This window comes from Equus caballus, chromosome 18, assembly GCF_041296265.1.
Source record: "Equus caballus isolate H_3958 breed thoroughbred chromosome 18, TB-T2T, whole genome shotgun sequence".
Classification (NCBI taxonomy): Eukaryota; Metazoa; Chordata; class Mammalia; order Perissodactyla; family Equidae; genus Equus; species Equus caballus.
In genome coordinates, this window is record NC_091701.1 from 13,065,071 (window position 1) to 13,209,249 (window position 144,179).

At 41.9% G+C, this 144,179-nt stretch overlaps 3 long non-coding RNA genes across 4 annotated transcripts in view; all 3 read right to left on the reverse strand.

Moving 5' to 3' along the window:
• The window catches only part of LOC138918753 (uncharacterized), a 6,554-nt gene extending 112 nt beyond the window's left edge, over positions 1-6,442 (reverse strand). Inside the window, exons 1-3 of the long non-coding RNA XR_011428469.1 lie at positions 6,289-6,442; positions 5,190-5,369; positions 1-3 (exon numbers count right to left, since the gene is read on the reverse strand). The exon at positions 1-3 is cut by the window's left edge and continues 112 nt beyond it. This is a non-coding gene — a long non-coding RNA (uncharacterized lncRNA). The remainder of the gene's footprint in view (positions 4-5,189; positions 5,370-6,288) is intronic.
• A 24,897-nt stretch (positions 6,443-31,339) lies between these two features.
• Positions 31,340-95,872, reverse strand: LOC111768883 (uncharacterized). Of its 2 annotated transcripts, none has more exons than XR_011428466.1 (6): positions 95,624-95,872; positions 91,367-91,618; positions 46,886-46,932; positions 39,443-40,124; positions 31,724-31,767; positions 31,340-31,639 (listed from the first exon to the last, which is right to left on the reverse strand). It is a non-coding gene; the product is annotated as an uncharacterized lncRNA (long non-coding RNA). The 2 variants fall into 2 exon arrangements; XR_011428467.1 differs by having other exon boundaries at positions 31,724-31,770; positions 95,624-95,844.
• Positions 67,849-70,639, reverse strand: LOC102150381 (uncharacterized). The gene is made up of 3 exons (XR_288702.4): positions 70,543-70,639; positions 68,869-69,049; positions 67,849-68,325 (listed from the first exon to the last, which is right to left on the reverse strand). It is a non-coding gene; the product is annotated as an uncharacterized lncRNA (long non-coding RNA).
• Positions 95,873-144,179: the final 48,307 nt, after the last annotated feature.

Here is a 144,179-nt window from a genome sequence, read left to right on the forward strand (position 1 = left end):
CACCTAGAAGTAAACAGAGCCAAAATTAAGGTCATCTTCTCCCACAAAACTTCTCTTAGTTGATGATACCATCCAGTATCATAGACTTGAACCCTGGGAGTTAGCCTCAACCCTTCCTTTCCCTACCACCAGGTCCTTCTGATTCTACCTCCTAAAGAACTCTCAAATCCATGCTATCCTCACCACCTCCATGGCCACTGATAGTTCAGGCCCTCCTCCTTATCACTAACTCTCAAAATAGACCTAGACCAGACCTTCCATCTGCAGTCTCACACTTCAATCCATCCTTTAAGTAGCTGACTGAAAAGCTTTCCTATCATGCCTTCTCTGAGTCCTCCACCCATTCATCACCACCCCCACATCCTCTTCACATCCAGTTAACTATAATAACAATAATAATGCCTAATATTTATTGAGTATTGTTCTAGGTGCTTTACATTAATTCTGCATTTATCTCACTTACAGGATGAGGCTGTTGTCATATCTGTTTTACAGATGGCAAAGTAGACACTGGGGAAAGTTAATTAACTTGATGTAGCTGTAAGTAGCAAAGTAGTGATTTAAGCCTAAGTGTCGGGTTCTAAACTCAATACTCATAATGATCGTAAACTACTGTCTCCTTTGTTTTCACACTGGACAGATCTTCCTTAACAGAGGATCGATTGAACACATAACATATAATGCAGCACAAATTTAACATAGGCTAGTTTATTCTCAGATGTAAGAAATCCTTGTTCAAACCTATTATAGCCCTTACTACACTGTATTTTTTGTTTGTTTAATTTGATACGTGGTAAATATATACATATTTTTATGTATTATAGACATACATATTACACCTTCAATGTATTATCTGTATTTGACACCATGGGCACATAGTCAAGTAAATTCTCAGAGAAATAAATGGCCTGAGTCCAGACCCTGGATTTTTGAGAGTCAGTCTAGAATTCATGCCCTAATGGAGTGACCTCCAGACAAACTTCACCAACTTCTCAATTTCCTGGGGACCACTCTAGGCTCTATATAGACAACCCCTAGCCCTTGATTTTCTCCTCCATAAAATGAAAATAATAGTTGTCTATACTACTATCTTCAAATAACCTCCTCCTATTATCTCTTTAGCCCACCCCAAGCAGGCTTCTATCTTCTCTTTCCATCAACATTATCCTAGTCAAGGCTGTCTTATTAACCCGATAGTCTCCATTTTACTTGATTCAGCAATAGCATTGACATAAATGTCATTTCTCCTAAACGCTAGAAATCCAAGATAGAGAGAAGCTGCATTATACCCACTAGACTTTACGTGAGCAAGAAAAAAAATTTTGTGTTAAGCCACTGAGATTTCAGGTTGTGGCAGGCAAAAAAATGACTCCCCAAAAAGGTCCACACCCTCATCCCCTGGACCCTGTGAATACATTTTTGCTTACATGACAAAAGGAATTTTGTAGATTCGATTAAGGATATGGACTTCAAGATGAGGAGATTATTCTGGGTTATCTGTTGGAGTCCAGTCTCCATATGAGTCATTAAAACCGGAGAACTTTTCTCAGGTAGGTCAGAGGGATGCAATGTGAGAAGTTCTCAACATGTCATTGATGCTTTGAAGATGAAGGAAGGGGGCCATGAACCAAGGAAGGCAGCAGTCTCTGGAAGCTGGGAGTGGGGACCTAAGTTTACAGTCAGCTAGAAAAAGGGAACCTGGGTCCTACAACTGCAAGGAACTGGATTTTACCAACAACATGAATGAGTAAGGAAATGGATTCTTCCTTGGAGCCTCCCAAAAGGAACACAGCCCTGCTGTTGCCTCAATTTTAGTCTGATGAAGTCTGTGTCAGCCTTCTGATCGACAGAACTGTAAGATAGTAAATCCAGGTTTTAAGCTCTAAATTTGTAGTAAGTTATTACGACAGAATAGAGAACAAATACTCATGGTAATTTTGTTATTGTAGCATCTCCCTGCCTATACTGACTAATGCCTACATAAAACGCATTGAAGCACGTGATAAGCACTCAGCAAACCTTATCTATAACAATCATTTTTATTATGCGGCATAGCTGTTTCATGTACAGCCTTCATAGAAAAACTACTTGGGTTTCACAGCATGGCAGCATTTTCAGATATTTCAGGATAATTCTGACACTGACTGAGGTGGCTGTAGGCAAGTATCAGTAGCACTGATGCTCTGGAGACCACAGATAGATAAAAGTGAATAAACAGTCAATAGAGACAATAAAATTTCAGTTTGGACTTGGAATTACTTAGATGACACATCCAAGTTCTTATTTCTCTAAAACGTTGGGGAAAGCTATCCAGCAACACTAGAAAGAAATCCCAGACTTTCAGGCGCTGGTGATGGCAGAGGCCAAACACAAGCAGTCCTGCCTACCTGACCAACCCAACTCCTCTCTTCTCACCTGTGGCCAGGCCTGTGGAGGGGAGTAGCATCTCGCTGGAGTCAAGCAGCCTCTTCCACCAAAGTCTTGTTCTTACTTGAATGAATGGCAAGGAAGACCCAACCCTGAGGAAGGGTCACGGGCTCTGACTTCAGCCACTACCTCACCACAGTGGGGTGCTAGTGAGAAAAAGGTTCTGGGCCCAAGTCAGGGCACCTGTATCTACTCCTGTCTCTGCCATTAAACCCTGTGTACCTTTGCTCTGACAATCCTTATTTCTAAATCTCAATTTCTTCATCTGTGAACTGTAAATAATTTTAGTCTCTTCCCTGCCAGCTGTACTAGTTATTGTGAAGATCCAATGAGAAAAAGCTTTGTTTGTAACTCTATGGTTCAAAGAAAGAAAGAATACTGAAGGAAGTGCTAGGAGGAGGAGGGTTCCAGGAGCACTGGGGAAAGTAAGAGTAAGAACAGGCATAATGAAGTGTCCGTTTTTATAGTAAAACTCCAGGACCTGGGGTGGTTCTAATACTCCCCAAATTCTTCCCTCCTCTATTGGTTGACATAGGAGACAGAAATATCTTTACACTGTGACAGATGAGACTTAAAGAATTAGTTCACCTAGGGGAAGGAGCACAGTGACTTATTCCTGCTAAGATGTAAATGTCAGATGGAGGTTGGTTTCCTGAAATTAATTCTGGACACATCAGAAGTGCCTCAAAGGGCCTGGGTACTTAGGAATAGGAGTAGCCACCCACAAGAGGATGAAGAGGTTGACCTCAAAGACAAATACTTCTGACTTCTGTGCTGAGAGCCAATTCTGTGAGAATATCCAGGGTGAGATCAGATTATGCCAACCATGCCCCCAGTGAGGCCAACTGAGAAGACATGCCCTTCCCCGATCACCCCACTGTCTGTGATCCTCCCCAAGCTAGGTCCTTAGAAAAAGGTTAACGAGCATCCCTTTTTGGTCTGGGCTATTCAAGCATCTCTACTCCTCTGTGAAAATTGCCAAACAAGCTCTGACAATTTGATGCTATCCCTAATAGGACCAAAGGTTGCCCTCAACAGGTAAGCTAAAGTACTTGGGAATTTTCTTTGAATTCATTAACAGGAACTTTTACTTGTTGGAGACTTCAGTTATTTCAGCAAACAAAGTTTTGGTCTTACCCTAGCCAAGGTTTTCAATATCACTACCATAACAATAATAAATTACCCCATGGTTTCTCAATCCTCTTCTACAATGATTTATTGAGAATCTATCATATGCCTGGACCTATGTTTATAAAAGTGGGAAAGTTATAAAATGAATAAACTGTAATTTTTTCCCCTTGAAGTTCTTGCCCTCTGGCTGGAGAAGCAGGAGCGCTCAATGGAATAATCGTGGAGACCACTCTGGACAATGCCTCAAGCAAGATGAAACTGGGTCCAGTTTTGAGCTATTCAGTACATTTACCTTTATAAGCCATCTTCTTCTGGATTGGCATTAGTAGCAAACTCACAACTATGTGTATGATTTGGTTTTCTTTTATCTATGTCAGAAAAAGAACAGAAGGAAACATACCAAAATTTAACCAGTTTTTCCCTTTGTGGAGGGCAACAAGAATGTTTTTTCTTCTCTCTTCTACTTTTGTGTACATGCTTTCCAAATTGTTTTAACACATAATGGAAAGTATATGATCGATTTTATTTTTAAAAGGACAAATGAAAGGCACTTGTCTGCACAGATGTTGAGAAACTCTAAGTTTTTCATACAGCCAGCCAATATGTCCTCATCAGTGATGCATTCCTTCACATACAACAATTGTGTGAGGCTAAGTTCTGTTATCATCCCCGTTTTATCATATATGAAGATGTCTGAGGCATAGATGGCTTGCATTCTTGGCCAAGGCCATACAGTTGATAAGTGATGGAGATGAGAGGTAAAAGCAAGCAGGCTGGCCCCAGAACTAGTCCTCTTGGCCATTCTGTTCTACTGCATGCTTTTTCAATAAATAAGTGATCACACTGTTTTCCCTAAAGGCTATGATTTCTAAAAAATCTTCCAAATATTTCCTGAAATCCTTTTAAAAGGCAAAAAGAAAAGAAAGCCACAAAGGGAGCCGGTTCAGCTTCAACATATTCCTTGGTCATTTTCACCGTAAGTTGTACCTAGGACTAGGGGAGTATGTCCTGAACAACGCATTCTCCCAGGATGGGAAATTGTGATACTAGAGGGCTATGAACTGTGAATGCTGGCAGGAGCTGCCGAAGCAGACACAGGCTCCCCAAGAATCCAGGAACTGAAGTCCAGGTTTACAGTAAGTGATGAATGCCAACCAGTGTCCTGACCGAAGCAGGGGCTTTTGTGAGATTCATACTTCAGTGTCTTAAAATGCTTCATGCATGAAATGCATATTTCTCTTATTTTATAATTATTTTTTAAACACATGGACCGAGGGCTTAAACATTTTGTTTTCCACAACAGCTATAAAAAAAGGGATTGAGACAGTTTGACGTGGTGAAATTTTCTCACTAGACTTTCTACCCCCATTCCTTCCCAGACACAATAGGGTGTTACGGAGGGTCGAGGGGGAAATAAGCTTCTCTCTTCCCATGGCTACCTTTTTTGACATGGGTCTGTCCTTCATGGCAGAGACCAGAAGAGATTTTTTTGGGTACAGATGTAAACTCTTGTCCCACCAGTGATTTCCTATGAATGGAGACCGGCTGACTCTCTGAGGCAGCCATCTGTGGTGATTTGGAGCTTAAGATTACATTAACTCTTTTCTAGTTGGAGGAGTCGTGTTTCCCACCTCTGGAATTCTCTCTCTGTTCCTGTTGAAGTGCTACCAGTATTCATCATGCCTGGGCCTCTTGGTGCTGAGGTACCTGCTCCAGCTCTTCTCCCTCCAACCTGACGGTTGGCAATTCATTTCACAACCACCAGACAAAAATGTGTTTCCTGCCAGAGAGCTCCAAGTGGTGACAGAAGCCTAAGGAGAAAGAGAATGAGAGGAGACTTCTTGGCTTAATTTTGAAATTGGCTCATGAGAAGATGGAGTGCCTATTTATGAACTCATCTCCCATCTCTTAAAGAGACCAATTCTCTGATGAGAGGAAGGTACAACCAGAGATGTGAGGAAGTGAGGTCAGATTCCCCAGAGGAAAGAGGGCTGAGGATGTAAAGATACAAATAACTTCCTTCATTAAATAAATCTTAATTTACGCAAGTGTGCAATAGAGAGAAAATTTCTGGCTAGGGTGGATTGGCAGGCCAATAAGGTGGCTACTTTTGTTCAAGATTCTCTTTCCCTTGGAGTGCTCTCAGGTTAGCCCTGCCTCATAGCACCGATGTTTGTCTGTCAGCACATTGTTCCTAAGGCAGGATTATGGCCCTTCCCATGACACCCTGTGCAGAGTTGAAATGAACTTCATAAACAGTAGGATTTCAAAGGGGAGATCAATTCAGAACTCAGATCACGGGTCACAACATGGAACTTCTTCACTTCCCTCAGCTTGCAGCCAACTGCTGGGGTCTCATTCCTCTCCTCCAGCCTGTCTCTTACAGTGAATACCGCTTTGTCGTTCCTCATCCTCCCACCTTGACAGCACTATGGGAGCACTTGTCAAAATGTCTGCTCTGCTCAAGGTTTAGACCAAACAGAGCAGGGAGAGCTTAGAGATGCTGAATTATCCTCTCCTGCCTTCCTCTCCATGTCATCCTTCGCTGGAGGATTGACTCTACAAATGAAAATCCATTCTGAGGAGACCTTCCAGGTCTTAATATAAAACAGATCACAATACTATAAGAAATACACAAACAGCAAGTGCCATTTTTTTATATGGGGTTAGAGTGTATTCTTTGTATTTTTCATAGGGAGTCAGAGATGATAGAATTTCCTGTCAACTTACGATTTTTCTTAACTGGACCCTAGGTTTGGTTCCTCCATTAACCACGTATGTTACTCTAGCAAGTCTCTCCACCTCTCAGAATTGAGGTTCACTCTTCAATAAGATGCGGGAGTTGGAGCAGATCATCTAGAAAGTTCCCTGCAGGGCTTCCTTTCTGTGAGTAAAATTACAGAGACGGTTAGTTTTTATTATATATAAAGAAATAGTAGATTTTTTTCTTTCCTTCCAAAAGATTACGGCAGTAGAGGGTTAAGATCAATGTGCAAACAACCTTTAACAAAAAAGTCTATGCTAAGGGGAAATGGGTCAGGAGAGAAGAGGAGAACATCGCAGACCGTAGCAATTAAAGGTGGATTCTGGGAGAAGAAAGTACTTAGGTGAAGAATAATGATAATGTTGGTCTCTTTCTGCACTTTCTATTTTTTCCGTGAATATGCCAATGTGTCTAAATTACTTATGCAATTGTCTTAATTACTATAGTTTTATATTAAGCCTTGATATCTGGTAGTATAAGAACTATACCTTTGTTGCTCTTCTTCAAGCTTATCTTTATTATTGGCCCTTTGTATTTCCATACACTTTTTAGTATCAGCTTGTCAGTTTCCATTTTAAAAGCAAGGAAAATTTTGATTTAGATTGCCTTGAATCTATTGACCAACTTAGGGAGATCTCACATTTTCACAATATTGGATATTTCAGTCTATGAAATGTGATATATCTGTCTAGTTATTTAGGTCTTCTCCAGTTTCCCTCAGTTATGGTAGTTTTTACTGTAGAAGTGTTGTACATAATTTGTTTCTAGGTATCGTTTGGTTTCCATACTACCTCTTATGATATACTTTTGAAACTTTATTTTCTAACTGTTGATTGTATGTCAAGTGCAATTAATTTTAAAATGGTGGTTTGTGTCTGGCAACCTTACTAAATTTGTATCTTATTTCATTTATAGATTCTTTGAGTTTATGATTTACAAAATCATGTTGTCTGTAAATAATGATGATTTTATTTATTCATTTTCCATCTGTGGTAGATTGAAGAATGGCCACCCAAAGAAGTCAAACCTTAACCCCCAAACTTGTAAATGTTACCTTATTTGGAAAAAGACTCTTTGCAGTTATAATTAAGTTAAGGATCTTGAGCTAAGGAGATTGTCATGGATTATCTGGATGAGCCCTAAATGCCATGACAGGCGTCCTTATAAGAGAGAAGAAAAGGGAAATAACACAGACACACAGAAGGGAAATTGATATGAACATGGAGGCAGAAATGGGAGTGATGCAGCCACGTGCCAAACTGGAAGAGACAAGAAACGGATCCTCCCCTGGAGTTCCCAGAGGGGGCACAATCCTGTCAAATTTTGGACTTCTAGTCTGCAGACCTGTAAAGAGAATTAAATTGTTGTTTAAGCCACCAAGTTTGTAACAATTTGTTACAGCAGTCACAGGAAACTAACACACCCTCCTAATGGCTTTTATTTCTTTTTCTTGCTTTCTTGCTCTGGCTAGGGCTTTACAATAATGTTCATAGAAGTGCGATAGCGATATCTTTGTCTTGCTTCTCAGTGGTAAAACTTTAAATATTTCAGCATTAATTATGATGTTAGCTGAAAGGTTTCAGTAAGAAATCCATTAATTAGATTAATTTTCATCTAGTCCTGGTTTGCTAAGGATTTCTTTGCAAACTGATTTTAAATTTGATGAAATTATTTTTCTGCAATTATTGAGATGATGACATAGCTTTTCTTCGCTACTCCATTTCTGCAACAAATACACTGATTGATTCTTTAACGTTAAATAAGCATTGCATTCCTGGGAAAAACCCAATGTGTTCATGTTGTATTATCCTGCTATGTTTCTCTGGATTTGATTTGCTAATATTTTGTTAAGAATTTTTGTATCTATGTTCGTGAAAGATGTTGGACTGTGATTTTCCTTTCTCAGAATGTCCTTAGCAAGTTTCTGAAATCAAAGCTATGCTGGCCTCATAACACTAGCTGAGAAGAGCGTCCTCTTTTTCTATTTTCTGAAATAGTTTCTGTGAGATTGGTTTTATTTCTTCCTTCAGCGTTTAGAATAATTCATAAGCAAATTTATGAGGGCATGGAGTTTTGTTCTAGTAGGTTTATAATAATGGATTAATTTAGTTGACAGAAATGGAATTATTTAGATTCTTTACTTCTTGTGTCAGTTTTCTTAGCTGTATTTTTCAAGGAATATGTCCATTTTATCTTTATTGTCAAATTTACCAGCATACAGTTGTTGATAATATTTTCTTTTAATCATCTGCAGGATCTGTAGTGATATTGTCTTTTGAATTTCTGATATTCATAATTTGTGGCTTCTTCCTTTTTACCTTGTTCAGTATTATTAGGGATTTTCAATTCTATTAATCTTTTCAAAGAATTTGGCTGTACTGATTTTCTCTACTGTATGCTTTCTATTTCATTAATATCTGCTCTTTATTACATTTTTCCTTCTATTTTCTTTGGATTTAATTTTATTTTTTTCCTAATTTTTTGAGATGGACGCTTCAATTAATAATTTTTGGCTTTCTTTTCTAATAGAGGCATTTATGACTAAAAATTTCCTTCTATGCATGGCTTTAGCTGCATCCCAAAGTTTGTATATATATATATATATATATATATAATATTTTTACTACCATTTGGTTCAAAATATTCTTTACTCCCCATTTCAATTATTTCTTTGACTCATGCATTATTCAGAAGTGCATTCATTAATTTCAACATATTTGACTATTTTCCATTGTTTTTTGAAAATGGATTTCTAGCTTAAATCCATGAGGTCAAGGAAGACACTATATTATTTCTATCATTTGAACTTTGTTGAGAATTGTTTTATTATTGATAATGTGGTCAATTTGATAAATGCTCATCTTACGCTTAAAAAGAATTTGTATTCATGTATATATCCAAAAGGTCAAGTATTCAGTTATTGTATTTTCAGTTGTAGTATTCCCATTTGATTATGATAGTAAACCCTTATTTCCTCCCTCCCTATCTTTGCACTATTCTCATTATGTATTTTATTTCTCCATATGTTATAAAGTTCACAATACAGTACTACTCTTTTTGCCTTAGAGTTAATTATTTTTTCTTTTAAGTTTAATAATTTTATTGAGATATAATTCATATACCACATAATTCATCCATTTAAAGTGTAAAATTTAATGAGTTTTAGTATACTCATAGATACATGCAAACATCACTGCACTAAATTTTAGGACATTTTTATCACCTCAGAAAGAATCTTTACCCTTCCACTATCACCCCCTAGGCCCTCATCTCCCAGACATAAACACCATGAATCTACCTCTGTCTCTATAGATTTGCCTATTCTTGGAAATTCATAAAGGTGAAATTATATAATATGTCATCTTTTGTAACTGTCTTCTTTCACTAGGCATAAGGTTTTCAAAGTTCATCCATGTTATAGCATGATTGATACTTCACTCCGTTTTGTTGCTGAACAATATTCCATTGTATGGATACACCACATTTTCCTACCTATTTGTCAGTTGATGGGCATTTGGGCTGGTTCCAACTTTTGGTTATTAATAAATAATGCTGCTTTAAGCATTCATGTACAAGTTTTTGTGTAGATGCATGTTTTCATTTCTCTTGGGTATATACCTAGGAGTGGAATTGCTGATTGATATGATAACTCTACGTTCAATTGTTTGAGGGGCTGCTAGATTGCTTTCCAGAGTGGCTGCACAATTTTAAATTTCTACCAGCAGTGTATGAGGGTTATGATTTCTTTATAACCTTGTCAACACCTCTTATTATCTAACTTTTTTATTCTAGCCATTTTATTGGCTATGCAATGGTATTTCATTGTGGCTTTTATTAGCATTTTTCTGACAACTAATGATGTCAAGCATCTTTTCATGGGCTTTCAATTATCCTTTAGAACAATTAAAAATAAGAGAAAATATATTTTGTATTTCCCTTCCTTTTATTATTTCAAGTATATTTCATTTCTTTGCATGGAAACAAATTTCCATCTAGTATTATCTTTCTTCTGCTTGAAGCATTTCATTTATTTCTTAACACTTAGTGAAGATCAGTTGCCAACAGGTCCTTTCAACTTTTTTGTGTGTGAAAAAAACCTCTTTTCTCTTCATTTTTGTAAAGTTATTTTCACTGAGTATAAAATTCTGAGTTCATTGCTTTTTTCTTTTTAATGCTTTAAAGATGTCACACTGTTGTCTCCTGGCTTGCATAGTTTTGAAACATCTGCTGTCATTCTTTATTGCCCTGTCTGCAGTTTCCTTTATCTCTGTCTACCTTTAAGATTTTCTCTCTGATTTTCAGGAGTTTTGTTATAACCTGTCTCTGTATGTGGGCTCTCTCTCTCTCTCTCTGTTTGTGTGTTTAAGTGTTTATTCTGCTTGGGATACTTTGAGCTGCTTGGATCTGTAGTTTGTTGTCTTTCATTAGGGGAAATTCTCAGCCATTATCTCTTTAAGTATATATTTTTGGCTCTGTTTTCTCTCTCTTTTCTTTCTGGGTCTTTGGTGACCCATACTTGTTTGATATGGGTCAAATGCAAGTTTGATCACTTGATATTGTCCCACAGTTCTTGGATGCTCTGTTTGGTTTTTGTCACTTATTTTTTTCTCTCTATTTCAGTTTAGATAATTTTTATTGACACATCTTCAAGATCACTGATTCTTTCCTCATGTGTCCCCTGTCTTAATATAAGCCCATAATGGGAATTATTCATTTTTGATATCCCATAGTTTTTTTCTAGTATTTCTATTTGACTCCTTTTTGTAATTCTTCACTCCTCTGCTGAAATTCCCCATTTGTTTATGCATGTTGTTCACATTTTTCACTAGATCCTTTAATATAAATTATCAAAGTTATTTTAAAGTGTCTGTCTGATAGCTCCAACATCTGTATTATTGCTGAGTTTCTAAATATAGTTCTGTCAATGGCTTTATCTCTTGACAATAAGATAGTTTTGGGGTTTTGCTTGCTTGCTTCTATGTTTCACAATTTTTATTACACACCAGGCATCATGTGTAGAAAGTAGAGGCAGAGGCAAATGTGCATTTTTGCCTGGAAATAGCCATGGCTCTCCCTGTATCAGACCATTAATGTGTGTGTGTGTGTGTGTGTGTGTGTATGCATGTGTGTTGGAGGCATTTTGAGTGAATGTAGATAATAATTGACCTTGATTTGTGCTTTGTGATTGCAAATTAACCACAGACTTCTCCACAAGTTTCTCCCTTAGTGGGTTGCTGTTAACTTATGATTGGAATAAGGTCTAAGGTGTGGGAAGATTTTTCTCAATATTCTTGCTCCACTCTCAGCTTTCAGCAGTCTCTTCAAACCTGTGGTGTGCTCTTGCCTCGCCTCTGGAGGAAGACGGCTGTAGCTTGTTACTCACTGCTAAGCTCATAGTGGGGATAGGAGGATTCTTGGTTATTCTGATCTAGCCTTAGTCTTACATACACTCTGTGCACCTGGGCCTCAGGAGTGGCGCGTTTTCCTTGCTGCTGCCCCTCCCCACCCATGGCAATCAAACTCTTCCTTGTGTCTGTGGAGGCTCTTCGATAAGAGAGAATTTCTTGCTTCTTCCCCAGTGATAGTAGACTAGCTTTGTATCCAAGCAGGATCCTAGGACTAAAAATGTTTTCTACCTCTCTCTCAGGAAAAAAGAGCGTTTTTTTCCTACTCTTTTTTTTCAGAAGCTATGGATTTTGCTTGAGCCCTGGACAGAAATATTTTCTACTGCTCCTTCAGTGGCTTAAGTCTTTGCTTCACATGAGAGAAGGGTTCAGGGAAGTGCAAGGTGTCTCATGCCTATCTCCTCACCCCACAGTTATCAATAGCTTCCTGCATGCCTACACTATGGAAGGAAGTCCTCTGGTCTCTTGCCCTGCCCCCAGTCTTTCTTGGGAGCAGCCAGTGGAGGCACATAAAATGTGTTTTGTGAGTAAGTACAGATTCTCTTGCACCTGGGGTTTTCAGTTGTTCTAAATTGTACGCTAGCCCACACTTTGCCCTTAAGAATTCATTAAATTAATAAGGGCCATCTCTTTCTCTTGTGTTCTGTCAAACACAGTTTGTGTGCCTCATCTCCCTTTCGAAGAGGTTTATCATATTTTGGAATTTAGTTAATTTGTTGTCTGGTAATCTCAGTCTGTGATGGGCTCAAGGAAAGTTTGATTTTGTAGATTATGCATCTTTTACTTATTGCCAGGTTGGGAGCATTTTTCCATGGTTTCCTGCATTCTAGGAGTGGACACATACTCTGTGCCAGGCTCTTGCCTGGAAAAGACTGGAAAGGCCCATCCTTTTGAGAACTTTATATTCTAGTAGACAGAGACAGACAATAAGCACATAGATAAGTAAATAAACATGTAAGAGGTATATGATAATGTATAAATGCCAATCCGTGAAAAGAGCTATAAGAAAAAATAAAGCACAGTGCAATGACTGAGAGTGACTTTGAAATGCTACTTTCCAGTAATTATTGGGAAGAGACTTGAGAATTAACCAGCTATGCAAAGATATGGGAGAATATTTGAGGCGCCATAAACCAGGAAGTGAAAAGTGCATGAGTGAAGTGAGGCATGGGCTTCATATTTTCAAAGAATCAACACAGGACTGATCTGGATTGAACACAGAGAATGACGAGGAGAGTGGCAAGAGGCGAGCTAGGAAAAATGAGTTGGGGCATGATGTAGGACTTTACGATCCAGAGTAAGGAGTATGGATCGTATCCTAAGTGTGCTGAGATTCACTGGAGTGGTTTAATCCACTTATACTTGATGTTTAGCCACTTGATTAGTTATAGTAATCCTAACCATTAGGGATTACATGAAGTTGGTTTCTTTCTATGACTAGAATCCTTAGTGCATCTTGACCATTGATTCACAGACTACTCAGGATTTTTGAGGTGGAAAGGATGGTAGAGATCACCTAGTCTTACCTCATTAGTAGAGTTGCTTACCTGCCCTTTCCTAGGAGGAATACTGGCTTCTTTATTCCACCCTTCCAGTTTTGTGCATTTTTTTTGAAACATAAAGAATATCATAATTCACTCTGTAACCTTAAATTCAGAATTCTTAGAGATCTGGATGAATCTCATATCCCAAGAAGAAACGCCTCTGGTGGAATTGCAGTACTTCCCAGATTAACTTCACAATAAAGTTCCCACAAGGTTAGTGCTCAAAGTTCAAGGATATGTATCAAATTTTAAAATGGTAATGCATTTTTACCCTACATCAACCTGGAGACTTTACTGGAATGTGCATTTTCCAGGGGATTGTCCCACTTTTCTGTCCTTTGAATGAGAAAAAAAGGCATCAGTATTTATAGATTTGATTTTCGAAACCTCTGAGATTCAAATGCCAACCATCTCACCTTTTAAATGTAGCTAACAGTTTTAGGAGCCAGTTACTAGCTGTACATTAAACCCTTAGAAAATATGAGGAACAGATTTCCAGAGAAGGCATGCTTTTGAAATCCCACAAGACACATGATAGTCATTAAATGCCGGAGAACTCAAAGCTGGGGTTCTCTTAAGAGAACGTCTTGCCATTTGCCTGTCCATTTGTTCATCTTCTTATTTATTCTTTCATCAAGTTTTTACTGAGCATCTACTGCAAAATCACTATTTGAAATTCTATGGGGCACACAAAACATAAGCAACACAGCTTCTGCACTGAAGGAGCTCACACAGTCTAAAACAGGATCAACACGCAAAAGTGGCTACAGCTGTAACATAGGACCCACTTCTATGCTGCAAAAGGCTACAGGGAATAAAAAGTACTTAGTTTTTGGCCACTTACTGAAGTAAGAAGGCTAATTATTCTGCTGTACACAGCACTGGAATATCCAGGGCTACTTCTTATTGCATGAGTCTTCTTAATGTGGGAGTAGTCCTCTCCTTTCAAGACACCGTTTACAAAGATCAGAGAGTTGAGAGGGAAAAGTAGTTTTGGTGGTGGTGGCACTGGTGTGCTCGGGTAATTAAGAGAGTGGAAACGTGGTAGGCACTCACCTGGACCTCAGAACCAGTGTTCCACAGATAGCAAAAGATGGAAAATACAGCTCTGGAAGGCTGTTCACACTGGGATAGTAATTAAAGTCATGAGGCCAGATGAGCACTCAGATGGAGAGGGTATAAAATGAGAACACTGAGGGCTGGTCCTGGAGCTTCAGGGAATATTAATTCTTGCATGAAGTCAGTAGCCATGGCAGCGCCCTGCCTGTGTGGAAATCGCATCCAGAGCCCTGAAGTCATTAATGCAAGTCTGACTGTGCTTTGCCTGGTACAGACAAAACGCCACACAAAGCAATTTTGCACCATTGACACCAGGCTGGGTGTTTACGTGAGACTAGACATGGATTCCAAGTTATTTGACTTGACCACTTGTGGATAAATGCACTTGCGTCAAAGGCTGACTGTTCCTTTTTATTTAGTGTAAAGGAGAATTCCCACTGTAAGGACCTCTCCTTATTTTTCACTCTTGGGTAACTTTATCCTCCTGGTCCTCTGGGGATTCACCCTGGTAAATTGACAAAGCACATAACCCAAACTGCCTGAGTCAAGTTTTGGTTTCTGTTCTTTCTTCAATTATAAGTAGCTATCTCAGGGGGATCTAGGGCTCAGAAGACAGATAGAATTTATCTAACTGCTGCCTGAATGTAATTTAAAATGAGTCCAAGAGGAAAAGAGCCTTCCCAAATATTCCCATTATGGGACAAGGGGTGGGAGGGTGCTTGCTAGAGCCAGACGAGACAGGGGAGGAGCTTGCGAGGGTGTTTCTGCTGACAGCCTTTCAGAAACTTTATAAAAGGAGCTAAGATGACTAGCTGTATCTTCTGCCCTTTTTCCTGGAAAAGTTGGTTCTTCCTCCAGAAGACACTCTATCTGAAGTCTATTTAGCTCAAGTCAGGCAGGATTTTGCAATTTACAGGCAGATCCAACATTAAGACATGGTTGTAGTTCAACTTCCTGCAAAACAGACTTGGTAACAACATCGATAAAGACTTCCCAGCTGCTTTGTGACCAAGCCAGCACTGAAATCCAGGCTTTGCACCTTTTCCCATGCTCTGCAACTTGAAGCGTTTGACATAGTACAAGCAAATTTCTGGTATGAGAGCGGTTAAAAAGTTGTTTATTATTTGTCTAGGCCTTTGATGTGCCAGAGAGAGGATACAGAAGTTAGCAAGCCAGGAGGAAGGTAGAAAGGCTAAGGAAAGAACAGAAGGAGAAAACAAGAGGGGAGGAGTAATGCCTAACTGGGTGAACAGTCAGGGAGAGGGGACCTCGAAGGGTGCTAAACCCTGAACATTTGTGCTCTCCACAGTGGTGTGGAATTTGTATAATCCTGGAGCATGAGGCCAGATAATGCTGTGCACCAGGCAAGAGGCCCCTCCTCTTAGTCCACTGAGGAATTTATTAAGCCAGAGCTGCTCAGAAAGGAGGAGTTTACAATGAGATTTGCCTGCCTCATCCTATCTCATGTTGGAGGCAACCCAAACGGGGAGGAGGAAAGGGCAAGGACATCTTAATGGCTTGCTGGAAGAGAAGGGGAAGTCAGAATATCCAACGAGCGAAATAAAGCCTGCACTCTAGACTTCCCTTGAGGCTAACGATTGCCAAAACCCTCCAAAATGGAACTCAGAGGATGGAAGTATTTTAAAGGGGAAGTTCCCATCACTCACCCACAAAGTGTGGGGAACGAGAACATGCTTTGAAGTATCTCAGGGAAGTGATTCCTAGAATCGTGTGATTTGGGCACACATATCCCTGCAGACCAAGACAGCTACCCACAGATGCTCCATAGGCCCATATCCCTTTCATGACAAATAGGGTGACCCAGCCCTATGAGAGCCTAACGAGAAGAGGAGGCGAGTACAGAGAAGGTAAATGTGACCAGCAGTAATTCTAATTTAGATTAATTCTTGTTTAGAGGCAAATTCATGTTTACAAACACAGCAGACCCTTGGTATCTGCAGGTTTCACATTGGTGGATTCATTCATTCACGGATCAAAATTCTGTTGGTTGAATCTGCAGATGGGAAACTGTGGATGCTGAGGACCTACTGTATTCATTGCACTATGCCATGTTATACACATAAGGGAGTTGAGCATCAGTGGATTTTGGTATCCACAGGATTTCCTGGAACCAATCTCCCGTGGATACCGAAGGATGACTGTATTTCACATTTTTCTCCTCCATGAAATATATGCAGTAATCACTTACCTAAAATGTTCATCTTTATTCTGTTTTTAAAGAGACATACTTTCCAATTGAAGGTGATTGATATAAGGAACTGTTTGTACTTGTATATAACCCATATATTTGACTGCAGTTTGCAAAATTTTAAAAAATGATGATTCATCTCTATTATATTTGGAGCTGATTCATAAGAAAAACTATTAAAATTGTCTTTGAAATGCAAAAACAGGATGGGAAGGAGTACATATTAAGCTAAAACAGCTTGTTAATTGTCTTAAAGATATTAACTGGGAGTAGAACTTTTGCTGGGATGGGAAAAGAAAGGAAATAAGACATTATTGGTTTATTTCAACATCATTCATAGTAAGAAAGTAGTAGTATCTAATACAGAGGGAATTAAAGATGTCATGTGAAGATATTCACTAAAAGGTAATGAGTAGAACAAAAATATACATGGGCTTTCTCAAATAGCAAAAGAAATATCAAAAAGAGAATAATAAAAATAAACAGATCTCATAGTATAAAGCATGCACACACACAGTGCAAGCCAAAAAGCATTGTTTTGAAAGTACACTTTATAATGCTAATGGCTGTAATTCACAGTAAACATAGAATAATATCTGTGCACCCAATAAAACAGCAACAACTTGCATAAAACAGAAACTACAGGAGAAGCAAGGAGAAATAGACAGAAACATACAGGTAACAGATAACTTTAATACATTTCTCACAGTCCAAGACAAATAAAAATTTAGTAAGAAAAGAAGACCTGAATAACACAATCAATAATGTAGATCTTATGGATCTATATCAAATTCTGAATTCTAATAACAGAGAATAACCCTTTCTAAGTGCACATGGGAAATGTTTTAATTTTTCTAGAAAAGAAGGGGAGATAGCTGCTGACTCATGCGCCTGAGAAGTTTAGGGGTTAATCTCACTCAGATGCACTTAAATCCAGGTGTACAAACAACGGCAAGAATCCCTTTCTTCATCACTTGGTCCAGCTTTGCTCTCTTTTGGTTTGACTCTTAGGCAGGTTTTTTCCAAGAGGTGGCAAAGAAGACCACCCAAAGGTCTAGCTTGCATTGCACTGATAGTTAAAGATTGTGACTCTGTCTTCTAAAATCCATATCAGTCTCTAAAAAGAGCTCTGATGGGTCATTTACTTATGTACCCATCACAGCCCAATCACCGTAGATGAGGTGCTCCAGTTGTTCAACGTGGGTCATACGCCGACCTCAAAACAAGGAGACAAATCCATGTGATTGAAAGCCTCTTGAGAATCATGTAAACAGGGGCCTTCATATTACGAGAGAGAAAAAAGTTAGGCAAACAAAATTAAGAGCTTTCTGCCTCTTGCATTCACTTGTAATACAATGTGATGAATATTATAATAAAGAGACAGGATGCAGGGCTGGAACACATAAAGGAATAGTCAACTCTATTTTAAAGAGGTCTAAGAAAACGTTAACATAGAAGGCAGCGAGCTGGGTTTTGACTTGTAAGTGTTAAGTTCTCATCGGACTGAGGAGAGAACATTGTAAGTGGAAGGAATCGCATGTGCCAGTTCACCTACTATGGAAGAGAGTGATACTTATGGGGAGCTCCGAGTAGTTCAGTACAGTTGGGCAGTTAGGAGAAATTGGGGAAATGGTGAAAAGCGAGCATGGAGACGTACGTAGGTTTAGATCACAAAGGTCTTATATGTCATTGTGCTAGCATTTTCCTCTTTGCGTTCAGTTCCATTTCCATCCTTCTGCTCTGCAGGAGACTACAGAGTAGGATCCTTTGCCAGTTGGCTTCCTGGGAAGTTTAAACAATGGAAGGCACAGGCAGAAAACTGAAGGGTGGGAGCAGGACAGAAGCCAGGGTATTTCTCTCTTGTTCTGCAGTGAGCGGCCTCTTCAGCATCAGCTCCATTATCTCTGTGACTGCAGCTCCTGCTAGACCCGCTCTCTCAACGATCTCAGCTCCCACCTCCTGCTTGTTACTGTCTGCATTGCCTTATCATCCTCATTTGGTTTCTTAGCTCTTCCATTAGCTAAATAACCAATTCCCTCTGTTATGTTCCATCTGTTTGAAAACCTAGAATAGTTTCTTTTTTCCTCACTGGACTATGACTAATATAGTAATACTATAGAATTTGGATTTTATCCTTCATGCAATAAGAAGGGTCTTACTCAGGAGAGTGATATGTCAGATTCGTGCTTTAAGAAAACCCCTCAGGCAACAGTTGGGGAGAAATTGGAAGAAGGACGGTGAATCAGAGAGCAAATGTTATATACGAGAGACGTGATGAGTGTCTGAGCTAGAGCAGTGATTGAGAGGATGTATTGGATTAATAATATATTTAGGAGGTGACATTGTCAAGTTCTAATGACTAATTGGATAAGAGAGTGTTTGCAGCCATTTAAATACGAGCCTGTGAGGACTGAGGCAATGGCACATTTTCTTCCTCATCCCTCATCTTTTAATTCACATCAAATGATTTGTGTCTGGCTCACTCGGAGGGCAGCCTGGGAGTGCAATTAATAGGAAGGTCCGAGAGCCGGCCAAAGGAGGAGTCCATTCCTGATGAATACATTCTTGGGTGTAACATGTACAGAGGGAAGAACCTTGATGGAGAAACTGGGAAACTAGTCAGAGGCAAAAACCAGGTGTCCAATGGATCGTTAGAATACCATTACAGTAGTGAGTGCACTGAGGGCAGAGTCTTAAAGGAAATGAATCAAACAATTTGGATTTTAAGATCTCCTCTCAATTTACTATAATCCTATTCTCTTTCCATTAGGACTGATGATTGAGCTTTAATGGGGAGACAGTGATATACCTCACTTTCCAAACACAACAGTTTGAGCATTGACCAGTGATCAACCATATCTACTTTGACCCCTCTCAACATGAATTTCCTACTACTGTCACTTCTTTTCCCCCCTTAGGCATAAAGACATCAGAATCTTCTCCATATTTCATCTAACCCACAATTATGTCTCTGACATAGGCACCAAGACCCTTGTGGTAGGAGGGACTGGTTGACTTCTTGATGTCTACGTCAGAAGATTTAGGTCCATGCAGCAAAGGTAGTTACTCTGTCTCAACCTAGCACATTCATACACAAGGTAAATTATGACACCCCGAAGATGTTCTTGTTTCCACCTTGTTCTCACTCTGATCACACTTTTGCTTAATGCCAGACCAACGACTCCATTCACCAAACTTAATTAAAGTGCTGATCATTAGGTGTCCCCTGACTCTAAGTAGCCCTAATGGGGCTCTGTCCTTTCTAGCTTTGGAATGTCTCAGAGAAGACACTCAGATTTCTCTTCCACACCTAAGAACTCAATCATCCCTGTCCCAGTTATCTATTGCTATGTAACAAACTAACTCAAAACTTAGAGATTTAAACAACAATTATTTTATTATTTCTCACAATTTTGTGGGTTAGGAATTCAAACAGAACTCAGCTGGGGGGTCCTTCTATTCTACATGGCATCAATTGAGGTCCCTTGGTCCCTTGGTCCCTTGGTGCATAAGGTTCTGCTGGTGCATAAGCTGGGTCTGGTGGTTCCAAGATGACTTCATGTACATGCTGGGACCTTTTGGGAGTTGGTTGGACAATGGGACAATGGGCTGGGCCATTGATCAATACTACACCTACATGTAGCCTCATCCTCATGGTAGTCTCAAGATAGTTAGACATCTTACGTGGTGGCTCAGGACTCCAAATGTGACATGGCAGAAGCTACAGGGACATGTGTGGTCCAGGCATGGAGCACACTCCTGCTGTACTCTGCGGTGTAAACCCTTCACAGACCCACCCAGATTCAAGGGGAGTGGACATAGACCTCCAACTCTTGGAGAAAGGTGTGTCAAAGAATTTGAGGCTATATTTTAAAACTACCACACTCCTTTTAAACACAAATCCTCTGTCTAAAGTCAGTTCTAGAAATAACTATTGAACACCTGTGCCAAACCTACCAGTCAGGGGGATAATGTGAGTTTGGCAAAATACAGTTACAGAATATTCAATAATTTTCTTAACTCCCCAGGGTTCTCAGAGCCTTTGAAGGGCTTATATGTATGGAGGATCTCCAAGAGTAGGATGCGGTATGTGTCATTTCCCAAAGTATTTTGACATTGGAATTTCCTAGGACTAGTCTTTTGCATAAGATATATTGAAAATGCTGACTTAGACAACGACTGAAACAAAGAGGAAAGGAACAGACATCATCTTTTATATTCTAAAAGTTTGAGCAGGATAGAAGCAAAAATAAAAATTTTAAGAATAGAGCAGACATGGTTTTCTAAGATGACTTAAGTAACTGGAAGGCACCTAAAGCTGAGTGGGGAAGCAGCATGTTATCATGGGTTGAAGAAGCAAGCTCATTGATGCCCCAGTTAATACGGAGGTAAAAATAAGCACCTGCCTCAAGATATGTTAGTCATGAACTACCCAGAATCTTTTACAATCTTTTTATTCTTTCTGAATATCTTAATTAAAATTTAAAATGACTGACAGTGTTAGCTTCCTTGAGAACTAAAGGAGAATCCATAGAAGTCCATGGAATGTGCAATGTCTTGCAATCGTTGCTGAGGGCAAAGCAACACTATAAAACAGCAAGATATTAATTATTTATTATAGGGCTACGGAAAAAGCCAAGGTATAGGGCCTCTTTCACTTTGGGGATTTAAGTCTGCAAGTTACAGGAGAGAATGGAAATAACTTTGAAATTACAGGAAATCAGAGACAGGAAATTTTATTTTGGTCAAAAGCCATAATGTCTTCTGGTGAACTCCATTTGATGAAGCTCAACCGTAACTGAAGGGGGTGGCGGAGTCTATTAAGCTGTTTCTGGACCTGGATATATTCATCTAGAAAGATATATGGCTTCATATTACTTTCAGCATATTAAGATGCCATTCACAAACAAAATGATCTATGATATTCATCATTCACAACTCACTTCCATACAGATTGGGAACAGTATGCCGAAAAGATCCCACCATCTAGCCAAACTGCAAAATACAAAGACCTGAGGGGTCTGGTTTTGATTTGGGAACAGGATGAGGCTGCAGGAAGCTGCTCTGACACTGAGAGGACCTCTGGACTCACTGTGTCTACATGGGGACGGACGTGGAGGGTGAGAGCCGAGCCAGGACCACTTCGGGGGCAGGCAGGGTTGGCAGCAGCCTGCTGAGGTGCTCAGGCCATCAGCCCCTTTCTCTCTGCATCCTCGAGACATGGACCACTTTGTATTGCTGCTCCCATTCAAACAATGAGAGAAAGGGAAGTAGGAACGCAGGGGCAAGGGGCCAGTTAACACTTGCAAAGCGAAGAGTTTGTCTCACGTGGTTCCCTTTGCCAAAGGGGAGCTTTCTACATCCCCTCTTCTTTACCATGTGCCCATGTCTCTGCTTCTTCACCGGGTCTAAGGGATCATGGGGCCAGCGTTTCCCAAGGGGTGGGACAATAGCTCCTCCAGGCTTTGCAGGGTGATTTTAGATGGTGTGCAGGCACAGCATGAAATAGCATTCGCTTGCACAATGAGAAAGTGAGTCCCTTTCAAATACTCTCTAACCTTCCGATTACATCAAGGAGGTCTCTAGAACATAGGAATCTCCCTTTTGCCTTCCACACTCAACAGGATCTCACCAGAATTTAGCAACTTTGTTCTGTTTACATTGTACTTATTTTTATAGCTGTCTTCTTTATGTTACAGGTGATTCTGATTTTTCTTTTAAAGCAATGGTACAAAGCTTCCTTATGAAATAAACTTAAGTTTTAAAAATGGAGTGCATTTAAATACAAAATACTTAGTGCAGTTCAGGTGGCATGAATGGCATGAATATATGTCAGAAATCAGGAAGGTAGGAAGCAAATGATTGAAATGTGGGAAGTACAAAACTGATGTGATCCTCAGTTATTATTTAGGGAAATTGAAGCCATGAGAGTTTAGATAAACTGCTCACAGTCACCCAAATAAATTTTTTATCTCTTCATTCACCCATTAACCCAAGCAACAGAATAGCCAACTAAAAGTCACTTAAACAATATGGGATTATTATTCTGTCACCTAGTAAGAAGCCCTAAGCAAGGATTCTGATGCAGAGAGAGGTAAATATTGGCCCAAATTAGATAATAAGCTTTCAAAACATTCCGAGTTTTGAAATTAAGTGAGATAGCATCTGTTGCATCTCCCAGTTGAGCCAAATGAAGTAGAAGCAAATATTTCCCCTTCGTGTCACAGGGGTGTTGTCCATTTAGACTCAGGACAAGGGTGTCATGCCTGGTATCAACAGGAAGTGGGGGAGATGGGGAGATGGAGTGAGGGGCAGATACTGAGAGTCTGCCAGTCTGCAGTAAGAGTCTGTGAGCTGGACAGCAGGAAGCTGGACAGGAGGGAATGCAGAACACAGCAGCAGGAATGGGGCCAGGTTGCAGTGGGGGACTTGAGACACACAGTCAGGTAATCAAAAATAGACACAGACAGATCAGGCAGCCCTGGATTCCTGGGTCAGGGGCCCAAGCAGGATGGAGCTCAAAACCTAGACCAGACCTATAAGGTCTATAAGACCTGTAAACCTCATAGTTTGAACATTTTTTAAGTGTAACATACATGAATTAAAGTCGTAAGTTTTAAGTGTATAGCTTAATAAATTTTCCCCATCGAACACATCCAAGTAACCAGCACCCAGATCATGAAACAGAATATTGCCGACACCCTGGGAGCCCCTCATAATGGCCTTGTAGTCATTCACCTCCAAAGAGGAGCCTCTACTCAGCTTCTGCACCTTCTGTAAGTACAGTGTACCTGCTTGTGTCTGATTTCCCTCACCCAGCCTTCTGTTTGTAACACTCCACCATACTGTGGTATATAGTTGTGGGTCATCCATTCTCATTGCTGAATAGCTTTCCAGTGTGAATGTACCGTAACGCATTTATCCTTCCTTCTGTTGATTTGCATTTGAGTAGTTTCCAGTTTAGGGATATTTCCAACACTGCTGTTGTAAACATTTGAATGCCTGTTTCATATTTTCCTGTGAGGTATATATACCTAGGAGACGCATGGCTAGCTCATAGGGTCCAGCCTAATTTTACAGTCTCTCACTCCTGCTCACTTTGCTTCCCTCCTCAGGGTCTTCCCGCACATACCATTTTCTCTTCCTGGTGCACTTTCCCCCTCACCCTTCACCTGGCTAATCCCCACTTGTCATTGAGATTTGGCAGGAAATGCCACCTCCGTAGGGAACCCTTCCCCAACTTCCCCTTCTGCACACTTCATACCTTACTGGGCTTCCACATTGTTGCACTTAGCACAGCCACTGTATAATTCTCCACTTCATGCTGCCTCCCTGTGTAGACTGTAAGCTCTATGGAGAGGATGTGTGAATATTCTACTGGGTCCCAGGGCCTAGAATAGCAGGTGGCACGGTAGAGGGTACTAGATAATTATTTACTGGTTAAGTGAGTAGCATACAAGTCTAGAGCCCATCTAACCAACCAACCAAAGCTTCAGAGGATGGGATATGTGTCATTGTTCAGAGGAACATTCCAGTACCTTGCTGACACCAAGCCCTGTGCTGATCATCTAATTCCTCAAAACCCCTGATGTTGAACAGGCTTGTTTCCAAGCCCTGGGATAGAGTGGGTCTGCAGGCAGGAGTCAAGTAGCCCTTGTGTGTGGAGAGGAGCCATCTGGCCTTGGACACGGGGTTTACAAATAGTCTTCAAAGCAGGGCCTGCTTCTAAGTGGGGTAAGCTGGATTTGCTCTAAAGGAGGAGGTCTCCAATTCTCTTCCTCCAACTTCTCCTTTTTCTCTTAGAACACCTCTTTTTCTTCTTTTCACCCCTTCTCTGGCCTGCAACAGCTAGGGAACCCACCAAGCCTGCAAGTATTGGCAAACTTCTTCCCCCAGATCATGGCCAGCTTCCATTCCTTCTTGGTGTTAGGACACTAATGCATAAAAAGATGTTAATGCTGAATAGCTCTTCTATGTGTACAGGAACCAAAATGCAATTTTGGAAATGCCTTTACAGAATTATAATCCAACTTCATTTTTAATAAATGTCAGTAATTGATATAAACAGCAACAACAATAAAAACATACTATATAAATGTTGAATAAAATATGTTTATTTATTAGCATGTTCTACGTCTCTAAATAATGACAGTAATTATTCTTTTATCACAAGACTTTTGGCAGGTATGTGGGAGCTGACAGCACCAGGAAACACCGGAAAAGGAAGAAGTGAAAGATAGTAATTAGTAGTCTGAGACACCGTTCTTGCTAACCCCTCAAAGCCCATAAGTGTGGGCAGAGACAGGTGCTGGGGGTCAGAGAGTTTCAAGAATGGGAATGTTGTGGGCTGCCTCTTCATCATTTCTTTCCAACCAGTGGTTTCCATACTAGGAAGATGCCAGTCTGCTATTGCTGTTAACTGTAAAGAAAGAATCAGCATCATGGAGGATGGGGAAACCACAGTCAAAATAAGTTTGTGGTAGATAATACTTTCCTATTTTATAAGAAAAAGTAGGTATTGGGGTAAGAAATTGAATAATATATGTATTTGGAATCCATTGTATATGTATAATATTATTTATTAAGGTGATAAAAATTGATTTTTTTAAAAAATTAAACACCAATCCACCAAAAATAATGAAGAGAACAAAGAAGGATTTTAACTTAGAGGAATAAAGGAAAATTCAGGACATACTGTCAAAGGTGTGTCTGTGTATTTCTAGCTTAGGAAATGTGTTGATTGATTTACTGGTTCTTCCAAAAGAGTAGAATACAAGGAGACAAACTTTTCCTTCTTCCCCATCTTGAAGGAGGTATATTCACCTCCCAATTGGCTTGAATGTGTTAATCCATAATTTGACTGTCTACTCCATTCTAGTCTTCCACCAAAACAAAATAAGTTAAAAAAATTCATTTTAAGCCATTTTGATGAGGTTTCCAAGGCACACGTATGGTTTTTAAGTCATATTCAAGGTTCTCTTCTTTCCATATATCCCTCATAGACTTTAGCAAAAAAAAAGACTTGCTCATCTTAAGTTTAGGGAATTCAATAAATGTCTCTTACAAGAAAAAATTAATTTATCAATGTAGAGGGAAACGCTGGCTCACCAAAATGAAAATTTCTTTTTACTAATGAATAGATTTAAACAACCTGTACAGAATTTGACATATGGTGGGTACTCAATGACAGTTTCCTTCTCCTCTCCTCTTGCTAACTGATGCACTCACCCACTCATTCATTTGTTTCCTTATTTGTTCTCCCAGTCAACATTCATCAGGTACTTACTATCCACTTGTCAGTCCCAGTGTCAGGTACTTGAGACAAATAGATGAGTTTGTTTTCATACCCGAGTTGCTCACAATTCTTTCCTTTTGACAATTATTTTGCTTTACATATTTCTCTCCTTGAAGCATTTAAATAGAGTTGAACTTTTTCAAATTGATAATGGGTCCATCCAGCTCTTGGGTTGAGCCTGGTCAGTAAATGCATCATGAATCTTTTCCTATAACATCTGCTTGTCTTGGGTGTGGTGCTAATCTTGTACCTCAGGCTCAAAAGAACACACATAGGGGACTGGCCCAGTGGCACAGTGGTTAATTTCGCATGTTCCCCTTCAGGGGCCTGGAGTTCACTGGTTCAGATCCCAGGTGTGGACCTATGCACAGCCTGTCAAGCTATGCTGTGGCAGGCATCCCACATATAAAGTAGAGGAAGATGGGCACGGATGTTAGCTCAGAGCCAGTCTTCCCCAGCAAAAAAGAGGAGGAATGGTGGCAGATGTTAGCTCAGGGTTAATCTTCCTCAAAAAAAATTAAAATAAAAAATTTTTTATAAAAAGAACAAACAGGGGGGAGTGACGTCAGCAACATGTCAGAGTGAGTTCAACCAGGACTCTCTCCCCTCCAAATTACAACCAAAAAGAGCAACTGCTTTCCAACCAAAATATCCTAATAACAGAGATTGTCAGAGACCCATAGAAGCCAAACGACAGAAGGTGGAAGGCTGGAGCTGACCTTGGAGGAGCTGGAATGGGGTAAGAGAGAACTTCGATCCCTCCCCTAGAGACTGGGATCACTGCCGCGGGTGAGGGAAGGAGCAGGGGAGGGGCCACGTGTCCGTGGGATCATCCAGGACCCCCACCTCCCTGCAGTGGAAACCTTCTAACGGGGGAAAGCTTTTGTGTGAGGGGACCCAATCAAGCCAGGGCCCCAGGAAACCAGAGAGTGAGAGCTGATCAGAATCCAGGTCTGCGTGCAAAAGAAAGTGCCCCTCCTCCCCCAACCTGCACTGTGTACCACCATCATGGCTGAAGGTGGAGGGCTCAGAACACACGGCTCTCGACCCCCTTCTAGTGTCAATAGGCTGTAACTGCAACTGAATAATAGCATCATGTGCAAAAACTGCTCCTCTACCATCCAGCAATTTGTAAAATCTCCAGACCAAAAGGAAAACAATAAAAACACAGAATTATGTCCTGAGGACTTGGAAATAGGTAAACTAAGTGACAATGAATTCAGAATAGCTATCATTAAAAAACTCAATGAGGTAAAGGGAAATATAGAGAAACAAGTCAACGAGTTCTGAAGTTACTTCACAAAAGAGATTGAAACTATAAAGAAGAATCAATCAGAAGTACTAGAGATGAAAAATACAATGGATCAGATAAAACAGAATACGAATTCCCTGAATGCCCATGTAGACACCATAGAGGAGCAAATTAGCATAATCGAAGATAGACAGGTTGAATGGCTCCAGAGAGAGGAAGAAAGAGAACTAAGAATTTAAAAAAAAACTGAAGAAAATCTCCAAAAAATAGCAGACTCGATGAGAAAATCCACCTTAAAAATCATCAGAATTCCTGAGGGCATGGAAAAGGAAAATGGAGCGGAAAGTGTGCTCAATGACATAATAGCAGAGAACTTCCTAAATCTAGGGATTGAGAGAGAAATGCGTGTGGAGGAAGCTTTCAGATCTCCCAGATTTGTCAATGTAAAAAGACCTACTGCAAGGCAAATAGTAGTAAAAATGGCAAAAATGAATGACAAAGAAAGAATACTCAGGGCAGCAAGGCAGAAGAAAATAACCTACAAAGGAACCCCTATCAGACTTTCAGCAGATTTCTCTACAGAAACCTTACATGCTGGGAGAGATTGGAATGACATATTCAAAACCTTAAAGGATAAAAATCTTCAGCCAAAAATACTCTATCCAGCAAAAATATCCTTCAGATATGAGGGAGAAATTAAATCTTTTCCAGACAAACAAAAGCTAAGGGGCTTCATAGCCACAAGACCTCAACTACAAGAAATCCTCAAGAAGGCCCTTACACCTGAAAAAAGGAGAAAAGGGAGAAAGGGGACACAAAAAACAGAGTAGGGAGACAAATAGATAGAATCAGAATAGGATAGCAAATATTCAACTATAGCATTAGGATAAAGGGAAGGAAATCACAAAAGCAAAGACAATCTTATCACTCTAACCACAAACTCACAACACAAGTAGGAATAAGAGATGAAAATAATATTTTAGGAGGGGAGGAGGAAAGGGACTGAATCAGTTTAGGCTAAGGAAGTAAGAGGCCAGCAGAAAATGGACTATGTTATGCACGAGATTCTGAATACAAACTTCAGGGTAGCCACTAAACTAAAAAACCAGAACAGAGACACAAAACATAAATACGGAAAAGTCTAAGAAACCCAGCATAAGAAATTGCAGAAGTCAATGAGTAGGCTAAAACACACAGGATGAGAAACAAAGGAAACACAGGAAAACCAGAAAACGAGCAACAGAATAACAGCATTAAGCCCTCATGCATCAATAATCACCCTTAATGTAAATGGATTGAGCTTTCCAATAAAAAGACATGGAGTGGCAAAATGGATTAAAGAACAAGATGCAACAATTTGTTGCCTCCAGGAAACACACCTCAGCTCCAAGGACAAACACAAGCTCAGAGTGAAGGGGTGGAAGACAATATTCCAAGCTAATAGCAAACAAAAGAAAGCAGGTGTTGTAATACTTATATCAGACAAAACAGGTTTCAAGATAAGGCGGTAAAGAGAGACATAGAGGGCCAATATGTAATGATCAAAGGGACACTTCATCAAGAAGAAATAACGCTTGTAAATATCTATGCACCCAACACAGGAGCACCAAAGTTCATAAAACAACTATTAACAAACCTAACAGAAGATATAAAATATAACACAATAAGAGTAGGGGACCTCAACACTCCATTCACATCATTGGACAGATCATCCAGACAGAAAATCAACAAGGAAACAGTGGCGCTAAATGAAAAGCTAAAACAGTTGGACTTAATAGACATATATAGAACACTTCATCCAAAAACAGCAGAATTTACATTCTTCTCAAGAGTGCATGGAACATTCTCAAAGATAGACAATATGTTGGGAAACAAGGCAAGCCTCTACAAATTTAAAAAAATTGAAATAATAACAAGCATCTTCTCTGATAATGCTATGAAGCTAGAAATTAATTACACGAAAAAAGCTGAGAAAGGCCTAAAGATGTGGAGACTAAACAGTATGCTATTGAACAAGCAATGGATCATTGAAGAAATTAAAGAAGAAATCAAAAAATACCTGGAGACAAATGAAAATGATAACATGCCATACCAACTCATATGGGATACAGTAAAAGGTGTATTAAGAGGAAAATTCATCGCAATAGACACATCTTAACAAACAAGAAAAATCCCAAATAAGCAATCTTAAACTACACCTAACCAAATTAGAGAAAGAAGAACAAACAAAGCCCAGAGTCAGCAGAAGGAGAGAAATAATAAAAATCAGAGCAGAAATAAATGCTATTGATACAAAAAAGGCAGTAGAAAGGATCAATGAAACAAAGAGCTGGTTCTTTGAGAAGATCAATAAAATTGACAAACCCCTAGCCAGATTTACAAAGAAAAAAGAGAGAAAGCTCAAATAAACAAAATCAGAAATGAAAGAGGAGAAATAACAACAGACTGCAGAAATACAACGGATTATAAGAGAATACTATGAAAAACTATATGCCAACAAAATGGATAACCTAGAGGAAATGGATAAATTCTTGGACTCCTACGATCTCCCAAAGCTTAGTCAAGAAGAAAAAGACAATTTGAACAGACCAATCACAAGGAAAGAGATTGAAACAGCAATCAAAAGCATCCCAAAAAATAAAACCCCAGGACCGGACAGGTTTCCTGGGGAATTCTACCAAACTTTCAGAGAGGATTTAATACCTATCCTTTTCAAGCTATTCCAAAAAATTAGGGAGGATGGAACACTTCCTAACACATTCTATGAAGCTAACATCATGCTGATACCAAAGCCTGGCAAGGACAGCGCGAAAAAAAGAGAACTATAGGCCAATATCGCTGATGAACATAGATGCAAAAATTCTCAAGAAAATTTTGGCAACCCAAATTCAGCAATTCATCAAAAGGATCATACATCATGATCAGGTGGGATTCATACCAGGGACACAGTGATGGTTCAACATCCACAAATCAATCAATGTGATACAAATTGAGGAACAAATTGAGGAATGAAAACCACACAATCATCTCAATAGATGCACCAAAAGCATTTGACAAGATCCAACAGCCATTTATGATTAAAAACTCTGAGCAAAATGGGCATAGAAGGGAACTACCTCAACATAATAAAGGCCATATATGACAAACCCACAGCGAACATCATACTCAATGGGCAAAAACTCAGCACCATCCCCCTGAAAACAGGAATGAGACAAGGATGCCCTCTATCACCACTCTTATTTGACATAGTACTGGAGGTCCTGGCCAGAGCAATCAGGCAAGAAAAAGGAATAAAAGGAATCCAAATAGGAAGGGAAGAAGTGAAACTCTCACTGTTTGCAGATGACATGATCTTATATATAGAAAACCCCAAAGAATCCAGTGGAAAACTCTTAGGAGTAATCAACAACTACGGCAAAGTTGCAGGGTATAATATCAATTTACATAAATCAGTAGCATTTCTATACTCTAATAATGAAATGACAGATAAAGAACTCAGGAACACAATACCATTCACAATTGCAACAAAAAGAATAAAATACCTCGGGGTGAACTTAACTCAGGAAGTGAAAGACCTATACAAGAAAAATTACAAGGCTTTTCTGAAAGAAATGGATGACGACATAAAGAGATGGAAAGACGTTCCATGTACATGGATTGGAAGAATAAACATAGTTAAAATGTTCATTCTACCTAAAGCAATCTACAGATTCAACACAATCCCAATCAGAATCCCAATGACATTCCTTACAGAAATTGAACAAAGAATCCTAAAATTCATATCAGGCAACAAAAGACCCCGAATTGCTAAAGCGATCCTGAGAAAAAAGAACAAAGCTGCAGACATCACAATCCCTGACTTCAAAACATACTACAAAGCTACAGTAATCAAAACAGCATGGTAATGGTATAAAAACAGGTGCACAGATCAATGGAACAGAATTGAAAGCCCAGAAATAAAACCATACATCTATAGACAGCTAATATTCAACAAAGGAGCTGAGGGTATACAATGGAGAAAAGAAAGTCCCCACACCCCGGCTCAAGGTGTCCACCATGGCAGGATCTTGTTTGACCCCTCATCCTCGTCATCACTGCTGGGCTTGCTCACCTTCAAATATTAGCGTATTATTAATCATAATAATGCTGGCCGTGCCCTGAGAATGCTTTCAGTGTGTGCTGTATCTTAAATGTCCATGCCCCCCGGCCCCGTGCCCGGCACAGGACCTGGCAGAGAATAAACACTCAATAAATGGGCTCAATAAATCTTTAATGAACATGTACAATGTATTACTCTTCATAATATGCTTTTATATGCATTATCTCATTTAATCCTCAAAATGACCCTGTGAGTCAGGCAATGGGAAATGAGTCCGAAGTGAGGTACTTGCCCAAGATCATAGCAAGCAAACAGTTCTGCTGGGACTTGCAGCAAAGTTGTCTGGTTAAAAATTTTATTCTCTTTCTTTGACATCATTGTGCTTCCCTGCTGTGTAGCCTGAACCTTGTGAATCAAAGGCAGTCTGGTAGAAATGCTCAGTCATGGGAAAGGCCTGGGAATAAGAGAAGAGGCCGATGAACTATTGGCAGGTGTTCCAGTGGATTTTAGTGGGGTCACCAGGAGACAATGCCCTTACCTATGTCCGTCCTCTTGGAGGTTAATCTGGTGAGAAGTCCAGGCCTGCTAGGAGAAGGGGTGGCGTGAATGCACAGATAGAGGCCATCAAGGGGCCAAGGGCTGTTCGAGGGCACCCCAGATCCCAGCACTGCCATACCCCTCATCTGCCTGTACCTGAGGCCGACGTTGGGACCAAGGAAGAGATGGAGACCTTTGAAGGTTAATGGAGAAAGCAGGGATTCCTTGACAGGGAGGCAGGTGAGACTGTGGGACCAGCATCCACCTCAGCTAATGAGAAGCTGAGCTTGCTGCAAGAACCCCATAATACCTTGCACAAATGAACCTGCCCAAGGTGAAGACGCTGCCTCCCCCTGTGAGAACCAGTCTGTGAAGGAGGTACTAGTAAACCCCGCATGAAGTCATCCCAACTCTCCTCCAAGGGAAGGATGATTCAGCCCAGGGCCCCATCCCTCCTTCACAGCCTCTGCCTGAGCCCTGGAGAACAGGCGCTGGGTCTGAAGGGAGTGAAGTGTGGCGGGAGGGGAGGGGCCCAGAGTCGTGGGATCCTGCACGTTCCTCAGCAGTAGGCAGCACTGTAGGAGCCACTCCTGCCCCCTGACTTCCCACACCAGGAAGGGAGTAAGTATTCCACCCTCAGCGATGACACATGATCCCTCCCTCCCTCCCAGTAGCTCAAAAGCTGGTCAGAAATGTGCCATGTGAAGTCCAGGCCAGGCCTCTCATTTCCTGGTGGCAGCACCTGAGAAGCTAGGCTAGGCCTCAGCCTCTATCTCATCTTTTATTCCTGGCCTGGCCCAGGCCATCCAGCAGGAAACACATCATGGGATCTTCCTGTTCCCCTGCTACTTCTGAACTCCTTGCCCTGTCTCTTGATCCTGGAACTCTGGGTCACGTTTGCCTTCTGGTGCAGTGCTCACCACAGCCCTCTGTGCCTTAGAGGGGCCGTTCTTACAGTTTAGTGAATGTTAGAATCACCTGGCCTCCCCGGGAGTTTGGTAAATGCAGAGTCCTTGGGTCTATTCCAGACTCACTAACCCAGGACATTGGGATGAAGGATGGAGCCCAGGAATCTGCATTTTAACAAGCCCCCTGGTGGCTTCTGATGCAGATGTACAGAACGTTCTTTGAGAAACACCTTTACAGGCTTTGGGAGTCAAACCTAAGTTCAAACACTAGCCCCATCGGGTGACCTTGGATGAATTAATTCCTCTGAGTCTCAGGTTCCTCATGTTAAATGAGGCTAATAATATCTACTTTATATGACTGTGTGGATTTAAGGGAATGGATATATAAGGTGTCTGTCCGGCAGGTAGTTGGCAATAAACAGTAGCCATGACAGTCCTGCGCTGTGCACCAGTTTGCCTGGGCCACTGGCCTTCCTCCTTCTCTCCTCTTTGCCTGGCTCCCACGTGCTGGACCCTGCTTCCGGGCTTTCACTCAGTGAGCAGAGCCTGAATATCTGTGGCAGGCAGAATAATGCGCCCCGGCAAATGTCTGTGTCCCAATTGAGAGAGCTGAGGGAATTCAGGGTGCAGATGGAATCAGAGTGGCTAACCAGTTGACCTGAAGATGGGGAAATTATCCTGGGTTATCCGGGTGGGCCCAGTGTGATCACAAGCGTCCTTAGAGGGAAGAAGGGGAAAAAGAGGCCAGAGCGATACAATGTGAGAGGGACTCAACCTGCTGTGCCTGCACTTGATGAGGGGGAAGGCGGCCAGGAGCCAGGGAAGACAGGAGCCTCTAGAAGTTAGGAAAGATGAGGAAACTGATTCTCCCTGGAGCCTCCAGAAAAGAACACAGCGCTTCCGACACCTGGATTTCAGCCCTTTGAGACCCATGTCAGGTTCCTTGCCTGTAGAACAGTGAGATAATAAATCTGTGCGGTGTTTTAAGTTGTGAAGTTTGTGGTAATTTGCTACAGCAGCCGTAGGAAACTAATATAATACCAAAGACTGGGCTGCTGAGTTCTGGAATGCTCACTCGGTTTCTTGCTTAGGGGGCTTTATGACTGTGTGGTGGCATCAGTGTTTCTGCCATCTTTGGGGTCCAAATGACTGAGGCCAAAGACACGAATGAGTCTCTAGATGAATTTCCATACCACTGGTGATAATGATACTAATAATCATAACGTCTAAGATGTTTTGAGTGCTTGCAATGTGCCAAGAGCTTCGGATCTCATTTCATTATCAAAACCAGGTATGCAAGGCATTCCATTATCAAACAAATTTTACATGGGGAAACAGGCTGGGAGAGGTACTTTGCCCAAGGTCATACACCAGTAAGAATATGAACCTGGATTTGAAGCCAGGTTTGCCATCACCAGAGCCTAAGCCCCTAACTTCATCATTAAACAGCCTAGTTCTGTCCTACGGCCAGTGGAGAAAGTAGTGTGTTCTCACAACAGCTCAGGTTGAGCTGTCTGTTAAACTCACCCGTACATGCAGACATACCTCCCACTGGCTTGGCAGCCCATGACCTCGAGGGCTTCCTGGTAAAGTCTGAGAGCGCTAGGCATAATGGGAGAGTGCTTAGGAGCCATGCTTTGGCTGTGGTTGGTGGCATCAGCAAGAGAGAAAAGTTCAGAGAACCAACCTGAATTCCACAGCCAGGCACAGGGACAGTCATGTCACATTGTCCCAAGTGTTCTGGAAAAGATGCAGGGCTGTTAAAGCTGGGGCCCAGACTCTTCCTCTCCATCAGCCATTAATATGCTGCATGACCTTGAGCAAAACGCTTGGCCTCTTTCCATCATGCCTGAAAATGAGACCAATTGCCCCAGCACTTCCCCGTCTCACCTGGCTGCTGTGGAAATCCAATGAGATCATGTTTGTGAGCATGCTCTGAGAATTACAAAAGCAGCACACCCTGACAGAGTCTTATGATGGCTATTATTTAATTTTTATAACTTGAGGTGAATGTGGTTCATTATTGCTGGATTAGTAATAATTATTGTACTAAACCACACCAGAGAAGAGAATGTTCTCTCACTGGCTTCTTCAGCAGGATCTGTTGGGTAAGCATTTCTCAAAAAAAAAAAAGGTAACAAAGCTGTAACGTTCTGGCATATTGTACGGAATCTTCTTTTTTTTATTTAAAAAAAAAGTTTGAAAAGATGGCATCTTGAACATTAGCTTAAGATCTGCTGCTGCATAAAAAGGATTTTCTTAAGTGAAAATGCCCTTTCCAAAATATCTGTTCATCAAAGACATGGCAGTAAGCTCAGCGGTGGCCCCAGTGGTGATTCCAATGGGAAGTGAAGGGCAGGCACACACCCTGGAGAGGAAAGTAGGAAGCACTCAGGGAGCGTCCCACATGGAGGAGGGAGGGCTCATCACTACCCAGAGGGCACAGGGCCATTGACAACTGTTCTAGAGTCACCAACCAGGAGCCCCTGTGATCCACTGTGAAGCTCCAGAACCCAGGAAGGCTGTTCCTCTACCGAGATGGAGTTGCTCCTCGCCAGGTGCAGGCCAGTCTCTCCTGGAGACTCACTTCACTCAACTCTGCCGCCAGTGTTAAATCAGAACGCAGGTAGAGCACCTGCTTCTCACCTGGGAGAGTTAACATATTGCATCACAGTGGGCTTCAGGGCCCTGGGGCAAATTATCGGGCCAGATTCAAGTCCATCGTTTCTTCCTTCCTTCATTCCTTCCCTCCTTTCCTGCTTTCCTTTTGTTAGCCGGCAACATTTAATGAAAACTTATTATAGTAGCAGACACTGCACACAGATGAGTTCAGTACCACTCTCACTCTGTAGGAGTACACAGACCTCATCTCTAGCACTGTCACCACAAGGAATGTAGCAATAATAGCAGAACAGTGGTGATACCACTCCTGAGCCATGTCTCCTTCAGTTGTTGTAAATTAGGTTTGGAGGCAGATGTCTTCCGTTTCTTTATACTTCAACATACAGTGCCTGGACAAATGTTTACATTATGTATGAGTCCTTCTGTGTTCAAGAACCTCGGGAAGAGATTTTTTTTAATTTTATTGAGGTCACATTGGTTTATAATGTGTAAATTTCAGGTGTACATCATTACATTTTGGCTTCTGTATAGACTGCATCGTGTTCATCACCAAAAGTGTAGTTTCCGTCTCACATACATGTGTGCTCCTTTATCGCTTTTGCCCTACCCCTTCCTCTTCCCCTCTGGTAACCACCAATCTGTTCTCCTTATCTATGTGTTTGTTTGGTTTTTTATCTTTCACATATGAATGGAATCATACGGTGTTTACCTTTCTCTGTCTGATTTATTTTGCTTAGCATAATATCCTGAAGGTCCATGCATGTTGCTGCAAATCACACAATTTCATCTTTTTTCATGGCTGAGTAGCACTCCATTGTATATACATATATGCCACATCTTCTTTATCCATTAATCTGTTGATGGGCATATGGGTTGCTTCCAAGTCTTGGCTATTGTGAATAACGCTGCAATGAACACAGAGGTGCATATATCTTTTTGAATTAGTGTTTCCGTGTTCTTTGGATAAATACCCAGTAGTGGGATAGCTGGGTCATATTGTATGTCTATTTTTAATTTTCTGAGCAAGCTTCATACTCTTTTCCATAGTGGCTGTACCAGTTTTCATTCCCAGCAGCAGTGTATTAGTGTTCTCTTTTCTCCACATCTTCTCCAACACTTGTTATTTCTTGTCTTTTTAATAACATTTGTAATGAGCATGTGGTGTTTTCCACCAAGCTTTCCTTGGGCAGTGTTTAGTGACACATCAACAGAATCCCACATTTAACTCAAAATAAAAGAACTAACAAGGATTTTTAAAATTTTAATACTAATTCTAATGCTGATGAATGTGTGAAGAAATGAGCATCCTTGTATCCTGCTGGTGGGAGTAGATTTGGTACAACTCTCCGGAGAGCAATTTGGCAATGTGTGTCAAAAGCCTACCAATGTTTTTGTCCTAAATTTAACAAATTAAATTTTAACTTAAATTTTACAAGTGATACTACTCGTGAAAACTTATCCTAATAATCGTGGATGTGCACAAAGATTCGTCGTCAAGTACGCTTATTACATGATCTCTACGATAATAGAGAAAGTTTGGAAACAACATAAATGTACAATAATAAAGTTTCATTGAATACATTATGATGCAGTCAAAACATGAAGTATACTTGCAACCACTAAAAGTTTCCTGTAGAGGAGTATTAATAACACAAAAAAGTGTTTACAATACACGAGAGGATGAAAAACAGCTTTAAAAAGTTTGCATAGTCTAATCTAATTTTTAAATTAAAAAAAAAATGCTTGAAAAAGAAACTAGACATATCTAATCCAAAATCTAAGCATAGTTAGCCCCAAATCGTGGGATTACTAATAATTTGTGTGTGTGCGTTCCTAAACTTCCCAAATTTATCATAAGCAATGTCTTGTGCAATCACAAAAGAAAAACAGAAAACTTAAAAGATAAAGCTTAAAATTCAGTAGGTTTGAATTCAAATTATCACTTTGCTATGTGTCCTAGAATAAACTCTGTAATCATTTCAAGTTTCATTTTTTTTCCATCTATAAAAAGTAGATAATAATACCTACTTCCTAGGGTTGTAGGAGGTTGTATGAGATACCACATATAACATAATTTATATTCCCTTCACTTCTTCCTCCATGAGTTTGGTAACAAGAGAGGTGTTTAATGGAGGAAGTAGGACCAGAGCTTAGGTACGACCTTAGCTTAAGCCTGAATCTAGACCAGGTCTGATGACAGGAAAGAGGAACGTGTATGATGAGAGAGCGTAAGAAAAGCCGTGGAAACACACAAAACAAGTGACCTGGGACACTGTCTCTGCTTTGCTTTTCCTGCTACTCCATTGGGCAGGTTCTAGATGATATCAAAATGCAAACTCCTCATCCTTAGCAATTCTGCTGAAATGTTTTAGTTTCTTTGGGTCAGGAATGCAAGAGTAGCTTAGCTGGATGGTTCCGGCATGGGGATCTCTCAGGAGGGTGCAGTCAAGATATATGTCAGGGCTGCAGTCTTGGAAGGCTTGAGGATCTGTTTCCAAGATGGCTCACGTGTACATTTGGCAATTTGGTACTGGCTGTTTGTAGAAGGCCCCAGTTTCTCACCATGAGGACCCCGCCATAGAGTTGCTTGAGTGCCCTCATGACATGGCAGCTGGCTTCCCCCAGAGTGAGTGATCAAAGAAAGAGCAAGGAGGAAGTCGCAGTGCTTTTATGAGCTAACTCTGGAAGTGACATTCTATTTCCACAATATTCTGTTGGTTATGTGTGTCAGTTCTATTCAATGAGGAAAGAGATTGTACTGGCACATGGATACCAGGAGGCAAGAGTCTTCAGGGCCATTTTGAAAGCTGGCTACCATAATTACCCTTATAGTCTCTCTGCCTGGAATATTCTTCCCCAAGATGTCAGCACAACTCACACCCTCACTTCGTCCACATCTACTGCTCAAAAGTCACCTTATTAGAAAAGCTTTCCTTGAACTCTCTCCAAGAATGGAACCAGTCCCACCAATCTATCATTCTCTTTCTTACCCTGTTTCATTTTTCCTTACAGTACTTATAACATCTACCATGTTTCATGTTTATTTGTTTATAATCTGTTCCCCACCACTCCCCCACTCCCAGTAGAATATAAGCATCATGAAAGGCCTGCCATGTTCCCTCCTGGTCTCCAGGAGGAGCTCAGTATGTAAATGAATGAAGCATGACATCGCCTGATACTTCTGATACTTTCGTTGAAACTGCCATTCATATCAGCCATGAACAAATCATTAATTCTCTCCTTGGTGCCACCATCCTACCTTGGAAATACTTCTCAACTGGTGGATCTGGCTTTCTGAATGCCATCCTGTTGCCTTACATCCTTCCCAACCCAGCCTCATACGCCCTTCTTGCCTGCTCTGCTCCTGCTAGTGCTTCACATTCACAATACAGCCCCCACTATCCAGACTTCCCTCTTCCCTGGCCACCTCAGCATCCTTCCCCTGACACTCACACTGTTGAGACTTCCTTATTCTAGGCATCACCTCCTAAAGGCCTACAGGAAAAGATGATAACTAAGAAGCATGTGTTCTCCACTCTTCCTCCCATACCCATGGCATATATCGCTAAGTGATCAGGTCATCTCTGACTATAGCTGGGCCAATGAGCTAATGACACTTTGCTTGGGAGATAATTGGTTTCTGTCACTTAACACACTGTCAATTCTAGTAGCAGTAGTAGTATCTAGTAGATATTTGGAGATAGGAGAGACAAATGAAATCTAGAGGTAAAATATACTAAACAACACATGCCAAGCATTGGTCTTAAGCAGTTAATATGGGTCATCTCTAACATTTAATCTTTACAACCATCTACAAGGAAGATACCGTTATTGTACCCATTTTACAGATGAGGAAACTGAGGCTCAGAGAGGTAACTTACACACGATCACTTAGCCAAGAATTGGTACTAGTCCAAATTCAGGCCGTTGGGTCTGGAGTCTTCTCTGTAACCATTCTGATATCGCCTTAAGATCTTTGATAACCAACTGGCTTCATGGGGTCTTGGGAGTAAATGTCTAGTTGTTAGGCCTAAGTGAGAGTACCTAGGAGATTTCCTCTGTCTGAAATTGCCCTTGGAGGACTCTCACCCACCCTTAGAGATCCAATTCACTTCTTACCACCTTTATAAAGTTTTCATTGATATATTTATGCCAGTGCTGCTTGTATATCATCCTATTATTTCACTTACCAGCCTGGACTGCAGGTCTGTTTTCTTGTAGGTCTTCTTTACTGCATCATGACTGCCTTGGGAGTGAAGTCCCATAACTTTCTCATTTCTTAATCCTCAGTTTAGCAAAGTGTCTGGTCTATGAAAAGCCAGGTAGATAAATAAATATCTCTACTTCCATGATATGCTTTCCCAGGCTAATTTTTGAAACCTAGCACTTCTCAAAGATAGGCTAAGTTGTACTTTGTTTACTGACTGGATAGTTATATGGTCTTCAGGTGAGACTATTATCACATCAAAATGAAGAAGTTGAGTAAATGATGGCTTCCCAGGAAATGCAGCACTAAAGTCTTCTCTAGAAATGTACTTCATGAAGAGTCGTAGCCCGGAGCATGAGTGTGAGCATTCTAGTTCGGTCCTAGTAAGGTAATGACACTCTGCATTTAAATACCAGTCACCACGTCATCCCGAAGCAGAGTTTCTCCATACTGAGCCTTTGAATCGCCTGCCTCCAGCCCTTCTAGTTACTTTGATAAAAGGAGGTTTAGAGTAGCTCTCTTTGGGAGCTCACCAAAGTGACACTGCAGCAAGAAATCACCATTAACTTTCACCAACTCTTTCTAACCACAGGGCTCTGCAGGGCTCCAAAGTGCTCACGGGCTTGCCAAGAGAGTTGGACAGACACAGTAACGCAACAGGAAAGCTGTGAAGGGCAAGAATTACATTCTTTTAAAAAGTTGGAAAAGCTTCCAGACTTACTAAAAGAGGGTAGACTTAAAGCATAAATGAATACGGAATTAGTGCCAACCTGCCCAGGAAAGGGCCATCAGGAGGCATGATATGGTGTCCTTTAAGTTGACACCTATGTGAAATTTATTTTCTGTGGCCTGGGGGACAAGAGATGTGACCTTCTATAAGGTCCTCCTCATGTCAGGACCGTGGTTCCTTCATTGTAAAAAGAAGAGAGTGGAACATGTGATCGCCTTGCTCCCTTCCTTCTCAAATGTTCTAACGGATTTCAACACTGAATGACAATATCTAAATGAGGCATCAGGTTTTACTTGTTAGTTTTAGGGATAAGAGTTGAAAATATCAACTCTATAAAAAGGTTTAAAAGTACTTATGTAATGTTTTGTTTGTTTACCTTGACAACAGAAATGAGGGGAAACATCCCAATCTTAGTGAGGGTCTATAGCAGATGAAGTCAGTTATTTATGATGTCAGAGTAGTAATTCCAATTGTAACTTAGCCCTTACCCCAACTTGACCATGGTCTGCATCTCTCTGCTCCAGGATGTATGTTTGAGTCATCTCTGTATGTAGCCCTCATTGTACTTTGGGCAGTGCTTGACGTAAGATATGTGCATAGTAGATGAATAGTGAATTGCATTGGACTGAATTGAAATCTACTTAGGAATACTCTTTCCTATCAGACACCCCACTGCATTTCAGATTGGCTGAAAATATCTTTACTAACATAAGCTGGCTTGCAATCATGGGAAAAGATGGAGAGGGCTCTGTTTTCCCAGATATATAAGAAGAAACGGAGCATTAAGAGGGCCTAGCTTACCAAAAGTATCTCTCCAGTAAATGATACAACAAAATCAAAAACAGTTCTGTCAGACTCTGAAATCTGTGGTTTTCTACTATACAAAGGGGGATATTCTTCTGTAGTCATAGAAAGTCTAGTGTTCTAAGTATAAATAAAATCTACAGAAGCAATTTGAAGATGCCCAATAGTTGAGTGACCCTATAAATGAGTTCTCCATTAAAAGGTAGAAGGGGGGCTGGCCCCGTGGCCGAGCGGTTAAGTTCGCACGCTCCTCTGCCGGTGGCCTAGTATTTCGCTGGTTCGAATCCTAGGCGCGGACATGGCACTGCTCATCGAGCCACGCTGAGGCAGAGTCCCACATGCCACAACTAGAAGGACCCACAACGAAGAATATACAACTATGTACTAGGGGGCTTTGGGGAGAAAAAGGAAAAAAATAAAATCTTTCAAAAAATTAAAAAATAAAGGTAGAAGGGCATTTGGCAATACCAAAGTGATCATGGAGAAGAGAGCCTTGGAATCCCAAAGAACTTTCTTGGCTGCCCCCACTGTGAGTAAAATGGGCCAGCCATCTCCCCTACACATGTTCTACTCTTTCTCTAGTATCCCTTGTAATACAGAAAGAGGAACTAGATGGTCAGCCTTCCTGATAGCTGTTTATCAGTAATGATGTCAGCATGATGAACTGTGGACTCTCTCTTGCTTTTTCTGTATAGGATAAAGCTCTTTGGAGTAATGGGGAGGCAGTAATGGTGGGGTGCAGATGAAAGCTCTGCACTGGGACATGATGGACAGTGCTGCCTGCGGTAGGCAAGTACCTGGCGTGGAATTATGAGGACCCGAAAGCTACAAGATCTGGACTTCCTTGTTAGCACCGAAATTTGACCGAGAACAATGGTTTCCAACATTTTTAAAGTCACAGCACCCTTTTTCAAATAAAATCTTAACGGAACCCCAATATATAAAACAAATACAGGCAGACTTGATTGAAACTAGGAAGGGGAAGCTGAGGCTCCAGCTCCTCATTCATTCCATCCCTCTGACAGTCTCAAGGCTTTTCCTTGGAAACCCCAGGCTTCAAAGAAGTTGGTATGAAAATCACTGGCCCAAAAGACACAGCTCTAAAGTGACTGCTTTCTATATGAAGACCTAATTCCCTCTTGATTGTATTATAAAATTAGAGATGCACTCTTTGGTGAACAAATTGACATCAATATGGTAAAACATCATACTTAAGAACGGACTAAGCCTTTTCCACATATTGAAAGAGGACAATGTGAAAAACTACTCAAAACTTTTTTTAATCACTGCAAAGTGCCTGGGGTTATTTTCTGGTGGCCAACAGTCTGAAGGTCTAAGGGAGACACAATGTCAGCCTGGCTGAAGCATACAGAGGACAGAAGAATCCCTTGGCATCCAGCCATCTCTCTGCCCAACTTTCAACAGGAGGGCAGCATAGAAAGCAATCTAGTAGAGTGTTGACAGAATTAATCAGGCTCCATTTTCCAGCTTTCTTTTGCTCCCTGGGCTAAGAAATTAGAAGGCTCTGGCTGAATCAGATACACTTGGAGATTTCCCCAGAAACACAGTTTTCCTGGGGAAATAAAGCTAATGAAAGGAGAGGTTAACCACGTTTGATTTCCTCAAAGCCCACTTCCCAATTTTATGTGATCTGCCTGATTCCTTTTGGACCTTAAGCACATGGCTCAGTGACACTGCATTGCTCAGAGAAGACAGAAGGAAAACATTTGTCAATAAATCGAAAAGTCATCATACTGGTGCCTTCCTCATGGATGGTACCATCTAATGTCAAATCCCTTTCATAGATTATTTCAATAAATAGTAATAAATATCTTTCACTTATTAAATTTTACCTCTGATTCTTATCAGGATAGGTGAGCAGATATTACCCTTCAATTTTACAAAAGTGAAACCTGAGCCAGAACAGGAATAGATGCCATAAATGGCAGACTTCCACTTTGAATTCGGGAGTCTTCAACATCTAAGCCCTGAGTCTGACTGCCTCTCTGGGCTGCTCGTCAAATCTCAGTCGTTCCCGGGCATGATGCGACATTATATATAACGTCACCTCGAGAGCTGTGGCTCTGGACCTAGCCAAGACAAATTCTCTTCAAACAAGAGACTGAGGAAGTATGTTGCTCTCCAGAACTCAGAGCTGGCAGCTGGTATGATCCCTTCTCGGGGATAGGGAAACAGGCAAGTTTAAGCTTGGGTGAGGGGGTGAGGGGGGAGTGGGGAAGCTTATGGTCTGCAGAGGCATAGTTCAATTTTAGGTAATGATTCTGGTGACAGTGGTAAGAATGGATTAGACAAGAAAGATACTAGAATCAGAGAAACCAGGAAGGAGAATCCTGCTGCAATAGTTCAGAAACTATGAATGCTGTGATTAAGGCAGAGGAAGTGGGGTTCAGGAAAAGAAGGCAGATTCTGGAGACAGGTGAGGAATAGGAGCCTCGAGCTACAGATAGTTTTCCTCATGAGCTCCCAACCTAACGATAGAGGTGAATGATGAAATGGTTCATGACAACATAGGGTAATATGGGCCTATATGAGGCCAAAAAAAGTGCGTCAAGCACAAAGGAGGGACCCCTAAGTCCTTCTGGAGCTATGGGGAGGAAAGTCAAGGAAGGCACTCTGTCAGAGGCAATGCCTGAGCAGAGTCTTGAATGAAAATGGGAGGAACTGGCCAAGTGAGAAGGTAGGAGAGCCTGACTCAGGCAGCATGTGATGGCAGGGAGCTCCAAGAGGCTGCAGTGAAGGGACCGAGGCAACCAGGAGGTGAACATGGGAGGCCATCTTCATTCATGATGGAGCTTGTCTGTTCTTCTAAAGGCAGTACGGAGAAACTGAATCTTCTGTAATGTTTTACAGTAGTAGGAGTCTAAGGTCCAGGAAGGTTAAACAGCTTGTCCAAGATCACTGGTCTCAACCCTGGCCTCCAGATGCGGTCCACACTCCTGCAGCATCACCATCAGCTGATTAGAAATGCAGAATCTCAGGCCCAGACCCACTGAATCAGAAACTGGTTTGAACAAGATCCCCAGGTGTTTCGTAGGCACGTCAAATTTTGAGAAGCACTGTTCTCAAGTATGTGCATTTTTCAGAATGCTGGAACCCTGCCTGCTTTCAAATATCTGCATATTTGGGCTTCTCAAAAGTCAAGAGGCATATGGGTGGTGGGAGGGGATATGTGGTCTCATTTAGGGGTGGCTGTGTCAACACCCTCAGCTACAGGCTCCACCCCCTCCAACCAAACAATTATCAGCTCCCAGGCAGGTGGAGCCCAAGCTTCCCGGATTTGCCCACTTGTGATACAATACACATTTGATTAATCACTGTTTCCAGAGGCGCCTCATCAATCACCACCTCAGAGCACCCAGGAGAAAGAGGTCTTGGTAGATGAGCCCTTGGCGCTGAGAAGAATTGAGCCTCCCGGTCTCCGATAAATGGGCGCGTGGAGTTGGGATGAAGAAGGTCGGGACTAAGGAGCATTAGGCATTCACCTCGGCTGCTCTGATTGGTAATTAAGTGACTCGTCTACTGGCGGACAGTCCTGCATGTTCCCCCAGGCATCTGTTAGTTCTTCGAAAACCACTACTGACAAAATGAGGTTTGCCCTTGGTACACAGATAATGAGACTGAGCTTGACAGGTGTGGCGCGATTAGAAAATTTCTACATGAAGCTCATTCTGCTAGCCACTCCACAGTAAACAGACTCATTAGAACTTGCAGGTCCCTGGAGGCAAAGCATGTTTGACATTATTAATTGGCTTTTCTGTATAAGGAGTCAAATAGATGAAAAGGTTTATCAAGCTGAAATAATTAATTTTGCCTGAATTCGCTGACAGTTCATTTCTCCTGTAAAAGACCATTTTAAGGTCCTTTTTTTTCAAATTTCAAAGTTCAAAAGACATAATAGTGGCAAAAGTGAAGCTTTTTAGTAAATTATAATTAAAGGGAATTTAATTAACTTAGACCTGGGGAAGGGGAAAAAAAGGAATTGCTATCTATGTCTATACAGAGGTCTAGATGGTTGAACATATCATGACTTAATAATACATTAATTTTAATCTAATCAAAGTATAATAAAAGAGGTAATTATATGTTTAAAAATTACCAGGCTCCAATAGTGGGAGTTTTACACACTTAATACTTACCCAGCTTCTCGTTAGCAAAGTTATAATTGTCGTTCTCAGATTCTGCTTATGTAAAGATGGGGGGTTACAGGCAAGAGGTTAATTGAATAAATCATTGTAAGAACCCATGTTGAGACTATGATCAACTACAAAGTTTGCATTTCCTGGCTGCAAAAGATTGTTCTCCTCTTTTTTCTCTCTGTCGTTCTGTGTCTCTACAAATAGCAAATTATTTCCAGCATTCCTTTGTAAGTGCTCCTGAATGCTCCCACGCCCACTCTTTGCCCCACAAAGCCAGAATCCAGTTCACATGAGATTCTGCAAAGTTTTCCCTCATCTTCCAAAATTTACCACTTTCAGCTCTAACAAGGCATTTTGTAGTTTCACTGCAAGTCTTCCCATCCTAAAACAACCCATGATAAGAGGAATGGTATTTCTCTCTTCGCTGAGATTGGGTGCTTTGTGAAAAAAACCCTGATTTCCCAAAGCAGTCATGACACGATGGGATTTTGATTTCTGCAAAGGCCAACGTTTCTGGGCATTTCACTGATTAAAGACTGAGTTCTTAGAAATAACTTCAAGGATATAGCTGTTTTGCAGCAATATAAGATCTTGCCACATAAGCCAACATAATTTGTAGTCCAAAGATGATCCGATAGTTCCCAAATCTCTGACCCTGATGAAATAAAATCCCGTAGCGGGAGGAGGACCGGGTAAAGCAGTCATGGAGAGTGGTTCTTGCATACCTAGTGGTATGTCTTAGACCAGTTCCTCAAGCCTTTTGCTTCCTTCCAACACAGGCTCGGCTCTGGCAGCCTCAACACCCTCCCTCAGCCTCCTCACCCCCAACCCCACCCGGTGATGACTGCCCTCCTGAAAACCCAATGACAGTGATGGCTCCTTTCAGCTTTTTGTTGATGTTTTTCTAATCCAGAAATACCCGTCAGCTACATCCATTAAACAGCGGGGCATCTCTGGAGTCTCCCTGTCTATTCCCCATCCTCAATTGGAGGGAAGAGCTTGGTGACCTGAGACTCATTTTTATCATCCCTTCAAATAGGGTCTTGAAAAAGTGACCTCATTCAAGCGACAATCAACGCAGAAAAATTCACACCCTATTGCTTTATTTTGAAAAACTCAGGGTCACTTTTGCCCTTTGCCAAAACATCCTTAGGTACACTCTTCCGATGAGGAAGGAGAGAGGTAGGCACATATAGTGGCCACTTTACATACACCATCTCAATTCTCAGGACAACTGAGTGAGATTGTCCCCATATTAAAGATGAGAAAATTGAGGCTCAGAGTTAGGAAGAAAGTTACCTAAGGTCACGCACTTGAGCAGCACAGCTGGTCTGCCCGACCTCAAGGCCCATATGATTTCCATTAGAAAGGAGTAACCCAAAATAATGGACATCAGATTCTCAAACCGTAAATACTTGTAACATTTACCAGAGAGTTAACATTTGGGGTAAGAAATGTCATAACCCAAAAAGCAAATATCTACTTCCTTGCTCGGAGGAATACTCGAAAAGATGTATTAAAAAAACATCCTAGGAAACTTGAGACCTTCCAGTCCAGCACTCACAAACTTGTTCATCATATTTCCCACTCCTGCTTCCTTATATTAGTTTCTTAATTAATCATATATTAATGTCCAGAGGCCAATATGATTAAATAAAGGGTGAGACATGATGGGGCGGGAGAGGGGAGGAGGTTATACGTGCCAAGATTCAGGGCCGGAGCTGTCATCACTCACCAGCATGTTTTCTCCTGAAGTCAATACATTGTTCCATTTCAAACATGCTGAAAGAAAACACAAATTGATTTATTTACAATTCTGAACTACTTATCAAACGGTAATGATCACCGCTGTGTAAAACACAGGATGAAAATATGCCATGTAATGCTTAGTCATTCTGTTGATGGAACTAATAATTCTCCCCTATTCCTCTCATTCTCTCATTCCACTCTCTCAGTCTGTGTCTCTCTTTATTTCTTTCTGTAATTCTGCCTGATAAGACTTAGCAACCCAGAAGGGGTCTGTGTGAGTGTGGTCAGTTCCGAAGACTCCAGAGAAAGCTCACATCTACCCAGCACCTCCCTTTCATTCATCAACCCACCAGGGGCCAAGACTAATTAGATCAGCCTGCTCATTTTGAGCTGATAATTGATTTAAATAGGTTGCTCATTTAAAATAGAAGAAAAGCCTGCTAAACATTTGGTGCTTGGATTTTTTTTTCTTCTTTCCCTGCAACTTTCAATTGCTTGTGCAATGTAGCATAAAATGTAGAGGTCTCCCTTTTCTTTTCTCTCCCTTCTTTTAAAGGGGCCATAAAATTAATTACAATAAGCAGGCAACGGGCAGGGGCAGGGGGTTAACTGATGGCTCTAAGGAGCAGCCGAGCTTTGGGAAAGCTGGGCTACTCACGCTGTTTGTTGGCTGCGAGGGGGCCTTGGCTTCCAAGAGGAGTGCAGCCTAAAAGGGTCCTTCGTACTGAATCTGTCTTCATGGCAACCAAAGTAGCTTTGCTAAGCTTCAAACAAAAGGAGCCTTCCTTTCCAAAGGTGGGGACATTCTAGAATTGTTTCCTTACCATTAAGCAAGAAAAGACTTTCAATAGGCTGTTCCTTGATATCATCCCCTGACTCTGCCCTTGGTTTTTACAGAATTTGTGAGTGGGAAAGTTAAGGAAGACTTGGCCCCACTCAATATTCTGAAGACTTTTCCCTTCTCAAAGGGTCTTTCATGACCCATCCTGCACCACATTGATTTATTTCAAGTGTGGATCAAAAACGTTTAGACTAGGCTCCTCTTTGGAAACGAAATCGTCCTGATAGTTTATACTATTCGGCTCACTGTATCCCTTTGACACAATGAAAAGAGCTTTTGTCTGCAGCCTGGAGGGCAAGAGGTGGAAGCAACACTTGTAATTTGCTCCGTAAATGTTTTTTGCAGGGTTTCCTATTGCTGGAAGAAGGGAGTGCAAGGCCTGGTGAGGGGAGCTGAGGAGTGTTGCAAAATCTTTACAGGCAAATAAAATTATGTTAAATAGAAAAGTTACCCCCGCAACTGCACATGCTATATTTCAGATGTTCGTAGGTTCCAACTCTGCAAAGCAACATGATCCACATGAGGAGCACATGGGCTTTGGAGCCAGACAGACGACCCAAGGTTTCCACCCTGATTCAGTCATTTACAAGCTCTGTGCAAGTCACTGGCTCTCTCTAAAACTCAGTCTCTTTACCTGTAAAATGGAGACCTGAAAGTCTATTTTGGAGGTATATCATACGGGTTAGAGATAATGTCAGAGTCTAGCATAGGTCTGGCTCTAATAAGCCCTCAAGAAATAGTATCTATAACGCAAAACTGATTTCCTAATAACCAAGAAGGGTCTCTCATCCCTGTTTCATTGTCTGAGGCTGGGCAGTGGGGGAGAAGGTAATCGGTATATTGCACACAGGGCTGGCCTCCAGGCTGTGCCACCCATGCCCTGGCACAAGGCCTCAGGTTTAGAAGGGTCCCACTGTTGCTGTCTTGAAATTCTGAATTTTTGAACAGGCAGTCCTGTGTTTTCCTTTTGCACTGATTCCTGCAAATTATGTGGCCCTTTCTGAGGGCACCTTCCCCTCTGCGAATGCTCTCTGGGCCATTCTTGGTATCCTGAAGAGACTGCTTATATGAGGTCAGGTCTGTGTTGGTGGCACAATGCTTTCACACTTATAAATCTCATTCTTTCTGCCTCTTCCACAAATTAGAACCAGAGGCGTAACCTCTCAGTTCCTGTGGGCCCAGGGCCTGTCTGCCATGAAAAACTATTCAAGAGCACATGCTAGTGGCCAAAGTTCGGAATGGCACCTCTGCAGTCCATCACCGGCCCACTGAGAGAGCTCACGCATCTCCGGTAGATGATGGAGGCCCGAGCCAGGAGATGACGAGGAGCACAGAGCATCCCTTTTTCAATTCAACATTCATGTGGCGGATCATTTTCACCATTAATGGCATAGGAGTCTAGTCAGAGCAAGGTAATTTTTTTCAAAGCAACCAGTTGTGAAATATATTGAGAAAACACTGCCAATTTCCAATCCTAACGACAGAGACACTGAAGGTAAATAAGATGAATATTTATGGGACACCTGATTGCCTAAATGAGTTCCCTAAGGTATGAATAATTGAATGTGCATATGCTAATTAATTGGGAAAGCCAGTAGGTAACTTCTTTTTTATTTACGTTAACCTCATTTTCTTTGATTTCTTAGAACTATTACAGTTCCCAGTTATTTCCCATGGTTCAGTAAAGTTGAGTGTCATTGAGAGAATTTTTAATAGACATCATGATTCTTAATTTCAATAAGCGTATAAGCCAAGGTAGAATACGTAATGGTGAGATTCTTAGAACATAATTACTTGGATTTCCTTAACAAAAACCATCATTCATTGGTGCCCACTGCTGGCTAGTCTTTTACATACATCTCCTCTATTTAATTCTTACACTAACCTTCTGAGGTTAGATATCATACAATTATCTCCATTTTACAGAAGGAGAATCTGAGACTCACAACAGTTGAGTGAGATGCTCATGGTCGTGTGCCTGTAAATATTAGAAAAAAGGTTCATTTTTGACCTGCTGAAAGTCATAAGTCTTTCCACAAAGGGAACCCAGTCTTTTACCTGGAAGAGAATGTTTAGGAAACAGTCTTTTCCGTATCATGTTGCAATCAAGGTCCGCCAGAACTTCAACCTGGTGGCTATCATCATTCTCAAATAGCCACTCAAGTCAAACCCAATTGAAGAGGCTATTTTTTTTAGTCTGTGCTTTTTAAATGGATTTTATTTTTTAGAGCAGTTTTAGGTTTATAGAAAAATTGCACAGAAAGTACAGAGTTCTCATATGCCCCCTCTTTTCCACACTCAGTTTCTCCCATTATTAACATGTTGCATTCCTGTGGGACATGTGTTATAACTGATGAATAACTATTGATATATTATTATGAAGTAAAGTCCATAGATTAGAGTTCACTCTTCGCCTTGTACATTCTGTGGGTTTTGACAAATGCGTATCATGTAGCTGCAGTTACAGTATCATACAGAATAGTTTCACTGCTCTAAAAATGCCTTGTGCACCACCTATTCCTTTCTCCACCTATCTTCCCTCCCATCCCCCATCTGAAACCCTGGCAACCATTGATCTTTTTACTGTCTCTATAGTTTTGCCTTTTCCAGAATGCCATATACTTGGAATCATACAGTATGCACCGTTTACAAACTGTCTTCTTTCACTTAGCAAAATGCATTTAAGGTTTCTCCATGTTTTTTGTGGCTTGATAGCTCATTTCTTTTTCTCTCTCAATAATATTGCATTGTATAGATTACCACAGATTATTTATCCATTCACCTATCAAAGGACATCTTGGTTGCTTCCAAGTTTTGGCAATTATGAATAAAGCTGCTATAAACATTCATGTGCATATTTTTTTGTGGACATAAGTTTTTACCTCATTTGAGTAAATACAAGGAGGATGATTGCTGGATCATATGATAAGCCTATGTTTAGTTTTGTGAAAAATTGTCGAACTGTCTTCCAAAGTGGCTATACCATTCTGCATTCCCACCAGCAATGAAGGAGAGTTCTTCTTGTTCTACATCCTTCATTAACATTTCATGTTTTCAGTGTTCTGGATTTTAACTATTCTACTAAGTGTGCAGTAGTATCTCATTGTTTTAATAGATCATTTATTCTTGTTCCACTAAGAGTAAGCAGCAATCTCCAAGGTAGGATGTGCACATCCCATCAGGAGGACAAGGTAGTCCATTGGAATATGCAAAGAAAAATTGGCAACCACTATTTTTACTTATTCATTATATAAAACTTTCTATTCTTTGTGTATATTCTTAATGTATAGAATATATTAACACAAACATTGTGGGCATTTTATAAATAAATAATGCTTGTCTTGTCGAGATTTATGTCTCCCCACTTTTTTAGTTGACAGAAGTGTTCCATCAAAAGAGGTCCTCTTTTGATGGAACCCCACTGCCATGGAGAACCCCAGGTCTATGAAGACATCAAAGACAGAGACCTATATTTCTTGCAAAAAAGTGAAGCTTGATTTCCATTCAATATTGAATTTAATGTTTAAAAAGTTGGAATTGCATCCAAGCAGAAGTTTAACTATGCTATTTTGAACTGGATATATCTACTAGTGTGACAAATTTGGTATTTTCCCAAAGTCAGTCTGGCAGTCATCTGAATTCATCTGCAGGAAAAACACATAAGGGTGTGTTTTCAGAATATTATCAGAGTGGTCTAAGCTTTTCAAAGCACTTTCATCTATCCCATGTCACTTCACACCTTAACATGATGACTATTAGTGTCTTAGATTCCATTTCAAAACTAGTTTTTGAGTATGGCTGAGAGGACCCGTGTTGAACTGTCAACCCTTATACGATTGGTTCTATTGTTATCCTAATTTTATAGATGAGAAAACTGAAGCTTAGAGAATTTAAATGACCTGCCACATGCCCCTTCTCTAATTGGCAGAACCATGATTCACACCCAGGTCCAGATGCCAAAGCCTGAGCTCTTATCCATTAGATTATCCTGCCTAAGAACATCCATGTGCTTTATGAGGAGACCTGTAGGTACACAAGCTAGAGGAATACCTGGCCAGTTTAGCAAAATAAAAGAATACCAAATTGTGGACTGCAGCATCAATGTAGATCTTTGTTTTGAAATGCAAATATATACATTTTTCCAAAGCAATGTGTCTGCAGACACTGGCAAAAATTCTAATTGCTATACATTTCGTGTGTTTGATGAGAAATACTAAATATTTCCTGTACATGCATAGAAGATCTGAACTAAGAAGACTATATTTGTAAAAACATCACTTCTCACATCACGGAGGAAGTGGGAGATCCTGACAAAAAACACCAAGGAACAAGCTGATACAACCGAGAGAGGAAGAAATATAAGTTTGGAAACCATTAATGGGCCTGAAACTTCAAAAGAAGATACTGGAAAACACTATCTTCAGTATGACAATTGGAACTCCAGAATACTTCAAGAACAAGATCAAAAACCTTAGGTAGAACTTTTTCTCCCTTTTTTCCTTATTTATTTCCCTTTTTCTGGTCTTCCCTCTTTCCCTTCTTTCTAAAATAAGAGCGATTACTGAGGACTGCAAAAATAAAATAATCAATTCTAGAACCATTGGTTAGGAATAACAGCTCTGAAGAAATTCAAGGAGGAAGGCATTTTCATAGAGTGCAGCAGAACCTCTTTCCTGGATACGTAGTCAATAACTGGTCTGGTCAGAATTTTAGACTTGGACTTAATTCTAGAAATATCATTAAATTGTGGTCACGTAGTGGTCAGCTGTCAGGGTGACCGCTAATAATTTAACATCTTTTAGTATTCTTTCCTTTGTGTAGTCTCCTTAGAGGCCTGCCGGTGTGACCAACAGAATATAGGAGAAGTGATGGTTTGATTCCCTAGACTAAGTCACAACAGACATTGAAGCTTCACTTTTGCTGTCTTGGATCTTTTGCTCTGAGAAAAGCCAATTATGCTGCTATTAGGAGACTCAAGAAGCCTTGTGGAAAGGCCCATATGGAAAGGAACTAAGGCCCTCTGCCAATAACTACTACAACTTGTCAGCCACATGAATAAGCCACCTTTGAAGTAGAGCCTCCAGCTCCAGTCAAACCTTCAGATGACGGCAGCCCCAGCTGACATCTGACTGTAACCTTGTGAAAGATCTCAAGTCAGAACAACCCAATCACACTGCTTCTTAATTTCTAACCCACAGAAACTGTGAGAAAGAATAAATAATAATTGCTGTTTTAAGTCACTAAGGATTAAGGTGATTTGTTATGCAGCATTAGATAGCTAATTCTGTCAGTAAGCCTGGAAGTCGGGTCAGAAACACAAAGGACTGAGGCTAAAGGGATCCAGGTTACTTAACAGAGGGCTGTTTGGTGGGAGACTTAAAATATGTTGAACTCTGACCCTAGAATGAAAATGTGAAGTCAAGCGTATTCTGAAGACTGTAGGTGAAAGCCTTTAGGTTGAAAATTACATGTCAGGAAAAAATTAACACTCAAAAATGAACTAAGGAATAAGTGACTAAGTTAATGTAAAGCAAACTGGAAAATATTTTCTTTTTCAAATGCTCTTTGGAACATGGTAGGTTATCAAATTAGTGAAAAGAAAAGGAAGGGAAGAAAAGTAAGAAATAGAGCACTTCTAAGAGCATTTTAGTTTTAGCAATCGAGCATTTACCCAGGTCTTTGTTCTTCAGACAATAGTAATAATAATAAAGCCATTCAGTTACTCCAAAGGACAAAAAGAAGAAACGTGGCTAATTGTGGATGTCAGAATGAAACAGGTTCATTTCTTGGGTGTGGGATTCATATTTTGGTGTTATTGTTTTCCTCCATGGGAGACAGAGAGATCCCAGAGATGGTTTACCAGCATGAAGGTACCAGGACCTAAAACAAGACTTGACATAAACACTTTTTTCTAGGTGTGACCAGAAGGGATGTTAAGTGAAGCCACCCGTCCGAATAATAACAGCAGCAACAGCAATAATAATATTAGCTAGCATTTATTTAATTTTATATGTGGACAAGCACTGTTCCAATACCTTTACAAGTATAAACTGATGTTATTAATTTAATTAGCTTAATTAATAACCAAACATCTGTCAGTTTGCTATTATAGCTTCCTTCCTTTGAGGTCTGATCACACTTCAGTGTCTAAGAATACCCCTCACATAAGAGAAGGGAGCTTCGCTAATTATCACCACTCCTATGCCTACTGTGTGCCAGGAATTGTGCTTCATGTTTTACACAACAGCATTACCATGTGCAGTTGTGCAGGTTGTGCAGATATACATATGGCCCCAACTGCACATAGTAGTATCTCTCATCCTTCTAAAAACCCATGTCAGAATTACTATCTTCATTTTACAGAATAGTAAACCTTGACTCAGAAAGGTGAAATCACTTTAATATGCCCTCATGGCTTATAAATGGCAGAAATAGAATTTAATACTGAGAAATTTGTATCCCCAAAATGTATGTCCTATCATCTGTAGCATGTAGATTTATCAAGAAAAAGACATAATATGTAGGAGTCTCATTTTAAACAGGAGCTAGTTTCTGAGGTTATCTACATAGATGAAAACTGCTTGTGGTCTAAATTACTCATGAAAATCCATTAGATAGTTGTCTCAGATAAATAATGTGGAAATGCTGTATAATCATTCTCCCTCTCAACCCTCCCCCAAAATCCAGGTGATTTAAAACAACCACCACAATTTTTGTTGGCTTATGATTCTGCAATTTGGTCAGGCTCAGAGGAAGGCTAATATGTGGTGTTGCCTAGGCTCAACTGAGTGGCTCTGTGCTCACACAGTGTACACTAGTATCTTGCATGAGACTGTACTTAGCTGAGCCTTGGTGCTCCTCTGTATGGCCTGTCTCTGCATGTGGCTTATCACAATTCAGTGACTTAACCTAAGATCCTTTATATGATGGCTGAATTAGAGATTGAAAGTGGAAGACAGAAGATCTTCTAAGACCTTGACTTGGTAATCCAAGAGCATCAGTTCAACTGCATTCTATTGGTCCAAGCAATTTACAAGGCTATAAGGAAAAAAACCCAGAAACTGGCTGAGCTAACCTTATAGGAGCTCTGGAAAAGAATGAAACATCTACAGTAACCATGCAAACCTTAGTTTGTGTTTTTACTCAATCTTTCTTCACCTCTTCTGTGCATGGTATGGTCTTGTCAGAAGAAGATAGTAGCATAATTCCTAATTTCCTCCCTTGAACTGGAGTGAGCAGAGAAGGTGATACTCACAATGTTCTACCCTATCTGGGGTTGCCTGAATAGATGGTCTCTGTCTTGCTTAAATCAGGTCTTGGGTGGGGGAAAATGGTGGGCACTGCTTGTGAAAGCTGCAGGGAGACTATAGACCTCCATATTCCCGGGCAAGAGATTATGGATAAGGACATACAGTAGATCATATAAGGCTCCAAGGAGAATCTGGATGAGACTCTTTGGGAAAGTAAGGCATTCAAAAGCAGGAATGTATAAAGGAAACTGAGAAAGCCACATGTAAGCCCAGGCAAAATGCATGCTCAGGAAAGTCCTGAGAAGACCCTAAGACTTCATATCAGGCTCATTCCTAGGCTCAGGGTATGCCTACCTACTCAGTGAATGGCTGCCCAGGCACACAGCCAGTCTGCAAAAACTGGGAGAAGTGGCTTCTTTAAACAAATGCCCAATTTTCAACAAAAGAAAAATCACAAGGCATACAACAAAGTGGTAAATCATCTTCCATTCAAGGAAACAAAATTAATGGGTAAAGCCATCCTTGAAGAAGCACAGATATCAGACTTACTAGATAAATACATTAAAACAACTATCTTAAACATGCTCAAAGAGCTAATGAAAAACACAAAGAATGAAATGAAATCAGTAAAACAAAATAAGACTATCAAAAAAGAGATAGAAATCATTAAAAGGAACCAGATTCTGGAGCCAAAAAAAGCAGTAACTGAGTTTCAATAATCACTAAAGGAGTTCAACAACAGATTGGAGCAGGCAGAAGAAAGAATAAGTGAACATAACACAGGAAAATTGAAATTATCAAGTCTGAGGGGAAGAAAGAAAAAAACATGAAGAAAAATGAACAAACCCAAAGGGACATATGAGACACCATCAAGCAGAAAATAGATGCATTATGAGAGTTGCAAAAGCAGAAGAGAGAGAGAAAGTGGCTGAGAGATTATTTGAAGAAATAATTGCCAAAAAACTTCCTAAATTAGATTAAATACATGAATCTACAAATCCAATAAGCTCAAGAAATCCCAGGTAGGATAAATCCCAAAGAGATCCACACTGAGATGTATTGTAATCAAACTGTTAAAAGACAAAGGCAAAAAAAGAATCTTGAAAGCAGCAAGATGAAAGCAACTTGTCAGATACAAGGGATCCTCAATAATAGTACTAGCTTATATATCAGAGGAGATTTTGCCAGCCGAAAGGTAGTCAGATGATATATTTAAAGTGCTGAGAGAAAAAAAAGGTTAGCCAAAAATTCTATGTCTAGCAAAACTATCCTTCAATAATGAGGGAAAAATCAAGACATTCCCAGATAAATAATAACTGAGAGAGTTCATTAACATTAGGCCTACCCAATAAAAAATCCTAAAAGAAGTCCTTCAGGTTGAAATACAAGGATACAAGGCAGTACCTCAAAGTCACATGAAGATATAAAGATCCCCAGTCAAGGTAAATACATGGGCAAATATAAAAACCAGTATTATTATAATTTTGGTTTGTAACTCCACTTTTTATATGCTTCAAAATTTAAAAGGCAAATGCAAAAATTATAAATTTATGCTACTGGATGTGCAGTGTGTAAAGTTGTAATTTGTGGCATCAATAATATAAGTGGGAGGGAGAGGAGCTCGATAGGAATACAGTTTTTGTACACAATTGATGTTAAATTGATGTCAGTTCAAATTATATTGTTATAACTTTAGGAGGTTATATTTAAATTGCCATAATAACCACCAAAAAAATCTATAGAATATACACAAAGAGAAATAAGAAGAGAATCAAAATGTAACACTAGAAAAATGAACTAAATACAAAAGAAAGTAATAATGAAGGAAATGAGAACAAAAAAAGCCATAAGACATACAGAAAAAAATAGCAAAAGTAAATCCTTCTTTATCAGAAACTACTTTAAATATGAATGAATTAAATTCCCCAATCAAAAAGCATGATTTGGCAACATGGATTATAAAAAATATGATCCAAATATATGCTCTCTACAAAAGACTCACCATAGATCTAAAGACACAAATAAGTTGAAAGCGAAATCATGGAAAATGATGTTCCATGCATACAGTAACCAAAAGAGAACTGGATGACTATACTAATATTAGATAAAATAAACTTTAAGTGAAAAGCTGTTAAATGGACAAAGAAGGATGTTATATATTGATAAAAGAGTCAATACACCAAGAAAATATAATAATTATAAACACATATGTGCCAAACCTCTGAGCTCTAAAATATATGAGGCAAACATTGGCAAAATGGAAGGGAAAAATACACAAGTCTACAATAATAGCTGTATACTACAATACCCCACTTTCAATTGAACAAAACAACCAGACAAAAGATCAATAAAGAAAGAGAGGACGTGAGAACATTATAAGTCAATTGAACCTAACACACATACACAGAACACTCCACCCAACAACTGCAGAATGCACATTTTTCTCAAGTGTACATAGAGCATTCTTCAGGATAGACACTGTTAGGCCACAAAACAAGTCTTACTAAATTTAGAAAGGTTGTGCTTAGACAAAGTATCTTTTCTGATCACAATGGAATGAAACCAGAAATCAATAACAGAAGTTGGACAACTGGAAAATTCAGAAATATGTGGAAACCAAACAACACATTATTAAACATCCTATGGGTCAAAGAACAAATCACAAGGGAAATTAGAAAATACCTTGAGACAAATGAAAAGAGAAACAAAACATACCAAAATTTGTCAGATGCAGCTAAAGCAGTACTAAGAGGGAAATGTGTAGTGGTGAATGCTCACATTAAAAAAATGAAGAAAGGAGCTGGCCCCATTGCCTAATGGTTAAATTTGGCATGCTCCACTTTGGTGGCCCAAGTTTGATTCCTGGGTGTGGACCTACACCACTTATCAGTGACCATGCTGTGGTGGCAACCCACATACAAAATAGTGGAAGATTGGCACAGGTGTTAGCTCAGGGTGAATCTTCCTCAGCAAAAAAAAGAAGAAAGATCTCAAATCAACAACTTAACTTTACACATTAAGGGACTAGAAAAAGAAGAGCAAACTAAACCCAAAAAAGCTGGCAAAAGGAAGGAAACAATAAAGATCAGAGCAGAGACACTTAAAGCAGAGAATAGAAAAACAATAGAGAAGAAAATCAACAAAATCAACCATTGGTTCTTTGAAAAGATCACTAAAATGACAACCCATTAGCTAGATCAACTAAGAAAAAAGGAAGGAAAGAAGGTTCAAATTACTAAAATCAGAAATAAAAGTGGGAACATTACTATCAATGTTGCAGAAATGAAAAGGATTATAAAGGACACAATCATAATAACGACAAACAATTGTTAGTAAGCAAACTGGATAAGGTAGATGAAATGGACAAATTCCTAAAAATACACAGCCTACCAAGACTGAATCATGAAGAAATAGAAAATCTGACTGACCTATAACTACCAAGGAAATTGAATCAGTAGTCAAAAGTCGAAGAATCAAAATCAATAATCAAACTTCACTGGTAAATTCTACTAAACATTTAAAGAAGAATTAACACCAATCTTTCCCAAACTCTTCCCAAAAGTTGAAGAGAAGAGAATATTTCCAAACTCATTTTATGAGCCAGCACTACTCTGATACCAAAACCAAACAAAGAAGCTACAAGAAAAGAAAACTGCAGACCAATATCCCTTATGAATATTGATAGAAAAATCCTCCACAAAATACTAGCAAACAAAATTTAGCAGAATACTAAATGGCTTATACACCCTGACCAAGTGGGCTTTATTCCTGGATTGTAAGAATGGTTCAACATGCAAAAATCAACCGGTGTATTACACTACAGTTATAGGATGAAGGAGGTTGGGGGAAACATGATCATCTCAATTGATGTAGAAAAGGTATTTAACAAAATTCAACACCTTTTCACAATCAAAACACTCAACAAACTAGGAATAGAAGAAAACGATCTCAACATAATAAAGACTACATATGAAAAAACCCACAGCAAACATTATGCTCAATAGTGCAAGACTGAAATCTTTTCTTCTAAGATCAGAAACAACATAAGGATGTCCGTCTTCACTACTTTTATTAAACATAGTACTGGAAGTTATAGCCAGAACATTTAGGCCAAAAAAGGAAATGATAGACATCCAGATAGGAAAGAAAGAAGTAAAGTTATCTTTGTTTGCAGATATCATGATCTTATATACAGAAAACTCAAAGATTCTACCCAGAAAAAGTTAGAATTAATAAGTGAATTCATCAAAGTTGCAGGACACAAAGTTATACACAAATCAGTTATCTTTCTATATACTAATAATGAACAAACTGAGAAGAAAATTAGGAAACCAATCCCAAATACAATAGCACAAAAAAAGAATAGAATACTTATGAATGAACTTAACTAGGGAAGTAAGACACCTGTACACTGAAAATTATAAAGTGTTTCTGAAAGAAATTAAGAATCTAAATAAATAGAAAGACATCCATGTTCATGGATTGGAAGACTTAAGATTGTTAACATGACAATACAACCAGAGCAATCTACAAATTCAATGTAATCCCTGCCAAAAATTATGATGATGTGTTTTACAGTAATAGAAAAACCCATCCTAAAATCCATACGGAACCCAAAGACATTCACTAGCCAAAATAATCTTCAAAAAGAACAAAGTTGGAGGACTCACGTTTCCTGATTTCAAAACTTAGCACAAAGCTACAATAATCAAAACCATGTAGGGCTGGCATAAAGACAGACATATAAATCGGCAGAATAGGATAGAGAGCCAAGGAATAAATCCTCACATATATAGTCAAATAATTTTGTAATTCATCATTTTTTTAAATTTTTCAAGCTTTATTAAGGTGTAATTGACAAATAAAAATTTTATATATTTAAGATGCACAATATGATGACTTGATATACATATACACTGTAAAATGATTACCACAATCAAGCTAATTAATGTATCCATCACCTCAAATAGTTACTTTTTTTTGGTGGTGAGAACACAAGATCTTAACAAATTTCAAGTATACAATACCATATTACTAATTATAGTTGCCTTGCTGTATATATTAGATCCTCAGAACTTATTCATATTATAACTGAAATTCTGCACCTTTGACCACATCTCCTCATTTGCCCAACACCCCAGCCCTAAGCAACTACCATTCTACGCTCTGTCTTTGTGAATTTGACTTTTTTAGATTCCACATACAAGTGGGATCTTACATGTTCATCAATGGATGAATTGATAAAAAAAAAAGTGGCACATGTATACAATGTAATATTTTTCGAACATGAAAAAGAAGGAAATTCTGCCATTTGCAACAACATGAATGAACGTGGAGGACATTATACTAGGTGAAATAAGCCAGACATAGATAGTCAAATGATTTTTGGCAAAAGTGACAAGGCCATTCAATAGGGAAAAACAGTCTTTTCAACAAACGGTGTTGCAAAAACTGGATAGCCACGTACAAAAGTATGAAGTTTGATGCTTACCTTACGCCATATACAAAAATTAACTCAAAATGGAACAAAGACATAAATGTAAGAGCTAAACTATAAAATCTCTTAGGAGAAAACATAGAGGAAAAGCTTCATAGCTTTAAATTTAGCAATGATTCTTTGAACATGCCTCCAAAAACACAGGCAATAAAAGGGAAAAAAAATTGGACTCATCATACACTATCAACAGAGTGAAAAGGCAACTCACAGAACTGGAGAAAATATTTATAAATTATATATCTAATAAAAGATTAATATCCAGAATTTATAAAGAACTCCTACAACACAACAAAAACATGCAAACCAATTAAAAATGAACAAATGACTTGGATAGACAGTTCTCCAAAGAAGATATACAAACGACCAATAAGTGAAAAGATCTTCAATATCACTAGTCATGAGGTAAATGCAAGTCAAAACCACAATGAGATACCACTTCACAGACATTAGAATGGCTACTATCAAGAAAGAGGAGAGAAAGAGAGAAAGAGGAAGGAAGGAAGGAAGGAAGATAGGAAGGAAGGAAGAAAGAAGGGAAGAAAGGGAAAAAGGAAGGTAGAAAGAGAAAGAAAGGAGGAAGGAAGGGAGAAAGAGAGAGGGTGGGAAGGAGGGATAGAGGGAGGGATGAAGGAAAGAAGAAAGGAAGGAAAAGTGAGGGATGTAGAGAGAGAGAGAGAAAGGAGAAAAGGAAGGAAGAAGGAAAGAAGGAAGGAAGGAAAAAGAAAAGTGTTGATGAGGAAGTGGAGAAATTGGAACACTTGTGTGTTGCTGGTGGGAATGTAAAATGGTACAGTTACTGCAGAACACAGCATGGCAGTTTCTCAAAAAATTAAACATGGAATTACCATTTGATCAAGCAATTCCACTTCTAGGTATATATCCAAAAGAATTCTAAAGCATAGAGTTGAACAGATATTTCTACACCAATGTTCATAGCAGCATTATTCACAATAGCCAAAAGGTGGAAACAACACAATGTCCATCCATGGATAAAAGTATAAACAAAATGTGGTATATACATTCAATGAAATACTATTCAGCCTCAAAAAGGAATGAAATTCTGTTACACGCTACAATATGGTAAACCTTGAAAACATTATGCCAAGTGAAATAAGCCAGACACAAAAGAACAGGTAGTGTATGATTCCATTTACATGAGGTACTAAAACAAATTCATAGACACAAAAAGTAGAATAGTGGCTAACAGGGGCTGGGGCTGGGGAGAATGGGGAGTTAACTGTTTACTGGGTACAGAGTTTCAGTTTGGGATGATAGAAAGTTCTGGAGACGAACAACAGTGATGGTTGCACAACAATGTGAACGTATTTAATGCCACTGAATTGTACGCTTAAAAATGGCTAAATGGTAAATTTTATGTTATGTATATTTTACTATAATTATATACATGAAGGGCTCATAACAGTAACTAGTCTTTAGTAATTTTGAAGTCCAGCTGGGTCCATGTTGTCAACTCCCCAACTTGAGGCAGGGAATACTCCTCGATTAGGTACCAGTTCTGCCCGTTGGGTTTGATTCTCTAATTCCTCTGGGCTATTGGATGTACCCCTACAAGAAATGGCTCATATTTGCAGTAGAGTAGCTCTTTCAGCCTGCTTGTAGAAAATTGGAAGTCCAGATCTTCTTTCCATTATGAACTTCTCCATCCCCTTTAGCCGAAACTGGTGATATTTTCACTAATACAATCTTCTTAAAAACTCTGTGTGTTTTCTATAAGTTTTACTGGGTTTATTCTATGCCTCAAAGCCACATCCATAATTCATTCTGAGACGGACAGCTATGCTGAGACACAGATTTAAGATATTTAGAAGCTCATTTGTTTAGCTGAAAGCGGTCTACCAAGCACCCCTTTAAATCTTCCTGAGGTCTAAACATAGAGCCTTTCAGCTACACTCTTGATTTAACTTCCACCCTACAGACACTTTACTGGAAGTACTCTAGATTTGTTCTTTTCCATGATGCCATTTTTTATTTTGAAAATATTTTGCCAGCTGGAGAAAATGTCGAGTCCTCTATACTTCTTCTAAATTATGCCTGAAAACTAAAACAGTTCATTTAACTCAATTTTCTCTTGCAACACTTTATTATATGTTTCTAAAAGAAGCTAGTTGGTATTTTCAAAAGGCTGCCTGGAAATATTCTTAGCTAGATCCACAAGTTTATCTGGTAATTCTTCTTTTTCCAGGCTACCCCAGGTGGCAGGCTTGTTCATACTTCTGCCACTACATAGTGTTGTTCCCTTTTTGCCCCAGCCTTCAATAGCAATGCCTACACTGAACGTCCATCGCTTTTTTAGCCTTCATCTAGCCTTTTTGCTGCTTTTCCACCATCTCTTTGCTGCCCTTACAGCCTCCTCTTAATATTCTGTCCCAAAGCCAATACCACGTTTGAGGTTTTTGTGATGGTAACAACCCCTTTTCAGACAAATTTCTGTTTCAGTAATTTATTGTTGCATAAGAAAGCACCCTAATAAAACAATAATGATTTATTACTGCTCTTAATTCTGTGAGTTGGCTGGGCTCAGCTGGGTGGCTCTGCTCCATGTGGTGTTAGTTGAGATCACTCAGGCAGCTGCATTCAGCTTTGGGTGAAGCATCCAATAAGGCCTCTCTCCCATCTGACGTTTGATGCTGGCAATTACCAATGTCCTCATTCTTCCCACATATGGCCTCTCTTCGCCTGTAGTCTAGAATAGCTCCTTTATGGAATGGTGTCTGGGTTCCAAGACAGTGAAAGTTAAAGCTGCTAGGTCTCTTACAGGCTAGTGGAATCAGCACTTCTGTTACATCCTCTCCATCAAAGCTATTCGCAAGGCCAGGCCAACTTCAATGAAAGGGTAAACCACAGTCTATTGAAAACACTCACTTCTGTTACCTCAACCATAGGATGCACCTACCTTTATATACAACTATGACACAACGGTTTTTCTTTAATCACTTAGTGCTTATTTTATAAGCTTATTGAAAGAGATCTTTTAGACGTATTTCCCTAGATTTTTATCAACTATCACTGTTGTGCATATAGAAAAAAAAGTGAAATAGTTAAAGCATTTCCCAGACTCATCATACTCAGAGTCTGACTTGAGAGTCAACATTTGTGTCTGCCCACACAATATTATCGTCATCTATGCCATCGACTGCACTGATGAGGCAGCCTTTCTTAAAGAGTGCCCCACTATTATGTCTGGAATTTTCTTCCAAACTGCTAAGTTGCATTCTTCAAGTTTTGACACTATTTTCTGGTTTGAATAAGAGGCAGCTTGAATCAGTTACATCAGCCCCTTGTTGCTTGAATTTCCTTCTGAGATTTGGCAGTTCCTCTTGTCTTCGGTTCCATTGTTTGGCCTAGGATAGGCAATCCCTTTGCACATATCTCATGCACAGAATTTTCCACAGCTTCATCTGCTTGTAGGTCCCTTCCTTTCTGAGTCCCCATAAAGTACTCAGTCTTCATTTTGCAAGAAGATATGGAATTGTGACCATTTGTCAATGATGAGTTATTTGCTTTTTGTCCCACTACTTTGTTTCCATGCCTTCAACCTTCACTATAACTTTTTATATCAATGTCAAATCATAGAGTAATCTTTTAAAATGCATTTAAATAACAAACAATAAATGTAGTGCCAACAATGCACACAACTCAATTGAAGTGATGATAGTGATGAATAGTGATAACCAAGTTTATGCTTGTGCAGTTGAAGGCAACTATGTCTTAAATGCTACCTGGCTGATGGTGTCAAATGCTGTAGATTGTAATGTGCATCTCAATTTCAGAGATGTTTAAATGTAAATATATATATTTACTGAGTTTCTCCTGGATATCCAGTGATGTGCTAGGGGCTGTCTGATAGATATATATATGAAAGTTTAAAACATACTGCTTGTCTCGAAAGATTTAACAAGAAGAGTTGCCCAAATGAAATAGATAACCATGGCAAATGGCATAGAATAAATTTTAAAATAAATAGCAGAATAAGTAAGGGCTGTAGAAATGGCAGGGCATGTTAAAGCTTGAAGGGATGTGACTAGTAGAGGCCATTCATAATGCCTCTACCTTATATTACCTCTTCACATCTTTTCCCCATTTTCTATTTTTTGGTCTTTTTCTTGTTCATGTAGAGAAAGAAATTTTTAATACATTCAAAATGTTGATGCTTTGTGAGTTGTAAGTTTTTGAAATACCTTGTTCTAGTTAGTGGTATATTTTTAAAATTTGTTTAGAAGTCTTTGATCATACAGAAAGAAGCTTGCAACTATAGCATAGTAAAATTTATCCATGTTTTCCTCCATGATATATAATTTTTGTCTTATTTTAGAAATACTTCACTGCTGAATATTCTCCCATATCTTCTAAGTTTTTAATTTTGGCTTTTTGCATTTAGGTTTTTAATATATCTGGAATTTGGTTTTTGGTATGGTGTGAAGTAGGGATTTATTTTTTTCCATATGAATGACCAGTTATCCCAGGATAGTTTATCAAAAGCCCGTCCTTCCTTACACCCCTGATTAGTAGGTGCGTTCAATTTAGAGAACGCAGGTGTGTGCATAAAACTCTGACTTTTGAAAAACAGAATTCTCCCTTGGGAACAGAAAATAATGATCAAATTATATTATATAAGAATTGGATAAGAGCGGCATATATTCTATTCTGGTATTTCTTAACCTTTTGATGTTAGAAATAGGTTCTGATTGAAGCTATGGACCTCTCTCTAAAAGTCAGAAAATGCACAAACACGTTAAAAATGTTGCACGTCATTTCAAGAGTTCACAGACCACTTGAAGCTTATCCATGGACCCCTCCCCTCTCAATTTAGAGTGGGGAAATTGGGGGAATGGTGGCTTATTACCCAAAAACTCACAGGTACTATATATCAGAGCCAGAAGGAGAATCCAGCTCTCCTAGGTCTCTGTACCTTTCCACATGTACAATTACAGTTGATCCATTGAAGTAGAACAGAAAACCACCACAAATTTGTGATCACATGCTCAAAATAATCAAAGAATTGATGCCAAAGCATCCAAAAGAGTAGCATGAGTTTCATTCCTGACTTCAATCTAACAGTTAATTGTAGATGATGGATGGAACTTTATAGTTGTAAAGAACAAACTGAACTTGAGAGAAGGAATTAACTTTAATTTGTTTATTAGGTTCTGCTACCCATTTAGCCAGAAGTCCCCTATTAGCAGGGGCTTTTTTAGATTGACTTATGGCTTTAGTATCCTATAAATAATCATTGGAAGACCTAATTTGTTTGTTAAATGCAAATTACCTAGGTGAGTTTATTAAAGATAAGGTTGGACTGGTATCAAATGTAATTCAGGACCAGCCAAGAAGGATTAGGGCTCCTTGTGATTGATTGAGCCAGGAACTTGAAAGTCAGCAACTAGACAGATTGATGTGTTCAGCAGGACATTTTGAATCAAGAACCATCACACACAATATGGAAAGCTCAGTTAATAAATTAAGCAAGAAAAGAATGATTTGATTTGGGAGGGATAAAATAATAAGAACTTCATCCAAGATATTAGAGAAATTTGAGATCAAAGGTACTTTTGCTTTGAAGGTGGTAAAAAATTAAAAGTTATGGAAATGAACCCAGTTGAGTGATTAACGATTGATGGCTATGACAAATCTACCTGGTGATTTTGGTGATACTGATCTAGGTGTTTCTCTATCTTCATCATGCTGGGGGAAAAGAGTCAAAATATGCAGCTCTTGGCTGAGCCCAAGCTGCCAAATCCACAAAGGTCTAGTTCCCATCCAAGCTTCACTGATGCGAGGCTGTACCCTGAAAAGGCTCTTGGCCTCTATGATCTCTGAAATAGTTCCCAATTATTCCAATGAATCTGGGTCACTGAAAGAATGAAGCTACATCTTCAGGGAAGTGGTTTTGCAGACTTGACAGCCCTGTTTCCCTGTGCCATTCACTAGGTTTGCTCTTGGCCAAGCAGCCTCCGCACCTTCTCTAAGACTGAGGGCCTTAAATGTCTTCCCTTTCATGAGAATAAATTGCATTACATCATTGTTGTGGTTCTTTGTCGCATTTTCGTTTCTTTATTCCCAGCATTCTACCTCTTCAGGAAGTGAATGTCAGTTGACATTTCTTTCCCTCTCACAGTATTCTTTGTCCTCCAGCCCTGCTCCTTTCCCTTTCTCCTGCCTTTTCAGAATTCTCCCTCTACCTGCTCTCACCAACACTCAATAATCCTCTCACTCCACAGTTTCATTGGAAAATTCTGCTCAGGCCTTCTGTGTCTCACTTTGAGGCCTTTGTCAGACATTAGTGGTAATAGCAGTACCTATGGTGGTGTAGCAGCAGTAGCAATGGCAATACAGTAGTAATAGTATTAATAGTTGGTTTTTTTTTTTTTTTTGAGGAAGATTAGCCCTGAGCTAACTGCTGCCAATCCTCCTCTCTTTGCTGAGGAAGACTGGTCCTGAGCCAACATCCATGCTCATCTTCCTCTACTTTATACATGGGACACCTACCACAGCATGGTATTTGCCAAGTGGTTCCATGTCTGTACCCAGGATTCGAACCGGCAAACCCTGGGCCGCCGAGAAGCAGAACGTGTGAACTTAACCACTGTGCCACTGGGCCGGCCCCAGCAGTTGTTGTTATTTTCGTAGAGGTGCAGGGGCGGTAACATCAGGCTCTTATAAAAGCTTTCAACACACTTTCCCATTGTTATCCCTTTGATCTTCCCAAAAATTACTCTCACAAATCTTTAGAGGTTTAGCCATCAATTAGCGGACTAACATTTATTGAGAACAAATTAAGTCACTGGGGAGCCCAGAGAAATATGAAGTGAGGCCCTCAACTTGAAAGAGCTCCCAAAGAGCTCATTAAAAAGCCAATGGACTAACAGCCAAAAAAGTGAACAGACTTCACGCTGTAGAATTTCAGAGAAAGTAGAGACAATGCCCGGGAGGTCAGAGGAGGCTTCCAGGAGGTGGTAGGGCTCTGCTCGGCCTTGGGGATGGACTTGGGCATTCCTGATAAGGAAAACACAGTGAGGAAAGACACAGATATGGGGGAAAGGGCCAGAGAAAATGAAGAAAGATAGACCAAAGATCCAGCCTTGTTGATAGCGGAAATTACAAAAGATATGATATGAAAATGAGTTCTAATAAAGTTACAATTACATTTAAATAATATATATATTCTCAACTCATAATTTAGTTGTGCAGCAAGTGCTGTTATTTGGGACTCAATCATTTTCCAACTCAAGGACTCAGATATTTGTTTCTAGACGAATTGTACAACCCACCACATTCCCTTTATATTCTCTTCCTTGGATCCCCGTTAGACCGGTGTTGGAACTACTCAGTATAGCCCACTGTGTCTTTTAACTCCTTTTTATTTTGTATCTCGTTAGCTCTTTGTGCTGTATTTTAAGTGCTCAGATCTGGCTTCAGATTCACTAATTCTTTGTGTGTGTGTGAGATATATGTAGTCTACTGTCTAGTACATCCAATGAGACTTTTTAAATTCCAATTGCTTTTCATTTCTAGAATTTCAGTTTCGTTTTTTGTTCAACCATTCTTGCTCTTTTTTCATAATATCCCCTTACTACCTTATGGATTTAATTCTTTCTTCATCTTTTGACTATTTTAAATATATAAATTTTAAAGTCCTTTTCTTCTTTCTTTATTGCCTATCATTCAAGGCCGTGGTCTTTGTTCCTTCGCTGTATGTACTGCAAGTCATACACCGTATCTCCTCGTGTGCGTGATAATTCTCACCCATCAGGTCATCAGCAGGAATTGTCTTCAGGGGTGGTGGGGTGTTGTGTGTTCCCAGGGTCATGCTGGCAGACCTGTAGGATGGGATGGTCTCAGTGTTGGTTAGCCCAGAACTCTAGAGGTTTACCACTACTAGGCCAGTTTTCATGTTCATTTCTTAGTTCAGGGGATTTAAAAATATGCAATTAGGCTAAGAATTAGGCCCCCACACTTCTCAATTATTAATATATACTTGAGATGACACTTTTCTGATGTTTTCCAATTTCCCTACTCACACTGCAATCTTAATTCAATCCCTGAATGATTCATTTTTTCAGTCACCATATTGGTGTGCCTTAAAAACAACAAGCATTCATTGTCTCTCATGAATCTGTGGCTTGACTGGGCTTAGCTGGGTGGTTCTTCTGTTCCATGTGATGTCAGCTGGGGCTGCAGTTATCTGAAGACTGGATGGGTTGGTACCTCTGAGAGGACTCACTCACATATCTGATGCTTTTGTGGTGCCAACTGGAAGACTAGGCTCAGCTGCATGGTTCTTTGGTTCAATGTGGCATTAGCAAAGGCTGCTGTTATCTGGAGTCTTGACTGTGTTGGAACATGCTAGAAGGCTCACTTACTTGGCTGGACATCAATGCTGGCTGTCAGCAGAGAGAAGCACTGGGCTGTTGATCAGAGTGTCTCAGTTTTCCCCCATGTGGTCTCGCCATGTAGTGTGGGCTTCTCACAGCATCGCGGGGTTCCAGGAGGGGATGTTCTAAGCAGCACAGGTCGAAGCTGCATATCTCTCCAAGCCCAGCCCTAGAAGATACACTATTGCTGCATTCCATTGATCAAAACAGTCCATAGGGCTAGATTCAAAGATAAGGGAAATAGATTCTACCTCTCTAGGACAAGCATGGAAAAAAATCTGTGGTCACCTTTAAGCTACTGCAGTTGTAGAAGAACAGTCTCCCAAAATACCTTCTTAAAGATGTTTATTTTTCATTCTTATAATGATAGGTCCAAGGATAGGCTATCCAGGACTTGGTGGCAGCTTTATAATGTCACCAACAACCCAGACTCCTGAGTACAGAGTAGCTGCAAAAACTTTATCCTTTACAACCAAGTTGCAAGCAGAAATAAAGGGATAGAGCAGACTAGGTAGACAAAGTGGATCTAACAGCTAAGTCAGCCCCTTTAAAGAGCTTTCTTGAATCCTCCCATGATGGCTGCTTACACCTCACCGACTTCCCCATCTGCACTGGAAGCTATAGTTGTGTTTGTTTTCTGTTAGTGCCATCAAGGTGATTCCAACTCCTAGAGACCATGCTACAGCAGAGCAGAACCCTGCCTGGTCTTTCTGGGCCACCCTCTCACCTTCCAGTGCTATATCAGGCAATGCTCTGCTGCTATTCACAGGGTTTTCATGGTCAATGTTTTTGGAAGTGGGTGGCCAGGTCCTTCTTCCTAGTCTTTCTAGTCTGGAAGCTCCTCTGAAACCTGTCCACCATGGGCGACCCCTGCTGGTATTTCAAATACCAGGTGGCATAGCTTTCAGCATCACAGCAACAAACAGCCACCACAGTATGACAACTGACAGACTTTAGATGGGTGGTGTGGTTCCCTGATGGGGAAACAAACCCATGCTGTGGTGGTGAGAACAGAATCTTAATGTTGAGACCACCAGGAAGCTAGAACAGCAACATCAGAAAGAAAGCATACCCTCACGTCAGAGATATTTTTAAATGTTTCCTTGTTTCACAGGAGATAGAGATGAGCTAAATGAAATAAGGCCATGGATCCCAAACAAATCTAACTCAGACGCCTTACTTTCCATTGCTTGCTCACATTTGGCAGGATTCTGACTGTGGCATGTGAGAGTGTGTTTGTGGCAGGTTAATATTTGTGTCCTATCGAGACAGATGTGTCGAGTATCATCATGGTAACAAGGGACATGCTTTAACCCATATGCTGAGGACATGATGGTTATAGGGTACCATTTAGGGAAGGATTTCAAGGTTCCTTATTAACAAAGTCCCATTGGTCAGCCTACTTAATACCCTTGCCAAATAAGAGAGTTCAGTTTTGTGCCATTTCCCCTTCAGTCTAAACTAGAGATGTTCTTAAGAGGCAGATTTGAGAAGTCAGCCAAGGTTGTGCTCAGGGCCCCAGCTGCACAATTTTATATACTTGTCCCCTCTTTGCAGGTCTGTTCCCCTGCCTCACTCCCTTATCTTTCTAGGTTCAGTGGCTACAGAGGATCAAGAATCCCTCTGAATGGAGAAATTCATTCACATGTAGGTGGTACTCACTGAAAACAGCTTTATCTTCTAGCCCTCTTCTAGGATTGTGCTCTTCTGGAGAGGATACTGGTCAACAAGCCATGCTTGACTCTCTGCAAGATGACCCTTCCATTGTGATGTTGCAGGCACCATGCCTAGCCTATGAGGCAGAGGGCTTCATAGGGGCCCTTCTCACAGTCCACATGTCCACAAAGTCCAAGCTGCCTATATGTTAGATCAGTCCCAGGTTGTATGGCACTGTAACAGTGTGACATATCTAAAGAGGATACTCTGCTGCTGCTCATGCTGCATTTGCTTTATAGTGGGAAAGAGCAAACGACAGCCCGTGCGCCAGCCTGTTTTTGTAAATGAAGTTTTACTGGAACAAGTAACCCTTATTTGTGTATCAATTGTCTATGGCTGCTGTTGAGGTACAGTGGCAGAGTTGAGTAGTTGCCACAGAAACGACGAAGTCTCAATTATTCACTATTGACTATCTTAACTATTGACTATCTACAGATTGCTTCTCTGTGGTGTCCAAGGCGGAATTGGCTCCCTCTGAGGCGGTGGTTCTCAATGGGGCGGTTTTGCCCTCGGGGAATATTTGGCAATGTCTGGAGACATTTTTGGTTAAAATAACTGGGGGGAGTTGCTACTGACATCTAGTGCGGAGTGGTCAGGGATGCTGCTAGACATCCTACAATGCACAGGCCAGCCGCTACAAGAAAGAATTATCCAGTCCAAAATGTCAATAGTGCCAAAGTTGAGAAACCCTGCTGTAAGGAAATGGGTGTTCTGTAAAACCATTATTGCTTTTCACTCATTTATTCAACAAGTATTTATTGAATCTATACTATGTACCAGGCATGTAGTGAGTTTTATGTATATATTTAACCCAAAGAACAGTTCACAAAGCTGATACGATTGATATTATTTTTATCCCTATTTTACAGATAAGAAATATGAAGCCCAAAGGGGTTAATTTACCTAAAACCATCTAAATTAGTAGTGAATGGGGAATTTAATGCAATGCTTGACAAGTACTCTCTACTCTGATAAACACAGATGTGAATGGAAAGCCAGCCAGATCTGCATTCAAATTTTGGTTCTTCTGCATACACATGTGGGAAATGGAGACAGTGAGACCGTCTCTGAAGGAGGTTGTAAAGACGGAATGAAATAATGTGCTGAAAGCACTCTATGACAGGGCCTACTACGTGGATGCAACAAAAATGCTAGTTCCAATTATTTTATTTCCAGTCCTTAATATGAATGTCGTGGACATCTGGAAACCACGTCATCCAGCCACATGTGAGAATTCTGAGTGCTGAAATGAAAAAAACTACTGCCATTTCTCTACCGGAACGTGAGCGGATTTTCTCGATTATTTCAGCCCCACGGAGAATGTGGCCTCTTCCCCCAGTGGCAGGACCCCTGCTTTAGAGCAGACGCTGGCGAGAAGAGAAGGCTGCCTTCTCCGGAGGGCCTTCTCCGCCCTGTCCAGCGCAGCGTCTCCCTGCCGAGCTGCCGGCCAGGATTAACCCTGGGAGTGACAGACTGTCAGCCAGCAAAGCGCCGCCTAATCGCCGCGCCTGCACAACCCTGCTCCAAACACTCCCGCCAAGCCCTTGCAACTGTCAAGAAGGTTTTCTCCTGACGGGAGAACACAATTTCACATTTTCAGAGTTAAGGCATAAGCGCGGGAGGCAGCTGGAGCTGCGGAGCCAGCTGCACTCAGAGCGGAACTTCAGAGCGCATCAGCACACAGGACACTCTCCCCTGTCTCCAACCAGCCGGCTTGGTCTTTTTTATTTCTTTGTCTTTTTATTTCTCTTTTTGCCCCAAGACTTGACACTTTACAAAGCTAAGTCTATTGCCTTGGCCATATTATTTCTAGAAAAACAGAGCAGCTTTGGCTCTGGGATAATTAGTGTATCACAACCGGAGCTTTCAGCTTGGGGCAGAAAAATTCCGCAGGCCTTTCTCCTCAGCTCAGCTCTGGCTCCTCTCCAAGTCTCCCCCCAACCCCGAGGGTCCCTTCTTTGTGCACTCGCACCACCGTTGTCCAGTCTCCTTGTCGCATCTCCTGGCTCACTAGCACCAGCATCATTGGTGGACAGAAACAGAGAGGGAAAAGATAGTCTCTAACCTTGGGAGAGTCTGATCTGAAGAAAGAGTCCAGACTGTGGGTGGAGCATCATTATGCTTTTACCTCCAAGAAGATGTTAAAAGAAGGCTATTCTTCTTGTCCCTGTTTCTGCTGAGGCACTAAAGCTGAGAGCAAAAGTAAAGCACCCCATACTCTAAAGAGAGAAGCCAGACCACCTATGAGACTTGCTAAAGAGTAACCCCCCAAAACGCCCATCAACTCATAGTTCATAATCCATGTCAAGGGCATAAGAATAGGCTGCAGAATTGGCGAGGGAAGACTAGATGAAGGGATTTCTTTACTGGAATCAGGATGATGCCAATAAGTCATATATGCAACAACTGCACCAAAAAAAAATCTTCCTTATTCCCCATGCCCATGTGGACAGAGAGATTGGCAGGGACGGTATGTACCCTCAACATAAAATCAGAAAGCCCTTTCTAAACACAGAAAATACCTCTGGGCAAAGCCCAGGTCCTCAAGTGCAAGTGTTGGCGTTGCAGAGTAAAGCTGTCTTATTTTGGCATTTGGGAAAAGGCAAGGTCCCTTCCCCTCACCTCAAGAACCCCAATGTGAAGCCTGCTATGGACCTGCCACCCACAAACTAAAGCTTCCATGCAGCTGTCCCATTTAGAGGCAAACAAGGTATGTCAGGAAAACAGCAGAGGAAACCCACACCAACCATTTGTACTACACATCTCAGAACTTAATTCAGATTATGAAAAGATAACCAACAATCAGCAGATGTTTGAGGAAACCAGTAGTACAGAATGGAAGGACCAAAGAATATGTTACATCAGAGGAAAGAGAGATTTTAAGGTTAATAATTAAAATATGTTCAAAGAAATTAAAAAACAAGAATAGGATACTACTAAATAGGAGCAATAAGATAATTTTAAAAATAAATATTAGAAATTAAAAATAAGATGGTCTAAATAAAAACAAATACAAAGGGTTAAAAAGAACTGATTAGAGAAAGCTACTAAAATTTTTTTGCAAAAGTGCAAAGAAATAGAAATGTGAAATTTTTTAAAAGTAAGAAACATAGAGGAATAATCCGGGAGATCAACATCTACCTCATAAGTGTTCCAGGTGAAAAAGAAAAGAGAACATCGCAGGGACAAAATAATCAATGACAAACTAGGAGAGAAATTCTCCAGAACTAAAAAATATGTTGATTTAAGATTGACTAGATCCTGGAAGACAATGGAGCAATGCTGTTAATGTTCTGAAGGAAAATGCTATTGAAACTGGAATTCCATACCCAGGAAAACTATCAATGAAGAGGGAAGGGAGATATTATAATACATACAATTCTGTAAAATTTACCCACCACACACTCTTCATGAAAAAAATTAGTTGAGGATGTCATTCAATGAATGAAAAAGGAATCTAGGAAATAAGAAGTCATGGACTCTAAGAAACCAGGAAACTACTACAGGGCACAATGAAAGAAATATAAGCTTGACATAAATTAGAACCAGCAGTTAGAGGGTCCCAAGAGAATTTTCTTCAAAAGAAATAAAATTTTATTCAACAAATATTATGATTGAAGCAGAAGCTGAAATATTCAAGTACCAGCTGAGATGTACAGCTTCTTTTCTCAAAAAGGAAAAAGAAAAGAAATATAAGCTCCAGTAAAAATGAAAAAGCACATTTTTGTTAGTCATGTTGTGGGTACACCACTTCCCCCTCTGTGCCCTCCCCCCATCCCCAAAAAATAAAAAATAAATTAATTAATTAAAAAAATGAAAAAGCACAAGAAAGTCATGACAAGTTGAAAGCAAAGCACACTAAATTATGACATTAACTTGAGCAATTGATGGCATATTAAGAAAAAGAGAATCCCCTTGGCCTTAACACTTGGAACATTCTCCTACAAGTATCACTAGTTTGATGATATAAAATTACGTTTATTTTCCGCATGGATCTAATCACACTAGTTAGTTCTGCAGTAAACTATATTTACTTATCATGATGTCATAAATTTTATTTATTCATTTTAATATCTAGAATAAATGTATAGACAATGCACTTAAGACATAATTGTAATTACAGAACAGAATATCAATGTCAAAACCTTAATAATATACAAAAATGAAACTGATGGAGGATGGAAAGTGAATCAGGAGGAGAAAAAATGGAAAGTAACATACAAGTAGTAGTTTACTTCTGAATAATTATTAATCAAGAGAGAGTGTCTAAAACAGATAGAGCTAGAAGTAGAAGTTTCAGTGAGTTAGTTAACATTTAAAAGATCATCAATAAAATTGAAAATAGCAATTTAACCAACAAATTCAGAGGAGACATAGAAAGGAAGGTGAAGTTAGTGTGTGTAGATGAATTAAATTCTTCGTCTTCCAAATGAGGGAGTCCATAAATCAAGAACTCCTGGTCTATTATTTAGAATAATGACAGTAACCAATGGAAAAATCAAAAACCTGTAAGAAACGAGAGTGACGGTAGGAGGACATTATTTTCTCAATCACTGATATCTTGTACTATATCAACTACCTTTTCTTCTAGTTATTATTGCCATTTTAGTTAAATATGTATTGAAATTTAACTATGAGGGTAAAAGCCATGCTATGCAGCCCAACACTTGCACTAATCCAGAATGTCACCAAATTTCCTTCTTAGGAAATATGCTTGCCCTGTATTCACTCCCTATTTTATAAATTAAACTTCCAGCCAAGAATACTCTATCCAGTGAAACTATCCTTTACATATGATGGAGAAATAAAAACTGGAAAGTTTTTATTTCAGATAAAGTAAAGCTGAGGGAGTTCATCACCACCTGCCTCCATTACAAGAAATGATCAAGGGTGCCCTCATACCTGAAACAAAAAGGTAAAGATTTACAGAGCCTTGAGCAAGGAATAAATAGACAAAAATCAGAAAATTGCAGCTATCTATCAGAACAGGTTAGCAAATACTTAATTATAACATAAAAGATAAAAGTAAGGAAAGCATCAAAAATAACTATAAACATTTCCTTTTAATCACAAACTCACAAAACAAATAGAATAATTTGTAGTAACAATAACTTAGAAGGGGAAGAGGAAAGGGATGGAACCTGCTTAAGATAATGGAGATAAGAGGCTATCAGAAGATGGACTCTCTCATCTAAGAGATCTTTTATACAAATCTCATGGTAACCAACTAAACAACAAATCAGAGCAGAGACATAAATCATAAATAAAGAGAAAACCATCACAGAAAACCACCAAACTGAAATGGCAGTCAGAAATACGAGGGAAGAGAAACAAGGAAACATAGAATAACCAGAAAACAAGAGATAAAATGGCAGTATTAAGCCCTCGTATAACAATAATCACTCTAAATGTAAGTGGATTGAATTTTCCAATTGAAAGACCAAGAGTGGCTGGCTGGATTAAAAAACGAGACCCAAGGGGCCGGCCCAATGGCATAGTGGTTGAGTTGGCACACTCTGCTTTGGTGGCCCAAGGTTCACAGGTTCAGATCCTGGGCACGGACCTAGCACAACTTATCAAGCCATGATGTGGCAGAATCCCACATAAAATAGAGGAAGATTGGAACAGATGTTAGCTTGGTGACAATCTTCATCAAGCAAAAAGAGGAAGATTGGCAACAGATGTTAGTTCAGAGCCTATCTTCCTCACCAAGAAAAAAACAAGATCCAACAATATGCTGCCTACAGGAAATACATCTTAGCTCTAAAGACAAACACAGACTCAGAGTGAAGGGATAGAAGACAATACTGCAACCAAAAGGCAAGCAAAAGAAAGCAGATATTGCCATACTTATATCATACAAAGCAGACTCAAGATTAAAAAAAGGCAGTGAGAGACAAAGAGAGGCACAATAGAATGATAAAAGGGACACTCCACCAAGAGGACATAATACTTATAAATATATATGCACCTAACACAGGAGCACCAAAGTATATAAAGCAATGATTAACAGACCTAAAAGGAGAAACTAACAACGACACAATAATAGTAGGGAACCTCAATGGATAGATCACTCAGACAGAAAGTCAACAAGGAAATAGTGGGCTTAAATGGAACACTAGACGAGATGGACAATAATATATACAGAATATTCCATCCAAATACAGCAGAATACACATTTTTCTCAAGTACACATGGGATGTTCTCAAAGATAGACCATATGCTGGGAAACAAGGCAAACCTCAATAAACTTAAGAAGATTGAAATCATATCAAGAATTTTTTCCAACCACAATGCTATGAAACTAGAAATAAACTACAAGAAAAAAGCTGAGAAACTCACAAATATGTGGAGACTAAACAACATGTTACTGAATAACCACAGACTCAATGAAGAAATCAAAAAATACCTGGAGACAAATGAAAATGTAAATACAAAATACCAACTCATAAGGGATACAGCAAAAGTGGTTCTAGGGGAAATTCATAGCAATACAGGCCCACCTCAACAAACAAGAAAAACCTCAAATAAGTAATCTTAAACTACATATAACATAACTAGAAAAAGAAAAACAAAGCCCAAAGTCAGCAGAAGGAGAGAAATAATAAAAATTAGAGCATAAATAAATGAACTGGAGACCCAAAAAGTGGTAGAAAGGATCAGTGAAACTAAGAGCTGGTTCATGCAAAAGATAAACAAAATTGATCAACCCTTAGCCAGACTCACTAAGAAAAAAAGAGTGAAGGCTCAGATAAATAAAATTAGCAATGAAACAGGAGAAGTTGCAATGAACACCACAGAAGCACAAAAGATTATAAAAGAATACTATGACAAACTATATTCCAACTAATTAGATAACCTAGAAGAAATGGAAAAATTCTTAGACTCATACAACCTCCCAAAACTGAATCAAGAAGAAATAAAGAATCTGAATAGACCAATCACAAGTAAAGAGACAGTAACAATAATCAAAAACCTCCCAAAAAACAAAGTCCAGGACCAGATGGCTTCTCTGGAGAATTCTACGAAACAGTGAAAGAGGATTTAACACCTATCCGTCTCAAACTATTACAAAAAATTGAAGAAGATGGAAATCTTTATAACTCATTCTATGAGAGCAAGATTACCCTGATACCAAAACTGGACAAAGACAACACAAAGAAAGAACGTTACAGGCCAATATCACTGAGGAACATAGATGCAAAAATCCTCAACAAAATATTGGCAAACTGAATACACCAATACATTAAAACAATCATATGCCATGATCAAGTGGGATTTATGCCTGGGATTCAGGGATGGTTCAACATCTGCAAATCAATCAATATGATATAATACATTAACAAAGTGAGGATTAAAAATCACATGATCATCTCAGTAGATGTGGAGAAAGCATTTAAGAAAATCCAACATCCATTTATGATAAAACTTCTCAATAAAATGGATATAGAAGGAAACTACTGGGCTGGCCCGGTGGCACAGCGGTTAAGTTCACATGTTCCGCTTCTCGGAGGTCCGGGGTTCACCGGTTCAGATCCTGGGTGTGGACATGGCACCGCTCAGCATGCCGTGCTCTGGTAGGCGTCCCACATTTAAAGTAGAGGAAGATGGGCACAGATGTTAGGTCAGGGCCAATCTTCCTCAGTGAAAAGAGGACTGGCAGTAGTTAGCTCAGGGCTAATATTTCTCAAAAAAAAAAAAAAAAAAAAGAAGGAAAGTACTTCAATATGATAAAGGCCATATATGACAAACTCACAGCCAACATCATACTCAATGGTGAAAAACTGAAAGCCATCCCTCTGAGAACAAGAACAAGACAAGGGTGCCCACTCTCACCACTCCTATTCACCATGGCACTGGAGGTTTGGGCCAGAGCAATTAGCAAGAAAAAGAAATAAAAGGTATCCAAATTGGAAAGGAAGAAGTGAAACGCTCACTGTTTGCAGACAACATGATCCTATTTATAGAAAACACTTAAAGAATCCATCAGAAAACTATTAGAAATGATCAACAACTACAGCAAAGTTGCAGGGTACAAAATCTACTTACAAAAATCAGTTGCCTTTCTATACACTAATAATGAGCTAGCATAAAGAGAAGTCAAGAATACAATCCCATTTACAATTGCAACAAAAAAACTAAAATATCTAGGGATAAATTTAACCAAGGAGATGAAAGAACTATACACTAAAAACTATAGGACATTATTGAAAGAAGTCAAAGATGACAAAGAAATGGAAAGATATTCCATGCACACAGTTGGAAGAGTAAAGGTAGTTAAAATGTCCATATTACCTAAAGCAATCTATAGATTCAATGCAATCGCAATGATATTCTTCACAGAAATAGAGCAAAGAATCCTAAATGTATATGGAACAACAAAAGACCCCAAATAGCTAAATCAATCCTGAGAAAAAAGAACAAGGCTGGAGGCATCACAATTCCTGACTTCAAAAGATACTACAAAGCTGTAGTAATCAAAACAGCATGGTATTGGCACAAAAACAGACACACAGATCAATGGAACAGAATTGAAAGTCCAAAAATAAAACCACACATCTATGGACAGCTAATATTTGACATAGGAGCCAAGAACATACAATGGAAAAAGGAAAGTCTCTTTAATAAATCTTGTTTGGGAAAACTGGACAGCCACATGCAAAAGAATAAAATTAAACCATTTTCTTACACCATACACAAATATTAACTCAAAATATGTTAGAGACTTGAATGTAAGACCTGAAAACATAAAACTCCTGGAAGAAAATATAAGCAGTACACTCTCTGACATCGGTCTTAGCCGCATCTTTTCGAATACTGTGTCTACTCGGGCATGGGAAACAAAAGAAAAAATAAACAAATGGGACTACATCAGACTAAAGAGCTTCCACAAGGCAAAGGAAACATAAACAAAACAAAAAGACAACCCACCAACTGGGAGAAAATATTTGCTAATCATGTATCTGACAAGGAGTTAATTTGCAAAGTATACAAAGAACTCATACAATTCAACAACAAAAAAACAAACAACCCAATCAAAAACTGGGCAGAGGATTTAAACAACATTTTCCCAAAGAAGATATACAGATGGCCAACAGGCACATGAAAAGATATTCAACATCATTAATTATTAAGGAAATGAAAATCAAAACTACAATGAGATACCACCCTACCTCTGTTAGAATGGCTATAACTACCTAGACAAAAAATAACAAATGTTGGAGAGGATGTGGAGAAAGGGCACCCTCACACACTGCCAGTAGGAATGCAAACTGGTTCAGCCATTATGGAAAACAGTATGGAGATTGCTCAAAAAAGTAAAAATAGAAATACCATACTACCCAGTTATCCCACTACTGGGGGATTTATCCAAAGAACATGAAATCAACAATTCAAAGACACTTATGCACCCCTAGGTTCATGGCAGCATTACTCACAATAGCCAAGGCATGGAAGCAATGCAAGTGCCCATCAACTGATGAATGGACAAAGAAGAAGTGGTATATATGTACAATGAAATACTACTCAGCCATAAAAAAGACAAAATCGTCCCATTTGCAACAACATGGATGGTCCTTGAGGGTATTATGTTAAGTGAAATGTCAGACAAAGAAAGACAAACACAACATGACTTCACTCATACGTGGAAGATAAACAAACACATGAATAAAGAGAACAGATTAGTGGTTACCAGAGAGGAAGAGAATGGGGGGTGGGTGAAAGGGGTAAAGGGACACATATATATGGTGACAGATAAAAAATTAGACTATTGGTGGTAAGCATGATGCAGTTTATACAGAAATTGATAAATAACAATGTATACTTGAAATCACACAATGTTATAAACCATTATAGCCTCAATAACATAATTGGAAAAAGAAGAGAAAGTATTAGCGAGAAGAGGAAGAGAAATCACAGCCTTTTATAACCTATTCATGGAAGTGATATCCCGTCCCTCTTACCATGTTCTGTTCCTTCGAAGAAACTCATTGGTCCAGCCTGCAGCCAAGCAGATGGGACTACACAAGGACCTAAGCACCAGGCGGGGCGTCATTGGGAGGCCTGTCAGAGCTGCCTATCACAGAAACTTCTCAACCTTAGGCAAATTTCTCCAACTCTCTTTCCTCACCTACAATATAGGGATAATAATAGCAACACTACAGAGGTATTGTGACAAGCTAAAAATAATACATATAAATCACTTGGTGCTAATAAGACCTCAATATATGGTAATCATTACAACAATGTTAACAATATTATATTAATATATTAATTAATATTAATGCTGTCTGGCCAGCTACAGATCTCTTATCCCCTCTGCTCAGTCTTCGTTCTTTGTGCTTCTGCTCCTGAGAATCTAAATATCTTCACTTCTTTCCCTCCCTAATATTTTGCTAATATGATAGGGTGATTTCTAAGATAAAATGTGTTTTTGCAGCCTGGATTCACCAGTTCAGTTTTATAAGTTTTACTGACTCTTATGATTTCCTGTTTGAATCCAGTATCTTCAGAGAAAGACAAACCAAATTCACCAGCACCCTAGGAAATACTGATTTACAAATTAGAATGCTTTTTGTTTTTCTTATAAACCTAGGTGGGAAACTGATTCATTATAAACCAGCTAGAGTGCTCATGGTTCTGCATGACGTGTTATTATACTTCACGACTATGAGATATGTTAACAGATTTCTGCTAGGTTTTTCCTTTCTGGGTTTTTTTCTGTTATGGCAATAAATTTTCCTATCAAGTCAATAGTTTACTCTTGTTAGAGTCGGGAGAAATTCTCAAGAAACGCCTAAAGGAAGAAATTCTTCAGACAAAGTTGAAGGAAACTGTCACCACCTGCACGAACCCACTTGAATGTGTTGTGAAACATTTTGGTTATGAAACATAGGAAACTCTCTCTATTCCACTTCTTTTTTGTGGTCTCCAATGAATCTGACTTGGGGAGTTAGGATGGTCCGCTCACATGGCCTTTCCAAGCTCGTTTCCCATCTATAAAATGGATCTTATGATCCTATCTTGATGACCTGTCACTTGATCCCCCTTGCAGGACAAGGAGGGCCTGGGCAATGCTTGAAGCCCATCTGGGAGGGGCTCCTAAAGACCCCACAGTGGAAAGAGGGTGCTGCATCTCTTTTCACTGTGGTCAGAGAGACTGATTTTGAAAAAATCAACTCAAGGGAGTAGGTATCAGTTAGAGACTAACAGACAGAATTGAATTCCTAATCCTTGAGGACATTGAGAAAAAGAGGGAAAGTCCAGATGCAAAATGCACATGAAAGACAATAATGGCCAGAGGGGGAAAAAAAAAGGGAGGAAACATAAGTTAGTTCTAAGCACTAGAATGGCCTGGAGCTGAAGAACTGGGCGGTGACTTTCTCCGGTTTCTTTAGCTCCATGGGGGCCTGCTGGAAACATTTAAAGAGAAATCCTTGGAACAGACACCTACCACCTGTGGCTATTGAAAAGATATATATCATTTAGATACCACTGGGTAAAAAAAACATGCCTTAGAAGGAAACATCTTGGCTAACAGCAAGGTGCAAAATTATTTCATTTTGCTCTGCATTTTTGGAAACAATTGACTTCAAGCTTCCATAATTTCATGCCTTAAAATCTCCATCCCAGCTGTTGAAGAAATTCTTCGTGTTCTCTGCTACGGCACTGGGAGTTTTGCAGCCATGAATGGACACAAAAAGATGTCAATCACATCCAGTAATGAAAAGTTCATTTCCCACTCCCTATTGTAAAGGCATTGCCTTTGTGATGTTCATTGTGCGAGGCTGTGTTCAAGCTCATTTACCTTCACATACAGAATATCTATTTTATATTAAAAGTTTAGCCTATAGTCATCCCAGATCATACCTAATGCATTAGAATTGTATTACCATTATCCTCTATTAAATCTGTGATGACGTTATAATATCTATGTCAGAAATAATGAAGAGATTAATGTGGAGTAAGAGATCCTGGTGTCACCTCCCTCTGCATTTCAACATCAAATATTGTTGGCACTGAAAACCAGTCTCTGTCAGCCAGTGAGAATGGGGATTTTGACAACGGAGAATCCACCGAGAGATGTGAGGGGAATTTTCCAAGTCATGTAGACAGGTGCTGAAGTGATAATTGAATAAAAGTGAAAGTCCTTCCTTTTTATCCCCTTCTAGAAAAATCTATATTTATTCCCTTAACTTCACAGAACATATCCTCCTCAGGGGGTGGTGATATATGCCGAGGAGAGCCTGTTTGAAGTGCTTCCTCTACAGCTGGATTTGTGGATGGATACAATAAAGACACTTGAGGAGAAGGAAATTCAGTACTAAACATGCTGGTCCCAGACTTGTGAAGCAGCATTCCCTCAGATTTAAGGGGCTAGACGTTGTCTCCTCTACTGGTCTGGTCCCCCTCCCCATCCAGTGGGCCAGAATAGAGAACAGCATGAAAGAAGCAATTCATTCATCCACTCAACAGATACATATTGAGCAGTTGATTATTATTCCTTACTTATCAAGTACTTTATATTTTATACATATGATGACATTTCATCCTCATGACAAAATAGGAAGGGCAAGTATTATCCTTCTCATTTTACAGATGAAGAAATTAAGTCTCAGAATGACTTGTGTACACTTACGTAGCTGTTAAAGAGCAGACCAGAGATAGGAACTCATGCTTAAGTTTGAACTTCATTTCATAGTCAGTTTGGGCCAGCGATGCATTTCAAGTGGCAGCACCATAATGGTGTTTCATTTGAAAAGCTCACTCTGGCTGTAGAATGGAGAATAGTGTCGGGGAAGAAAGATGGGAGGCGTGAAGATTGGAGGCTACCGTAGTAATCAGGGCAAACAGCGATCGTGCCCTGAAGTACCAAAAGAGAATCAACTGCCCATATATTTAGAAAGTGTTTAGTGACTAGCTGGATGTTGGAGGGTGAGGAACCATGAGCTGTTGAGGATGTTTTGGATCTGTCATTTGAACAACTGGATGTACAGCAATGTCATTTTCTGGGATGGGGAACATGGGAGAAAGAGCAGGTTAGGAAAAGAAAGGGAGGAATTTTTTATTATTATTATTTGGTGAGGAAGGTTCCCCCTGAGCTAACATCCGTTGCCAATCTTCCTCTTTTTTTCTTTTCTTTGCTTGAGGAAGACTAGCTGTGAGCTAACATCTGTGCCAATCTTCCTCTATTTTTTGTATGTGAGACTACTCCACAGCATGGCTGATAAGTGGAGTAGGTCTACACCTGGGATTCAAACTCACCAATCCAGGCCATTGAAGTGGATTGGGCAGAACTTTAACCACTTGGCCACAGGGCCAGCCCCTAGAAATGGAGGATTTTAAGCCCCATGGTGCACAGTTTGAGGAAGCAGGTGGAAATAGTTTGTCAGAAGGTGGGTACATGGTTCTGGAGCTCAGAGGAGGCGTCTTCCTTAGGTTGAGATTTAGGGGCACGAAATATTGTAGGAGCAGAGATCCTAGGTCCCCATGGCAGGAGAATTTCCAGAGAGCGACCGGTGGAAGTCAGACTTAAGGAAGTAGGGAGTGAATGGGATGAGGAGGTAGTGTGACAACATTCTGAACAAAAGCATGACTGTGAAGAAATAGAAAAAGATACAGTTGTAGTTGGAGGGAACGTGGAGTACAGGGAGAATGGTTTTATGTTTTTAGTGAAAGATTTTGTTTAAATGTTGATAAGAAGGAAGCAATTGAGAGGGAGAGATTGGCACAGAACATTCACTCAGTGAGTAAAGAGCTACTGAGACCCCACCACGTGCTGGAGAGCCAACAGCAAGCAAAATGATAACCTCTTCACTTCTGGTAAGAAGACAATAAACAAACAAGCAAACAAACACACAGTAATAACCTCTATTAAGTATAAAATGCAATATAAAGCTATAATACTTAAAATACTATGGCATTGATGCAAGAATAGACAAGGGATGCTTAGAGACTAAGATTCTCTTGACCAAACTCTAGTTAGGCTCCTCTGAGCCCTTTCCGGGCTAGGCCTCAACCTTGGCCTATAATGACTTGAATAAAACATAACATAGCTTCTAGCAGCTCAAGGCCATCTCTCTAAGATGACTCTAGACCCCCATAAAGTGCCTGATTGAGAAAACTCATGGCTGCTGAAAGAATTTACTGTTCATTCCAGCCAACAGCTGAATATAGGGCCCTGTCTCCCAGCCTCTGTGGGAGTGGAGGAGTCTAACTTTGATAAGCGCCAGTTAGCAAACACAGGTGGGTTTCACAGGGACAAAGCCCTCTATCCACATTTTGTAATTTTTCACTTCCCCAACTCTCCTGAATCTCCCATCACCTCCCTTGCTCTTCCCTCATTCTCCCTTTAAAACACCCAGTCACATCTGGACAAATGCAAGTTGAGCTCAGTTCATGCTGGGCTTTTTTCCTTACTGTAATAGTATATTACTGATTAAAATCTGTCCTTGCCACTTTAACTAGTGTGCGGCTTGGTTTATCTCTGACAATAAAACAAAATAAAGAGTCTAAACTCTGTAAACAAATGGAATTTAGTCTATGATAAAGTTGGCATAAGTCGGTAGGGAAAGAATGGACACATTTAACAAATGGCGTTAAGGCAATTAGATAATTTTGGGAAATAAAATGAGAAACCATTCTTTAGGAGGCAAAGGAAAGGTAGCCTTAAACAGAAAGAGGGACACCTCTTGCATTTTCATTGGAGTAGGTGAGTATGGATGCAAGAATGTTTGTGTGGTGGGGAGCAGGAAGATAGAGACATCTCGCCCCATTGGCTTCTCTCTTTTCCTTGTAAAATAGGATGCAATATCTTAGACTGAGAGTAAAGGGGTATTTGGGAAATTAGGAAACTGGAGATGGGCGAGAAGTGAAAAGCGCATATAATGACTGAAGTTCAAATCACAGCTGGGGACACATCATTTGGAGTAATTGAACTAGAACATAGAAGTGGGACCAGGCTGAAAAGTTTGCAGGACAGATAGTGGGTAGAGTGTAAAGAGGTGAAAATGACTCCACAGCCTTGCAGACCACAAGCCAAACAGAGCCACGTGCTTCATGTTCAGGGACCAAGCAGGAAACATATCCCTTAGAGCTTGACGGGAGCGGTGGAGAACCCCTCTGGCAGCACCACATCAGTAGAGCGTATTTGAGGACAGGTTCCCTCATCAAACCAGATAAACCTCCAGCAGGTCTGATCTCTCCATCGATATATCTTCCTCAATATTTATCACGTTGATCCTATAGTCTAGATTGTTCTCTTCTGAACATTTTCTCTTCACCTCTCTCATTTTCAATGGCAGTCCTCACAGCCAAAAAAAGGGTGTGTTGATGGGTGTTCAATCAAGAAAGAGAAGCAGAGCCTGAACTGGGGCAGCTTTGGGCCCAAGTCAGGGCTAAGGTTGGACCTGGAAGCTGGTGGTCCCTGCAACCCAAGGATTTGGGACCAAAGGCCAGTTTCTTCATGGTAGATGAGAAATCTAATAGGCAAAGAAGACTTGAAGACGCAGGCACCTAGACCTCCTGGTTGTCTAGTAGTAAGAACTAGGAAAATCAAGGAGGCTAACTTATCAGAAACAAGACAACAAATCTAGAAAAGAGTGTAGAGAACCAGTAGAAGAATTAAGAGGGACATTGGGCCATAGACTGCCAGAGTTCAGAGTTGTCTACTTATTGTCGTCTCTACCCAGAGCTGGAATGGTGAGCACTGGCTGGAGCTGGGCCAAAGGAAGGGAAGCTCCCAGCATTGACTTTGCTAGGGAAAATATCTCAATTTCAGACATACCAGCCAGGGGGTAAATTATGAGACAGGTGGAGAAGAAAGAGCTCTATCCTTTGCAAACACAATAGGTTTGTTTCTGAGTTTATTCAGGCTGATATAACAAAATACCATAGACTGGGTGGCTTATAAACCACAGAAATTTATTTCTCACAGCTCTGAAGTCTGGGAAGTCCAAGATCAAGGCACCAATAGATTCAGTGTTAGATGGAGACCTGCTTCCTAGTTCACTGATGGTCATCTTCTCATCTTCTCTCTGTGGCCTCACATGGTGGAAGGGGCAAGTGAGATCTGTGGGGTCTCTTTTATAAAGGTACTAATTCCATTCATGAGGGCTCCACCCTCATAATCTAATCACCTCCCAAAGGCCCCACCTCCTAATACCATCACATTGGGGATCAAGTTTCAACAGATGAATCGGGGGAGACATAAACTTTCACTCTATAGCAGTTTGCTAGTGGGCTCTAGGATGCCTAAAGTTGGAGGCGGGTCATCTTTGTGATTCAGGGTAGGAAAGATTTCTAGGCAATACCAATCTTTCAGCAACACTAATATAGCCACCCAGAAGCCTAACCATCATAATTCATCAACTCTAACAAATAATTGTGTGAAGTGGAGGACAGGGAGACTACATTTAAGAATATCAATAATCTGGTGACTCTTTACCTTCCCAACTTTCAAGCAAATGTTTTCCCCGACAGTTCTAATATGTCATATTTATGCCAACTGGTCCAGCATCTTCGAGAGTTCCACCCGTGTGTAGGTGAGGACCACGACATCTAATAAACCCTTTGCCTCTCCACTCTAGTACTTTATGAAGCTTTTCCAAGGTCTACTACCTGAGCCTCTTATTTCATCTCACTACTTCTCTGATCACCTGTTCCTGTTCTTACATCGTGCTTGGCCTCTCCACTTAGCTTAGATCCATTCTGTGCACACTGTGTTCAGCTTTGCCCCCAGCCACCAGATCAGATTGCTCCATGCTCTGCAGCCTCTGGGGATGTCCTGCTTCCTTGTATGCCCAGAGTAGCTCCTGGGACCCCTAATTCCCCACTTATCCAGGGCAAGAATTCAGATAATAGTCAACCCCTCCCCAGTTGCTCTCCCCTGCTCTGCCTGAACTGCTCGCCAATCAAAGTAGTCACTTTCTCACAGACTTGGCTGCACGTTATAGCAGGACATGTGGGCTGCTCATCCCTAACTCGACTTTCTTACAGAAACACTGGCTAGCCTACGGTCCCTCCAAGAGAGAAAGAGAGAAAGCTAGTAAGAAAGAAAAAGGGGCAGCCTCTCACATTTAGAACTTGACCTGGCACTCACATGTAAACACTGCTATTCTCCTACTAGAGATAACTCACAGAATACCAACCTCAGACAAGGATTCTCTGAGATCACAAGAAAATGAGACAAAGCAAGGCCACATCATAATTGTGTCTAAACAAGGACAAAACCAAGGTCACTGTGCCATGCACAACACACTGAATACCCCCATCTCTGGGCCAGAATGAGTGACCGCTTCTTTCTTTACCAGGTACAGTGCTATCCTCATTCTGGCCTCCTCTCCTGAGAGATCAGATTTATTAAGATACCCAAGTACAGAGCTACTCCCACTTTCTGACAGCATCAAACCCTTACTTCCTTAGACTTTCCTCCAAATCACTCAACTAAACCCCAGCTCCTATCATAGGTTCTTTCAAAGACCCTCTTACTGAGCTGCTCTCTGGTTCCCCTGGGTCTGTGCTCTCCCTCAATACAGTGAGTGATAAAGCCATTCTCCTTAACTGCAGGTTTGCTCTGGGTGGCCTTCGGTTGAAGGACACTGACATTAAAATGAATTGGCCCTCCCTATATGCCAGGCACTGTACCAGGTGATGTGGATAAAGGGACAAACAGGACATGGCCTTATTAAATCCTTACAGCTACTCTGTGAGATGGATTTTATCTTCCTCACTATGCAGAGGAGGAAACTGAGGCCCGAGGTCACACAACTAGGAAGCAGTAGGGTCAGGATGGATTTACCAGTCTGTGGGTTCCCAAAGCTCCTAGCCTTCCCCTAATCTGGAGCAGCGTTGTTTAGTTTTTTTCCATCACTTGGAAATGATGCCATAACAGGAGTAGACCTCGCCCACCATATCCAGGAGCAGCAAAGAGGAAAAACAAACAGGGCTGGCCAGTAAAACAGAACAGACAAGAAGAGACTGGAAATAGAATGATGACAAAACTAAGTAAACTTGTTAGAGGCCAAGAGACACAGTTCTTGAGCCAAATGGCCTAAAAGTCTGTACGGATTTGAGAATGAAATAGAGTTCCATTATTTTCAGGCAATTTGCAATATCTCAGTTAATAAAAACAAAAAACAAAGAGAGTGAATGGATTGGCTCATGATGAACCGATCTGAAGGAACAAAGATACACCAGAAGCTGCAAATATTTTGGGCGGTAAGCAGAGCAGGGGAATCAATGCTGCCAGGGTAATGAGAGCAAATGAAAGGATGAGAAATAGAGAAAATAAAAATAGCAAGGAAAAAAGCCATCATTATCATTGGGTTATTGAACCAGCGCTCCCTTGGGAAGGGCAGAAGGCAAATTTTGGGCACAATTTCAGCCTGATGGTGTATTGTTGGGAGTCGCCGTACGCTGGCAGGGGACCATCTGTGTGAGCCTCGCTGGCGTTTCTGCCTCTGGGGTCGAGGATCCTGCAGTCTGAATTCATTTTCTCTTGGCAAAATGGATCTGTCCGCTCCTGCGAGCAGAGACAGAGCAGGAGAGAGGGCCCAGAAAGCCTATTGCGTGTCACATCGCTCTTGAAAATCACATTTTTATGAGTGTAAATGAATCAGAAACATATGGATGAAATTTCCTGGCTGGATGTGAGCAGCCTCGTACCCCAAGCAGTGCCCTCAGAACGGATGCTTGGAATGTCAATGCTGGTGCCAGAATCCCGGGTGGAAAGGTCAGGCAGGAGCCCCCCTCCACCCTGGGACCCCACCCCCACCCTCGGACCCCACCCCTCCAGCACAGACCCCTGCAGCACAGCCTCCTCATGGATCTCACCAGACCTGCAAGAGATTTTCCTGTGCCAGACCACTTCCCATTCCCCAACCAGCTCGTTCTCTTCTAATAACGAAGGTTGAGAGTGTGTGTGCACGTGCACATATACAAGCACATGAGTACACGCATGTTTCTACTCCCCCAATACATGTTGTGAACAAAGAGGCCAGGATGCACAAAAAGCTGCAAAATGATGATGTCTATTTCTGTTTAGATGATGAAATCTTCCTACAGAAAAAGTAACTTCTTAAATAGAGAGATAAATACTAGCACTAGATAGATGAGCAGTTGCAGAAAAATTCAGCCACGTGGTTGTGGCATAAAATTCCTGGATATGAATGGAGAGCATTTATTGAACTACTAACTACTGTTTAAAGCCCTGAGAAGAGACATCAATCTTCCAGAGTTCTGAATCTGGCTTTGTGTTCAGCACCTACATTTTCAGCCAGAGCAAAAATCACAACCAAGACTGGTGTTGTTTTCCTCATGTATGTATGTAGAAGTCAAAAGTCATCATGACTGGGATGAAAATATACACAGATGCCTCTGTCAACAGAATGTCTGGAAACCTCTATGGACGTAACATGGGTGAGTAAGTAAGTGTGGGCTTTGATGCCAGCAGCACAACGGCTGAACTGTAGCCTTGCCTTTTGCTTGCTGTGTGACACTGGGCCAGTCACTCAATCTCTCTGAGCAGTTCCCTTATGCATAAAATCATGAGCATTAAAACCTATATACATATATATATATATATACACACACACATGCACACGTACATATATATATCTCAGACCCTGAACATAAAAGTCTAACAAATGATAGCTATCATCAGAATGAAAAGTTTCTCATTTATGTTTTAAAACTAGACCTTCAGAATCATCCAGATTTTGAGCTGAATTATTGACACATGTCTTAAACTCAGGTGTAGTCCCAGATGAGAGCCCAGTTTCTCATTCTCTGTTCTTCAGCCCACATCCTCACCTTGGCCACCAAACTGGGCAGTTCAAAGTAGTGATGTCTGACTGTCCCAGGCACATTTGGGGAGCTTGCTCTGGTTTTGCTCTGGCCGGTGGCTGCGCCAGCCACATGAGGTCAGCGCCTTAGCTGCTTGCTTGTTGTCTGCATTTTGCTCTTACGAGCCTCCAGCTGCCTGTGAACACACCACTCTAGACACGCCTTCCCAGTGGGTCCAAACCCCGTACCTCTGCCATTATTTCTCAGGGAGCAATAAAGTTGGAAAGCTTTTCTCGAGTCACTTGACACTTCCTGTCCTGCCAGAGGACTGTAGCAAGCTCGGCTTGACCCTGACGCAGTTCCTCCGCCCTAAGTTTTGTTTGCTTACCAAGTAAAATCCAAATTCTTTGTCTTACCACATCTCACTCCTGCCTCCCTCATCAGCTCCCTTCCAAGATCCTTTCAACTCTGGCCAGAGAGGTTTACTCATCCTTCTCCAACCACATCCGGCTCATACCTAGCCCTGTGCCGCTCCCTGGGCTGTTTTCTCCCCTACTCTCCTCCGCTGGATATTTGACTAAGTTCCAGCCCTCCTTGATGACCTCAACCCCCGCCTCCCTCAGTCTCATATTCTCCACCTTCAAAACAGGGAGCCTTCCCAGCCTGCTCCAACCCATGTGGTCTTCCCTTCCTCTGGCTGCTCCAGCACATCCAGCATGTGGATGGCAATGCCAGTGCACAGCCGAGTGTGCAGAGCCTGGTATGGTCAGAGAGTTCCTGTGCACATTCTAGCTCCCACTCTGGGTGTAAGCCCCTTGAGGGCAGGAACTATGCCTCCTTGTACAGGCTCTGTAATGGACAGTTCATTAGTATTGTACTACCAGAAAGACAGACTAGAGGGGTTGGAGGTTGACATGAAATAGAATTTTGTTGATAAAAAAGTTGTTTACTTACTGTTTTAATGTATCATCTGTTCTTTAGTTCTTACCGTTTTATTCTCTAGAAACAATTTGGCCCTTCGAATCCCTGTCAGGCAAGGACAAACTGCAAGTCCCCAGCTCTGACTGAGATGGGGGACTTGAATGGAAGCGCCACGCCCACTAAGAAGCATCATCGAATGTCCCATCAGAAAAGTGCTTCTTCTCTTCCTTTGCCCTCCCCTGCCAGACAGTAGTCCCGGGTCAGCTGCAAAACTGCAGAGTCCAAGGGGGCCTCCTCCGAACTGCAGGGCTCGGGCCTCCTAAAGGGAGAGAGGAGAGTGGAATCCTGAAACAGAGACTAGGGAGGGCTCTGGGTGGGGACAGCCTGTGTGAAATCCCACTGGGAGATGCATGCGCCCTGTATCCACGTTATATTATGGTTACAACCCTGGTCCATCATCTGCTTGGGGTGGACAATAAGCCATTTAAACTGAAAATACAAGCATAAAATGATTGTATTTTGCAGACCATTCCTAGAACATGATCTAAAGCAAGTCATTTAATCTTTCTACATCTCAATTTACCTACAAAGATGAGAATTGCACCTACCTCATAAGATAATTGTGAAAGTTATCTCAAAAAAAATAAAATGTGGTACATTCATGCAGTGGAATATTATTCAGCCATAAAAAAGAATGAAGTACTGATACGTGCTACTGAGACATACATGGATGAACCTTGGAAACACTATGCTAGTGAAAGAAGCCAGATGCAAAGGCTACATATTACATGATTCCATTTATGTGAAACATTCAAAATCAGTAAATCCATAGAGACAAAAAATAGATTAGTAGATGTCAGAGGCTAGGGAGATGGAGGAAAGGGGGATGACTACTAATGGATACGGGGTTTCTTTTTGGGGAGATGAAAATGTTGTGGAATCATAGAGTTGTGATGGTTGCACAACCCTGTGAACATATCAAAAAAACACTGAATTTTACGTGGTTTTTTTTTAGGAAGATTAGCCCTGAGCTAACATCTGCTGCCAATCCTCCTCTTTTTGCTGAGGAAGACTGGCCCTGAGCTAACATCCATGCCCATCTTCCTCTACATTATATGTGGGACGCCTACCTCAGTATGGCTTGACCAGCAGTGCCATGTCCACACCCAGGATCCGAACCGACAAGCCCCAGGCAGCTGAAGTGGAACGTGTGCACTTAACCGCTGTGCCACCAGACTGGCCCTGAATTGTACACTTTTAAAGGGTAAATTTTATGGCATGTGAATTATATCTGAATTGTTTTAAGTGTGAAAAGACAATATAGACAATCTGTTTGGCACAGAGCCTGGCAGATAGATATACAAGCTCAGCAACTACTGTAGTGATTAGGTTAAGGATTATCAGACAGATAAAAGAAAAAAGCTAAATGTGGGATTAAACTTTGGTTCTTCCATTCATTAGCTATGCTGAGTGACCTTGGGGAAGTTATTTCAATTTTCTTAGATTCTGCTTTTGCAAAGGTTAATTGGGGGCCATAACATGCATCTCACTGTGAGTGTTAGGTAACATATCTAAAGCTCATTCACACAGAGCTTGGGATGATATAGACGCTCAATAAGCCACAATCCTCTCCCTCTTTATTTCCTACTAAACCTCATTCCTATAGTAATTCTCAGAGCACAGCTGGAGCTGACCAGGAGTTGGGGTTCCATGCATGGAACTAATGAGAACCCAGCAGGGATGCTGGGTGGGACCATGCAGAGTGCTTCCGCAGAGAGCCCCAAAACAGAATTACCAGAAAGGCAAGCAAGAATGCAGTCAGGAAGGGAAGCCGGAGGTCAGCGCTGAGGACGCAGGTCCAGGAACTGAGTCAGCAGAGTCTGACTCTGGGTGTGGCCGCAGAGTAAGTCAAGGGGTCAGGGACCAAGCAAACAAGATCTGGGAGCCAAGACAAACTGTCAGGATAAAGGCCATGAAAAAGGCAATGGTGTTGGGGCCCAAGGCAAGGCCAGACCTGTTTATTTAAAAGATACTTAACTAGATTGGACCTAAGACCAATATCTGTTATCCCCAACTAGTCAGTAAATCATTCTCCCTGTCGTAGAAACCTATGGAAAGGGAGGGTCTGGAGAGGAGAGGGGGAGGGGAGAAGGGGTTCTTGGGACCTGGACGTGATCAATCATCACCACCTCTCCCCGCACGATGCCGTAGAGTGTGCAGCAGCTGGGGGTGGGAAATCCTTTCTTGAAAATTCTTCATCTCCTTATCCCACAGTCCAACAATCCTGCCAAAATGTTGCCACAGGATAAATTTAAGAACAAAATGCAGTGATTTGTTAGATGCACAATTTCTGAGATGGGAGGCTTTTGCTCAAGAGTTGAAATGGTTGCATTGACAAATGTTGGTGTCCACTGCTGCCAGCTGTCTGGTGGGGGGGGGGGGGGGGGCGGGGGGAGGGGAGAGAATTTGATCCCGTGAAGAAATTCCTCCTGGCTGTCTCTTAATCTATTCTACGATCAATACTAACACTGTCAAAATACTTAAACTCTCCTTCCTTATTATCACCCGTGTATGTATGAATTCATTACCAAGGCCAGATGCAGAACAATAAAGGGTGTGTGAGATAAAGCAAGGGCAGATTAGTTTATTAGAATCCATAAGGAAGGTACCTGGTCAGCATAATAAACAATACCAGGCACCCTCCCTGCAAGCAGTGGGAGGGATGCAGTTTTTCCTCCTTCTGTTCCACAGAGATAGATCCATTTCCATACAGGCCAGTGATCCGAGGGCAGAGGCACATATGTTTTTGCTTAGAGCCTGTATCTCCAGTGATGTCCAGGCTGTTTTTCGGGGACTTGGCCAACACAACTTAGTAGAGTTTGGGCTGGCAACAGCAGACATTCTGCATTTCAATAACTTCTCCTTTCGGGAGAGCACACTGTGCCACAAGTCAGAGGCTGAGGTCTGGAGCCCACTGGGAATGCAACTACAGTCACGCATCACTTAATAACAGGGATACATTCTGAGGATTTCATTGTCATGTGAACAACATAGAGTGTACTTACACAAACCTAGCCTACTACACACAATCTTATGGGGCCATCATGGTATATGTGGTCTGTCATTGACTGAAACATTGTTATACGGTGCATGACTACAACAAAGAGTCTTGAAAGCTTTTGGCTGCTAGGAGGATGCTAGGGTTCTCATTAGATGGGCTCCACATCCTGATTTGCAAATTCACCCACTCCCTGATACACATACCCACTTACTTATACAAATTTAGGTCCACAGACATGTGCACATCCATGTGCATATCCCATGTGCATATGCATCTCACACACTCACACATACACACATAAGTACCCTTGTGCACACATGGTTGAAAATATACCACACGCACACATACACATTGTTCATTTGTACGGGCACACTCATACAAACCCACAGATGCACATGTGCATGTGCACACACACACACACTCACACACACTCCCTTCACGCATGCAGACATGTAGTTCCTCATATCCATGGCAGGGATTCTAAGACAATCTTGTGGTGCCAAAATTATAGCCATATTTATAGTCTTCCAGACGATTGAACCCCACTATAGAAGTGACATTTTTTAGGAGATATAATGAAAACAATTACAGCGTTTGCTCTAACACAAGAAGTCTATAAATCACTGCGCCTGCCTCCCCAACAAAAGGAAGAAACAAAGCATTGTTAAGAACATAACTGAAATGTGACCAGGTATTAACCTCAGACAGACCTTAGAGCAGAAACACCAAGGCACGATATTAACACAAGCCAGTAAATAAATAAAGGCTGATTTAGCCACCAGCAACTTCTGAAACCATTCTGATTTGAGGTGAATGAGAACCCCAGGGTGGTTTTCCCATTTGTCAACCCACACACATTTCGTGGCTTTCAAATAAGGACAGATTTCCTGAGTTCCTTTCGGTTTGGGAATATTATTTCTGCTAATGGCATTTTTAAAGGTCCAATCAGGCCATTTGCTTGCACAAGAAATGTAATGGAAATGAGTAGCATCTTTTTTCTTGTCATTTTCCAGTTTGGCAAAACCACATCTTGGAAGTAGAGTAGAAATTTTGGCGGCAGTTTGCCTCAGACCCCAAACCAGATATACAGACAATCAGACAAATTGTTTAATGGGGTTATATTTGTTCCTAAACAGTTGGCAATAGGAGTTACGATTTTCTTAGACTCAACCCGAATAAGCATTGACTCTTCCCTCCCTCCCCCTCCTGCATGGGACCTCCCACTGCCCATCTCAAACTCTAATAAACAAATCCCTTTCTTACACCGTCATCCTCAGAGAAACGTGAAGCGAGTTGTTCTGGAGTTGAGTTCACAGACGCTCTCTCAGGGCCACAACACTGTGCTGGGAGAAGTGGAAATCCTGTGGCCAGAGAAACTGGAGTGGGAGGAGATTAGGGGTGAGTTGGGATGAGGGGGGAAAGTTGGGCAAAAACTCTTGAGTCTGAGAAGTCAGAGCCCTGGGTGCTGCCTGGAATTCCAGAATGGGGAAAGAGATCTCAGCTGCTTTCATATGGAAATTGGCCTGGAAACGGACTTTGTCTCTGGGTGGAACTGAAGCCAAGACCAAGTTCAGTGAACCTAACACACCGTTCAATCAACTATTGAAACCCAGGAGAAGAGGAGGCAGGAAAGGGAGGGCAGAGGGTCGAAGAGGCTCAGCTTTCATTTGGACTTGGTTGTGGAGGTGGCGGTAAGGAGGAATTATACACTGGAAACAGCTTGAAGGCAAAACCCTGTCTATCCAGAGGACGTACTCAGCTGGGCTTCAAGTGAAAGAAGAGAAGGGGGAAGATGGAAATAAAGGAAAGCAAGCAAGCAAAGCAAGAGAAAGAAAGGAAAGAAGGAAGGAAGGTAAACAAAGCAATGAGATGCAGACACATAAGACGATGAGTGTAACAGGAAGAAGGAAGGAACTTGAACTTGCCTATACCCTACCAAGATTCCCCCAACCCTCCACCTTAGAAAAAGGCTTTCAGAGACGGGAAGATTCTTAAAGCAGACACAGACTGGACCTTGAAGGCTTAGTTTTGGACTTGTTCTTAGTTTGTTTTGTTTTTATTGTATCTTTAAAGTTAAAGAAGCATCTACTCTTTGAAAAAATAAGCTAATATAGTTTCTTCCTAGATACTTTTTTGGGGACCAGTTTCCTGTCTTTTGTTCTTGATTTATTATTGCCTTTATTTGTTCTCCCCTATTTGGTTCATTTTATTCTTATTTTAAAAGAACAGCTCCAAAGACCCTTCTATTTTCATGGAAATTGCTCAGTAGTAACAATTTCAGATAGCTTCCAAAAGAATAATCCTCAGGCTGGCTGTTTCACCCAAGATGCTTTGCAGCATTTCACATAACAATTTACTAATTAATGACAAATTAAATGGAATTTGGTAAGAAGAATCAGAGGTTAGAGTACTAGTGTATATTGTGTGTAAAAAGGTATGCAAATAACTTCAGCCCATTTGTGGTTCATCAGTGGGAAATAATAGCTATTCTACTCGAAAATTTCAAATGCAGGAGGGCTGCCGCACAGAAGCAGAATTTGGAAATTACTCGTCGTTTTAATTTTTTAACAGTTTCTTAGATTAGACACTGTTCCTTCATTTTAGAGGCACAATGAACTTAGTCTTTTTGTTTTAACAACTTTAAAATCATAGAAATTCGGCTATATTTTGCTGCTTATATTAATTGCATATTAGGAGGCAAGAAGCAATGTTGGGAAATCAGCAACTGGAGTTTTCATCTTTCAGAGCAGAAAAAGAGTCACTGACTCGATTCTTCTAGAGCAGGCGTTGGCAAATACAGCCTGCAGACCAAATCCAGTTTGTCTGTTTTTGTAAATAAAGTTTCCCCGGAACACTACCACACTGATTCATCTACATACTGTCTATGCCGGCTTTCACCCCACCGTGGCAGGGTTGCAACAGAAATCTTGTGGCCCATAAAGCTTAAAATATTTACAATTGTGCCCTTTACGGAAAAATTTGCCAATCCCTGTCCTAGAGGGTAGAGTTGGAAAGAGGACACTTATCATAAAGAGAGAATAAAGGTTTTAACTGAGAAAATATTGAAATTATTGTAATGTGTCCTGCCACTACTTAAAGCCCACAAATGGTCATTATCAATCCAGCTGTCGCAAAATTTGCCAAATGTTCTTTTTTGCTCAATGTGCATTCAGGGGTGCTCTTTCTTTAGCCCGTTCTGTACCTCAATGAGCAGGCCACTCACCTCAGGGAAACACTGGTAGTTCCTAATAAGAAAGGCTTTGCAAACAGTGAAATGTGTCCGCTCTCTGTGGAAATTCTGGGTGAACGCAGAAGGTTTCCTACATGAAATAGGATCATTGCTTTGGACATATGTCAATTAATTTCTTTTTATTGTTTCTAATTTTGAGAGTGAGACAAAATGTCTTTACCTGTCCTTATTTTTCATCTTCAATTTATCTTCTTTTCAAAATATTAATGTCTAAAAGATATTCAGGACCATAAAAATTTCTTATTATATTTAATGTTCTTCCTTGGGATGTAGAGTGCTACAACCGTGCATCAGTTCAACTCCTGAACATTCCATTTGTGTTGATGGGGGCAGAAACAAAGGCCAAGACAGAATACCCCTCACACGCCCACAACTTGGTATCACCCAATGGCATATCACAGCATGACCAAATATCAGCTTAAAGCAACAAACTTTAAGGAAACTTAACTGATCGTTATTTTTCCTCATTAGTAGATTATGTGTTTGAATTGCCTGGCTGCTCCAGCACCATCTCTGTCTGCCAGCACAGTCTCAGCCCCTTTTGTCCTGGAGCTTACAATCTCTAAAATACATCAGTGTGCATGGTAAACCTGGTGGTTTGGGAGGAGAACTGGACTAAGCATTTGCAGTTTGACTGACTGTGAGCAAATAATACGACCTGAAGACTCCATGTTAGAGGAGAAAACGGGATTGGTTCAGCATGTCCAAATTTGGTATCTGTGTCACCTCTTCATGATCATTTCAACAACTAATACTGAGCACCAACTGTGCCCCAGCACTGTGCTAGGTGTTGGGTAAGCAGCTGAGAAAAAATTGATATGACCCTGCCCTCGGGAAGGTTGCCATTTTATGACTGTTGTGTGAGAAGGGGGTGAGGAAGGTTAATGAAAAATAAATACACACACAAATATATGATGACAAATTATGACCTTTGCAATGAAGAGACATTAGTGGAGGGGATTCTACTTTAGGCAGGGAAGGCCTCTCTGAGGAAGGGACATTAAAGGTGATTCCTGAAGAACGACCAGCTAGAAAAACACTGATTGGGTGGAGGAGCATTTCAAATAGACTGTGCAACGTGGGGAAAGGTGCTGAGACTGGAAAGAGCTTTGCACAGAGAGTAATTGTAGTAAGACCTGCACCCACGGCAGACAGTGCTAATCGATCACAGCCCTCTTTTCTGTTGAAAACAGACAAACCTCAGAATTCTCAACACAGCATTCCAGGCAGCCACTACTAATCAATTGGAGTTGATAAACGAAGAAATCTTTTTGTCATCCCTGAACCACATGGTTCCAGAAGGTCCTTCTAGCCCTGAAATTTTATGATACTCTGATTCTCATTTTACTCAGTATTTGAATACTACTCTTGGTCTGAACATCTTTCGTGTACCTGTTTTCTTCCAACTTAATGAATTCCTGGAGATAATGAGGCTTCTCTCTCCTCCCATTCCTTTCAGTTCCTACAGGCAAAGCCTATTTCTACACCTATATTCTAAAGGGTCTTCAAATTCCCTTTCCCCGGTGGAGTCTCACCCATGTGTATGACTTAGCTATTGCTATTTAACCAACCACATCAAAACCTAGTGACTTGATAACAACTTTCCTTTCCCCAAGCTTCTATTGGTTGGCTGGTCAGTTCTTACTCCCACAGCAACATTCAGTTGGGGGCTGGGTTCAGCCCTAGGCTTTTGGGAGGGCAGAGATGGCTCAGCCTCTCTCTCTGCTTGGTCCTTCACCCTCGCATCTTCCTAGCATGGCAGTCTTGGAGCAGGGTCACGAGAGGGAGAAGCAGAAAGCGCAGGGCCCCTTAAGGCATAGTTTCAGAAGCCCGATCACATCACTGCTTCCACATTCTATTAGTCAAAGCAAGTTCACAAGGCCAGTCCATAGTCAAGAGCCCTCCTTTGTTACGGGAAGGGCGTCAAAGACACATTGTAAAGGGCCCTGCATACAGGAAAGGGGAGAATTTGGGGCCATTTTTTATCCAGCCCAACAAAACCTTATTTCAAAATTGTTGAAGTAGAACAAACAGCCAGGCTGCCTAACTCTTAGCCCATTGTTCCCCCTATTGAACACTCTCAGGCCTTAAGGAGTTGCTTGCCAGTTGGAAATTGGGAGACTTAAGGAAATCATGATAACAGTTCCTAAAAGTAAGGCTGGCCCTGAGCCTGATGCAGCTAAAGACAAACAGAAACTTTCAATTTGGACTAGGTCTGTTTATTACTATCATGACACCATTTCATTGAACCATGGAGGTTCCTGATTAGTTCAATTCCCAGAGGATGAGAGAGATCACTCACCTCTGAACCACCCAGGACTTCTCCATTATGATGTATCTGCTCATCACTTTCTACCTTGTAGAGACAGCATTGAGTTTTGTAGACATCACAGTAGAAAGAGCTCAGACTCAGGGCAGACAGATTTGGATCTTGAATGAACCTCATACTAGCTGGGTAGCCTAGAGTAAATCTCTCTGCCTCAGTTTCCTCATCTGTTCAATGAGCAAGTGGCAACTTGCAAGGTTGTTGTAAGAATTAACGGAAATAAATGCAAAGCTTCTAGTGAACTTGCTAACAGACAGTGGGTACTCAATAAACGGTGGCTACTATTGTTATTATAAGAGGCAGGCTTGGGCTGAGGTTTGAAGCATGAGAAGAATTCGGGTGTTGGGGAGCAACCTGACAGCAAAAGTACAGATGAGGAAACACACACCGTAACTCACTTAGGTAAAAATAACCAGCCCAACCTGGTCTCTTCCTTAAATTCAGCCTCTCTCCACTGGTTGAGGATACGAAGTAGGGAAGGAGGCTGAGGCCAGATACGCAAGGGTTTCGAATGTCTGTATAAGGAGCCGGGGTTTTTTCTAGCAAACGGTGGAGGGACACTGAAGAGAGAGTGACAAAATGAAAAACAATCAGAGGAAGACTGGAAGATTAGTTCGGTGGCCATGACAGGGTGGCTAGAGAGAGGCCAGAGGAAGGGGAACCAATTGGAAGGGGAGATGGTGAATGGAGGTAAAGCGTACTTGATAATTTCTTCCAAACTAATGCTTCTTATCTCATTGACGGAGGAGTTAGATGATTTAGAAATATGTCCACAAATTCTTTGACACTCTTCCTATGGAAAAACAGGGTCTATTTCCATTTCCTCTGAATATGGGTCCATCTCATGACTACCCTCTAATCAACAGAATGCCACAAAAGTGACTGTGTGGTACGTCAAAGCCTAGGTCATAACAGGCAATACAGCTTCCACCTGGGTCTCTTTCTCTCAGGCTGCTTGCCCTGGGAACCCAGCCCTTAGGCCATAAGGAAGGCAAGCAGCCCCACAAAAAGGCCATGTTTCAGCCTCAGCCCCATCTGAGGTCCCAGCTGACAGCCAGCAGCAAACTCCTAACATGCAAATGAGAGAGCTTCCAGATGATTTCAGCCCCTGCCTTTGATCCTCCCAGCTAATGATGAGTAGAAGAGAGATGAGCTGTCCCCACTAAGCCCTGCTCACGTTGCTGATTTATGAACAAAATAAATGTTGTTGGTATTTTAAGTCACTAAGTTTTGGGGTGTTTGTTACACAGCAGTAGATAACTGGAACCAGCTGTTGTAGATGCCGGTGAGGTGTCACACACACAAACTCATTCCCACATTTGCTCAGAAGGTCAATTATCCAGAAATCACAGTATTTTTTGCGGAACATTCCCAATCACATCACTCTCTCCATTCCCTTCATGGTATGTATTATAATGTGCAGCTATAGTATTCATTTGTCCATTTACTTGCTTCTTTGCTTCTCTCCCTGGAATAGGAGCTCCCCGAGTACCCTGATCTTGTCTTTCTGCTGTGTCTCACCACCTGGCTCGGTGCCTGGCACGTGGCGGGCACGCTGTAAATATCTGTGGAGTAATGAACGAGCAAATCAACACCATGACACTTGGATGGGAGGGAAGTCTGAGGGAGTCTTTTTTCCTGTGTAGGGGCAATCCATTGATGTGCTTTATCTCTTCTAGACAATTCTGGAGAGTATGCAGAGATGGGGTAAGGGGATAATACTATTCCTTCCTTTATTCTTTTAGTCATTCAACAAAGCTTCCTTGAACACCTATTGGTATCTACACTGCAAAAATCAGAGCGTAGGAAAACAAACTAAGCAGCTCCTGCCCTCAGGGAGAGCCTCTTCCATCGAGAGAGGGAAATGGACACAGGCGCGGGGAATTACACAGCAGTGTGGCAAATTTGCACCAGACATGTAGAGAGGACAGAGGAATGCACAGAGGATGGTCTGTGGCCTTGTCCCAGGGCTTCACAATAAATCTCCTCCTCTCCCACACAGGGTCTCTCTTCTCCCCACTTGGGCCTTCTTTCCCCTGAGATTACTTCTCAGCCAGAAAGAGTCAGTGTGGCTGAGAAAAAGGCTCCCTAAGAAGGCCACGTGGGCAAGAGCCAGTTTCTGCGCCCTCCCGGGGTGCCCAGCATCACCTCTCTCTTCAGTCCACGGCCTCCTGGGCAGGACCTGCCTGCCCTGTTTGCACACTGGTCCTCAACCCCGGCAAACACAGAGCGGCAGGGAAGCCCACCAATCAGAGGGCTGAAATCAATTTTAATGGAATCCCATGACAGCATAAAATGTTTTTGTTGCAATATTGTCTCGATAAAAGGTATTGTAATATTTAAAATGTAATATTGATCCTTCTGCGAGGACCATAAATCCTTACAGATTTGAGAGCCTGACCACAGAGGATGGGCTGCCTGCCAGGGCACTGTGAGAAATGCACTGGCCTCGGACTCCACCGGCACCGAGCGGAGGAGGCCAGGCTGGGCTGGCCCTGGAGTTCCTCCCACATCAAAGCGGAGATGCTCTGATCCCTGAGCCGACATAGGAGAACTTGAGAGGGACTGTTTAAACACAGGAATCAAAATATGAAACTAAATCACCTGCTCGTGTTTTATTAGGCCTCGTTTTGAATCAATACAAGACCCGGGACCCATGATTCCTCACGCTGAAAGGGAATACTTTTTCATCCTAAAACGGAATCAGGCTGCTTAAGTAAAACAGATGTTACCGTTGAGCGCCTTACTCCGAGCCCTCCCCCCTTTTTTCATTTTCCCCCAACCCACCGGCTCTCCCTACACTGGAAAGAAGGGAGCTCCTGTCCTTGAAATGCAAGTCGGGGCTGGAAAATCCGGAGCCTTGGAATTTCTCAATCGAGAGCCCACAAAAGTTTTCTTTTCTGTTTACCGGGGAGGGAGACAGAGCGGGGGCAGGCAAGTCTGTGAGCAGAGGATTTGATGATACAGTGGCGACGTGAAAGGCAAAGAAGATTTTCATTTCCTGTGTTATGGGGTGCAAATAATATCAGTATGAAAAACCTGGCAGCGAGATCGGAGATAGCAGTTTTTACATTGATAAGTATTTGTTCATTTCCTGACAACAAAAAAATATAAATCTCTTCAGAAATTAAATGCCCCGGCTTGTTGGAGCACTTTTGTGGCGCTCCGTGCAAGGCTGGCTCCCTTTCTCGGGGCCGCGGCGGGCCGGATAATCACAGCATCAGTCATTATCCCGGGATCACGCGGGCGGCGGCAGCCGGGCGCGCACGGCCCAATTCGCCCACTTTTTGTGTCACTTATTTTCTCGGCGGGCCCGATTTGCATTTTAATGGAAGTAGTTTATAGACTTCTCCGCTGCCTTCAGAGTGCCACAAGTGGCATCATTAAGTGAGCTAAGCCGGATTAATGCTGATAGTAAAGTCAGATAATACAATAACAGAGGCCTCCGTTCCATTTGCATTAGGTGAGGAGCGCCGGGCTGCCTGGTGCCTGGCGATAATTTGTAAGCGCGATATGTTGTACTTGAGAGGATAAGATTAAATTTAGTGGGTTTAACTGTCATCCCAGTAAGTCAATTACTTCATCTTTTCAGCCTTTGAATTTCTTTTATAAATAAAATAAATGGAATATTGAGCTGCTCCGCAGCCATTTCGAGCTCCCATGAAGAAGAATTACACAGGCTGGGCCAAAAAAATAAAAGGCTTCGGATTCAGCTCCATAAACAAAATATAAACTCCATTCAGGTGCCAGCATGGCAGCAGCCCCGAAATATTGTCCATCTCTCATATCACAAGCATGACAGATTCCATTGTGACTTTAGTTTCTCCATAATAGGAAATATTTATGTCGCGCCTGGGTCTTTTCTATTCCTATCCCTCCCATTGTGGGAGGCAAACACTCCAACACAGAGCCATGTGCCTCCCCACTCCCTCCCTCCTGCCTCTTGTTGCCCAGCGCTAAATATTTAGTGTTGGGGGCGGATATGAAGCAAGCCCCATGACCCAGCTGACAGAACGGGGATGCATCAGATTTCAAGCAGGTCTCAGATAAACAGAAAGGGGCAACTTCTGTCACACGCTCTTCCTTTCCCCCACCCTGGCTTGTTGCCGCTGAAGATGAAATCTTTGGATGAAAAGTTTAGCCACCTAGCCTCAGTGAGTGGCATCTTGATAGAAGAAGGTCAATGTCTTTATTTATTCAAAGAGGGAGGGGAAGAAGTCCAGAAAAGAAAAGAAAATCAAGCAGTTAAATCCTTACAGGTGGCACCCACCAGTGCCGTTTATGCTTGGGAGGCCCCAAGTCTGCTATCTTCTCTACTGACTGATGAGCATACATTTTTAAAAAATAGGTCGTCTGTGTAACTGCTGTTCTTAACCACAGATGGATGGATGGATAGATGGGTGAGTGAATGAGAGAGAGAGAGACAGAGACAAAGGGCAAAATCTTTGCTGAATCCCCACAAAACTAGTGGCTCAGTAGCACAGCACAAGGAATAGATGACCCACTCCTGGCAAGAATCAGGAGTCCAGCTAAATAGACTTCACCGTGCATTCTCCATGCCCTGACCTGTTCTGGATGCTCCAGAGGAAAGGAAGTGTGTGAAACACTGTCCTTGAGAGGACTAGTCGTGTATTCTTTGGAGAGGTGCAGGAAAACATTCAGCAACGAGCCTTTAATAAATGAATCATGGGGATGCATAGATTAGAATAAAGGGCTAAATGCTCTCGGGGTCCTGCCACCCTCCCACCCTCTGCCCCCACTCCTCTACCACGCAGACTCGCTCCTCAGGTCATACCTCAACATGCCGTGCATCGGCACAGGCTATTCCTTCTTTTTGGAACGCCTTCCTCTTCTTTCCTCCCCTGGCTAAATCCTAGCCTTTTTCAAGACCTCAGTCATGCATTTCTTCCTCTGTGAGCCTGTCCAGCCCCCACAAACAGGTAGAAACTCTTTCTCGGAGCAACCTCTGATAACAACGCTGTGTGTACTGTCCTGCAAACATTTATTGACATGCTGCCGCCTCCCTGCCATTCGATGGGTTTCTTCAGAAGATGACACTGTGTCTCCCTCATCCATTCATTTCTTCGTTCTTTCACCCATCGGGTACCGGATGTGGTGCTAAGTACTGTACTGAACACCAGGGACACAAGGACGAACAAGACACACTTCTTGCCCTCAAAGAGCTGAGTACAGGAGGTGAAGCAGGCCTATATGCAATTCTAATACAACACGTGGACATCTGTCTCCCTGGTGTTTAGCACAATACTTGACCTGCAAGTGATGCTAAACCCACGTTGGTTAAATGAAGTTTTAATGAGACATTGGGATTTAGCCTGGAAGATTCTGAAAATTCTTTAAGATTAGTTGTGACTGCTACCACATCTTCCTCTGCACCCTTCTTGGTCTCTAACCCTCTCCATCTTCAGTTTTACTGCCAAGTATTCCAGCAAAAGAGCTAGAGGAACCTCTCTAAAAGGAGGCATGAGGCTTGGGAAGGTGAAAGCAGAAAACCGTCTCAGAGGAAATGGAACTGTGAGTGCCCAGGGTTCTCCGGCCTGGTGAGGGACTCGCTCCATTTCAAGTCTCAGTGCACCACTCGCCCAATCAGAAATCTCCCTCTGAGACATCAGCTCACACTTGAATGCTTCTCGACCTCCTAGTCTGCAGCAGCACTATGTTAGTTAAATACTTTAGAGGAACATAAAAGTGACTCCGATGCTATCTTCAGTCCACTCAGAATTCTATTTCGTTGGGTGGCGCGGAGCAGCAGACAAGGATACAGTTGTCATAAGGGAGTTGTGCATGAAAACAACCTGTTTCCTGCATTCTGGTTTATGCCTTTAGTCAACTGTCAAAAATCTGCAAGTGAACTGTTATTAATAACAATAATGACAATTATATTTGTATATGTTGTATATTTTTAAAATTCTGAAAGTGCTCCGTATATTCCTTATCTCCTTTGTTAAGTGTCAAGTGCGCCTTCCCCACCCCCTGCCCTTAGAAAACCTCCAGTGGCTGATAGAGACTCCAATCGGGAGGCTTTTGCCAGGACAGACAATGATATGTGTGTGTGCAGGTGAGTGCGACGTATGTCTTTCCCTGACTTCATTCTGAAGCCAAAGATATAAATGACTTTTCCATTGCCCCTTGTTTTGTATTATCCATGCCTCTGCCCTTCACTAGTGCAGATAATCGAGAGTTCACTGTACTGTGATTAATTATATGGCCAGGGCTGGGAGCCAAAAGTCACCGAAGTGCCAGGAGTTTCAGGCACAAACCCACTATTCCTTTACACGTTGTGAAGGCCGAGGATTTTATTTGTTCACTTGTTTACTTGTGTAATTTTTACCTGATATTGACTGAGGGCCCACTTTGTGCCAGGCACTGCACTCATCACTTTATACACATCATCTCGTTCAGTTCTCATGGCAACCTCTGTGGTTATTATCCCCATTTTAGAGTTGAGCAAAGAGGGTAAGAAAGGTTAAGCGACTTTCTAAAGGTCACACAGCTAGTAAGAGCTAGAGTTAGGCTGTCTGCAAATATTTTATAAAATATGATTAATGATTTAATCAGTAACTTTAGTTTATTCTCTAAGGATCACAGATATTAAACGCATACTTCTGTTTTAGCATAATTGCTCTAATAATTTCCCTTTAATATCTTCAGCATGGAATCCGAAACACTTTGCTGGAGTCCATGTAGAGCTTTCCTGAGTCCGTGGACAGTCCAGGAAAACAAGTTCTGGTTTTTCAGAGCCGTGCTCCAGGCAGAAACCTCAGAGGGTGGACTGTGGCTGGTGGCCCAGGCAGCTAAGCTGATTGCAGCATACCCCATTGTAAGTTCCCTTTCACAAGTACTTTTCCCTTCAAGTAAAGGGAAAGAAGAGGCACTCATAGGTGTGTAATAGGTGCCAAGAAGCTGTACACACATGGCCTCATTGATCATGGCCATCCCAAAATGTTAACACTATTATTCTCTTGACACAGAGGAACCAGGGTCACAGTGAAATAAAGTACGCCCAAGGACGTGCAGATCAAACCCAGCTCTCTTTGCCTTCAAGGTTCATATTCTTTCAAGCCCTCCTGGAAGTTAAATTTATAAACTACAAAACTTCACTATTAACAGTACAATGTCAGAGAACCTGGCCCTAAGAATAATGATTAATTTCAGCTCTTTGCATGTGAATTCTTCTCTGTCTCACTCAAAACAAATGAATAAACCTTGGCATTATTCACGCCAAGCCTAAACAATGTTCACTTCTTATCTCCAACTCCATCATCTCATTTTATTATCTCTTAGCTCTATTCCCGTTGATGCTATTTCTGGTTGTGGTCTTAAAGCCATCCCACTGTTATTGTTCTCGAGGGAAGCCTGTCCATTCCTCTTTAGAAGCTTTCCCCTAAATGACCTTTGAAGACCAGTCCCTGGGTCTCACGTTCTGCCCACACATTTGCGTACGTAGCTACTCTACACTCTTCCCATTGTAGCTTTCTTTCCTTTTTTAAAATTTATTTTCCTACACCAAATGCGAAATCCTTGGTCAGCATAACCCGTATCATACAGTCCTGCATGGATTTGAGAAGCTTACTTACAGAGCTATGTTTTACTAATTTATTTTTACATTTTAGCCAAAAAAGAATGTGCCAAAGGAAAACAGACTTCAAGTAGAATTCATCATTTCGAAGCACAGTTCCATAACCAATTTGACTTCCAGTTGTTTTATTATTCCAATTAATCTCTTTAAACCTCTCTAAAGAGTTGGCATTTACATTTTTCATTTCCATCGTTGCGAACATTCTTCTAATAATAATATTTCCTAATGCCTACACTATTTCTGGGTTTGATTCTGTGATACGTGGAAGCACTAATCAGCAACCTGAGCCTGAGTGTTCTTACAGATATCAGGGTCCCATTTTCTCTAAAATTAGCAATGTCACGCAAGCTTTCAGATGCTGTAATTACAACCGCAACAGAGCAGAAAAGCTCCCAACAGCCACCCGGGCTCCAGCAGCTCCAGAGTCAGCCCACCCCATCTGGAAATTCAAGCCTTCCTTCCTCCTTTTCACCTCTGGCTTTCAAAACTGCTCCCTTCTGCTTGGGTCCCTGGTCTAAACCCCTGATACAACCTAAGTTTTGTTTCTAGTCTTGTCATAAGTTTCTCCCTGGATGTCCACGCATGTCAGCATCTAGGTCAACCTTGGGTCTCTGTCTGAGGCCTCAGGTCACAAGATGTTCAGTCCTTAGATGCAATGGCCTGGAAAAGGCCAGACCAAGTCCCACAAGAGGCAGAGGGGACCGCTGTCTGCACAGAAGATGTGGGGAAGACCGAAAAATGTCCTTGTCCTCAGACCTCTGGCCAGGTGCTCCTTCCAAGGACAACCATGCTGCTGGCTTCATGGGATGAAGGCAGTAGACTCGGGGCTCTTGTCCCTCCTTTTCCCAGAACCTCAACCTAGTGGATACTTGTACAAATGTATGACCTCCTCTCAGATTGAAGATTCTCCTCCCATCCCTACCTCCTCTCCTTGGCCGTGAGCAGTGCTGGGCAGCCATAAAGAAACCCATTCCCTCTTTACCCTCAGTCCCTGCCCCCCTTACTGCTCCACTGATGGGGGCGGTACAGGATGGTTTATCAGCTGTGTGATCTTGGGCACATATCTTGACCTCCCTCCAGGTCCCCCCACCGCAAGAATGGAATCCCCATGAGAACATAAGTTAGCTGAAATCAGCACCAAGTCTTGTTCAGAACTGTACCCTGGCGCTCAGCACTGAGCCTGAAATACTGCACACACTCGATAAACATTTGTTGAATGAATCACTGAACTTTGTAACTGAGGACGATACCTACCTCAGGAAATTTTGAAGGGATAGCTGTAAGGATTAAATAAAATAATCTGCTTTATGTAAGTTTGTTCCCACCTCCTCAAATTAATGGTGACTTCCAGGCAGAAAACACACATCCCAGAGGAAGGAGGCGATTTTGAGAAAGAAAAGAGATTTTTAAAAAAGTGTGTCCAAATAGGCCCGTATGGTAGTTTTAAAATGTCCACAAATTCCTTCCTTCAAAAGTGGAGCCTAACTCCCTTTCCTGTGAGTAATCTGAACTTCGTGTCTCATTTCTAACAAATAAAAAAGCGGAAGTGATTGATGTTCAAGTTTGGAGAGCAGACCATACAAGGCGCTGTGGCTCCCTGCTTGCTCCATTGGATCCATTGCCCTGGAGAAACCAACTGTCACATCATGGAGACAAGCAGACGGATGAGGAACTGAGGCCTCCAGCCAACAGCCAGAGAGGAGCTGATTCCTCAGGCTGACAGCCACGTGAGTGAGCTCAGACATGGACCGTCCAGCCCTGGGGAGCCTTCCAATGACCGCAGCCCTGGCCGGCCTCTGGTCTGCATCTCCTAAGTGACCATGAGCCAGAGCCCCCCAGTCAAACTGCTTCTGAATTCCTGACCCACAGGCTGTGAGATGATAAGTGTTTGTTGTTTTAAACCATTAAATTTGGGGATAATTTACAGTGCAGAATAGATAACTAATACAGTCCCATAAAATTTCTTGCCAAGAGGCCTGTCCAGCACTCCTGGGCTCGTTACTCCCTCACTTTCTCTGGCAGGTTCAGTCCTAGGTCTGTTGATGTCAAGTCCTGGGCAGGGAAGCTCCTGCTGTTCCCCTTCCCAGGCAGAGTGGCACATTTGCCCTCTCCCCTCATATTTTCCCTGATATTAGCAGCTCCAGTTGTCATTGCTATGGCAGCTTTATTCCCCGTCTCTGTTTTGCCTCCCCAGTAAGGCCTTAGCAGAGACCAAAACACCCACAAGCTGAACAGGGCCCTAACTGTTCTTTATTTTGACTTGCGTTTTGTGTTGTTTTAAGATGTGAGCTATTGTTTGAAAATTCGAAGGGTACTTTCGAATTAACACGCTGGACTGACCCATATGTATTTGGTTTCTCTCCCACCCAGTAAAAATAACAGCAAAGGAAAATCTTAAAAGGTTTCAGGTCACAAGGACCAAAAGATCCAGAGAGGAGACAACAGCAGACAAGAGGTTTCGGCAGACTTCAGAGGCAGATGGGAGGGTGATGACCAACTTAGAGAGCAGGAAGCTCACCTTGGGGACCTATGGAGGACAATACTTATTATTACAAGGGGACCCAACGTACCCTAACACCCTCAGAAAGACTCAGAGCTTCTGAGCCTGAAACCTCACAAAGAAGACATGAGCTGTAAGGCTGGAGACAGGGTAACTGGGTGAGTAGCTATATATGGAGGGCAGGAGCTCCAATTACCCTGAGAAGCAGGGCAACAAGCGCCCCCTCCCTGCAGAGCCCCTTGGCTGGAAACTGTGGCCTTCTCTTTGGGAAAATTGAATATGACAATCTCCAGACTTGAGGACACCAGGACGGTTTGGTGTGGGAGACACTGGGATATAGGGCTGGAAATAAGGGAATTGAGTGAGAGTCTCTTCACCAATGAAATTACTCTCAATACTTTTCCTCTGCCTTGGTTTAAAAATTCCAGTAACTTGGCTTATGACTACAAGATAGGAGATTTGAGGACAATTCTTGAGATAAACTGAATGGTATTATGGAAAAGCTATGTTAATGGGTGACATTTGGGGCTCCCCCTCAGTGAAAATGGTGGCTGGCTACTTAACTGCTCTACAAAGAAGCCCACCAGTTGACAAGTCTCACCTAATACCCAACTTCCAGCTAAGTTCTAGTGCCCCATCCTAAATGTGAACAGCCAGACAAGGATCACCAGTATTTTGAGGAAATCCCCAACAGAAAAGTCAGGGACCGACGAACAAAACACACACACACACACAAAGAGAAGAAAGGAATCAGAAGTAAACTATAAAAATATAATCAATAATTTGAAACAAGAAAAGATACTATGTCCCTTTCCTATGGCTGCTACAAAAAGCATCACAAATTGGGTGGCTTAAAACACAGAAATTTATTATGTCACAGTTCAAGCATCAGAAGTCTGAAATCAAGGTGTCAGCAGCGTTGATTCTTCTGACAGCTGTGAGGAAGATTATGGCCTAGTTCTGTCCCCTAGCTTCTGGTGGTCGCTGACATCCTCAGAATCTCTTGGTTTATAGCTGCATCATTCTAATCTGTTATAATATGTCCTTCCCTGTGTCTCTCTCTGTGTCTTCACATGGAATTCTTTAAAAACACCCATCGTTGGATTTGTGGCCCACCCCAGTCTAGTATGACCTCATTTTAATTTAGCTAACTATGTCTGCAAAGATGCTATTTACAAATAAGCTTACATTCTGAGGATCCAGGCAGAACTTGTCTACTTAAAAAGCAAAATCACCTCTTATTTTATCTCAAAATGAGTTTATTCAGGAACAGCCAAATGAATTGCAACTTGGGATATGCATGCTATGGCAAACCATGGGCAAATCTGGAAAAGAAAGAAGAGGAGCTGCCTTTATAGAGAAAAAGGGGGGAGTAGGGAGGGGCTGTTCTAAATGAAAATCCATTGGGGGAAAGTAACAGCTCAGGGCAGGAACAGCTTCTCGGTGGCTGAGCTGCAGCATTTCTCAGTGGCTGGGCTGTTGCTGGGTGGGGAGAGAAATCTTCCTTTATTAGTAAAGTGGTTTTACTTCCTTCCTGTCAAAGAGCTGAAGGTCTCTTCCTGTTTGGTCTAAGTGACCATGTGTGATAGGGCACGAGAGCTCCCCCTACAGGCCTTCCCAACTCCAATTTAGTTAAGTTTCTTTTATTAATTTCCACAACATGAATTTACGGGGGACAATATTCAACCAGAACAGACACTGTTAACAGAAATAGCAAAAACTGCAAAAGAACAATCAGAGAATAAGAAAGCACACCTGGAAACTGAACTTAAACTAGACAAAGCAAAAAACTCAATAAAATATTCTATTAGTCAGGGTCCACACAGGGAAGCAGAACTACTATGAGTATCATGGAATGAGGAATTTTTTTATAGGAATTTAGACTTTCCACATTGTGGGTGGAGCTGGGGAAGGAAAGTCTTGAGAGGAGAATTAGAGGATCCAGGAATAGCCCCTAACCAGCCCCCCTGAAGCTCTGGGGCAGGTGATCAACGGGGAGATTTCAGGCATATTCAGCGTCTGGAGGGGGCTGGGAAGCCTGCTGCCGAAGAAGTCCGTGGAAGGCTGCCGCTTCAGGCCCCCGCTCTAGCGAGTTTGCAGCCGAGCATCTGGTGGTGGGCCGGGGGTCACTGACAGGCGGCAGAGCCAACACTAGGGAAAGAGAGCTGGACACAGAAAGAGCGAGAGTATCTGGAGTGGGGAAGAAGACAGACGGGAACCTGCTGGCCCCTCTGTCTGTTTGTCACCACTCGCCGCCTCTGACCACGATGAGCTCCAGCATGTGACGGCTGCTGCTTCGTGCCCATCTCCCAAATCTTACACAGACCTCCCCTTGGGCCAGCTATACCTCCCAACCATACAGGGAAGGGGATGTGGGGAAGTGTAGTTCCGGGCCAGCCACACTGACACAGTAGAAGATCAACGGTGGGACCATTCACGGTAAAGGATCCTAAAAGACATAGGCCAGGCTAACCAGGCTGTTAGAGTACAAAACCAGCATAGAGAGGAGGGAATTGTGTAGAAAGTAGGACAAAAAGATAAAGAGAAAACAGAGAAAGGTTAAGAAAGTCTGAGATTTAGTCCAACAGGTCGAATATTCAAATAATAGAAGTTCTTGAAAAAGAGAACAAATAAACTCGAGGAAAGAAAATTATCCAAGAAATTAAGAAAATGCCCCAGAAGTGAAGAGAGCTAGTCTCCAGTTTGAAAGGGCTCATCTGGCACAAAGTGCAAGGAATGCACAAGACCCAGGGCTCATCACCGCAATTTCAGAATACCACGGGCAGAGATAAGACACAAAAAGGCTTAGGAAAACAAAATGCCAGACCATATAACAAAAACTGGGAATCAGAAACGACAACATTGGAAGTTCAAAGACAATGAAATGATGCCTTCAATATTTTGAGGAAAACTATTTTGAATTTTCAACCTAGAATTCTATACCTAGTCAAATAATCAAATGTATAGACAGAATAAAGGCATTTTTAGACAAGTAGGGATAAAAAATTTACCTCTCATGCACCCTTTTTGGGAAAGCTACTGAAGTCTGTACTCCAGAAAAGCAAAATAGGGAATAAATCAAGAAAGCATACAGGAGACTAATACTTTCAAGTTGCAAAGGGAAATCTCAGGGTGATAGTCACGTAGCAGCCTAAGGAGTAATTCATTCAAATGGGGAGCAGGAGAATGGATAGTTCTTCAAGGAAAAAGTGGAGTTAATACATTTGATGATATAGAAAGTATTGATGGGTGTTTGGGAGAGCTGTTGGAAACATTTGGGGAAAAAATGACAACAAAAATCCCCTAAAAATGCATAGAAAACCAAGGAAATTAAATCATAAGGCAATAGTTAATTCCAGGAAAGATAGAATAAAAGCTGTTTGAAAAAGGAACTGTTGTTACAGTAAACTATTTCGCCCGCTAGTTTTCATACAGTGATAATGATATAAATTTTGACCACTGATTTAGCCAGCAATTATGATATAATAGTATTGAGATGATTAGGAACAGAAGTGGGAGAGGGAGTTCGTGTAGCTACCATAAGAGAAAGTTAGAAGTTAGTAGATAATGTTGAAAATTGGTAAACTAAGAAATAGGTTAAATACCAGAACAGCTGAAAGAGTCATTAGTGGTTGGGAAGAGTGGGGCAGGATAGTTTTTGTTTTTATGGTAAACTTTTAATACTATTAGAGGTTTTTGTTAACATGCATAAACATGAACAATAAAATGTTTTAGTGGAAATTTTATAGAAAAATTGCGATTTCTGATTTCTCTTTGAAAATCAAAAGCACCAGTATCACAGGGCCTGCATTCCAGAAGGCAACAATTTCTGGAGCTGATGTGCCCTTAAGTTTGCCCCAGTCCCCATCACTCCCACATGTATGCCTCACTGCTGTCCAGGCTCTCAATGGTCTAATTTGGGGCCTGCCGAACCCAGAGCCTAAGAATATATCCAGGGGCCAGCCTGGTGGTGCAGTGGTTAAGTTCACATGCTCTGGTCAGCAGCCTGGGGTTTGCAGGTTCAGATCCTAGGCACGGACCTACACACCACTCATCAAGCCGTATTGTGGCAGCATCCCAAAGACAAAATACAGGAAGATTGGCACAGATGCTGGCTCAGGGACAATCTTCCTCACCAAACAAAACAAAGAATACATCTATAATATTACTCAAGGAGGAGGAAAGAAAAGATCTGGAAGAATGGGGCAGGCTTGACAAGCAAGTCCAGGCAGGACAGATAACATGGAAATCCTGGGGTACTGTTATGAAAGGAAAGTATCACTGGGGGAGGTTGGAAAGAAAGATAGCCGAAGAGTAAATAAGACCTGGGGATCAAGTGCATCTGAAGAGGAAAGCGCAGTCTGCACCAGAGTGGGGAGAATGGAGAGTAAAAAGCAAGGGCTAAGGATGGGTCCTAGGAGCCAAAAGGACTAGCCACAGGTCTGGAGGAGAGCTGGAGCTTGGCAAAGCAAAGGGGTCCAGGATACAGGCTATTGTTCAGAAGGGAGCGCTGAGCCTGTGCCCTTATTGGCTGCTGTGCATGGCACAGGTCAGGGTAATCTGCTTAATGGACGGGCTAGACAGTGATCTATTAAGACCCTGGAAACTCACGTGAGAAAGCAGCCCGTGCTTGCTCGGATAAATGACCAGCTTGTATTTTTATTTAATCTTCATTTATAGACCATATTTCTCTTCACTGAGAGGTAGAAAGCAAGGATCTGAGTAACATCCCAGATGTCTGAAGCATGCAAGGCATCCCCCAGCCTTGAGAGTTGCCTAGAAGGGGCGGCACTGGGTGGGCCTCGCAGACCAGATGTCCTGGGAGGCCCCGGCTGAGCGTCTCTGCCTCATCCAAAGCTCTCTGGAAGCCAGGGTCTGCTTTAAAGCATCCTCTCCTCCAAAAGCGACCCCAAGGCATCATTTTCTGCTCTTGGCAGCAGCACAAACCTTTCACTTAGACCCGATGCACTGTGTGAAAACAGAGCATGCGGGCCATTCATTCCCAGCCCCGTCAGCCGGGAGAGCGGTGTTTCCCTCAGGAACCAGCAAGAGGGGAATGGAACATTCAGTTCACCAAATGGTAACAGGTCCCCAGCCGTGACCCCTTCTGACTGGGGTTGGCTTGTCCCTTCTTGAAGATCAGCTGGTGTATCCTTTTCTCTTCCTTGATATAAGCAGATTCACACGGGTCGATACCACTATGTGACGCGTGAAGAGACCCGATCTAGGGGTCTACAGCGTCTCCTGCCTTGTTTTTACAGTAAGAGGGAGACTAACCAAGCTCCAAGGAGGATGGGCCTCCAGGTCTGAGGGTGACATGGGGATACCTCATGCCTTGTGTATTCAGCCTGCTGAGTACTTTTAAAGAGTTTTGGGGGAAAACATTGCTCAGAAGATGTTGCAATCCATATTTTTTCCAGATGTGAGGTGATCTGGCTCCAACGTCTGCCACCCAGGACACATTTGCAATGCTTTATGGCACTTTTTGTTTACAAGTCAGATCTTCCCCATTGGATGGCAGCCCCTCATGGACCAAGACCACATCTTACTCTGAGCATATGGTAAGTAAAAGTTTGTGGAATAAATGGGGCATGCTTACTAATTGATTTATTAAGTGGAGCAAAGGTCAGGGTTTCTGGAAAAAAACACTCAATGTGCATTCCCATTAGAGAATCCTAGGATACTGGGGCAGGGCTGCAGGGGCATCCTCTGCTATCCTACCATTGGGTTCCTGGAAGAAATGATGGAGGATCTGGAGATGCACAATTTGACTCCAAGACTTTGAGTTTTGGTTAAAATTTGAAAATAATGAGGGGATAATGGAAGAAGGGAAAATGATTGAGAACCTACTGAATACCAGGCACTACACTGAGCACTATTGTGCCTATGAGATCTGTATTATTATTTCTGTTTACAGATGAGGAAAATGAAGCTGAGAGAATAACTGCTCCTTAGTGAAGACAGCAGAAGTGGCGACTTGCACTGGCCTCTTCTTGCCAGTGGCAAGCTCATTCTTAGTCTCTTCTTTTTGGCAATGGTGCTGGCCATTGAATCACAAGTTGACACCACCAGGATGAGGAACAAAGAACAGGAACAACAATGCTAACTTGAGAAACCATCTGTGTACTGGTGTGTAACATACTTGGAGAATTTAGGGGAAGGAATAAACAAGGGCTTGGATACCCTGTAACGACATTGGTTGGGGCACCTTAAGTCAAAAACAATTGAGTTTAGGGGGCTGGCCCAGTGACATAGTGGTTAAGTTCGCATACTCTGCTTCAGTGGCCCGGGATTCATGGGTTTGGATCCCGGGCGCAGACCTATGCACCACTCATCAAGCCATGCTATGGCAGCATCCCACATACAAAAAGTAGAGGAAGACTGGCACAGATGTAAGCTTAGCAATAATCTCCCTCAAGCAAAAATGAGGAAGATTGGCAACAGATGTTAATTCAGGGCCAATCTTCCTCACAAAAACAAAAACAAAAACAACTGGGTTTATTACCCACACCCTTAATTGTGTCCCAAGACTGCTGTGACCTAGGGGAGCAAAGATTTACATGCCTGTGAACACGCATACCTCATCACCAAAGACAAGTCGCTTCTTTCTGAGAAAGTCATTCTTTTCACCTGAGCACCCAGTTTAGAGGCTGTCTGTTCTGCCATTAGGAAGCAAAAAGATTCTTGCCTGGTACCTTAATTTGTCTTGGTGTTCAGCTAGACCACGCATTATCTCCCTTTCATATTCAGAAATCTTCCAGACTATTCTCCAGAGCAATATCTAGAGACCTTCCCAAACCTCCAAATTTGTGGCTGTGGAAATTCTATCCAGGCTGCTGGCTTTTTCCTGAATCATATTTCCAACTAGAACCACATGTTTCCTATACATAGCCCCCACCAAATGCTCACCACTTTACAACTTAAACTAAAACTACAAGCTGCCATTCCTCACAAAACCGAGTTTGCTCTTTCTGCTTCACGAGAATTACACATTGAGGTGAGTAGAGAACTATAAAGTCCTGTTGCAGTGTGGGTGCTCAGCCCTTAGCTGGAGTCACCCCCTAACTCTGCAAACCAGTTGTGACTCAAATTTGTATCTCAGGACAATTATAAATTCCTCCATGTCGTAGATCTTCCAGGCCACCCCTTCCCCCACGAATAATCAAAACAGCTAATGTTATATTTGATACCTTCAAGGGTCTATGTCAGAGGCTGCAAACTAAGACTCATGGGCTAGGTCCATCCCACTGATGTATTTTATTTGGCCAATGTAGTATTTGAAAACATTGGCTTAGTTGCCAACACTTAAGGGATTTCCCAGAAATAATCTGGATTTCTGGCTTCTCTTGAAAACTTGGAGGATCCAGCCCTACTGCTTGGCACCAATCAGCTGGAGGAGCAGGATAGTAACTACCCATTTAGGTGAGTCATACACACCTCTGAGATCCATGGTCCTCACCATTCCCTATTGTCTTATAGCCAGCTCTCTTCTCTCTTTACCTGGGACACCTGACATTGGTGGGCTTTTACGATTTTGACCCCTAATCTGTGTAGTTTATCTAGAGTTTTCCTGGTATAATATACATGCCTGCATTGCATTCAGCTTGATCCTGGGCCATTTTCTTTTCTCTTTCTACGCTCTCTCCCTAGGTCAGCACATTTAGTTCCATGGTTTTCAATACCCTCTCTGTGTTTCTGATTCACAAATTTATGCTCAAGCCTAGAACTCTACTCTGAACTCCAGACTCATATATGCAACTACCTACTTAGCATGTCTGTTTGACTGTCTGATAGGCATCTCATCCGTAACATGCCCAAAGCAAAACTCCTTATTTTCGCTTCCCCCCAAAAAACCTGTACCGCCCCAGACTTTAACACTTCAATAAATAACACTAACACCCATTCAGTTGTTCAAGCAGGAGTTTGAGTCATCTATTATTATTCTTTCTCATTTAACTCTCACATATACTCCATCAACTCTCCTGTCAATTCTATCTCCAAATTATATCTCAAGTCTGCCCACTTCTCTCCATGACCACTACCACCTCGAAGGTCGAAACCACCACCATCTCTCACCAGAATTATTTAGGATAGTCTCCTAACACCTTGCCATGCAAAGTATGGTCCACAACCAGCTGTATGTGTGTCATTGGGAGCTTGTTAGAAATCAGAATCTTCACTCCATACCTTCTGGAAGAAAATCTGAATTCTAACAAGATTCCTCAGGTAGAAGCTCTGAGCTAACAGTGTTAATTTCCCCCCAGCCACCAATTCTTTTCCATCCAAGACCCTCTAAAATGAAAGTTAAATTACTTCACTTCCATTGTTTAAAAAACCCTTTATTGATATTTTGTAACATTAAAATAAAGTCCATATTCTTTACTATGGCCAATGAGGTCCTAGATGGCATGGCTTTTGCTGTTTCTCCAATCTCACCCTATTCTACTCTCGGCTTCATATTCCACTGCCATCACTTGAATATCCAATGGGCACCTCATACATGGCATGTCCAAACAAGAATGCTCCATCTCCTCCCCAAAGAGCTTTTCTCCCTCTCAGTAAGCAGCATCACCATTCTTTCCCATTGCTCGCACCAGAATTTCCCCATACTCTATATCAAACCCAACAGCAGGTCCTGCTGGCTCCACCTTTGCACATGTCCTGAGGACCAGCACTTCTCCCAGCTTCACTGCTTCCACCCTGGGCCCAGTCTCCGGCACCTTTCACTGAGACTCCTGCAATGAGCCCCTCACTCATCCCGCCTCCACCTTTGCCTTCCTGAAGTCTTTCCCCCATGTAGCTTCTGGAATTCTGTTACTAATCTGATCGAGTCACTCCCCTGCTTGAAATCCTCCCAAGGCTCCTCATCACACCTAAACTAAAACCAAACCTCTGGCCTCCACGTTGCTAGCTGTGCGATCTGGCCTCACCCTGCATCCTTGACCTCATCTCCTACCACCCTCCCCTCCTACACCAGGCTCTGGTCCCAGGGCCTTCTCGCTGTGCCTTACATTTGCCAAGTTCATTCCCACCTAGGGTCTCTGCACTTGCCAAGCTGTCTGCTTGGATGCTCTTCCTCTGAAGCTTCTTGCGGCTCATTGCTGTAAAATGCTCACTTTGAGTCACCTCCCCAAAGAGGCCTTCCCTTCCACCCTTTATAAAGACTACCCCCTTATCATCATCTCCTCACTTAGCTTTATTTGTTTCGTACTACTTACCTCGTTTATCTGCTCACTTCTCTGTTGTCTGTCTTACTCCGTGCATGAACGCTGCCTGAGGGCAGGTACCACAACATTCCCAGCACATAGACAAGGGTTCCAGATTTAGCAAATAAAAGACAGGATGCCCAGTTAGATTTGAATTTCATATAATCAGTGAATAACTTTTTAGTGTACTTATATCCCATGCAATATTTTTTTAGTTTTGGCTAACATAGTATTTCAAAACACTGGCTTGGTTGTCAACACTTCATGGGCAGTTTTAAGTATGAGTATAAATTTAAAGTGTAACTATTATACTTTTAAATTGTTCATTGTTTATATGAAATTCAGATTTATTTCATCTGGCAATCCTAACATAGAACATTGCCTGGAACTTAACATCTTCAAAACATTTCTGTGAAATGTGTGAATATAGAAATAAATGAATAATTAAAAGCTCAAACTTTTTAAACTGATTGTAATGTATGGTCACGAAATACCTTCCAATCTCTGAAAAAAAGTCTCACTAGATATTCAGGACAATGGTCATGTCCTAGTTAGTGTCAAGTGTAGGGGATCATCTTTGGGATACCCATTCCCTTTATATTTATGCTCCTCTTTTCATAGCAGTTCACTGGTTAAATAAGGCCTGATGCTTGAAATTTGAGATTTCAAGGATTGTTGATATTTGAAAAGTAAGTAAATTTTTTAAAAAACCAAACCAGTAACACCACGCATTTGGAATAGTGATAAAGCACATATAAAGTACATATATTACTTCATCTGAGCCTCCAACAGCTCAGGGAGGGAGGCAGAGCGGGGCTGGTTAGCCTCATTTTGCATATGGAGAAACTGAGATTTCAAGAAACTAAATGATTTGTTAAGATTACACTACTTGGAACTGATAAAGCAGTACTCTGAACATAGATTTTCTAATGCCAAGGCCTAAATGCTTTCTGGAATATCACATTCCCTCCATAAATATGAACTGCAACTACACGCACCAAACAGAGCCTTAGTCGAGCTACAGACGAATCACGTGTGGAAACCGAGGTACCCTCCACACACTTGGTAACTACCGTTTCTCACTGTGGACACCAACCAACCCTTGGCCCTGGGCTGTGAGAGCTCAGGGATAAAGAGAGTCATCTCTTTAAATATTTTGTGTTAAATATTTTCGATGGAACAGACAATCATTTTAATGTTCAATCAGTTTCAAACACATTTATTTCAAACAGTTGGCTCAGTGATGAACCAAGAAACCGAAGGCAGAGTCTAAATTTGGGCTTCTAAATCTGTTTCCAAGTATTAATTTTGAGTGGAAACAATTTTGGTTGAATTTGGGGATTCTAAATATCCCCCAAGAGTTTTTCAGCTCTTGGCCGCCTGTCTCTAAGCTTCGCTCTGGTTTCAACCTAGGGGGTTGTTAGATTAGAAGTAGACAGCTTTGGCATGTGGTTACTCCCAACGCCTGTAACCATCTTCAGAACACGATCTAGAAATGTTGATATTACAAATGACCATTTTTCCAAAATAAGGTTTGCAAGAGTTGAAAGTGGAGTTGGCTGCCAGAGAGTCTTCGAAGGAGGATTTCCATTCAGCGAGATCTGGTTACCTATTTCATAACAAAGAATAAAGAAAAATCTTGGGGCTGCAATTCATACGCTTTTGGACCCAAAACAATGGGCTCAGTGGGGATAGTGAATTTATAACTCTTTGGAGGCACTAACTCTACCCTCTCGTGCAGGAGCCCTGGATAACTTTAGACAGACAGGCACTGAAAAAAATTCCTGAGATATTAAGGGGCACTGAAAGTCACTTAAAGAGGGGTGGTGTTTCATTCAGAATAAGTAACACAATAAGAAAAGCTGTGCCGACAAAACCCTGTGGTAAGATGATACCAAGAGTCAGATTTTTTAAGGAAAAATCAAAGTATGTTTTTAAGTCAGTTATGACCCTCTAAACCAGGGGTTCAAGTCCAAGTCTATTACCATGAAAATACAATCATTGACAACCACAATTGTTGCACATCCCTTTAGAGTAAGCTCTGCCTTGATGACAGGTATGTGCACACAAACTCAACCAGTGTCTCTAAGGGAATAACCCCGTTAATGTTGTGAGTGGCACATCATTTCATGGGTATTGTGTCTTAGTCTTGCAGTATTTTCCTCCCAAGGCTGCAGGAGCCTCAGCACTGGAAGCAGTGAGTGCTGTGTGACCTGTAAGGAGAGGTCATTCCTGAAGCCAGATGCTCAGGGGGGAGCGAGAGAGAAAGGCAGGCCCTCAGGTTTAGGTCTTAGTACTGAGGCTAGAATGGATGAGATTTTTAGAGGAAAAGCTAGAAGTGGTAGGAGCAGAGGTTAAAACCCAGGAAGCTGCAGCCATCGTGCCCTCCAAATAGAGAGAATGAAAATGGATACAGGAGAGAGAGCCAAAGGATCAGAAATTGGCAGACAGATAATGGAATTGAGTGGAAGAACAAGGGCATAATCAATATAAATTGTTGACTCTGCAATTGATCTCTGCATCTAGAGCTAAAATAGAGCTTCTTAGATCAAGTTCCCTGGGAAACAGACTCTGAGAAGGCAGTCTGCATGCAGGAAGCTTCCTGGGGAGTAAAGGAAGCAGAGTTGGGCGGAGGGAGAAGTTGGACTGCAACACAGTCCCCGCAGAGGCCTCAGCAGATCCTACGGGGAGCCAGAGCTCAAGATGGCCCTTCAGAGCTGTCCTAGCTTGAGGCAAGGGGGTCATGCATTTATGGTTGCCGCTGGCTGAACAATCACTGGAATCGGCTGTCCCCAGAGGGGCTGTGACCTTGGACACTGCCAATGCTCCTAGCAGCTGGAGAAATGAGTGCCTGTGCTCTAAATGGGGCTCCGGGTGGCCCACTGTAGTGTCAGGGCCACTCTCTGGGTCCAGTTTGATTGGGCATCAGTGACATACATGCTTGGATGATTGGGCTGTTTCAAGGGCACAGGGGCAAGGTGGCCATCCTCGACTGGAATGGGAAATTCCACCAGGAAACCAAACCTTTCGTGGACCTCTGGGGGCATGCGTGGTCTCTAATGTTATCTTTTGGGATCCTTAAACCATTTTTCCTCTAAAGAAACCTGGCTAAACTACCTCAGCTAAGTACAATCAGGCCAAAACCAATCGTGAATATCTTATTCCAAGTAAAACTATTGATTATTGTCCAAAGTAGAGGAGAATAACTAGTAAAATCATGAATCAAGATTTATTTTCTTATATCTTCATTTCAGATGTAAACTCTAGGAAGTAACCAGTTCCCTAAATTTGCACTTATTTATGGAAATGCTAATTAGTTGCATATTCTTGTGGCAACAGAGACCTTAAGTAGGCAAAATGCTTTATTTCAAGCAAATATTTTTTTAAACTTTTGACAACTAAAGTGTAATATTTTTTAATTGTAAATTCCATTCTCCCACATGCTTGTCTGATCTCCCTCACTCTGCTCTAATTTTTTTTACCCAGCATTTGTCACCTACTGACATACTATGTTATTTACTTATTTACTGTCTGTTTTGCTCCTCTAAAATTGTAAGCTTCATGAAGGTAGAGATTTGTGTCTATTTGCTCACTGATATATACCAAGCACCAGGACCACTGCGTGACACCAAGTTGACACTCAGTTGATATTTATGGGATACAAAAATGAACTCTTTGCAATTGTTCATCCTGCTCAGGATGCCATCATTCTATCTACCAGACATGTGTTTGCTCTCTGCCCAATCTCGCTGGCTCTGAAAGATATAGTTCATCTAATTTTCTCCAGCTCAGCTTCACATCAGAGGGGTCTGGGAATCCCAAGCCCAGTGCCTGCAACACATTCAGACAGTCTGGCACAGCTCTCATGAGCCCAGACCGCCTATCAAAATCCAGTTCTCTCACTAGCATTGTCTTCCCACCCTGAGCTTTAAGCACACCCTCAACCACATCAGGGTCTGAAAGGGAGGCGGGGGCTCCTTCTGGGTCTGCAGCAAGGAGGTTGATGTCTTCCATATGTGCTGTCTCCTCAGACTTCTCACTCGCCCTGTTATGACTACATTTCTAATGTCCCCATTTTTGATCCGTCAAAGCTACCAGATCTCGTTGCTCTGGCCTGGGAAATCTCCTGAGCGTAAGATGCTTCTTTGCTTCATCCTGACCAGGAGTGCAGAATCTGCCCACATAGCCCAGGGGCCATATACATTTTTTCTTCGTCAAATGCCTCCTCTCAGGAGAGTGAGACATTGACCCAAGGCTGCACTTGAGGGGGAAAAAGTCAACAGCTCTCCAAACCAACTGGTAAACCATGAAAAGAGAATACCTATCAGCCACTGCAAGCCACGTTCCAACTCTGCCACTCCCGTACTGTCAGGACTCTGCCCTATGGAAATGATGGCTAGCAGCAAGGTTTCACTTCTACACAATCCACACAGAAAAACCACTCAAAAACTCTGGGTGACAATAGTTTCTATGAAACTGTTGTTTTTTAAACAATGCATGATACCCTTCGTCTGTTGATTGATTCATTCATTCGTTTGTTTCTTCCTTCCTTCCTTCCTCATCTATAACTCCAAAAGAACAAATACTCTTACAGCTGCAACAAACGCTGGCTTGTTGAGGTGCGGGTTAATAGATTTGTGCATTGTACCTTCTGTCCATATGTGTGTTTGAGTGCACACTGGGCTGTTTAGAAGTGAGGAAATTGCTGCTTTTCACAGAGTTTTTGTCTTTTCTTGACTTGGCACTTCAATCTAGTCAAAGCGGGAAGAGAACCCTCGTGCTGTGGGGAAAATAATACTTCAGGCATAATCTGAAGCAAAACTGGCTTCGAGGTATTTAAAGGCATGGAAAGCAATTTGAGAACTTGCTCTACTCTGGGGTTTACAATTTTACCACAAAAGATAAACATTTGTTTAAGTCAACTTGTATGCCTGGTGTGGAGGCATGCCTATGGGAAATGTTGACAATGCAAACAAGGCCAAGACAGTGAAATTTAAGCACATTATCGCTCACTGTCAGATGCTAATGACTCTCATCAAGGTGGAAGAGATTGGTTTGAAGGCAAAAATGATTATCCTTGGCAATAGAAGCACAAGAGAGATCTTAGCAATTATTTGGGCTCTTGTTTTTCCTGACAATACTCCTCATTAGTTTTTGGCTCCGGTGTATATGTAAGAACGCTGATTCGTGTGCCCTTCTAGAGAACTGCAGCTCAAGCCACATTCTCAGCCAAAGCATACTATTTCGCAGTATACATGAATACAAACAATGTGGGAGGGGATACATTGTGTAAACTTCCTGACTGTGGAAACGTACACATCCAAACACCCACCATGAAGTAGGAGAGGAGTTAACTCATCTATGAATGATTTCCCAGAAATCTCTCATATATAAAATCTTATCGTATTTGAGCAACCAGAAGATCCAGATGGAGAGGGGGAGTTTTCATGCCATTGATTAGTCCACGTTTTTTCTTTGAAAAAAAAAAAAAGATAAAGAAGGTTAAACTAATGTACTCCTAGTATTTCTCATCTATGGACTTGTTCACATAATGAGTGCAATAAAATTGAATGCACTGTCATCTTTATTGGGATGAAGGTTACATTCATAAGCTCTGCTTGTTTTAATAGGTTTATTGTACAGTTGTAGACGTGCTATTGCACTGGGATGGATATGCTTTGAATATTTCTATAATTGTGGATGGTATAAAAGTCATTTTCTGTTAGATTGCACAAATCCATTACATTAGGAGAAGGATACATTATTGTAACAGGATTAATGTGCAACACATAAACATAATCAGTAATATTCTGTTTGATAAATTATCTCATTTTAATCGGAATGTAAAGAGATTTCGGGATACTTCCTCCTTTGATTTGCATAATTGTGTTACAGACAGGCAAATTGCATTATATTCCTCATTAACAATAGATGACTTGTATAACTATTGTATTTTTGAAGGCACTGCTCTTAGATTCATCCTGCAATTTGTCATTTTCTGACATTGCTGGGGAGCTGCGTTGGGAGAGAATAGAACCTAAAAAAGATTACTTGATTTTCGCTGAGTCCAGTAATATCTTGGCATCCGATTGCACTGTGGTTATGCTATTGTTTGTTTTAATAAATTGCAACCCAGTGGTAAAGAACTTCTTTTAAAAATCTTTTAATTCGAGGACAATTCAGCCCTTATAGATTTTCACAGCGAAATGTCAGCCCTTCTAACGAACTCCACGTATAAAAATGTGAATTAAAATTGAATTAGAACCACATGATTGATTTTATGTTTTTACTGCGGCAAATGCTCTCCCTGACAGAGCTCTCTTTTCCTCTCCCCAGCCCAGACAAAAGCTAACAAGTTGCCTGATGCTCTGAATATTCTTTGGGGACATGCGCTGTTTACAGTCACTCAGGGGTGATTACTGCAGCTCCCTTCCTAATGCTCAGCTAATGACAGCTGTCAGCAACCCTTAAAAAGTGCAGTGCAGGGACCGGCCTAGTGGCACAGCAGTTAAGTTCGTACCTTCTACTTTGGAGGCCCAGGGTTTGCCGGTTGGGATCCTGGGTGCGGACCTACACACCTCTTGGCAGACGCCATGCTGTGGTAGGCGTCCCACATATAAAGTAGAGGAAGATGGGCATGGATGTTAGCTCAGGGCCAGTCTTCCTCAACAAAAAGAGGAGGATTGGTGGCAGATGTTAGCTCAGAGCTAATCTTCCTCAAAAAAAAGCACACCACGTGGCATTTCAGTGAGTCTGAAATCCTTGGTTCTCAGGGCCTGAAATAGATGCCCTTTCTATGATACCCTCTTGGGCTGGGGTCCTGCCCTCCACATGTCCCCCACTGCGATGCTGAGAGGAGATCCCTATGGGGCAGGCACACCCAGCCCAGGGCCTGTGGCTCAGCAGGAAGTGTTGACTCAATGGACGAATGAATGGAGACATGGGTCCCACCAAATTTCCAGTGTTTCTGGATCAAAAATTGAAAAAGAAAAACTTTCATACTCACAGCAAATGGTATTTCCTACAGTTTTCTCCACTAAATTGAAAATATGACACCCTATTACAGTCTCTTAATAATTCCCATTGCTTTGCACATGCTTAGCACTTGAAAGTTTCAAAAGCACCTTGATCTTTATTTCATTTGAATCTCAACAGCCCCTTGACACATGTAGAACCAAATAACCCCCATTTAAGAAATAAGGGTTGCCTGGGGAGGGTGCGGGGTGCAGGGAGGGAATAGGGTGAGAGATTATGAAGGCTCCTTTCCCCTCCCCATCCCTCCTGCTCCCCTGGGAACTGCGGTCTGCCCACAAGCCGCCTCCACCTTTCCGCCACCTCTCCCACCTTCCACCCTGCCTTGGACCCATGCCTGCTAACTGGGGTCCACCAGTCCAGCCTTCCAGCACCCCTCTCTCTCCTCCCTCTCCTTCCCTATGCTCTGCGCTTTTACAGGGGATCCTCCATCTAGTTGTTTGGGTCCCTTGAAACTATTTCTTTATTAGCTTATTTATTTTAATTTGTAGGCCTTCTACTCCTCTACATAACAAACACCCTCAAGGTGGGTGGCTCAAGGGTGAGTTCGAGACAGGTACCCACCGTTCCAGGAACGACTGCTCCCCTCTAGCTCCCAGATTCTGAGGCTCAGAGAGCTCATGAATCAGACTCGTCCTTCCCCCGTGGTGGGTTCTAACCCAAGACCCTGCAGTCTCTGCTGAAATCTAGCTTCTGGGTGTGTTCCCGCCCTCTCCTCTCTGACGTGGATGCACTGTCCTAGTTATTTCCAGGGGGCTCCTAACCCCAATGCAATTAATTCAGCAGATAAAACAATGCTGGAGGGAAGAGATGTGTCACTCCACAAGCCCAGTGTCGTATACTTGCTTCAGCTCAGCCTTTGCCTTCCTCAAACCTCATTGTCAGATATTCATGATCTCTATAGAAACTTTGCCTGTGTGCTTTTCAAAGGAGTCATTTCACAAAACCCGCTGATCTGAGCTCTCAGCTGCATGCAGGCTGAGCTGTCTGCAGGGAGTAAGGCAGTAACGGGCATGCATGGGGTACCTGGAGGCATGCTCCAGAGGAACCAATGCCAAGGGAACTTAGTGCACAGGCATGCCTGGAAGGATAGAGAGACAGAAATGGTGTCCATCTCCTAACTAGTTAAATGGGGAGAAGAGCTGGAGGCAGAATGTGAGAAGATGCTCTCATGAGCAGCAAGGCCCAGGAAGGCTGGATGAGGCCCAGTGGTCCAGAGGTGAACACAGGAGCATCCTATGCATGGGACCACAGGAGCTTTGCAGCTCTGGGGACAGGAGGGCACTCAGATGGGTCCTGACACCTCTGGGGTTTTAAAGCTTGGAAGCAACATTCTAGGCAGGTGATCAGTGTTCCCATGGCAGCCCCAGGATCAGTGCCAGAGGAAAGATTTCATCCCCTGAAGGGGTTATGCAGGCACTGGACCCCTGTGAAAACTACCAGAGGCTCCTTACTTAACACTGTGAGGTGGTGAGGTGTTTGGAGATGCCCCGTAGTGCTGAGAAGGGAGCCGTGAAGGCCTGCCTTCTGCATGTAGGAGCAGAGACTAGAGCTGGGCCTCTACTAATACTGTAACAGCTTCCACACCCAGAGGCCAATGAGAGGGCCTGGGGAAGATCATGTCTCCATCGCTGATCCTTTTGTTGAATTTTGGAAATTGTACACACTGCATTAGGGGTCCTCTTGGCCATTTCTGGCCCTCCAAAGTCAAGAAACATTGGAAATCCTTTCAAACAGGCTCAAAAAACCACCTCCTCCCTGGTGGAATAAAACCAAAAGTTAAGTCACAAGCTCTCCCAACACCCATCCAACATGTGGACAAGGATGGAACTTTTGACATGTCCATTTTCTTTGCCCACTAATTAACTTTGCCTTAAGAGCCTTGCCTTCCAGTGGCACAAGCAGAGAGAGAGAAACTAGTTCACAAAACCATTAAAGAATGGATGCGAAGGTAGATATATTCAGGTGCTGAAGTGTGTGGCAGATAGCAGCTTAAATATAGCTGGTGTCCCCTCCATGCCGAGCTCTCTGCACTGGCCCTGTTTTATGGACGTGCACACAAGACATAGAGAAGTCAGCAGACTTTCAGCCCCAGGCTCCAGAGACTGTGACCCTAACCCCACATCTGCCCTCTGCTCAAATGCTCAGTGTGATGCTAATTCAGAGAGAGATCAGGGCCAGCTCGAGAGCCAAGGAAGGCTTGGGCTGGGAGGCATAAAGGCACCATATAGGGAAGATAATCCAGAGAGCAAAGGCCCAGAGGGAGGAAAAGGGCTTGTGCCCCTTGTGACCCTCCCACAAGTGCCCGGGTCAAGGACTGAAGCCTGTCTGTCCCACTTGACTTTTCTAAGGTGACACAGCAAGTTGGCAGAGAAGCCCTGACTCCTGTGCAGTTTGGGACATACCCCAAATCAGACCAAAGCCATTTCCTGCCCGCAGCCCCATCTGATCATCCAGATATCACCTGCGTTAGAGAATCACAGAAACTCAGATATCTAGAAGTTCCATATCCAGACACCTGGATGATCTCACCCAGCTCTCTCATTTTTGAGGTCCCCGGTACAGCTGTGTTGACACAGGAGTCCCCGCTCTTTCCTTTGCTTCGATTGCCATCTCCCTGCATGCTACCTGCCTGGAAAACTCTTCATCCACTAAGAACCAACTCAGGGGACTCACCGCTCAGTGACCCCTTCCCTCATCTGTCACCAGTAGTGATGGCCTCTCCTCTGTTCCTTGCAGGCATCTCCTGCGGCATTTGTCCCACACTATACATTTTCTCCACTGGCCACCCCTTCTAGAGCAGTGTACAAGGTTGTGCCCGTGTCTGTACTTACAGTGCCAGCCAAAGGACCTGGTACAGGGCAGGTGCCAGCAAACATGGGCCAACTGAAGGCGTGAAGCAAAGAGGTGTCCTCCATCTAACTCTTGGGCCGGGAGAACAAAGATAGCACATCATGGCACATATTTGTGGTAGGCTGGAGAGTGGTCCCCAAGAGTACCCAGTCCCCAATCCCTGGAGCCTGCAAATGTCACCTTGTACAGTAACAGAGTCTTTGCAGGTGGACTTATGTTAAGGATCTGGAGATGGGGAGATGATCCTGGATTATCCGAGTGGGCCCTAAATACAATCACAAGTGTCCTTATAAGAAGGAGGCAGAGGGACATTTGGATCAGAAGAGGAGAAGGGAGATGTGCTGATGGAAGCAGGGAGAGAAGAGGCCATGCGATATGCGGCAGCGAGTCCAGGAATGAACAGCCCCCAGAAGCTGGAAAAGTCAAGGAAACAGCTTCTCCCCAGAACCTCCAGAGGGAGCACAGCCTGCTGATACCTTGATTTTGGCCCACTGCAACCCATTTCAGACTTCCGACCTCCAGCGTTACAAGAGAATAAATGTGGCTGCTTTAAGCTACCCGATTTGTGGTCATTTGTTACAGCAGCAATGGGAAGCTGATACAATATTTTGAAATGTTGCACCCCACACAATCAGTTCTGGGCTTCCTCTGCATGCATGTGCTCGTTCCTACATCTCACATCCTCCACCTGGCCTGAAAACCCCAGGAGCTGCATTGTTCTGTCCTCTCCCTTGCACACACACATTCTCTGTGGCCAACTCTGGATCACCTGTGCTGTATTTGCACACAGCCATCTGCTCCAGTAAAGCAAGTCCTAAAAGGCCAGTTTTCTAGAGCCCGCACAGGAGCTACATTGTCAACGAAAAGGTTATTTTATTGCAGGACTAGCCCTATACAAAACTCGGGTAGGAGAGGTGTGAAGGCCCCAGAAAGCCCTGACGTTCCCTGTTCTCTCAGCTGTCCACCTCTCACTGTGTCTGAAATGCCACCATTTGTTCATTCATGCAACAGGTACATATTAGCACCTCCTAGGTACTAGCCATCAAGCTAGGAATTAGGGGTAATAGAAAAATAAATTGAAGTCCACTAGAAGTCCAAAGTCTAGAAGGGGAGATAAATATGGAAGCAAAATGCTAACACACACCCACACACACACACTATAGGCTAAGTGTCATAGAGAACAAAAGTACAAGTGACACGGAGCACAAAATAGGAAGAGGCTGCTTTTGACTATAGAGCAGAGGCCACTGAAGTCAGCTATTAAAGGGTGAACAGTGCTTTCCAGGTGAAGAGTGGAGACGCCCATTCATTGAGGGGAAGAGCATGTGCAAAGGCCCCGGGCATGGGGTGTGTGAAAGGGCCTGGCGTATTAGGGAAAGGCCCTGTAGTTCCAAGTGCTCAGGAGCAAAGAGGGCTGAAGGAAAAGATGGGACCCATGTCAAAGTTTCAATTCCCAGCTTTGCAGTTTACAAGTGGTTTAACTTTCAGAAAGTTTCTTAATCTGTCTGTGCATCACTTTTCTCATCTATTAAGTAAACGAAATAACATCATCTCCCTCGCACACTGTCATGAGGCTAACATGAATTAATACATGCCAAGGGCTGAGCACAGGGCCTGGGGGTTGGAAAGTGAGCACTGGTTAAACGTTTGCTGTTTCTCCTCGTAAAGGGTCTTGTGCTTTGTCACAGCAGAAATGGCAGTTCCTGATCTAGAGCTCTATTACAGAGCAGTTTCTCTCCTGGCTTCCCCACCAAGGACATCCCATCTAATCTCCAGGACGACTCCAGGAGATTGGTATCATTTTTCCTAGGTAAGGAAATTAAAACTGAGATCAAGGGACTTGGTCAAGGTCACACAGATATTGCCTGGAAGACTGGGGCTAGAAAACCTTTCTCTGTGTGTGCAAATATGCGGGCTCACACCGTTTGTGTTCTGCAGAACTTTGTCCTGTGGGTGGGCACTTTGGGCACAAAGGGGCTTTCTAAGTAGGAAAGTAAAGTATCAGATTTGTTTTTTAGAAAAACCATCCTAAAAGTCCAACCAGAGAACAAGTATGAAAATATTCAAATTCACTGACAACCAAACAAATAAGATGCTATTTTTTAAAATAAAAATACTAAGTGCTGGTGAAGATAGGATATAACAGGCAGTTTCATAAATGGTTTGTGGGTAAGTGAACTGGTCCAACCCTTTTACAAAATAATTTTGTGTTATACTTCAAAAGTCTTTGAATACCCAGATGTTTTACACTTATAATGCTGAGACTTGATCTTTAAAAAAATCCAAACTTTGGGAGAGCTTTATATATGAAGTTGTTTATAACAGTAATAGTAATAATAGTAAAAACAATAAAGTAGAAATGTCCATATCCCAGATGCTTTTGAAATCTTCTCAAGTAAAAAGCAACCGCGAAGGAAAATTGGTTAACGCAGTACCATCTGAACCACGTAAAAATAGGCACAGGAGAAAAAGTTAGAAAAACATTAAAAATGGTAGTCATTTTTGAGTGGTCGGATTGTTTTCTTCTTTCTATTCTTCAATGTTTTTCAAATATGCCATGTCTTACATATATTACCTTTACAGTTAGAAAGAACAACTTTACATCAAAATTGAGAAAACTTTCATAACACATATTTACTTATTTGAGTGAAGAGAATGATTTCCAAAAATTTTTACCAAAACCTTATGCAGAATCCCAGTGTGTAAAACAGATAAAAAGAAAGCCGTTCTGGATCAAGGGGCGGTGGGGCAGGGCCCACACGCGTTGTCCCCCTGCTCAACCATCTCTGCAGAAGCCAGATGCATCCCAGGGCAGCATATAAAAGCCAGCAAGGAAGACAGGTCCTCAGATTTATAGCTAGCTCATGCTCTCTTCTGGAAGGCCCAGGTGTCTGTCTCTGTGTCCGGGGTCTTTGGGTAAGGTGAGTCAGTTCCTCAGATGTGAGCACGCCCTTGGCAGACAGACAGGGGCCTGATGCAGAAGCTGCAGAGCTAAGAACCAGCCTGAGTACTGCAGGAACTTCCCCAGCAAGCCGCAGCTCATGAGGTCTTCCAGAACCACCCTGCCAGCCCCACCCACCATTTGATCCCTCCGAGTTAGACTGTGAAGCCGCCTCTGATGATCCAAAAATCACTGGCTGCAACCTGTAGACAACAGGCATCTAACAGCACAATCCCTGGACCCCACCGTGGACAGTGATCACTGACTGCCGGAAGCCTCTGGCTGTGCAGCTGGCATTCAGTGACATCCCAAGACTCACATCAGCCAGGCTTTTGAAAAACCTTCATTTTATCCAGATAGCTGTTTGTTCTCTTTTTATCTCCGTTCCCTGACCGGCTGAATCCTACCCCATCCCTCTCTTTGAATGCGAGAGAAACATTTTTAGTCCTGGGTTGCTACTTAAGTAAGGGGCAAAATAAGATTGCCTGGGGCTTTTATAGCCACCGCTTCCCTCATCTTAGAGAAATGGCTCTTGGAAAGAGAATTCGCCCAGATAACAGTTTCCTTCAGCGTTCGTATTTCCATAGTGAGCCACGCGGGCGGCGGGAGGAGCGCTCAGCCTTGTGAATTTTCTATCAGTTCTGGGAGTTACACATTTTAACCCAAATAAATATATTTGGCTCAGTATCAAATGAAAAAAAAATCATTCTGAAGCTTTTCTTTTCTTTTTTACTTTTTTCTGCAAGAGCAGATGAACCTCACACACAGAAAAAGGGCATCAGTTCCATGCGAAATTCCCAATTCCCTGCACTTTAGGTGAATTTAATTTTAGGGACCTCAAATAATTAAACATAAATGGAGGTATTAACTTTGAGGGAAGTAGAAAGTGCGAAAATCTGGATGTTGCAGAGGCCTCCACATGACACAAAGGTGCAGCCTACACCCCCAAATCCATCCATTTTGCCCTTACCAAACCTTACCCAACAAGCAGCCCTAAAGCCAGTCTGTCTTTTCCTGTCAGGGATCACAGTGACTCCATGACACCAAAGGGCTCAGGGCAAACCCCTCCTCAGGACAAAAGAAACAAGCACATCTTTCTCAGGAAGCCCAGTTAAGTGAAACTCTATGTAGGACTGACTATGAATTTTCCTCCTCTCATGCCCTCAGTTGCATCCTTACTGCACCAAGCACCAGATGTATGACTAAACCCCGCCCCCCCACGCTGGGGCTCCTTGCTGGAAAAGCCTCAGGGACTTCCCACCACCACCGACACCTTCAGTCTAAACTTCTTAGCTTGGTATGTGAGTCTCTAGTTGACAATAACCTTTAAAATGACAATAAAGTGGCGTGCACTTACTAAAACATCTCCCGTGTGCCAGGCACTTTATGCATATTATCTTTTGTGACATTATCCTCACGACAACCCCAGGAAGAAGGGTTTAGGATCTCTATTTCACAAAGGAAAGAGCAAACCTAATGTGGTAAGCAGCCTGACCTCTGGTAAGTGGTGGGGACAGAGATCGTACCCAGGATACTCTGATTCCAGAATCTTCTCTCTCAATCTACTGGCTATCCACTTGGAGCTTACAGAGGGGCAGTTGAGACAAGGGGAGAGGCAGGGGGAGGAGGAGCAAGAATCAAGATATGCCTTTCTTCTCCATCAGCCCTGAGCGAGAACAATGCGGCGAAATGGAGTCTTTCATTTTATCATGAAATGAGCATAATTAGGAAACAATGAGGAATGACAACTAATACTGCACCTCTTTTCTTCCTAATTAAAATTTAACGACTGTATTTCTGCCATTATTGCCCAGAGCAGCAGTGTAGGCTGTGTGTTAACAAGGCCAACTCTAAAACGACACGGCCTGACTTCCCAGATGGCTCAGCACAGCCCTGCCCGGGCATGCTGAGAACGGGCCACTTCACAGGTGGCCGCCTCCGCCCTTGTGGCCCAGTGGCACGGGCAACATAAACTGGAAGGGTAAGAAAGGGTCAGACTGAGAAGAGTTTCTAGTAAGAAACAATTGGTAAGTATTGTAATTCCATGGACACAATGGGGAAAGGGCGGGCTTAGGTGAGAAAGCCGGATTCAAACACAGACTTGGACAACTGCTTGCTGTGTGATCTTGAGCAAGCTCATTAGTCTTTCTGAGTCAGTTTCTTCATCTGTGAATGAGACAGAAATGCCTCTAGTGTCACTGCTGGGAGCCGTAAATAATGTAAGAGACACAGGGCGCCAGACTCAGCATGGCGGTCACTGTCATTTGTAGCTGCCGCAAACCTTTTGAACACTCTCTTTGCATCTAATTGTTCTCTGTAGTGAAAAGCGACCTTCCCATCAGAGATGCCCCAAAACAACATTTCCCAGCTTCCAGTGCCATTAGGAGACAAATGCGTGATTTAATTTTACTGCTCAGATGCCCCCGCACTAGGCTTTGATTAGAGCACAGTTATGGGGTGGAGGACGTGAGGCCCGGGTCATCTGTTTTGCTGGTACAGAGTGTGGCAGTGTGGCTGCGGAAGGGACGGCTGAGGTGGCAACTTCTTGATGCTGGCAGAGTGGCAGCTCCTTTGGCAGAGAGTTCTGCAGCAGGATGCTGGGAGTTCCTCCAGAAAAGCCAACCTAGAATCTGTTTCTTCAGTCCTCTCAGGGATTCTGTGCATTTTCTCGATTCATAAATATATTACTTCCTGCTTAACCTGGCCAGAGATTGTATTATCTGCAATTTTGAGCCCTGACCCATAGAAGGGGTGACATGAAGACACCACCAAAGTCTGCTGGCAGAAGTGGAGGAAGTGATTACAAGAAGGCTGCAAGAGCCTGCCCTGATAATCTAAGTTGGAGTGACCAAGGCCCAGACCAGGGAAATCAACAGGAACTTCTAAGGGGTCTGCCATTTACATGCCTCTTGAATATTCCCACTTCTGTCCGTCCTATCGCAAGCACCTTAGGCTGTGGTGCATGGTCTCTCACCAAGATGACCACAATAGCCCCCAACTGATCTGCCTGCCTCCAGGATCATGGCCTCACTCACTGCCAGGGCGGTCTTTCAAAGTGGCACTCATCTCTCTTCCCCTGCTGAAAGGTTTTCCATAGGATCCTTTGTCTTGAGGACAAGGTCAGAATTTTTCATCATGGCCTAGAAGAACCTTTATGAGCTGCAACCTCGTCCCCTCCCACTCTCCCTTCCAATCCTCCCTCTGACACAGTGCGTTTGACCCTCATTTAACTTCTCTGTCCTCATATTCCTCTACCCTATGATCTTTAAAGATGCTCAGCCAGTGCCTCCACCTTCCCACTCCCCACCTTCTTGTACCTTGTTAACTCCTATTTGCTCCGTCAGGAGGCCTTCGCTGCCCTGCGGGTGAGGCTGGGTCTGCTACAGCATTCAGACTTTCCTCTTTCATCGTCCTCAAAGCTACATATGGGAAGTACTTATTTAACATCTCTGTCTACTGAAGATTTGTGCTCGCCTTCCATCCTGTACTTGGTTCTCAGCACCCGAGTCTGGATGAGGACATGAAGTTGTGTTAGCACAAGAGATGAGAGTCACATTTCGGAGTTAAAATGATTCAGATGTGGATGGGCCTTCTCTGTGCTCACACACTACCCATCTACAAATGGAAGTAAGGAACACTGCAGCCCTTAGGCCTGACAGGGCCATGACGTGGGAGGAGTTTAGGTCCCTGAATGACCACATTGAAGACTGCCTGGCAAAGAGTCACATTGAATGGATATTGCATAAGCCAAGAATAAACTTTTCTTATAGTAACAGGCTGAGATTTTTGGTAGCCAGCTTTATTCTGACTAACACAGCCTTGCTAGAGTGCAGAGGGAGAACGGCGGGGCTGTCCCACTCACCCCTGCATCCCCAGCACTTCTCACACTTCCTGACACAAGAAGCATTTAGTTGTAAGGGCCCAAGAAGCATCTGCTGCATGAATGACAGAGAAAGAAATCGACAGGCCAACGAAACAGATAGTAGCTGTAGACATAGGAGCAGTCAAACCAAGTCAAATACCAGGAGAGTTTAAGAACAGCTGTAATTGGGGCGGGGAGGGGCACAGATGGCTGGACAGACAGATGGACATCCTTTTAGTGAGGCCTGTCAAACATTCTGAGAGGACAAGCCCAGTTGGTAAATGGAAATACAAGACCAGAGGGGAGACAATTTATCTCATTTTCCATACAGCCATCGCTAACTCATTAAATCTCCTTTCTTGCTCCCAACGTGAGTCTTACATCCAGGCTGAGTTCCTAGCGTGGTCCTCTGGAGAGAGGAAAACAGTGCACAGATTTTTCTCTCCATCATAAATACCCGAGTGAAACGATGGCTCAATTGAAAGCACTGAGGTATAGGGACAATTTCCTCTTTCAAGGCCTGTGTATACATATGCTGGTGTGTATATTTGTAGTATGCATATATATGTGTAGAATGAAGCTTGGCTCAGTAAAACTAAACTCCTCTCAAATATGCAATGTGGGCACATTTCCTGGAAGGGAAAAAATAATCCTTCTCAGGATGCTAAAACTTTAATAGCTGGAAGAGACCTTAGAAATTATCCAATGTAAACCCCTCATTTTACAGTTGGAGAAACTGAGGCCAGAACAGATAAGAAACTTGCTCCAGGTCCAACAGCTTCTTGGTACAGAGTCCAGCTGGTCTCTAGAGCCTCAGGCCAGTGTCCTTGAGGCTTTTTCAGTGTCATTATTTTATTTGTGGGCTAAGGGAATGAAAAATATGAGTCCAGTGTTCATTTGCCCGCTGGTCAAGGCATCAGACTCTATGGGATGCCTTGTGAGTGACCTCAGGACCTGGTCATACAAGAGCCCAGGCCCATGGTCAGCAGGACATCCAGCAGGCACGGCAGCCTCTCATTCTGACGTAGGACTCATGCTCTGTGCTCCTTTGCTCTACGTTCTCTCCCTGAGCCTATCTGAATGTAACTTAACCCCACTGGAAAACTACATGTAAAATAATTATAGCTATCATTTCATGAGCATTGGAGTGTGTTCCGGAAACTGTGGTAAGCACTTTACCTAAGTTTTCCACATAGTCCTAACCACTACATTACACAGCAGGTATGTCTAGCTCTGTTTTGCAGCTGAGAGTACTCAGGCTCAGAGAGGCTAGGGAACTTACACAAGATCACACAATCAAAGTGACAGAGCTGGGCTTTGAACTCAGGTCTGTCAAGTTCCAGGGCCCATATCACCAGCTCGCCACAGTGCCTCTGCCCTTCTACAGAAGAATTAAGAATAAAGTGAGATTTAAAGATAGACACAAGAGTTGCCCAAGAGATGCCAGGAGTAGAAGAGGTGTTCTTTGATAAGATGTCCTGATTGGTGTGCTGACACAGCACACGCTCACATCTGCACTTCCCTCCACAGGTGGTAGTGGGGCTCCAAAAGCTGGCTCCTCCTCCTACCTGCTCTTCCTTCCCCAAACCTGGTGGGACTCTATCCCCTTGACCAACCCACCCAGCCCAGACTGGCCACAAAGCCCATAATCTCTGTGTGAAATGCTGAGACTGGAAATTTTCACACAGAGTTTATACTCAGCAATTCCCCAGCCCTGGAAACCATCTGTACATCTGTACCTTCCACCCAGGCCCTTCCTTCACATCCTTCATGCCACTTGAATGTGAAACAGGACCGGACTCCTTCTAATTTCCTGCCGCAGAGTGCATAGAACAGTGCCTGGCAGGCCAAGTGGAATATGGGTATATATATTCCAATGCTGTGCAGAAAAAATTAATTTTATAAAGTATCTGTAGACTGAAGAAGTGTTTGCTCTCTTTCTGCCATAATTTCTGGTTCCCTGCTGCAGAGTGTGGTTGAGTCAGACGGAAACTTTGTCTTCTCGAGCATCATAAGGCTTGTTGTCCTGAAAACTTTGGTCCCTTAAGCAATGTCTTTTCTGCTGTGGGCTCCTCATATACCAAAAACCTTTGGGTAAGGCCAATGTTCTCATCCAATTTTCTGGCCTCCCAACTAAACCAACTCTTCTGGTTTCCCAGATTTTTGGTAACTGATGTCTGCACCTGCCAGGACTGGGATTTTGGCAGCTTTCCAAATAGCTTTCAGAGATCCCTAAGTTGAAAATATCATTTGGCCTGTCAACTGCTCATACAACTAGTTGCATTTCCCAGAGTCTTCTCCACTACCCTTACTCCACCCTCTACTCACCCCTACCTCCCTCACTAGACCCAGTGACGCCCAGCATCAGCCTGAAGAAGGAGTCTTTCTATGTGAATATGCAGAGTTTTCTCACACACACACACACACACTGATTTCCCTGCCAATCCTGACAGATGGAGAAGAGCATAAATGGCATGCATTGCTGGAAGGTAGATGTCTGTGTTTCCCTCATTTCCTTTTTCAGGTCCAGGGAGGAGACTAGAGGGTACGGGACATTTTTTAAGCACAGTCAAGTTCTTGGCATGTCATAGCTGTGTATCTCACTGGTGAGAACATGTGTTGGGATACCCAGAAGGTTGTTTGGAGCAATGAATGAAGGACCAGGTGGAAAGCAGCCGGCCCACACAGGCGCTGCATAAAGATTAGCTCCTGCAGTCACGCCACATGTGCATTGCAAACAGGCTCTGGACCCTGTTTGACTCGTCCAGAGGGGTACATAATGCAGGGCAACCTATCTCCATGCTGGAGAAATAACTCCATGACAGGAGCTCCACGGTTCACATGCTGAAAGCACCTTTAATGCCTGATGCTCATACAAAACAGCCCCATTTACTGAGCACTCTCCACCTCTTGCAGGGCAGGTGCCGGGAGCTTTGTTTACGGTGAATATTTTTGTCTCTAAGCTTCACAACACTCTAAGGTAAGCATTACTGTCCTCAGATCACATTAGTAGTGAGGAGACTGAGGCTTAAAGAGATTAAAAAAAGAAGTGCCAAGGGTCTTGAAGGCGGGATTCAAATCTAGGTGGTCAGGCTCTGAAATCTCATGCTTTCCCTCCCCCTAATGACAACACGGAATCCAACCTACCATAAACGTTAAAGACTCTCAGTGGCATTGGCAGCTAGAGAGAACAGCTGTACTTTCCTGTACTCAACCAGTATTTGTTGGGCACTATAGGAATTTAAAGGAGTCCTTTCCCACAAGGAAATTATCATCACTTCGATGACCCTAAAATATTGTTGAAACTTAAATAACAAGTGCCACCATGTCACCAATTGCACGCATTCCTAGACCCACAAGGACCCTTAGAGGTCATCTCCAAGGCCTTGGTTTTAAGGATGAAGAACTTGGGGTCCAGAGTGAGAAAGCGTCTGTCCAAAGTTGCACGGAGTGTTGAAGGCAGTTTCCAAACAGAGCTCTGGCGTCTGATACTCCATGCTCCCTCCACGCTCCATGTCCCGTGCTCTCTCTGCCATGAAGGCTTCAAGGAAGCCAGCCTCACAGAGCAGTGGAAAATGATTAAGCTGTTCTGCTGAGAGATAAATGCCCAGTTACCTCTGGTTTTTAATGTGGACTGTAGTCTCCCAGCTGCTGTGAACAGGAATGACCTATGAGGGCAGAGAGCACAGTGTATGGTCACACAAACCTTCTTGACCACAGCACAGCCTCTGAGGGAGGTTGCCAAGGAGTCTAGGGAAAGGTAGATATTGCCATGTTAAAGAGAAAATAAAAAAGCAGACACCCCCTCACACTGTAAATGTCGTATCACGTTGGCACCTAATCAACACTTTGAAGCATTAGCATTGTTTTAACCATTTTCCTATTGGAGAACAAATGTTGCATGTATAATTACACTGCTGCATTGTACTGTACAAATAACCATGTAATGACATCGTTGGAATTTCTTGGTTCTTCATGGTAATGCCAAGTATAATTACCATGTAATCTGCTGAGAGCAAACAAGGTTGTAATTATTCCATAATCCAATCTAATTATGGGGCAACTGGATTGTTATTTGTGTTCAAGAGGAAAATACACACTCAAAGAGAGGAAAAAGAAATGCATTCTCCCCAACTGTGGGTATGACAAGTCAGGGAGGTTGGAGATAGCCTCAGTAATGCTACCATCTGCTTAGATGATGAAACACATGCTCATTGGTTGGTCAAGGTTTGGGGCCCATCACCTTCAATGCTGATTATGGATTGGCCGGGTGAAGAACTGACTACAAGGGCAAGTAGGAGAGGGAGTACAGGAGACAGGAGTCGGCAGAGACTCTGGAGGTAAGCGCCTGTGCAATGGGAGGATGCAGAGAGGCCAGCTCTCATAAAACATCTCCTCCACCAGCCTTTCCTGTACCTCTGACACACACGTGGGACAGCAACACGTGGATTTCTGTGAATATGTTCCCATTGGATTCAGAAGACTTAACCAACCATGTATTGTTGCTCCTACTATGGGACTTTTATGGTAGATGCAAGATTGGGTCTGGGTCTTACAGAGGAGCAGGCGAAGACCAAGAAGAATGGAATAAATGAAAAAGAGAGCAGACATTGGCATGAAGTGCTCTGTGTGTAGGTTGGGGGGCTTATATTAGTTTCCTAGGGCTGCTGTTACAAAGTACCACAAATTGGGTTGTTTAGAACAACAGAAACTTATTGTCACACAGTTCTGGAAGCCAGAAGTCCAGAATCAAGGTGTCGGCAGAGCCATGCTCCCTCTGAAGGCCTTAATGAAGAGTCCCTCCTTGCCTCTTCCTATCTCCTGGTGGTTGCTGGCATCTTTGGCTTCCTCGTCTTGGAGCTGCATCCCTCCAGTGTCTGCCTCTGTCTTCATGTGGTGTTCTCCCTGTGTCTCTGTCTCTTCACATGGCGTTCTTTTTATAAAGACATCAGTCATTGCATTAGGGGCCCATCCCATTCCAGTATGACCTCATCTTAACTGATTACATTTGCAACCTATTGACCTATTTCCAAACAAGGTCACGTTCCAAGGTACCCAAAGTTAGGACTTCAGTATATCTTTTTTGGGGGGACACAATTCAACCCATAACAGGGACCTTTTATTCATACACATACTTGGCACACATTTATTTAGCATCTGCTATGTGCCTGGTGTGTGAAAATTGCCCAGCTTTTCTTTTCTTTTCTTAATTGAATGCTTCCTATGGGTGTCAAATGCATTATCCCATTTAAATCTTATGCAGTTTTATGAAGTTGGTACTCTTATTGTCCTCATTTTACATATGAGGAGACTGAGGGTTAGACAGGTTGGTTGACTAAAGGTTGAGCTGGGATGCGAGCCCAGACACTCAGACCCCAGGACCCGCACTCTGAGCCCCATGCCTACGAGCTTTGCCAAGCCCAACATGGTACTGAGCATAGGAGACAGGAGCCAGGGGACCTGAGGGGAGCCCTCTGACTAAGGTAAGGCCACCATCCCAGAATGGCCCTTAACACGGGGTCAAGAGGAAGCACTGCACTGTGGACAAGGAGGTTTCTGAAACTGGGCATCCGGGAAGGGAGTCAAAACTGGAAGATGGAAGACGTGGGTAAGTGTTAGGATGGAGGAACACGGCATAGGCATAGTTTCGTCATGAGGGAGCTCATCAGCTCCCACCAAATGCTTCCAGGGCCATCCAGGACCCTTTGTTGGGTTGCTTCTACGGCTGGTGGCTTTTGCCATCTTGCCAGGTCTCCTTTATGGACTGGGTTCACCACTTCATTGTCCCTCCACAGATGTGGTGCCCAACTGTGGCCCCCTCCTGATGGCACCTATGGAGGGGAAGGGCCGCCCATCCGACTGCCGTTCCTTCCTCACTTGAAGGCCAGCCTGTGAGCCATATGGCCCCCCGGCCCGGGGAACTTGCTTCCTTTCTCAAGGTACTGAAAGCTTTCCGAGGAAGTTGCAGTTACACAGTCTTAAAACAGATTGTAAATTCTTTATTTGGGGACTAATCTTGTCAGGCTGGTCAACCCTGGTGTTGACTGCTTTTCTAACCTGACATCAGTTAATCCCCACTGCTCAGAAGTTAATCCCTTTGAGAACAAGATGAAAAGTGGTTTTGTGAGGCAATATTTAAAGGCCTACAAACAACAACACGCCTCTGCCTCTGCTTCTGCAATTTCTATTTCTGGACAGGGTTCAAAAACCTGTTTGTGTGAATGAATGTGAAGAACTTTTTATGGCTGATCTTGCGAGATGATACTTTTGATGAATAATGGAGAAGTGTTTATACTTTAAGGCAGAAGGCACATGGCGTAAGTATGTGTGTTTATCAAATATGACACAGGCGAAGGACAGCTTGCAGCTAGGACGGGAACTTCAAAGGCTGCGGAAATGCTGGAAGAGATCCTCCAATTGTGAAATGTTGGGGTAGGGGCTGGAAAGAGGCCTTCATGGGAGTCTTCAGGAGAAACTGATGTACATCTTAGTAGCTATTACCTTCTGGGCACTTGACCTGTTGGAACCGTACTGTGAGGTTTGATAAGAAACATACCCCCCCACCTCCTCACACTCAGCAATCTATCATGGTATCAACGGCTCTATTTTGCAGAAAAGAAAACTGAGGTTCCAAGAGGTTAAGTAACTTACTGAGAGTCACATAGTTCCTAAGCAGCGGAGACTGAGATGTAAACCCATGTGTGATTCCCAAGCACGGGGTCTTCCACCGCCTGCCAGAGGCCACGTCCTTTGAGAGCAGAGACAAAGACTGTACATCTCATGGCTGGAAGGACTGTTTTGTTTTTGGTCGCCAGGTGGCCTGTGTTTATTTCATCTGTCAGATTTCAGCTCAGAACCCTCCACTTCCAGGAAGGCTTCCTAGACTAGATAAAACAAAAGAATAGACTCGTAAAATTAAAATGTCAGAGCTCACACAAATCTCATAGATGACCTTGTTCACTTGTTTTCAACTATGTTTTGGGGAGTCCTAAAGGTTCTACTAAATGTCCTTGGGAGCCAGTGGGGGAGGTGGCCGTGAATGAGTAAAGAAGTACCAAGGGGCAGGGGATTCAGACTCCCACCAATGCTACAGCACTTTACAGGTACTTGTTACACATTTACACTTTACATGTTAGGCTTCTTTCATAAAATTCCACTTGAAAAAGGACTCTATATCTAACACAAAAATAATAATAATGAATATACATTAAAGTTTGAAATGCACTATTATTGTCCAATGTTCTCTTTTTATAGAAAAGAAAGCAGAAACAGAGAGGGTAAGTTCCTTGCTCCAGGTCACAGGGCTAGATAGTAGCAAAACTAGCAGAACAAAAAAACAGAAACCAGGTCTCTCTGTTCCGATCCAGTATTCTTGCTAATAATCCAATTTTCTCCCTGACTCTCAGATCCATCCAGATCCTGACACTTCCTGACATAAGCAGATACATGCACATGTATATAGGTATATGGCATGAAAAAATACATATCTAGATCATGGAGTTGTACACATATAACCAGCTCCTGTGAACTAAGCTATAAATGCATTGAGACCTTACACCACATCATTTCTAGAGCTTATGACTCTCATCGCCCATAAGCTCCCTGGTTTTTCTAGAACAGGAATATCTCTTATGAATCTTTATATTCCCAATGCCTAGCAGGATACCAGGCACACAGTAGATCCTCGATAAATGTTTAGAGAATGAATAAGCAACTCTGACAACCAATTTTAAATTCTCTGCTTAAATAATTCCAGTGACAACAAACTTATTACCCATGAAACAACCCATGCTTTCCTTGGGTAGCTCCAGGTGTCATGTTGAGCCAAAATTTATCCCCTCATATAGTGAACACCAGCTGGGCTTGGTCTTCCCCTTTGGATCCAAGCTGAATTGCTTTTCCACTGAAAAGCTTGGCATATATTTTAAAAGAGGTATAAGGAAACTTCCAGACTGAATCTTCTCTCATATGCACACACACAAAGAAGGGGTACTTGTGTTAAGTGTGTGTGTGTGTGTGTGTGCGCGTGTGTATCCTATATATCCCTTATCCATTCTTCTTGTCTAGCACTCATATATAGCCATAATGTAATGGTTAAGTATTCTGGCTCTAGATTCAGACTGTCTGGATTCAAACCACACTGGTATCACACATGTGTGCATATGTGCGTACACATACACGCATGTCTTCTATTTCCTTCTCCTGATAAGTTCTGTGATTCGTCTATCCCAAGATCCTGTTTTGGACAGGGA